General features: G+C 36.8%; 1 protein-coding gene across 3 annotated transcripts; it reads right to left on the reverse strand.

Annotated features, from left to right (window-relative positions):
* Nucleotides 1–27,863: 27,863 nt before the first annotated feature.
* LOC131076477 (protein PHOSPHATE STARVATION RESPONSE 1) lies at nt 27,864–87,412 on the reverse strand. 3 transcript variants are annotated; one of them, XM_058013686.2, is made up of 7 exons: nt 86,491–87,412; nt 83,713–83,961; nt 47,692–47,768; nt 47,549–47,588; nt 47,326–47,383; nt 38,772–38,841; nt 27,864–29,024 (listed from the first exon to the last, which is right to left on the reverse strand). In XM_058013686.2, the coding sequence occupies exons 2-7, from the start codon at nt 83,903–83,905 to the stop codon at nt 28,374–28,376; spliced, it is 1,089 nt and encodes a 362-aa protein (XP_057869669.1). In that variant the 5' UTR covers nt 83,906–83,961; nt 86,491–87,412; the 3' UTR covers nt 27,864–28,373. The 3 variants fall into 3 exon arrangements, with proteins under 3 accessions (XP_057869669.1, XP_057869667.1, XP_057869668.1); XM_058013684.2 differs by having other exon boundaries at nt 83,704–83,961; nt 86,491–87,411; XM_058013685.2 differs by lacking the exon at nt 86,491–87,412 and adding an exon at nt 85,976–86,370 and having other exon boundaries at nt 83,704–83,961.
* Nucleotides 87,413–144,179: the final 56,767 nt, after the last annotated feature.

The following is a 144,179-nucleotide window of genomic DNA, read 5'->3' on the forward strand; positions in this document are numbered from 1 at the left end:
TTTTATTTCCTCATATAGTTTGTGTACTTCCTCCATGTTCTTGCAAAATCTTTCACTTGCTCCACTGTGATCTCCTTCAGAGTACTTATACTTTCTTTCATTGTAATCATTAGATTCATCAAGATGAAAAGAACTAAATGCAGATTCGACTTTATTTATTGATGACCCACTGTTATCAAAATTACTCAACTCAAATGCATGTAGCTTACCAATAGTAGCATCTAAAGAAACTGGCATATTGGGTACAGATCTCCATTCATTGATTGCAGAGACTCGGATTGCATAAGCTAGTAGAAGGGTTCTTAACAACTTACTTGTTATATCCTTTTCTTCAATAGTTCCACCTACTCCTTTGATTTGATTGACAATCTCCTTTAGTCTTGTATTGTATTGTGTTATGTTCTCACCTTCATTCATCCTCATAGATTCAATTTGTCGTCTTAGACTGTCCACTTTTTCTCTTTGAACATGTTCATCACCTCCATACACAGATATGAGCTTGTCCCACATTGCCTTTGCATCATTGCAGCCTTCTAGATCATTAAACTTTGAATCAGTCAATGCAGATGTTATTTCAATCAATGCTTGGATATGTTCTTGCTTTGCCTTTATCTCTTCCATTGTCAATGGATAGGTGCTCGGTGTGATGAAATCATTCTCTAGATTATATACAACATATTCTCCAACTCCTAATAGGTGCAGCTTCATCCTTTTCTGCCATGTAGAGAAACTTGACTTGTTTAGCTTCGCTGCATCCCTCTTATACATCTTTGGAACTTTGCCTCAAGTGCCTTTAAACTTTTTCTTCCGAAGTCCAAAGCTCTAATACCAATTGATAGTTTTGATACTTAATGTTAAGTACAGATGCCAAACTAATAAGATGAGAGGGGGGGTGAATCATACAAACTTAATCTTCCATAAAAACATCAGATTCAACCCAAATAGGGAAAAACCACTATGGGATTTCAGACCCACTAAGAAATATACTCTTCTAGAGTATGCTCGGTTAAAAGCAAATCCTGTTAAAGATTACAAACACATTGCTAGATGTGACCCGGTTAAGGGATTTCCCTCAGATCTGTTAGGATCGTCACCTTGTTAGAAGTGACCTTGTTAAAGGATTTCAAACACTCAATCAGAATATCACCATACTAGAGGGTTTTACAAATAAGATTGTTAAGTCCTTTTGGTTAAGAAATTTTCTGTCACTTTACAAAATAACAGTAATAAAAATCTATCTGCAACTTCACATCTAAAATGCTAAAGCAGATTCTTATTTTCTCAATACAATATAGACATAGAACTAATCTTGTCCATCTGTTGGGCTCTATACTTAGTTATTCAAAACAGGTCTTCAAGCTTCTATGCTCGGTAATCACTATGTAGCATCCCTGTGCATACACTTGCCTGCATACATTGTTTATCAACAGTTCCTTATTTATAAACAATAGCTAACTGCTTAATCTCCTTGATCACATTTCCCATGATCAATCATAGCCATCAGATCTTCAAACTTTGACCAGGTTCAATGTACCCTTCGATCTGAAAATGTTTTACCCCACCTTGGAACTTGTATACATTTCTTGGAACTTGTGCTAGGGTATTGCTGTTAAATCGTAGTTGTAGATCTTCCTGCCGATTTTCCTTTGCCATAGATTCTTTAACAAACTTCATTCACGACATACCAATCATTTAATCATAGCCAGCTCATCAGCTTCCTTCATTAAATAATGCTTTTATTCATTCAATGCATTCTGTTATTACTCGGTTGCAACTCGGTAAATACTAAACTTCACTCGGTAGACATTCCACCTTCATTAACCGATAGCGATAACCTTAGGGTTTACCGACTAGGTTCTTTGCTCGGTAACATAGTATAGTATTATCCTTACAATCAATAACATATTTATGATATCAAAACAATCTAAACATCATGATCTCATCATTGTCTAACTCTGTAATAGTTGCCCATTGAATAACTTATTCCTCCCCTTATTCATCATATTCTTTCTGTGTCTTTTACTGACTTCTTTATACTCATCAAATCATACTTCTCAAGATATGGCAACATCATACTGAATTAGAAAATCAAATTCTTGACATCAATGACAAAATAATAATATTAAGACAGTAAAACATCCTTAATCAGTTTTATCCATAATCATCAACAACCTTCTCAATATCCTTATTGAAATGCCAACAATCTCTCCTTGTTTGTTATAATGCCAAATGCCAACAATACTACCTCAGAAGGGAATTGGGCAATTATGTGTAGAGCTCCTTATTCTGATAGAATTGAAGATGTTGTTAGGAACTTTGTGACAAGTTTTTGGAATGATAATACTCGTCCTTCGTCAAACAGTAGAGATGTTATCAAGCAAAGGATTGGTCCTAATCGTTATGATCTCCATGTAAAACATTGGATAGACACAACAAAACACGAATTATATGTGTTGTTTACTAAAACAAACCCTCATAAAGATTGGACAAACCATGTTTGAATGGTTAAGGCCATATTATGTGAAGTTAAACAAAGTTTTTGAAACTTGTTGTTGTCGTTATCATATTGAATTTGATCTGTACTATCAGGTGTTTCGAACGATTAGAGAAGATAGTGATGGTTATGAAAATGCTCCTCCTAAACGAACAAGTCAATTCATAGCATCCATCTTATGTGATAAATCAGATGATAATGCAACCGGTCAAATAAATTGCATAAGAGGAATTTGTGGAACATGCGGGGACTTGACTAAATTGCCTTTGAGAGATGAAGATACTGACATGAGGAAGATAGTAAATTGCAAGAGTTACAAGTAAAAAAAATTTGAAACAAAATTTGGAAAGGAATCTACAAGATTAGATTATGTAGAAGAGGAAATACCTATTGGAACATTTATGAAAAAATTTTGTAAGTTGCTAAAACCATACATATGCCATGGTTTTTTTGCCAAGTGGCAAGCAGAACAATTTAAAAGATTAAGAGACACTTTCCCACTTGGAACTATTCTATCTGTAGTGGACTTCGTAGAAAATTACTCTTTTGCACATCAAAAAGAGATTCAATTAGAGTATTACTTTTCAAAGCAAATCACTATTTTGGTGCATGTGTGTTATCGACATGCATGGATAAATTTGGATGGTGTTGAAAGTAAATTTGAAAATCGTGTCATTAAGAAAGAGTACCACTTTTATATCAGTGATTATAAGGAGCATGACATGCTTTTTGTACAACATTGCTTTAAGAAGTTTTTTGAATATTTGAAAGAGAGAGGCATAAAAATAGTTAAACATTTTGTTTGGTCTGATGGATGTGCGGCACAATTCAAATCTTCGAGGCCATTTTATGCACTATGTAGATATCATTGAAATGACAAAATACCACATGTTTGGAGTTTTTCTGAGAGTGGTCATGGAAAGGGTGAACATGATGGTGCAGGAGCTTGTATCAAACGTGCTCTAAGAAAGCATCAAATAAATTACACAGGATATCGTATAGACGATGCACATGATGTTGTCGAATGGTGTAAGAAACACTTTGAGCAACCTAATTATCCTGGTGAATCATCATCGAGAACATACAGACCCATTCCATATAGAGTGTTTTGGGAGATAACTGGTACGTGTTCTCTTTTAGTGTTCTATTTAATTTTTTTTATTTTTTCTAAAATTATTCCTAGTTCAAATGTTTCAATTTAACAACTTGATCTACATGTACATGTTCGTGTACACATGTACATTTTGCAGATGTGGATAGAAGATCAATGCATGGATGCAAGAGCATGGAGAGGACAAGATCTTTGCATTGTGTCATGAGTACAGATAATCGCCCATGGACATTATACACTAGGGATTATTCATGTTTTTGTTCTGATTGCATTTTGGAAAACTATGTTGATTGCAAGAACCAAGAGCTTGGATATGTTTGTGAATGGAAATTGGTGCCACTAGATGTTTCTAACACATACGAGGATTCAAATGAGGATGAAAACTTTGAAGACATTCCTTTGATTTCTGGTGATTATGATCATATTTCAGGATTGATTAAAAAAGGTACATATGACGTACACACACACACACACACACACACACACATATACATATATATATATATATATATTTCCTTAAAAAATGTTGCGTACATGTAAATATTTCCTTAAAAATGACATGTTTAGAATTTATTTAACTTGTTTCAAATTGCAGGAGATATTTTTGCAGTCATAGCAAAAGATGGAAATATAGAAGGTGTTAGTTATTATTTATTGCGTTGCACAAAAGAGAGAAAGAAGTTATCGAAATCTGAAATGAGTGATGAAATGTCATTTCTCACAAGTTTGAACTGATTTGAATATGTATTTACAAATCGCTTACGTGCAAATTTTTAATTTCTCACGTTTCTTATATACATGTACATGCAGGCTTAGTTGTAGTGCAAGGGACATATTTCAAACAAGTTAAAAATGTTCAACATGGGATTCATTTCACTGAATACCAAATTGACAACAAGGTATATCAGTATAGCCACTTGGTCATTGGTGTTGGCCTAATTCTTCAAACAGTTCCACGTCGTGGGCGGTCTCAAAAGTGGAGACTAGATAGTGAAGATCATGACAAAATATTAAGTGTTATTGAAGAGCATTCTGAACCACTTGATGTGGTATGAACTATATATATTTAGTAATCCAAAGTACATGTAGTTCAACCCATGAATTGAATTAATACTTGATAAATTAGAACTTAACTTGTTTTGAAGCTTGGATAAATATTTTCATATCTATATATATATATATATATATATATGGCTTACATGTGGACCATATATTTTTTAAGTTTAAATACATGAAATTTTCAATTACATCAAATTAGGATGTATGAAGTTAATTTGTATACATATGTTAAAAATAATATTTGCGTGCATGTATGTAAAGTAAATTGGGACATGTGGATGAGTTGAAAATGTGTTAAAAGGCGGGCGATGTATGCAATTGATTCTAGGATGTATATCTAATAGATATCTAATTCTAAAGGCATGTATATAGTACTATATCTAATTCTAAATGCATGTAATTTGTAAGTTGTTAAAATAATTTAATTAAAAATGCATATTTAAATTAGAATCTAGTGTAAAATTGATATATGAAATTAGGACATACATACATGTAATATAATTGAAGAGCCTTGTCTGAACCACTAAGTGATGTGTTGTGAACTATTTTAACTTGTATACATACCTAGAAGTACATACCATGTGAACTATTTAGTACATGGTATTAAGTTTAGTTTGTTCATTTGATATTAATTAACAAGTGTGATTTTTATATTGTTCATGGCTTGCACAGTGGAGTAAAATTAATGCATATCTACTATATAGTTTGAACATGTTCTTTTAAATTAATACATATCTGTACTATATACATACATTACATGTAGTAAAATTTAAAATTTAAAATTTAAAAATTATAAACATATCAATCTTTTTTTAATCTATAGGATACATGTACACATGTAAATTCAGTCACATATATATATATATATATATATATATATATATATATATATATATATATATATATATATATATATATATATATATATATATATATATATATATATATATATATATATATATATATATATTTGAAAGTTCTAGAGAACATGTGCATTCTTCATCATATATATTTAAAGTGTACATAAGTATATTTCTAACATGCACGTGCATTCAATCATATATATAATTATCTGAATACAAATGATGAGATATATTTAATCCAGGATCAAATGCACAAACTATACGTGTATATATAAAGTATAATCTAACCATACATGCACATGATATATATAATCCATTCCATCGAACATAAAGTACATATAATCTAACATGTACATGTGCATGAAATATATAATCTGATCAAACACAAACCAAGTATAAAGTATAATCTAGTCTGAACTTCATACATGCATGAAATATATAATCTAATCAAACACAAACCAGGTATAAAATATAATCTAGTCTAAACTTCATGTACATGCATGAATATATATATAATATGAAACTCTATAAAAAGATAAACAAATGAGCTATAAAGTCCAGCAAATCAACAAGGATCATGTCGGCCACAAACAGAGTGACCATCTGAGGGAGAGTCCTGGTGAGAGTCTGGATGTCCAATAGACCCCTGCAAAAGTAGAATTTATTTAAATATTAAATATAGATCTCTCTAGACACATGTACATCAAATCCGAGTAGAGTTAAAAAAAAAAATTAAATATAAATTGTAACGCATGTATACATACATGTACATATATACAAAAAACCATAACTAACCTGTCCACTAACAACATCAAAAGAATCTCTCCTACGCACACACTCAGAGCTCAAGGTAGGAGTGACATGAGTTAACTGGTATACATACATGTACATATATATGTATGTATGTATTTAAGGATTAGTCCAGGATCAGTTTAAATGATACAAATTAACTTAGAAATAGATTATTTATTAAATGAACTATATATAGATTTATCCTACATTACAACATACATATACATATCTTCTAAAAATTTAAATGCACATGTATGTACATACCTGTGTATCAGGAGTAGGTTGTATAGTCTGATCATGTCCTGTGATCATATCAACCACATCACTTGTGCCTGCATATCTCTCTCTGGTTGTATGTATGACTAAGGAGTGTAAGGGGCTAACTAGATGACTAGGCATTTTGGATGAAGTGTCTGACTGTAGTAGCATATCCATAAACCCAGTATGGCTCAAACCTCGTAGTTACTCCTCAAATGAATCCAAGCCCCCATCTGTGATATGGACCTGATCAGCTTGTATCTCCTCCTCTACAACAACAGAGTGATATGTAGGTGGGTCAGTGTCTAGATAATGTTGTGACTGCCTCGGGGTATGCGTCGATGCAGTGATAGCTTGCCCGTCTCTAAGAACCTCCTCTCTAACATCAGCCAATGGTATCCCAAGGAGATGAAATAAAATGGTAAGAATGTAGTAGGTCCTCGGCTAAATACTATGACATCTGTACATGTCTACTACCTTCGACTATAGCTACTGCCTCATTTGGGGAGGGGATGTCAGCAGTAATATACTGATCATCTGAATCTGAAGCCACCCCATGACTAGAAGATGCATGATCTATGGATGATCTCGAACGTGGTTGGCTCATCATATATCTACCCAGCCTGTCAGATGATATGGTGGTTGTTGCTGATGCAATCTGTCCAGTCCTATCAATTGCTTCTCTCTGAGAAGCAATCACAACATGATCTGCTATGGGGGCCAAGGTTGGGACTACTGCAGGAAATCTCTGGCCAACAAGGTGCCTGTGTCTAGGCGGAGCTCTATCACACCTATGATATGCATCTCTATCAGCAATCCTACCCCTCCCCTGTCCATAATATGTTGGAATATCAAGGTAGTTTGGTTTCATCTGACAATGAACCTCAGCAAATACCTGTTGTGCAAAGTATAATGGTATCTGGTCGTTATTAGGATAACGACCATGGGCAGCTAAGAAGTGTGGGTAAATTAATGATGCAACCTGTGGGTTGATACATCTTGTGACTTGATATCCTCTCACCTTGCTCTTCTCCTGATACTGTGGAAAGCATCTCTCCTTGATGGTCTCCTTTGAGACCACCCTCACCATATCAGCAAAAGAATCAAGACCCCTCACCTCACTCCTCAACTGTCTATAAATATCCTCTATTACCTCAAGTGACAATGAGGTGTGAGAAACTAAGTGATCCCTCAATGTCTGCAAACTATCAAAAATGGATGTGCATGTACTCTTGTACACGCCATCAATATGGGGGTCATCTAATATGACCCTCAACCTATGCAGCTCACGATCATTGTACTGGAAAATAGTAGCAATGTCGGGTAAGGGGGGATCCTGGTGTGGAGGATCAACATCATCAATGTGTGGCTCCTAATCAAGAGCTTGTGCAGGTGGATCCTGATCAGGAGCCTGCAAAGGTATATCTTGGGATGCCATCTATCTACGTAGATGTCATAAAGTTAAAATAAATACATAAGCACACACACACATGAAGTGCATTCAATTTAAAACATAAAAAACTAAAATCAGTTAAATTGCAGAGAGAGAGAGAGAGAGATCATTTTCATAAGATATATATATATATATACATAGAGAGAGAGAGAGAGAAAGATAACATATATTTAAATCTTGAATACATAAAAAATTCAGGAACGTGATATATATATAAAAAATCTATATGGACCAATAACAAAAAAAATTAGACCTATATTTTATTGTAACGTATAAATAATTGTAGAGAGAGAGAGATCATTTTCATGACAAAGAGAGAGAGAGAGAGAGAGAGAGAGAGAGATAACATATATTTTCAAAAATATTTTTTTTGTTCGAAACTAAAACATGGGCATTGATCTACAAAATGGAATGCAACAAGAGTATCTTGTTTTATGTTATTATGTTCATGCCCAATGAGAATTTTTATTTGATCTAACTTGTTATGATGATTGAACATTTTTTTCATGATGTGCATGTTGAGTGTATACTCCATGTATGGTGTGTGCAAGCTTTCTCTGACTGTGTTTGATGTGAGTATTATTATGTCCTATTTAAAAATTTCTAAGCACATTGGGAGTGTACCTAATAATTCCACATGGTTAAGTGGCATGAAAACCGCTATAGTGTTTGAGAATATTAGGAAGAGCTCTAAGATTGTGATCAAGATTGGTAAAGGTTTTCATTTCATGTGTATTTTTATTTTAATGACGTAATTTATATTTGAAGGATATTTCAGTCCTTCTATCTAGTTATAAAATATTATTAAACCTCCTTGTCTGGATGGATTATAATGACATGATAAATGTGCTTACATGTTTTAGTTTGATTTGAACATGCATATTATCTTGTAATCTCTTTAAACATATTGCAATGCAGGTTAATAAAATAAGATAAAATTAGGATTTTGGTTTAGAATGAACCTAATTCATTAGTAAACATTCAATCTCCATCTTGAATATTTTGTTATTTGTGTCCTATGTTTAGGATATTATGTTGTTGAGAATCATATTAAATTAAGGAGCCATTTAGGGTTCTCCAAGTGGTCTTGGTGGGGTTGGGATATGATGTACACCCTTCCACTTCATTCCTCTTGGTTTTTGACTCATGTTGAAATCTTTGGTAGTTTCCCTATCCCTTGAAAGTGATCTCCTTCATAGTTTAGTATGAGTTGAGATTAGGTGTCTAGTACCTTACAGTTTCTTCCATAATTTATTTCAGTGTTTTAGAGTCCCTTCATTTTGGTACTCCCCTTGTATTTTATATGTGTTTGGAATGTCTTGGGGACAAATCCAAAAATTATATTTTTTTACTCACAAGGACACTAATTTTAGAATAGGATTATAGCTATTGGGAGGGACTACAACGCGTAGAAAGGAATCTAGTGATAGAACTAGACTCCACTGTTAGTCTACAAATTTAGTGCCATACTAAGACACTTGAGAAATTACAGTAGTGTCCTCTTTGGGTGATAGTTTCCTCTAGTGCCCTATTTCATTATTTTTCATATAGTTGAGCCTTCCATCTATTTCTTGAGGAAATTTATATACAAATCTAGTTCCCCTCGGCATAAAGCATCTTCAAATATTTTTATTTTATTAGAAAGAGTCATACCATGAGGTTTATGACACCTCTTTCATTTTGGAAGAATTTAATCGCTTGTATGTGACTTATTGTTAGTGTGGGGTTTTGTACATCCTAGTTAGGAAAATTCTTTTGAAAGGTTTTCCCTTATATTTAGGTGTTAGTTAAGCTTGTTGTTCTATGGATTAAATATGAATGTTTCCTCATCCTACTCCTTACTAAAAATGATTGGTTGATCATTTATTCAAGGTGAGTTATCTCTTAGTTGTTCAATTATTTGTGTGTTTTTTTTGTGGGTGTCATAAGAATTTCTAAGTGTATTTTGGTGTAGATTTGGGGACATAATTACACTCCGCATTATTATTCTCCTATTAATTTCTTATGGTGGCCACCATAGTATAAAACTAAATTACTTTTATTAATATTCATAATGGATTTATACTATGGTGACCACCATAAGAAATTAATAGGAGAAGAATAATGCAGAGTTTAATTATGTCAATAAATAATATTTTTGTGTGTGTTTGTATAGTTAAATGTAGCCATTGTAACAAGTTTGAAAGTGATTATGTATTATGTGTTAGGAAACCTATTATAGTGAATTGTAATTTAGTTTATGAAATAAATAAAGTCAAGAGATCTTTTAATATCACAAGTTGAAACACCTAGGACAAAACTGAAAACCACTTTTTTTTTAAACAACGAGCTATGAAAATAACATGTCACACTTGCAAAAATCCATGGAAACTATTTTAAAAGATCTCTTGACTTTATTTATTTTATAAACTAAATTACAATTCACTATAATAGGCTTCCTCACACATAACACATTTATCTCTATTTTTTTTGACAAATTGTTTGTTATTGAACTCCATATCTCAAAAAAATAGAGGTCATTGTATTTTTGTAATGGGAATATGATTAAAAATTATTAAAAATCTGTAATATGTGATCCTAAGAGGAATGTCATATGTACACTAGGATGTTATAAGGGGTCATATGTGTTCCAAAGGGGTCACACATGTGTGACCCCTTAGGACCACATATGACCCCGTAGGACACTATGTGATGGACTAAAGAGTATGTCGTTCACACTAGGATTTTATAAGGGGTCATATGCAGTTCTAAGGGGTCACGCATGTGGTATAACACATGTGTGACCCCTTAGGACAACATATGACCCCTTAGGACACTATGTGATCCTAAGGGGAATGTCATATGTACACTAGGATGTTATAACGGGTCATATGTGGTCCTAAGGGGTCACGCATGTGTGACCCCTTAGGACCACATATGACCCCTTAGGACACTTTGTGATGGACTAAGGGGTCATATGCGGTTCTAAGGGGTCACGCATGTGTGTTAGAACACATGTGTGACCCCTTAGGACCACATATATGTTATCCTAAGGGGAATGTCGTATGTTCACTAGGATGTTATAAGGGGTCATATGTGGTCCTAAGGGGTCACGCATGTGTTAACACATGTGTGACCAACACATGTGTGACCCCTTAGGACCACATATGACCCCTTAGGACACTATGTGATGGACTAAGGGGTCATATGTGGTTCTAAGGGGTCACGCATGTGTGTTAGAACACATGTGTGACCCCTTAAGACCACATATATGTGGTCCTAAGGGGAATGTCATATGTTCGCTGGGATGTTATAAGGGGTCATATGTGGTCCTAAGAGGTCATGCATGTGTTAATGCATGTGTGACCCCTTAGGAACACATATGATCCCTTATGACACTATGTGATGGACTAAGGGGTATGTCATTCACACTAGGATTTTATAAGGGGTCATATGCGGTTCTAAGAGGTCACGCATGTGTTAGAACACATGTGTGACCCCTAGGACTACATATGACCCCTTAGGACACTATGTGATCCTAAAGGGAAGGTCGTATGTACACTAGGATGTTATAAGGGGTCATATATGGTCTTAAGGGGTCACACATGTGTGTGACCCCTTAGGACCACATATGACCTCTTAGGACACTATGTAATGGACTAAGGGGTATGTCGTACACACTAGGCTTTTATAAGGGGTCACATGCAGTCCTAAGGGTCACGCATGTGTTAACACATGCGTGACCCCTTAGGACCACGTGTGACCCCTTAGGGTCCACTATGCGATCCTCTATGGTCCTAAGGGAACGTATAGTGTCATTAGGGGCATATGTGGTCTTAAGGGGTCGTAAGGGGTCATGTTGTGTGTGTAATAGGATGTGAAAATGGGTCACATTGTAGAGGATTTATTTTGTCTAATTTGTTTAAATTTGTTATCTAAATTTTCTAATGTTTTTTTAAATTAAAATTTATTAATTTTTCTAATGTTTAATTTATTATATTTAGATTTGTGACATTTTTCTAATTTTCTTTTTTTGCTAATGTTTTTCTAAGTTCTAATTTTCTACCTTAGTTTTCTAAGTTTTTCATAACAATTTTTTAGAATGTTGAAAAAAAAATACATATACAGTTATGTAATTTTAAAAACAAATTGACAAATTTTAATCAAAACATTAAATTATCAACCATTTTTCTATAATAATGAAAAACAATAAATTATCAAACATTTTTCTAAAATGCTGAAAAACAATAAATATACAAATATTTTAATTAAAAAAATAAATTAACAAACAATTATTTATTAATTTTTGAATAAATTTAATATAAAAAGACATTATTAAACAAAAAAAAGGGTTATTTTGTGCACCTGAAATAATGTAGGTTGAAAGCTGAAATGTGAGATACGCTAGCTATTGTAGATAGAGCACGGTGACGTGATGTTGATGACGGGTTCGATCTAACTCCCACTAGACTGAAAAAGACAAGTTGAAAAATGACAGTTTAACTGTCGAAGTCGGAATTTATGCAAGTTTGAAAAAACCAATTACAAATTGGGTTCGAGTGAAGGGGGGGTTCACTCGAACACAAAATCCACTCGTGGTTTGAGCGAACTCACGTTTGATGGCAGGTTCTCTCGAACCCTGAGGGGGGGCTCGCTCGAACCACACTACTTCGTTCGAACCCCTCCCAAAATAATTTCCCAACTTTCGCCAATTTCCTTCATTGGCGAAAGTGGGAACCATTAATGTGGGATTACCCATAGATAAATAAGTGTTTTCCAAGGAAAACTTGACAGTATATCTCAGTCATTTGATTCAAATGTTTCCCTTGCCAGCAGTGTTCAAGGTCAGGTGATGACTCTAACAGATTAAATCTTGAGCCTAAATTCTAAAAAAGACAGGATTCTGAGGCGGGTCAGTGAGCTCTGGAACCTTGTTGCTCCCCGAATGGACACCATGTTGAGAAATAAAGTTGATTGCTTGAAGACAATGGCTCAACCTGTTCCATCTGAATTGAAGGATGTAGAGATTTATGCTTATGTTTCCAGTGCCTCATTACAGTTTTGGATAACTTGAAGAATGGGTGGGATACCCACTTAGGATTTTTGAAAACCATTTTCGCAGATATCTTCAAGTATGTATAAAGTATCTAGTATATACCCCTATATATAAGTTTTGGTGCAACACCCCATCTTTGGCATTTTGTCAAAGGGGGAGAGTAGATTGAAAAATGTATAGAATGATACAGGTTTTTGAGATGTTGATTTAAGGGGGAGCCTTATAAATTTTGATCCGGTGTACAGGTTTCAACACTTGGTCATTTTTCACATGTTTCCATCAATGCCAAAGGGGGATATTGTTGGCAATTGAGACTCATCTGATGGATACTGATGCGTGAATAATGATCTAGGGTTGTCATTGATGGCAACTCTTCATGGAAATCCTATCTAGTAGTTGTGGTTTTTGGTAATCGGTGGAGTAAGTGATCCGGTAATCTATCTCCAGTATTTCAGGATAAGCAAAGGAGTTTTGGTCCAGAAGTTTTCTGGTGATTGCGGTGGTCAGATTCGTGCATGGGATGATAGGGCCGACATATAAAAATCATCTTAACATCATTTGGATGATTTGCATATGTTTTTGGTGATCTGGTTCAAGCCGACTCATGATTACACATTACATTACATGCCAACTTGATAATTGTTTATTTTGTGATTGTGGATATATAAGACTGATGTGGAAGATCTTTTTGATGTATGGTATGATGTGATGTGAGCGAGAAGTGATCAAGAAACCTTTTTAGCGCAGTTTCATGTGCGCATTCTTGATCCAGTAGCTGACTGAACAAGAAACAGAGCAGGGTTGCAGAGCAGATATAGTCGGAGTTTTTGCACTTAACCAGAACACATCTAGGCATTGTTGGATGTTATTTTGGAGTTCAATAATTGTAGTTATCATTGTAATTGATCTGTAATTCAATGAGACTTCCATATTGTAATTGAACCTTTGGTTCTAGGCAGTGTGCCTCAATGCAAGTGCATTCCCCTCATGTAATATTTTTGTACTCTTGATCGCAGTATATGAATATAGTGGGTTCCAATCTCACCATGGTTTTTCCCTTTCCGGGTTTCCATGTAAAAATTTTGGTGTCATGGTTTTGTGGTTGATTATCTTGTGTTTCTACATTTTCCTTTCTTGCATTTTCTTTTGGTGGTCTAAGAACAAGTTTGAAAGTTTATTTACTCGTAGAACACTGATTCACCCCCCCCCCCTTTTGGTGTTCCTTGATTACATCACCTTCATCCCTTTCACAAATAGTTGAGAGAGAATTCTGCAAAAGAGGGATATTATTTGGGGATGAAGGATTAAATGAGGTAAACCTGGGTTTCCAAGATAAATTAAAATTTCTTCCCAATAGGAGTTGACATTCATGTTCTATGTTTATGAAGATTTCATGAAATCCTAATTCTTGTGGAGACAAACAAAACTCCATTAAGAGGTTTTCAAAAGGAGGAGAAATAGGAGAAGGTCTACTAGGTCGAAAGATAGGAGATGTAAGATGCTTCCCTTTGTAAGATGTAGGAGGCGGAACTACAACATATAAAGGAGGAATAAAAGGTGTAGGAAGGAGACATGGTCCATCATGAGGAGGAGGAATAGGTCTAGGATATCTAGGCTTACTCAAAGATAAAATCATCTCATTCTTCCACTTTTGATAGGATTGAAAGAGAGCATCACTATGAGGCTTAAGAGGCTCAAATTGTTTAGACCAAAAGTAATCAAGATTAACATCTCCACACCTCATCGTGGGATGGTACATGCTATGATTAATTTAGTTAAATGATTTTATCATTATGAGGAAATTTGAGATATTTATGTAGAAGGAATCACTTTCATTGAAGAGAGCAAAGGATGTCATATATAGCTCTACTTGGGTATTGTTGATGTCATTGAACTTGATGAATCCCTTATTCGGTTTAAACTTTCGCAAAAGATTGTTGAGCCTTTCATTCTTATCAATCGGAGCCATTGAAGGAGATTATTCAAATTGATTCACTTGAAGCTAATAATTATGAAGCATTGCACACAACTACATAAAGGAAGTAAACTCGGAAAAGAGAAGCTTATCCCTAATGTCTTTTTGTAAATTAGAAATAAAAATTCTTTGAACATCTTGATCGGGCATGAGATAAGCAATTTGAGAATACAAATGTTTATATCTACCAATAAAATCAGTCGCTTTTTCTTTAACACCTTGCTTACAATGAATCAAATAAGTCAAAGTAATCTTAGGACCAATATTATTGTGAAATTGTTTAATGAAAGCATTAGATAATTGTTGAAATGATGTAATAGAATAAGGAGGCAAAGAACAATACTATTGCAATGCTTTATCCCTAAATGCTATAGTAAACAATTTAGCCAAAAGTCTTTGATCATGAGCAAAATCACTACACAAAGTTTGAAATGTTTTCACGAGTCAAGGGATCACCTTTTCCATTATAAAGATCCAATTGAGGAATTTCAATATGTTTAGGAGGGAAAACACAGACAATATCATCAAATAACGGGCTCGCTACATCAAATGTGGGCACATTAAACTTGGATTGGTTCATAGAAGCTATTTGTTGTTGTGAGGATGAAACGGTTTGGGCTAGGTTATTGAGGGTTGCTTCAATGGATTGATTGAAATTGGACATGTTGGATTGGGATGGATGAGTAACATTGTTGAATAAAGGTGGAGGTTGAAAGGAAGGGGGTGGAACACTATGATATGTAGGTATGAGAGATGATTGGGTTACAAATGGAAGACTCACAGAAGGAGGTATGAAAGAATTTTGATTAACAATATTGCCCCCTTGACTAACATGTATAGGATTAAAATTTTGTGAGGAAGTAGCCATGATAGTAGATGTGAAAGTAGGCACACTAGGCATAGATGTAACCATAGGAATAGAATAATTGACTTGACTAGGAGCTTGGGTGTAACCAAGGACTTTGGCACAACTTGTCATGGGCATGATATTAGTGTCAACAATATGAGCAAGGCCATGCAACAAATCAATGCCAATTTTATCACTTTAAACCATCCTTTTTAATCCTTCAATCAATAGGATTGCCTCACTTTTTGGGTATTGTAGACTTATCCATTGTTGAAGATTTTCAAATTCATTGTCAATCTTCTCCAATTGATCAATGGAAGTTCCCTAGTTAGTGATTCACCCTCATCATGATAATTATGTAAAGAATGAGGATAAATGGCATCAATTGTTGGAATAGAAGAACCACCGAGATTCTCATGAAACAAGTTATCCAAATTAGGAATCATATCCTTAGTAATTAAACCTTGGGAAGCCTTAATTCTACAACTTCTCATGGGAATAGTATAGGTAGGACTAATGGTAGTAAAACTCATGCACAAAGGAGGGAAATTTGAATTTCAAAATTAAAATTATGATTGAACAATGCAAGATTATGTGAAAATGATTGATTAACCAATGATTAGATAAATGCATAAAGATTGCATTTGAAAATTGTTTTAAAAAATTGTGCAACCCACAAGTAAATTTTAGAATTATAAATTAGGGTTTTTGTGAATTCATCCACTAAATTTATATTCAATTCAATTGAAAATTAAATCTATGAGTGCACAATTGAATTTGAAATTGCATCAAAATACCCAGATCTAAAATAATTAATCCAAATTAGACAACCCACAAGCTCAATTTTAGATTTTAAAAATTAGGGTTTTTGTGAATTAACCTCTAAAGTTTTGAAATTCAATTGGAAATTAAACTTACAAATGTAAATTTGAAATTGAAATGCATAAATACTCAAATCTGAGAAATTAGAAATGAAAGTGTAAGACATCGGGTTCACCAAAATGTAATGGTGAAAAATTAGGGTTTCCACCATTAGATGTAAAAATCATTAATTTTAAACTTAGGGACCATTACATTAAAATAGGGGTGAACCTAATAGATCTAGCCTCAAACCAGCAAGAATAAGGCTGAGAATTCTTATTAGATTCACCTTGGGGGTGGTTGTCCTCTTTTCACTGTGAAAATGTTGAAATTAGGGTAAATGTGCTAGAATTGAAGTGAAAACACATGCACAGTGAGCTATAGTTGTCGAATCGAGCCATGAACCTGGATCTGAGCAATGTAAGAGTATTTGGATTTGTTCCCAGAAGGAACTCCTAAAATGTTTGGACTAGAATGCCTGTCACTTTGATCCTCCTCACTTTTTGTCATCTAAAGGGGAACCTGTTCATCTTTGTAAATAAAGCCAATTCTGAAGATCCCAGCTTCGTACTTATTCCTACGCACACTAGAGAAGGGAAATAGGTTGGGAATAAGGGTTTGCCTTAGGTCAAACTGTGGTTTTGGAATTAACCATGAAATAGAAACGAAATGCAATTGAACTGCAGTAATGGAAATGATCCCCTTTTGAGGGAAATGTTGAATAATGTTTGAAACACTAATGATATACTTATTAATGGAATTTTATTTGTCTCCACAAGGAATTAGGGTTTCATGAAATCTTCATAAACATAGAATATGAATGTCAACTCCAATGCTTGAATCTTGACCTTACTTATGCTCCAATGCTTGAAGGAAGACTAATTACTTGCTCACTTGAATTTGAATGCTTGATTGCTTGAATGAGTTGATTGAATATGCTTGTCGACCTTTTTAATGAGAGGGGTAGACCTCCTTTTATACATGCTTGTCGAAAAACAACTTAATTTTCCAACAAGATTAGGATTCTCGCTTAAATGATGTTACTATTGAGGGGGCCCCAAAATGGGCCTTGATTGATAGGACCAGAGTGTTGGGTGCTCTGGTCCCTAAGGACCAAGGCGCTAGCGCCCTAGTCTTGACCAATCAGGGACCAAGAAAAGAGGGTCAAAAGGTGTACATTCTGAAAAAAAATGAATTATTTGTAAGGTGTGAGTAGAATTAGGGCTCTGATCAGGCCTCGGGACACAAACACCAAGGTGAGGGCCCAAATGAGGACAAAATTGTAAGGGAGTACAATTTAGGACGCTACAGGTAATATGTCAGTCAACTTGTTAGATAAACAAACCTAAATACCAATAAGAGATCTAACATATTGACCTATTTTCCTAAAAGGAATCAATGAAATGAGGACTCGCGATTTGTTGGTAAAGAGAGTTTTTGAGTGAAGAAGATTGTCACCCTTACATGCACCCCCAATCTGGATCATAGACATGCCCTCCAAAGTGATTTCCCCCATTCCTCCTCAATATGGATCTTAGAAACTCTATTAAACATGCCTCCATCTAAATAATACTATCCCCTTCATATGAGCTCCATATGTGGGTATATCCTTTGCAACCAGTCTTAAATCACACACACTAAGCAACATATTAAGCCTAGAGAATATTAGTCAACTCTAAGTGTTTAACACTTTTAAGTCTAGAAGCATATTCTTAGTGTGACCACACACATTAAGCAATATATCAAGCCTAGAAAATATCAGTCAACTCTGAATGTTTAACATTTTTAAGCCTAAAAATGTAAGCTTAGCGTGTGATTTAAGTCGTTCCTATCCTCTACCCCTCGAAAAAGACGATAAACTTTATAACCCTCTCATTCCTTAATACGTGTACTTTGATGCTTTTATTAATCACGCTCACTATTTGCTTTTCATTCCACTATAAATATCCCATGCCACCATTAAAGCTACATGAAAACCGCAATCTCATATTATATATATATATAACACTAACTTTTAGTTTGTCTTTCCTTTTCTTTAAAACTCCACCCTCCACGTAGAAACAAGGTAATATTTATTTATTTATTCTTAAAGCTCATATAAGCTCTTTTTTTTAAGTATTACTAAACTTTTCTTTTAATCTTTACTTTGAATTTTTTTTTTTTTTTCTTTAGTTTTTAAACTTAAAACATGAGCTTAACCTTATTTTTTTTAAAGCAATACTTTTAATTTTTTTCAAAAAAATTATTTACTTTTACTTTATTCACTAAAAGATCATGCATTATTAAATGGATAATATATTTATATAATTATTTAATAAATTATAATCTTTTATTAATAATTATTTTTAAAAATAAATATATCTTATTAAAAATATAAATATATAATTTTTATAATAAAGTAAAATATTAAGTATAATGAATAGAAATAAAATATGTTTTTAAAATATTAAGTATATTTAACTATTAGTAGTAATGAAAAAAATAGGGTTGTGACAAAATGAGCATCATGAGATCAAAATTATGTTGTAGAACATTAGAAATGAGTTAGTAACATCAAAGAGGCAGTGAACCCAGAATAGCAGATCCTATTAAGTACAAAATTAGAATTGTCAATAGAATAGGTTGCCTTTTCGAGGGAAAAATTAATAGAGTTGTGCAAAGCCTTTAAATAGTGTGAATCCTACGGCTGCAAACAATTCTAAAGCACTTGTTCCATTGCAAAACAATCTTGCTCAGCAACAAGATTGGTGTCATCCATGAAATCAACCTCATAATCAGATTCCATGTCAAAATGGAGAACTTGTTCAAGCTCTAGTGGTACAAAATGAGCCAATAACTTTAGACCAACAATGTGATCCAAGTTAGTCATGTGTTGGCAATCTAGCTCACATACAAGGAGATTCTACTTTTGTCAATTGGCAAGAGGCTGAATTTTGTGGTATAAACCAAACAAGAAGTGATATAGTGGCACAAAACACAAGATCAAAAAGGAGAGCTATGGAGAATGCTACACCTTCTTTAAATGCTCAAGTTACTGCTTCACAAGAAGCTACACATACTATAGTCTCAGCCACAACGGATAAAGTTGTTGTCTTGAATCCAAATCAAAATACGGTTCAGGATAGCAAGAAGCAAGAGGAGCCTAAAGTTGCTCCAATAACAAAATCAAACCTTGCTATTGTTGAAGGCCCTTCAAAACTAATCGATATTATTTTCAACAAGGTAGGCCAAATGAAGAAGGCCAAGCTCGATGTTACTTTGTGGGATGCTCTTTCTATCCCATCTTAGAGGGATTTGCTTCAAGAGGAATTGAAAGACATCAATCAACCAAGTGTAGCAGCAACAATCAACAAAAAATCAACTTCAACTAGTTTGGTTCAACCCAAGGAGGAAAAATATTCAAGCAAAATCAATAAGCCACCTCCTTTCTATCTCTCTTTAATTATAGGAGATAACTTAGTTCATAATTGTATGATAGATTTAGGAGCTAGTAGCTCAATTATGCACAAAAAAGTAGTTGATCTTCTTGGCATAGAATATGAACTTGTGGCTAAGGGGGTTGTCCAAATAGATGGCAAAATTGTTAGGACTATAGGGGTAATACAAAAATTGAAGTTAACCTAGCATGCATGTTTTGGTTGCATTGTCTTGCAAGACATATTTGTCATAGATATCCCTACTTTCTTTGCCATCTGCTTATCAAGATATTTCATGGCCAAGATAGGTGGATACTTATCCTTGGATTGGTCTCACATTCTATTTAGAAATGGGTATGGTACCAAGGTTACCATAAAGGCAAAGCCCATTGCTAAAAATCACATTGAACCATACATTCCTATCCCTATAAATATGAATTGCACTTTGAATGAAGTGGAGGAATGTACAATCCATGAACCTACTACTCTTTTGGAGGAATTTCTTATTCTGAAGAGACTTGGCTTGGCACCTATTGCATTCATGAGGAGGATACTCCTATTCCTAATCTCACCAAAACACAAGAAGATCCAAAGGCATTATAGAGCATGTTTTTTGATGGTTCAAGAAACACGATTGGTCCAAGTGTTGGTGTAATACTTGTTTCTCTTGATTAGGAGAAATACTACTTCTCTTTCAGGCTCCATTTTACCTGCACAAACAATGCAACTGAGTATGAAGTCATAATCCAAGGTCTCAAATTATCACAAAGAAGAAATATTAGAGCTTTGCAAGTTGTTGGAGATAGTGAGTTGTTTGTTAAACATATTAGAGCTTAGAGCATAGCAAAGAACAACCTACTCAAATCATATAAACACAATTTGGGATTTGATTGGAAGATTTGAGGCCTTCAATATTCAAAGCATTCCTAGAAGTCAGAACAAACATGTTGATAGAGTTGCAACAGTCAATGCTTAGTATGATATACCGACACATGTTGTAGACACGAAGGAACAACATATTAAGTTTGTTGTGAGGCGTGTTGTCCTAGACAACCAGGTAAATTGACAGACATTTGAATAAGATTAGTAGACTGTCAATTTATTACAAAATGAAGCAGAGTTTTTTGCTAAAAATCAGTCTATGCTGCAAGACCAACATAGAGATCATATCATGCAACTCAATTTCCAACAAGTTGCCTAAAGATCTAGTCACCTTGGAGGGCTTTTTTTCAATGCAGAAGATCAGGTGAAGAACAAGAACATGAACTTGGCCGCAAAGATGGGTGATTATAGATTCTCCATTGTTGCTAAGGATAGGCCATTGAATTTGGGAAAGGTATGCTCCACAACTAAATAAGAAGTCTATGTTAATCTTTGTCAAAAGTATGATAATATAATTGCTTTAACCTATGTAGATATAAAGGTGTTTGACCATAGTTTAGCACAACATACTATAGAATGAGATCCTAACGCAAAACTAATTAAACAAAAATAAAGACCTATAAATCCCAAATTAGAACCCTTGATGAGAAAGGAGTTAACGAAACTCATAGATGATAATATCATTTTTCCTATCAAACACTCCTCTTGGGTAGCCAATCTTGTCCTTGTAAGGAAGAAGAATGGGGAAATCAAATTATGTGTAGACTTTAAAGACCTCAACAGAGCCTCTCTCAAAGATCATTATCCCCTTCCCTCCATGGAGCAAATTCTATCAAAAGTCAATGTCTTAGAAAGATTTTCATTCTTGGATGGATATTCAAGCTACAATAAAAATTTAGTCAAAGAATTAGACCAACATAAGATTGCATTTACTACTGAATGGAGTACCCATGCTTATTGTAAGATATCATTTGGGCTAACTAATGCAGGTGCTACATTCCAAAAGGCAATGGACATTGCTTTTAGAGGTGTACTAGCAAAATTTGTATGCATATACCTTGATGACATAATTGTTTATTCAAACCATGTAGCTGAACATTTTGATCATCTTGAGCAAGTGTTCATTAAATGAAAAGAATATGGTGTGTCCTTAAACCCAAGTAAATGTGTGTTTTCTACTGATCAAGGTAGATTGTTGGGACATATTGTATCTAAGGATGGCTTACCCATTGATCAAGAGCAGATAGAGGCCATTCTTTTTCTTCCACTCCACAATCACATGAAAGGATTATAGAGTTTCCTTGGCGGGATCAACTTTGTGAGGAGGTTAATTTTGAATCTTGTTGTTATGGTAAAACCTCTCACAATCATGTTAAAGAAGAATTTAGCTTTCAGTTGGAACAAGGAGGGGAAAGCTTATTTTGAAGAGATCAAGCAAGCAATTTCTCAAGATCCTACTCCTGTCAATCTTGATTATGAAAAGGATTTCATCCTCTATACCTTTGGAGGAGAACCAAGTATCTCAATTGTTTTGACACAGCTGAACGATAAAAATTTGGAGCATCCCATTGCTTTCTTTAGTGAGGGATTAAAAGATTATGAGCTTAAGTATAACTATGTGGAGAAACAAGTCCTCACTATTGTTAGGGCATTAAATAAATTTAGACATATGTTGTCTAATAATAAGACCCAACTCTTATTCCCACATGCAAATATAAAAGATTGTGTTTTTAATAAGGATATGAGTGAGAAGAGGGATGGATAACAAAGGTCATGGAATGTGACATTAACATCAAGATCACCAATCTTGTAAGAGGCAAGGGCCTATGTGAACAACTTGTCTCGTCTTTTTAGACCCGTTTAGAGGCTACCTTGTGTTGCAAGAAGATCAACAAGCCAACAAAGACAATCAAATTAGTTGGGTAGGTGATATAAATAACTTCTTGATGGAGGGTAGTTATCCTCAAGGTCTAGATAGGACCAAAAGGAGACTTTTCAAGTTGTAGTCCATTCCCTATGTTTTAGTGGATGGCATACACTTCAGGAAAGACCCTAATAGGATCCTATCAAGGTGCATAGAATAAAATCAGGTCAATAGGTTGTTAGAACAATTTTATGACGCCCTTTCAGGTGATCACTTCTCTACAAGGACCTTTGTAATCAAGATAATGAGGGTTGGCTATTATTGGCTGACCTTATTCAATGACTCTAATAGATGGGTGAGGAAGTGTAAGAAATGTGCCTTCTTCTCAAGAAAGCAAAAGTTAGCTACCCTTCCTCTTCATCCTATTCAGGTTGACCAACCATTCACACAATGGGGTTTAGATTTCATTGGTGTGATAAATCCGCCTTCCAATGCTAGTCACAAGTGGATTTTGGCAACCATAGATTACTTCACCAGTTGGATAGAGGTGGTAGCATTAAAAGATGCCATTGAGGCTTCAGTGTTGGAATTCCTTGATGGGATTGCAACCATGGTTGGTGTCCCTTCCACCATCATATTAAACAATGCCAAGGCATTTGTTGGAGCCCAAATCAGTTCTTGGTTAGTTAAGCATGAAATTTATCTAAAAACGTCATCAAATTATTACCCCCAGGGTAATGGCTTAGATAAGTCCTCCAACAAGATCATCATCGGGATAATCAAGAGGGCAATTAAAGACAAATCAAAGGTCTTAGCACAACAAATTAAAGATAGCCTTATGGGTTGACAAAATCACACTCAAGAGAGAAATTGGTAACTCCCCTTTCATATTGGTATGTGGGAAGGAGCAAGCTTTCCACTTTCCCTTGAGTTTCCCTCTCTTGATTTGGCATATTAGCTAGAAATAATGGAAAATGATGTTATGACGGTGAGACTAGTTGAGCTAATGGAACTAGAAGAAGTTAGAAATCAAGCTATGCAGACACTTGAGGTTCATCAAGAGCAAGTTCAAAAGGATTTTTGACAAAAAGACTAACAATAGGATCTTCAAGGAGGTAGATCTAGTTCTCAAGTAGGATGCAAACAAAGCCAGAGTAGGGAGAAACTCCAAGTTTGATGCTATCTAGAGTGGCTCTTATATCATCACCAACTGCAAGGAGGTCAATATATTTCATCTTTCTAAGCGTGATGGTGAAGCTTTTCCAATTCCAATGAATGTAATTAATCTCAAAAAACTTGCTTCTAAGGAAGGTTTGATGATCTTGTACATAATTTGTTAGGTATTCTCGCTTTCCAAAAAGTGCCCCCACACAAGCTCTTCCCTTTAGAGTATGGCAATTTTGACAATTTTGACAATTTTTGTTGCAGTTGCAAAAGTTTTTGATAGAGGATGCTCATGAGGTTCATAGTTCAAGTTTTGGATCTTTGACTCTAGCCCAATGGAATTAATTAGGCATTTGGTCTCATTTTTTGCAGGCAAACATCTCGCTGAGTTGTCAAGAATGTTATCATTTTGATTACCCCATTAATTCTCTTGTAGGCATTTCCTTCATAGTCCAAGTTTGTTATCAAATGAAGGGTTCAACCCTTAAACCTTAAACCTTAGACCCTTACTCTTTGTTTTGCTTGCATTCTAATTTTGGGTTGACTTTTTGATTCGGTCACCATTCACTTAAGTGTGCTCCTTGAGGCCCTTCCCATCATCGCATGACTGGTCCTGCTTTACCTTCTAACCTACTACATCATTCTATTTAAAGAAAGGCGCCCTGCATCCCCTCGAGGGCTAGATCTTTATCCCTTTGGCCTTTGCAAGCGGGCAAGGAGGTCTCTATTTAATCATGCCTTAGCCTCTTGTGATCAATGCTCGACCTGAGCCCTGAACATTTCTCACACCGTTATTGCATGCCGGTGCATTCTAGGGGCTGGGTAGACGTTGCCTACCTTCTTCAGCATCTCACAATCACAAGCGTGTAGGAGGTAGTTATGTCTTCGCCTCGCACTTCCGTGATAGTTTCTCTAGTTGACTAAAAGTAGTTGCGAACCCTTTTGACCACCCGACCTTGTTGCTTCCCTTGCACCCTCGTGGGCCTTGATGGTGGGTCTCAATCTCCTTAGCGGGACAACAGGCACTATTGATAGAAGAATCAATGGCCATGATTTAAAGGTCCTTATGCATACATTACATGTTATACATACATATAACTGCATGGTGACGTCTACCACATCTTATGCATACAATACATGTTACCCATACATTACATGTTACATATATATCTAACTGCATCCCTGCATGCTAGTGCATCCTAGGGGCTGGGTAGACGTTGCCGGCCTCCCTATGCCCCCACAAGCCTACTTGGTGTAGCCCAGTCTACTATGCAGGATGGTAGGCACTATTGATCTAATCAATCGATAGTTGCATTTTAAAATTGTTTTATGATGGGCTCTCAGGGGATTTTCGTCATTCGATCGTGTGCCAAGATCTTTGCATCAGTGGTTCATATTCAAACTTGCAGCCACTATTCAAATTTCAGCAGCTAGGCAGTGGAGTTTTATGTAGAGAGGAATGCATTCAATTCCCAGCTACTCCCAACCAATTTTGGTCAAATCTATCATTTGGGACGACGACATAACTATTCTCCAACTCTGCAAGAGCAATCTCAAGGCAAGCCACGCCCCCTTTATGACCTACAGATGACATTTTCTCTGACAGATGCCATTGCAAATATCAGGGTTGCCCTAATTTCATGGGCTCCTTCTCCTCGACTATAGGGGCATTCATTATGGCCCATCCTTGGCTTCCAGAGGATCAATTGTCCACACCACGATCAAATCTTTGATCAAATCTACTTTCTAATCGTCGTCTGCTAACCCTAACTCAGTTAGGGTTTGAACTTCATGTGTACATCTGAGTTATGATCTATAAAGGCAAATTTGTAATCTGTTTTATGCGATCTCCCCCTTGATTCACTTATAGAAACTCATGTTTTTGTAACTATAATTTTAGCCTTGCCTCTTCATTAATGAAAGTTATCATTTTGCCTTTTTCTCATTCTGATATCTTGTGCAAATTATCTTGCCTTACTGTTTGAATGCCCCTTTTCTTGAGTTTCTATATTGTATGTTGTGTCAATTATGCTCATGGACGTTGCATACTAAATGTTTCTCTTTCCTTTCAACATCTTACAAGTTCTGACCTCCATATGACTTAAGAGACATAAAAATAAGAAATTGTGTGGTTTTCATTGATGTCATTGATGTCATGTGCAATCATAGGTGAGTAGAAACAAAATCCTAATCTTAGTGCATCACCTTCTTTGTTTATTCTGCATTTCTTTCTCCCTTTGCGTCTGCAAGTCATCAGATTAGGCCTTAAAGGACATTTTCTTGAGTGTTGTGTTGGCACCTAAATCAAGAAGGAAGCAGCCTTCTTCAAAGATTCAACCCTATTGAGCAAGGTCTCACACTTTAGGGTTGTTTCCATGTTTCACAAAGTTGTTGAGTTGATAGCTCAACAAGTGTACAAACTTTTGTGACAACAGCTGCATTTCCATATAGCACTTTTTTCTTTTTTGTTTCAACCACCGAGTCATGTTGCATGCTTTCTTGTCTCATTACATGTCGTATTTCTAGCTCGTGTTGTGTAGATTAATTGACATCAAATGTTAATGAATTGACCATTGCATTAGAATGCTTTTGTTAGAAAACAATTGGAGCTTTTAATGGCTTATCAATTATAGAGGTCAAAAGAACATGCCAAGTTTATATTTATTATGGAAAGGCTAATCGTTCTTGTTGTAGATAACACCATGTTGATCAAATTTCTTTATGTTCTAACATAACATAGACTAGATTAGTTGTAGCATTATTTATTGTCAAATTTTGGTGACTAGAAGTGCTAGTAAAACAATTCTATAAGTTTGGTGAATAGATTGGTTTTAGGGTAGATCTTAGGATTGGACGAACATAAGTGTCGATACACTCCACATGTTTTTTTTAGGGATTATGTAGTTTAGTGCACTTCAATTTAGAATATTAGTGGCCCTATGTAATTATTTCATTATCTACAAATTTAGTCCTGCATTCTTATTTGATCTCAATCTCCATCCTTCTTCCTTATTTGATCTCAATCTCCATCCTTCTTCCTCATTTGACTTTCTATTTTGTGCTCTAAGTGAATCTTCAATGATTATTCATTCAACCTACAAATTGACTATTGCGCCAATAAATAAATGAATGTCTTTAAATGTAAGCAAGCTATTAAGTTAGGTCACAATAGCTAGTAAAATGTTTAACACGACATGACTTGAATTTTTTTATTTTAAAAATTTAAAAGTTGATTTTTTGATAAATAAATTACAATCATAAACCAAATTTATACAAAAATATACTATTTTTAAACTAATTATTACATTTAAGATAATAATCAATAAAAAAACACAACACAGAAAATAACATATATATATATAATTCTTACCATTACAAGGTTAAATTATAATATACTAAAATGATAAAGCTTATATTACCACAAATTCAAGCCTACGGTCAAGCAGTATTTATGAATTGACCTATACTATCTTGGACAAATAACCAAATGAAAATTCTGTTTTAAAACCTTTTAAAAAAAATAAAAAATTCTAAACTTAACATCATAACACAAATTATTTATTATATAATAGTACATCGATATTTGGATGGAACGGAATCACAGCTTGAATGTGCATTCTACACAAACCTGGTAAGGGCTAAGACTAATCAAATAGAAAACCCATTAAAAGGACCCACATTAAAATAATAATGTCATCGAAATAAAGAATTCCACCTTGCCATAGGGCATAGCCGCATAAAGTCTACAAATGCACAATGAAAAACATTAAGGGTCTAATGAGCTTGGTAACCAAAGTTGAATTATTTGATCCCATATTAGGAGGGGTTTCCAACCCAATAGATCATATTTTTCCTCTCCTCTCATTTACAGAATGGTATGGAGAAATGGCAATAAATCTTAGCCGAAGTTGCCTGTATGAAGAAATACCTCTGGTTTAGTTACATGCATTGCTACAGGTAACAACCTTAAAGATGTTTTGAATAAGGTAGATCTATCATTAGTTACAATACACGCCATGGCTACCTTCCCAATTGAGCTTGAAATCATAAAAGAGAGGTCTTACTAAGTATGACTGACATATTGAACCAAAGTGAAATTAAAGTTCTGTTAACTCCATTGATCATGAAGATGATAATGCATACATGAATATGGTCTTGCTCAACTCAGACAAGTAAATTTTTTTCACCTATATTGCAAATCATAATGTTGGTATAGATTAAGCCTTTTGATTAACTTGAGAGAAGCACTTTGAAGCCTTCCATTTACATGGGTATTCTTTTGTTTATGGCATTATGTGTTTACATCCATGATGGCTGAAACAACCCAGGTTGCAATGAGAGTATATTTTGGTTACTGCCCATGCTATTTAAAACACTCGAAAATTCAGCATCAGATACAAGAAGAGAATTTGGAGGTGGTAAAATTGTTGGTGTAAATAGGCTTGGATGGGGCTCTGTTGCTGATGCTTGTGCTTCTAGCTGTTGAGATTGCAATTCAATAGGAAATTCGAACTGGGGACCTGAGCATGACATCATGCTCTGGTAATGCTTCAGATACATTATACTCTCGTGTGTTTGTTGCCCTGTATTATCATCGACTCGAATTCGTTTTTGAACTGTCCCAAACTCTTTGTTGTTTGGGGATGGTACCCTTTCATATAGCAATGAAGTCTTCTGCTGTTTATCCACAATTGAGGAAGTCACAATAGTATTTCTATCGTTTTGGGATATATGATGTGACATCCTATTAACAGGTACTTCATTTTCTCTGTCATCCTGCCTTGCAATTCTAGAATCATTGGTTCCTCCTGCATTTCCATTGGGGTCATGAAAAGATGATGGAGACGAAGAGTCTGTTTGACACTTGGGGGAAACCGTCTGATGTTCTTCCATAATCTTTTCTAGATACCTCCCTTGAGCGTCGATCCTCAACTTTAAATGCTTTTGTACCTGCATATGAGCCACTTAAGAATTCTAGAGTAGTTTAATTTAACAAAAAGTTGTTTGAACAACAATTTTTGCAAAATATTGTGCGAAGTAAATCAAAAAATCATCAAGATTTTGCTGTGCACTAGACATTTTAAGAGAATTCCACATACAACTGATTAAAATGGGCTCTTCAAGTTTTGAATGGAAAATTTAATATCGAGATATTATACAAGTTGGCTCTTCAAGTTTTGAATGGAAAATTTAATATCGAGATATTATACAAGTTGGAAAGAAACCACTTTCCAGTTAAAATCTTAACATTAAAGCAAAACAGAGTTCAATGAGATTCCAAATTTTGAGTTTTTTGGGTGTATGGTGGAGTACTTAATATCTGCATTTAGGTGGAGCATTTTTTTCCATGGACTTTAAAAATGCAGAAAAACATGAGTCATTGAAAAATATAAAAGGTAAGAATAAATATGGTTAATTATATATTTTTTAAATAATAATTAAATTATTAAAAATTAAATATTAAATTTATTTTAAGAAAAAATTTTAAAATATTATTTTGAAAGGAACATGAAAAGTATTTAAAAGGAGTTAATTTCAAAATTTGTATTTCTTTTTGTATGCCATCATAAAATTTCAAGTATTTTCTAATGTTTCTTGGGGACATAGGTAAAACCCTTGTTTTTAGGAGTAAAGATGTTCTAAGGGCTATAGGATGGGGATGAAATGTCCTTCAATCGTCCCCTTGTGTGCCAATTCCAAACAAGCCATCCTTGAGTTGACCTCATAGATTAAGGGGCATCCTTGGGGACATTCCACTATAGAAGCACTTGGGGATATCATGACATCCCTGGGGTGTTCAGTGACATGAGATGTACCTCGACTGTCCCATTGATGACTTAGCAACCCAACATCCTTAAATTAAAAAAAGCATGTCTGTAAATTTAAAGTTTAAACAATTGAAGCCCCGAAGCTAAATCTAAAAGGGGGCCCACTAAGTCCCACAACCTTAAAACCTCATAAATACATTAGCCCATGCTCTATTTCAATAATAAAAAAAGGAAGAGAAAACTCCCAATAGACCAAAAAATTGTAATTTAACATTAAAAAAATGATAAACAAAAAGTGTGAATGTGCTACAAGTTCTTTGTGTTTTTGAAGGCTTTAATTTGGTGCAGTGGTGGGGGCTCTCACTTTGACCCTTAGACCCTATTATGGATGCTACTCCTTTACCACACTAAAGTCTATGACCCTTAGATCCTTGCTCTAATTTTGTGAAGCAAAAAGTAAAAATTGCTGGAATGCATAGGATTAAATCTTGAGTCAATTCCATTTATATTTTTGGTTTGTCGAGACAATCTCAATTTTGAGTAATGCTATTATGGTTATGCTTAAATGATTTAGAAAGTAAATATAACAATCTTAATGAAGATGCTTGGATTTCACACATGTACATTAATACTGTAACTTCTTGTGGACATCTTTGTCATGTTCTAATCTCTGGTGAATTCCCTGAGAAAATGTTCAAGCTCCTAATTGATATTATAAAATTACTGATTCAAAGTTTGGCTGGCATTGATATATGTACTTTTATCCCTTCAATGAATAATAATGGAGCATGGTACTCTTTTTAGAATGATGAATGGTAACATGTTTTATCATCTTTAAAATAATAAATAGTTTTAAAATTTTGCTTTGATTATTTACAATATGGCTGGCATTGAGACATCGACTAGTACAAAAGATAACCTACAAAATTTAAAGTGGAGACTTAGTCAATGCTACAATTTCTTTTCAAGATATGGGTGAAGAGATATTAAGATTTGTTCGCTCTGATGAAAGATGCCATTGGTTTTTTTATAGATTTTAGTAACTTTTACACATTATTTACATAAATCATAAACTACAACTTATTTTCCTATTTTTTAATTAACTTTTCAAATATATTTTAATAGTCATTACCTGTTATATCACATTTTTAAAAAAATAAAATTGCTACGCATAGCTAATGTCAGTTTTCGCATAGCCTCCTTTTGGCACTATATGTATATAGGTCCTCCTGTCAATGGAGTTAAAGTGTTCAAGCCAAAAAGAGAGGCCCATTCTTTTTGCCGCTGATTGTATACCTTCTGTGACCGTCTGAATAAACCAAAAAAAATACTATTGTCTTTCTAGTTTTATCTTTTCTGTGACGAGAAGAAAGACTTAATAATTAAGCTCAAGGTTAAGATGGGTAGACACGTATTCGAGGATGTCAATGATAAGTACGAGAATATAGGCAAACATATAGACAAGAAAAAATGACACTAAAGATCTGCAAGCCACCGGTACATCAAGTGAATAATTCTTTAAAAAAATGCAACTTTTAAGGGAGACACTACAAAATAAAAGAAGGCCCTTGGAAGCAAGGCTTGGATTTGATGGCTTTATTTAAGCAATTTTGCTGTAAAATGCATTAGATAGATTGTCAAATTTTATATAAAATTATTCATATAAATATTAAATAATTATTTTTCTATAATAAGATATGCCTTAATATTTGAAGGACAACTTCAACTGGATAATTGTCACCGAAAATTTGTTTTCTAGCCAGCATTGACCATCAGATTCAGCCGTGATTGGGAGGGGACAAATCAGAAAGATTAGTATAGTGAGCCGAGTAGAAATCATGTTAAAAGGTGCTAGAAAAACACTTACAAAGGGAAGAACAAATATGGTAACATAAATGGGGGTTTATAATAAATGTTTGTTTACATGTTTTTGGATTAATTGTAAAATATTTGTAAAACTGTAATTGGTTAGCTCTTGAATTTTAGAATATACTAAAATTTATGTAGTAGAATGCACTACTAAAGTAAATCTTAAAAGTGTTGATTAAAAATTGTTTGATGGCAATTGATGACCATTAAACTTAAACTTTTGAATAGAGAAAAGGGGAGATGCAATTGTAGGTTCTCTGTGATGCAGATATGGATAGTTCCCTTTGTTATGTAAAAAGTTTGGCTTAGCGAGGGAGTGGTGGAGATAGAATGACACTTCATCATGGAGTGCACAGTCTATAATGATATTTGTATCCAGTATGAAAACAATTTGGAAGTGGACAAAGCTGCAAATTTATTGATTAAGATCCGTAGTAGAAGACCCAACATCAAATAGAGTTTGAAAATGTCTTAGGGTTGTTACTCTTGGTCCCTTAGACTTCTTGGTCTCATGGAAATGATTAAAATCTCTCATTCATTCACCTGCGTTAACTAGGAAGAAGAAACTATATTTTTTTGAAACTTAATCCTAGCTCAATATATAAGTAGTTATATAGGGCCACCATGCTTAGCGCCTACATAGTGTTAAGTTGTGTTAGGACCACTAGGTTTTGTATTGGATCTGACAGATTTTGTAAATCCTCATAAGTATGAGGTTCTTAATTGAGCTTACTGTTGAATAAGCTAATATATTAGTTATTGAGTTGTGATTCATTTTCCTATACTGGAGTCAACCATGTTAAAGAAAGTAAGCATCTCGGTTATATGCAAGCAGATATTTCCTAATTTTTCAAGCACTCAAAAAATGTTCTATATGAAAAAGACTTGGGGGATTCGTTGGATACATTCTAGCCTTTTCAATAAATGTTCATTATCACATTTCAATTTAGCCCTGCCTCAATACATTATCCTTAACCAGTTTTATCACTTTGTATAATGGTAAGAGCTCAGAAAGACTATTGCTCTGTTTATGTCGAGTATACCTAATTTTAGCATGCATTGTTTCTGGTTTAAACTGTGAGGTTTTTCCCTCACACAGTTTAAACCATAACAATGCATATTAACAACATAGACTGTGGAACTGGAAATTATATGTGTGCAATACCTATTGTTTTTGCTTCTCTAATACTTCATTTCAAAATTCACACCTCTAAAATTATTTCCTCTCATAGTGATATGGATGTCAAAATGCACAATCTATGTAGACTTAGCACTTCATCCCTATAATTTTGATTCTTCACCCTTGTTTGCCATATATTTCTTTGGTGCCGAGTAGATTAAAAACTTGAGATTTCTAAACTTTAAGGGCCCTCTCATATTTACCATCTAAATTTTATTTCTCTCTTTTTCATATTTTTTATTATGCTCATCTCTATGATTTTTTATAATCTTCTCTTAATGCTTTAGATTTTATCTTGTAGCTTAGACATGACCCTATCCTTGATCTTGAATGGATCCTCATGATTTATATATTTGTGCAAAGTAGTTCTATTTCTATTACATTTTTCATGAAATCCTTTTACACATTAAGACTGGTATTTCACATAGTTTGTGACTAAGGATACCGAAGAAAAATTTAAGCAATTCATGGTTAAATCATAGAAATCTAAATGCCAAATATATTTATTTATTACAAGTTTATAATCCTTAAACATTTTAACATTTATCTCCTTGATGTTCAAGTCATCAACATATGGTTGCTTAGCCAAGCCCATTTATATCTGTCTATTCAATATTTCTTCAGGACATGTTGGTTACCCAAGTTTTTCATATTGAAGTTTACACTTATTGTGAAAGTTTATGCAGGCAATGTATCTACACTATAGAAGCTTCTTTGGTTAGGTCCAATATACTTCTTTCCAATAAAATTTCTTTCCATACAAACATTGTCCAAGTCAATGGCTTTACTAATGGAAGCAAGGTATGTATGGAAGCAAGATATGTGCACATATTTTAGACACTGTGTGCCATCCACTCACCTAGCTTGATGATTCAAAGGTTTTTTATGCAAATCAAAATCGATAAAATAAATCTACAGAGTGAGGAGATAAGGATGTTTGTGACTAATCATCATGTGTGACAAACCATCTTTGGATCCTCTACGTCAGAGCTCTTGATCATTAGTTTATGAGATTTCAATATTTTATTTTTTTATTTTACTACAGGTTCGCTTTTACATATTAATTATATAATCAACATTTTTTTAAACAACTTATGAGGTAGTCGAGAATTGTAATGTCCCTTACTAGTAATACAAGTATAAATATATCTGCCTGAAATAAAGATAGAAAAAATAAATCAGAAATGAAATCATTGCTCATATAAAAGAAAAATCACATTAAAACATACAGAAATTACTTTTTACAGATTATACAGATGCAGCGGAAACAGGATTTATTCAATTGTAACTTATATGGTTTATAACATTTTTGTCTTTAATAACCATAGTTGGTAGCACAGGGAATGATCCGGTTAGCCCATCCATCCCACTCTGGATCCAAAGGTAGTCATTATGCCCCTTTGGCTTACTATTAGTGGTGTGGGTCTTATCCCCACAATTCATTCCTTGACTCACCCTAAAATTATTAAACCAAGGAAGTTTCAGATTGTAGAGGGGCTTATTAATGGCCAGTCCCAGGCCCAGTAGCAGTCATATGCCCTACTGGCCTACTGATCTTACATGGATCAGTAGGTGGACAACTGAGACAGACTTATCCTCCTCTCCCAACCACTCTGCCTTCCGGGGATTTTTAAGTAAATTAGTGAATAGATTCATTGTTATTGACATAAGATTCTACAGTATGTTTTAGTTTCTGATTTGTAAAATAATCTGTCAGTATTACAGCAGTTCGTTTTATCCAAATTATATATAGTTTTATGGTTATTATACCCGGTGAACAGAAAACGTAATCATTAAGGAGTTCGCTTTTGCCATTAGTGGTTTAACTTTATTAGTAATCTACTTATGTATATCATAATATATCAGACGTACTGTGAAAGACTGCCAATTCCTTAGCATAACATTATTCATACTTATTACTATTGTAACTGCTTATATGTATCAGATTGTGACTGTTTGTAATCATAAATACACATATGACATTAAGTTTAATTAATAGATATGCACAGCTCTATCGAATCATATAAATAGTTACAGTTTAAGGTATTATGCAAGTTGAATGGTGGATATTTACGGGTTAATTCCAGAACACGTGAATCTGGAATTGATGCAAATTACCGTTGTATATTATAACCATGAATCTAAATACTGTGCAAGTTACAAGTCAGCTTGAAACGTTAAAACTAATAGGCATATTTTCTGAGTATGCGTCATACCTGGGATGATTGTCTTGCCGTCTGATGAATCAAAACTGCGATTGGTTTCACTCCCGCAATATTCGATTCTTTTTTTTCTTTTCTGGGTATCTTCCCCCCAATTCCCCAAAACCCGATATATATATATTCCTTCATAAATCGTATTAGAAAGTCACAACTAGTCAGAAAGATGCATGTCTTCCTACGATCGTGACTTTTGTCTTAAACACCATAATTAGTAATCGATGCCTAAAGTATTAGTCATCGTATATAATAAAGTTCAAAGTTATTTGGTGATTAATTGAATTAGCTTTGTCATCATTAAATTAATTAATTTAAGAAAGATTAATTTTTTTTTTAAAAATCTAAAATCTGGAACAGAGATCGTATTACATAGATGTTAACATTCTGTACATTTATCATGGGACATGACAAGAATTGATTTGAATCAGACACAATCCTCTTGAGACAACTTGTGAAGGTGTGAGGAATTGAGTGCCATGGTTATCAACAACCTTTCAAGTGTATAGAGGTATTACAATACAAAGAGAGCTCAAAAAGTCCATGCATTGGTCTTGGATGATGACTAGTGGGATTGTATGGATTTTCCTTTGAGTTTCATTAAACCTGCCATGTGTATGATCAATTTTGCTGATATGGATCATTTGCATTTGGTCTAAATATATGACAATATTGAATCCATGACAGAAAACTATGAGGCATAATAGCAACAAAGTCTTAGTTGAATGGCAAAACAAGATGACCGGATCTTTGCATCTCCTAACGTTTTAATTAACCAAAAGGATGCCACCTTATAGAGATATTGAAGTAATTGATGGGTACAAGGTAGTATTGACTAGAATCTTCCTAGATCTAGATGTAGTGAACATAGTTGGGGGTCAGTTAAGCAATTTTATAGCTTCGATGAATCACATTCTTAGCTCTCTTTGAGACAAGTACAAGAACACTCATACATGGTTGCACCTCCATGGCCAAAGCAGTATTTACCAATAGCCTATTATCATCAAAATTCTATCACATGTATTTTTAAATTTTTAACTTTTAATTTTTTTGGAAGTTATATAATTATATTAATAATTGAAAACATTGTATTGACTTTCTCCAATCTCAATGAGTTGCAAGTTTGTCTAGAACTGAGTAGAATTCGAGTACATATTTTTTTATCCACTTAGTTAAATGGAATTGATTAGCTACAAAAATGGCAGAGTCATCAATCAATATGCATTCCAACTTGTGCCTCCTCTTTCATAGGGAAGCCGAGTACAAGGAGGGATGAGGAATTAGGATGTAGCTCCTCAATGTGCCAACTTGGCTGCTTCTATTGCATGGTTTTCTACAATTTCTTTAGAGGATGAGACTCCTATGCAAGATTTGTATGGTACAGCTAGTAGAGGTGATGTTACAGCTGCTTCTGGTTTTAACAAACCAAGTGATGACATTGATGCACTTGATGAAAAGCAATATGAAGATCACTGATTGTAATTTTGTATTGAATTGACTATTTGACATTGAATTATCGATTATCTTTATCACTATCAGCTGTGTTTTCAATTCTGTATATTTTGGTTTGCAAATCATATATATCCTATCAAGTTAAATAATACAAACATGTTACAATTATTTTCATTTTAGTAGAAAAATTTTCAGCTATGAAAAATCTTGTGTGTGTCAAAAAGCAATCTCAACTCAAGATACAGCTAATTTCTTTTTCAAAATGTATAAAATCATTTTAGATTACCATCACGTATTGTATTTCATAGAGATGATAAATTGTTTAGTAGCTTTTCAAAGAAAAAAAAGGGCCAAAATCTGACGCAAGGCTAAAAAATTCCAGAATATTCCATCTTCAAACTAATGAACAAACCAAAATTGTCATGCCCCTTCCCTAGCAAGGTCAGCCAACAGACATAAAATGTCTTTAAACACCATATTATTAGTATATTCAAATAAAAATAAAATATATATTTAAAAAAATAAATTAATTTTAATTTAAATAAAATGAAATTTAAATTTTGAATTTAGGCACCTCTTTGTAGGCCCTAGCACCCTTTGCCCAAATTAGTATTTATTTGATTGCAGCTGCTGTGTGCCAACATCTGAAAATTTTAATGAGAGTTTTGGGAGAAATCCTGAATGGGTTGCTCAGACAAACCTCAGTTACTATACAAGGTTAGGATGCCAACCCTAGCCTTATCTAGTCAAGTTTTCTATTCAAATCTTGCATTTTTCTCAAACCCTACTTGCAGAGTAGCCTAAGGCAAGTCTAAACTACAGGTGGCCACCAGATTTGGGAGGATTGCATCAAGCTTATACAGGCCACATGCCATCCCGTTGCTGTTCCAGAAGCTGCTAGGCCCTAAGGACATCTGTTGTCTGTTAGCAGATTCAAGGATTCATGCTGGTCTGAGGGAACAACCCACATACTGTCTGATACACCTGCATTGACCAGGTTTGAGGCATCATTCCCTTGCATCAGATACTCAGGGCGTGACCCTGTTGATACTACTGCAGATCTTCCCCCTTTGCGGGTTATTCTGGGCACTGTACCATTGCCTGAAGATGAGGTAGAAGCCTGATCTTTACACTTGTAACATCAAGACACAGCAAGTCACACCCTCCACCCAGTCAAACAATCAGATCACCTCATTAACACATGCAGATCAGCAAAAATCAGGTCACCATAGGTCACCTAGTACTCAGATTGCTGCAATTTGAAAGTGGTAATCGCCAGTGTTCACCAGATTTGAGTAATATATATAAATCCTATATGTGTAATCAGAAAATTCAAATAATTAGTGGGGATTATTGCTGCAAGGTCACAGTGTTCACTATCAATCTCTCACCTGTTGTATATCAAGGATATTTCTTGAATAAATTGAGGCTATGGCAGTATTGTTCTGTGCAATTTTCCATTTCTCATTATTTGGATCTGTGCGTAGATCGTTGAATACTATCTAATCTTTGTCTAACAGACTAAATCTGCTAATTATACAAATCTGGGTGATCAAGGGTGCAAAACAGCTAGTTAATAGGGTTCCAATCATAACTATGTCTCTCATTGCAACCTTGGGTTATAACAAAAATGGTGAATAAGTCTATAAGATAATTGGTGATTGCACCATGTTGAAATCGCAAGAGAATGCAAATAACTCTGAGAATGGTATTGTGACACAAGATCAAGTTTGATAATCTTTACCAGCTTGATATTCGTCCTTTGTTTAGGAATAATATCCTACCATTTTCATGTATTGCTTTTTCACTTTGGTAGCAATTGTAATATATCGGATATCCAAAACAACTTAGTTTCTAAACCAATGGATATTGCAAAGAAGTAGACACCTCTTATAAAGGAATAGATGTCAAGCATAAGGCAAGATATACACAGTTCATCAATTTAAAAAGCATAGATGTTCAGTAACAAGAGATTTAAAACTGTTCATGATTTGTGTTAGGAAAAGAAGACAAATATTAAGAGTTTTGTTAAATAATAGAAGAAAACATCAGAAATGGAAAATGTTCATACATCTGAGAATATTATGATAAAACACTGATACTTGTGGAAGTTCCTTCATTTAGTACACAGGGTGATCCAAAGTGACACTTGTGAAGTATTAGAAATCAATTATCAGAATCCAGAAAAATAGAAGATCTTAAAATATTCTACCTCAAGTTGTTCATAAAGACGCTTCTGCACTTCCATTTGCATTTGAAGAGCTTCTGTGATCTGAATTCCGCTGTAAAGCATGGCAATAGAAGATTAGGTTAAGCCAAGTGGGTAATAAACACAACCTAGAATGAACACCATTACACAAAAAAAATTAATTGACAAAGTGAATGTGATACATATGGACTTGTATATATGTGCATGCCTACAATCTCAATGGCACAAGTGAGTTTGAATCTATTCAGCTTAGGCAACATGGCAAATTGATTGCAACACTCCAGATCAATTCAATTATTTGAATCGACTGTATTAATATCACACTTCAAACTTCAAAGTCACAAAATCTCCTTTGCACTATATTATTATTTGATAACACCAATGATCTACTATACTTATCCCAAAAACATGTTAGCACAACCTTAGTACCTCCCAAAAATTCAAAATTAACTTTAAGATTTAAGAGAAGTTGTAATGTTCCCTTTTGTGGATTGCCCTAAATCTTGCCCTAAAATCACAAATTCCATTAAAATAAGAATTATAAGATAGAGGTATAACTTTACCATTTAAAATGCTTTTTAACAAGACAACCCCTGATTTAAGTCCTGCAATCATATTAGACTACTTTATATGTATATATAATTCATAAATCCAATTATTTCTATTAGGGTTAGTAATCACACATATGAGTACAAATAGGTATAATCATCATAATTCATTAAGCCATGTTACATCTATACTCATTTTTAGTATTCAATCACAATAGGTTTGAATGAGGAAGAATGATAGGTTGGCCCAAAGCAATCCTCACACTAAGCCCAAGAGCAGAGACTCACCCTCTTGGCTCCAAGTGGCAGGAACATTGGACATCCAGCATGGGGTAGTCTACCTAGTGGGGTGGTTGTATCTGCCTTCCCTATACATGTTTCCTTATTCATGTTCTTATGATTGTGATTTCTCCAACAATCAACCATTGTAGAGGTTGGAAAGGAAATCGCAATAGAGTGCCCAGAAATCCTCCTATCTAAGCCCAAGAGCGGACTATCATCCTCTTGGCCCCAAGTGGCAGGCAAATTGGACATCCATCATGGGGTGGTCTACTTAGATGGTGATCTCGCATTTGCTACCCTTTCTTGCATTTCCTCCTCTTCTCCACACAACTTCTTGCCAGGTTACAAATAGATTGACATTCTAAAATATGCATTTCACATTATTATCTATGGCAACATATCAGAAATTATATACTAAATGATATCTTTTATAGTGCATACATTAAACATATATCTTAAGCATAGCACAAAGATAATTAACAGTGCTATTATCTTCTTTGTATAATAAGTCTTGATCCGATCAATTATGTGCTTGAATTCTGTTCTTAGTTATTGCTCAATACAGTTTTTCTGATCTGGATTGCTGTTCTTTTCAATTGACCGCTTGATATGTTTTCTGATTTGGATTGTTTGATGCTTTTTCCATCGTGGCTTTCCTCATTTTATATTTGAGCGTCTTCATGAAGAGGGATGACTCTTTAGAAGTTGCTTCTCTTTCAGGAATGGACAAAACCTTTCTCATAAGTCGCTGCCCTTTAAGATTATTTTTTATTAAATTTCAAACTAATAACATTAGTCAATCTCTTTACTCCTGTAATTTATATGTTAATCCTTTATCAAACTTGTTATTAGTGTGATCATTTCCTTTTGTTTTCTTCAATTGCTGCTGTACATATTAATGATAATCGCTGCCTTCTCCTTTGGCTTAACATATTGTTTCCTAGAAAATCGTTAAATCTTAAACTAAGACGATTTTCTTGATCATTGGCATCTCACTGATTGTATTGGGAGTGTTATGAAAATAGTTTTGCTGACTGCTGGGATTGCATATTTTATTTGTTATTTGGTGCTTAGGGTCAGGACATGACAGTCCACCCCTCCCGAGATTGTTTGTCCTCAAGCAATGTCATTTTAAGCAAAAAGAAATTAATGCCATAGCTATCTCTTAACCTTTAAGAAAGAACTTATATATGTTAAGATGAGGATTAGGAGTATCACATATATCTATGTAATGTTCTATGAAAAGGTTTTACGAAGCGATTTCAAGTTGACATATTACAATTCTTAATGTGGAGATTGGTTGGGTAACCGTTTCTAAATCTTGAGGATGTAAGGGTGTTGTAACTACTAGATTTGCTCCTCAACAATTCTCCACTCGTTTATTGTCCTTTCTTCTTTTGATTGGATGCTTTAAGATCTCCTTCATCGTACCTTGTTTTCTTGCTTGGATTTCCTTTTGCTTCTTCGTCAGGCATTGCCTCTATATATTATGTACTTGGCTTCTTTTTCCACACGTATCATGGCCCCCATCTTTCCTTACACTTGAAGCACAGATCCTTCAATCTTAGGTCTTCTCATTGCCTTTTAAGGTCTTCTCTATTACAAACATGCCCATGCTCCCATTTCTCTTTACAATGGAAACATGGTATTTCTTTTCAAAGTTCATTTAGGCCATTTCTAAGAGGAATTCCTTTTTATGCCAATCTTCCTTATAGGGGTATTCGGTATGTGTGTTTGATGTAAAATTCTTAGTGTAGGGCTTGTCTTTTGATGATGTGATTTCTAACCTTCTTGCCTTTTGGATTGCATCTTTAAGTGCTGTAGGATCAAGGGCACTTACCATACCCCTGATTGATTCTTTTAACCCTTCTACAAATAGGTATGTGAGTCTACCTTGAGAAACCTCGGTTACCATAACTGATAGTTTTTGGAATTCAGTGGCATAATCTTCTACGGTTCTGTGTTGTTTTAGTTGTGTTAGTTCTTTAAAGTACCATTCGAGGTGTCTTTGAGCAAGCCTTTGAGTGAATTTGTCGTAAATGGTTATGTGTTGGTGGCCTTGGGTGATAAGGCCATGATGCCGCCAATAATGGTTTGTTCCTTCCAAGTGGAGTATGGCAAATTTTATGGCGTCTTCCTCCGTCATGGGACTAAGTGAGAGATAGGTGTCCATCTTTTGGACCCATGAGTGCACCATGACCTTTCTAAATCCATCAAAATTTGGAAGGGTCATTTTACTTACCCTTTGTTTCAAATCTTTGTTGGGTTGTCCTCTTTTGCTGCTAGGGGCGTTTTGTGTCTAAGCATCACAATAAAACCTAAAGGAGGCATTTCTCCTAACTTCGAGATCTAGTCTTGAGTATGCTTCAGCAATTTCATCAACATTGTTACTAGGTGGATTATTTGCTTCTTCCACTACTATGTGTTCTCCCCTAGGTATGAAGGGAGGTCTTGTTGGCCTAGGGGTTGATACCCTTGAATGGTTAAAGTTGAAATCCCTTCCATTGGTTTGGTTGGGTGGGGGATTATTGTTGTTCATTTTTGGATGGCTTGGATAAGTAGTTGTGTCATTCTCTCATTTTGCTCCATGAGAGCTTGAGTTGTTTGCTCCATGAAGGTCCTCAATTTGTTTCCCATTTGTTCACTCATTGTATAGTTTTGTGTAGGGTTACTGGTGGATGCAGTTTTCTTCTTTACTCTTTCCAAGGCCCTTTGAGCTCTATGGCTAAGTTGCATCAACTATCTTTCATCCTTTAGGCTGGCAGGAATGAAGCTCCAATATCAATTGTAATGTCCCCTTTCGGGATTGCCTTAAATCTTGCCCTAAAATCACAAATTACATTCAAATTAGAATTGTAAGATAGTTGGAGGTATAACTTTACCATTTAAAATGGCTTTTTACAAGATAAACCCTGATTTAAGTCCTGCAATCATATTAGACAATTCTGCATATGTATATATAATTCATTAAATCCAATTATTTCTATTAGGGTTATCAATCACACAGATGAGTACAAATAGGTATAATCATCATAATTAATAAGCCATGTTACATCTATACTCATTTTCATATTCAATCACAATAGGTTTGAATGAGGGAGCATGATAGGTTGGCAGAAGCAATCCTAACACTAAGCCCAAGCGCAGACACTTATCCTCTTGGCCCCAAGTGGTAGGCACATTGGACATCCAGCATGGGGTAGTCTACCTAGTGGGGTGCTTGTATCTGCCCTCCCTATTCATGTCTCCTTATTCATCCTCTTATGACTGTGATTTCTCCAACAATCAACCATTGTAGAGGTTTGTAAGAAAATCGCAATAGAGTGCCCAGAAATCCTCCTATCTAAGCCCAAGAGCAGACTATCACCCTCTTGGCCCCAAGTGGCAGGCACATTGGACATCCATCATGAGGTGGTCTACTTAGATGGTGATCTCGTATCTGCTCCCCTTTCTTGCATTTCCTCCTCTTCTGCACATGACTGCTTGCCAGGTTACAAATAGATTGATGTTCTAGGATATGCATTTCACATTATCATCTATGCCAACATATCTGAAATTATATACTAAATGATATCTTTTATAGTGCATACATTAAACATATATTATTAAGCATACCACAAAGATAATTAACAGTGCTATTATCTGCTCTGTACAATAAGTCTTGATCTGATCAATTATATGCCCAAATTCTGTTCTTACTTATTGTTCAATATGGTTTTTCTGGTCTGGATCGCTGTTCTTTTCAATTGATCGCTTGTTATGTTTTCTGATTGGATTGCTTGATGCTTTTCCCATCATGGCTTTCCTCATTTTATATATGAATGTCTTCATGAAGAGGGACAACTCTTGGGAAGTTGCTGCTCTTTCAGGAATGCACACAACCTTTCTCATAAGTCGCTGCCCTTCAATATTAATCTTTATTAAATTTCAAACTAATAAGATTAGTCAATCTCTTTACTCCTGCGATTTATATGTCAATCCTTTGTCAAACTTGTTATTAGCATGATCATTTCCTTTTGTTTTCTTCAATCACTGCTGTATATATTAATGACAATCGCTGCCTTCTTCTTTGGCCCAACATATTGTTTCAACTTTCCTACAAAATCTTGAAGTCTTAAACTAAGATTATTGGGAGTGTTATGAAAATAGTTTTGCAGATCACTTGGCTTGCATATTTTTTGTTATTTGGTGCTTAGGGTCGGGGCATGACAGAATAACATGATAAACTGAGAAATAATGTTATGAGATGTCTTAATTTGGTCAGATATAAAAGCTACAAAACTTGCTTCCACTCAGGAGCTAGCAATTATCAATTATGTAAGGCGGCTAGAGTTTGGAAATCATCTAGAATACTTATTAAAGGCGGCTAGAGTTTGGAAATCATCTAGAATACTTATTAACAGACGGGAACAGTTACATTATGGGTAAGATCAATTTATAAATGTAAGTCACCAAATAAATGTATGAAGCAAACCCACCCAAATTTACTAGCATACATGTTGGAGTTGGACAATTCCATTAAAATATATCAACTCTGATTCATCAAAAGGACATTTCTTTTTTCTTTGCTACTTATGATTTGATATTTTAGGTTTAATGGAGAATCTTGTGCATTCAGAATTTGGCATGGCCTTTGACCTGCTGCTTTATTTTGGATCATGAAACCTGAAAGAGAACCAAATTGCCTGAAATCAACTCCCTCCCATTTTAGAGTATCTGATGGTAGCATAAAAGCCAAAGTTGTTCAAGCAGTTTTTGCAAAGTTTAGGTATCATCCTCAGGAATGGCCAGGTTGTGAAAGGTTTTTGGTCTTGCAAACTTTGTTCAGAGGGTACCTGATGATATCCAATTTCCTTTGCTATGCATTTCAGTATTCTGGTATCTGATCTGTTCTCTTAAGGCTTCATTGAATTCCATCACATTTGTCACTATCCTCGTGCATCATACTTGTTAACATTTTCACATAATGTCTGCAAGAAATTTATGGGCATTTTCTATGATGTGTATTTATGACCAAATATATATCTCGTCGGTTGAACCTTTTGCTCTTGAAGTAGTTGGAATGACACTAAGAGCATGTTTTGCACATAACATGAACATATATTCAGGAAACATATTGAAATGATTGCATGCTAATTTTCCTAGAATTACATAGTCCAGCATGCATTTGAACATTTATTTTATTTTCCCTCTAGTATATTGTCAACTTTATGGAAATGAGCAGACTGTGATAAAGATATACCAATTTATTTTTAAAATAAGCAAATATAGTAAAGAGATATAATTACTGCATGGTGATAAACATGCATTTGACCCTAAGTAGTCTTTCAACTTACTTAGGCAAGTACAATAAAGAAATGTAACTTCATAATTGAATAACAGAATATAAGAGCAACCAACAATCAGTAATGTATGTCAATAATAGCAATAAATTTGTTAGCGTGTTCTAACTTGATGATTTCATAATTAGGAATGAGTTCACCAATATATAAGGTTATCATCAAAGGTTCCAAACTTTCAACCTATGATTATACCTTTTCAATATACTAACTAATCTTGATTAGAAAAGTTGAGCAACATAATCAAACTTAATGCACTTGGTCCTCAACAAAGTGCACCTAAGTATCCCTTACGCTTCCTACATCTGACAGGTCTGCTTTAGTGACACGGCAGTGATATTACTAATTAGCCCAGGGTTGGAACCCCACCAAGGTTTGCTCCCTGGCATTCATGCAGGACCAGCATTAACTGATGTGCAAAATAGTTGGAAGCAGGTGCAAATGAAATAATTTAAAAGAGATGGTCCTGCAAAAATTTGGGGTAGAACCAGCACCGTTAAGTGGGATTGCTCATTTGTGATCATAAAACCGTGTAGAGACTAGAGGCATCTATAAGGGGGTTATGCATGCATATCCATGCCACTTAAGTCAATTTCAATCCTTTTCTGTGACTTGTTCTTCCTTAATTGGATCAGAAACCATTTTACAGCATATTCACTTTCTTTGAGAGCTGATTAGAATAGTGAATTAGTACATTTTTTTAATGCTCTAATTAGTATAGTAGATTATAATAATTGTATACAAGATACCAGAACAACAAACAACTGTACGTACCTACATATAATTTGCCATTTAAAAATTTGCTTTAGAATTTATATTTCTTCTATGAAGGAAATTAGATGCACTTATGAGGCCACCAAACTAACTTATTAAGGAGAGCTTAAACAGGTTAATGGGCATTAAGTCTAAATGCATTCTTTCATAGACCACATTGAGCTTAAGCCATTGCTGTAGGCCATTTGATATCCATGTGTTGCATAGGCCACATTGAGCCTTAACATTCTTACTTAAGATGCTCGTGATATTTCAGAAAGCCTAAATACATTTTAGTTCAGGTCACCAATGTACATGGTCAACCTTCACATGTCAGACTTTTAAATCACATTTTCTTACGGGCAAGGAGGTAGAATATGCTGTTATACTGGATACACCCTTCACTCTCTAAGGATACATGAATCATTGTATCTGATATGAATACAAATTCAATAGCCCTTGGATAAGCTTCATATATGTACGTAGATGAAACAGAAGCACAGTCATACATATTCAATACAACTAATATAGAATCCATCCAATGAAATAAAAAAATAAAAACCCGTTCCAACAACACATAATTAAATAATAAATTGTTATGGTACACAATGAAGTTGACAGCCATTGAATTGTTGTGGAAATAAAGATGCAAGACCATCTTTCATGTGAACTCATCTCCTCAGCTGAAGGGAACTGAGACATTTTTATTAGTTGGCTTTCTTGGTCATTGTTGACTTTTAAGTGTTTATGAAAAGAGGTTAAATCATTGCACATTGGGGAGTAGGCTCAAAGGTTAGCTTTACTCGATTTCTTGGGAAGAGAGTTTCCCAGCATAAATTTCTTGTCATTAAACTAATGTAAATTTTAGTTTCTTGAAGTAATATAATAAGTATTTCTCAATAGCCATTATGAAAAGGAAAATGAGACATTTTTCCAAGCACATTGTCCATCTTTAAGTGCATATTGGAGACTTTTATGCTGATTTTTTATCCTGAGACTTCAATTTTGTTAAATATATTTATCCTATGCAAAATGCTTAATCAATGTGTTGCATCTATATCAAATTTTATACTTGTTTTGATACATTTATTCATTTCCGTACAACTTTGCAGGCATCATAAATTGGTTGGAGATCCAATCTCTTCAGCTCTAGTACAGCTATGAACATCAAAGCATGTCTATTGTGGGAAACTCAGGTGTCTGTCATACACCCAAACATGCAGGTTGGTTGAGTTTAACATCTGCATTTCCCTAGAGATTATATTCTTGTATTTTTTTTACTGGTATTTTAATATTTTTAGTTGGTATTTTAACATTTTATGCAGGTACAAGGAAAGCAGAACTTGTAATAGCATGTACATGACGTAAATGATGAAGAACATTAGTGGTATTGGCAATAAGAGTGGGGTCCCTTACGAGAGGTCTGTGATAACCATAATTACTTCCCTACATTTGTAGGATATTAAACTCATTAGGCAAAGTTCTACATCCATAACCCTACTCAATTACAAAGCATTGAGTTTTAGATGCAAAAGTAAGTGGTCTTTAGTAATTACATAATTCTGTTATTAAAGTTGTAGGCTAATTTATTATGTACAACAATTCCCGCAACATTTTCAAAAGAAAAAGACTTACGATGTGGCATCTATGTTTGGTATAACTTCAGAAGCCTTTCTCTTATCATATTTGTCTCCTGTTACAAGGAAACAAAGTAAACAAAAAAATCACGATATACTGAAAACTGTCAAAAATCATGTCAATGACATAGATAAATAGAAACTATAATACAAAAAATATCTAAATATTATCCTGATCAGAATAAAGTAATTATCAATGTGCCCTTTAAATAAAAATGTACCTTCTCGACACTCAGGTACATATTTTGCAAGTCGGTATTTCTGGAATGGTACTAAAAATCAGTAATGTGGACACGAGATTAAAAATACTAAAATTAAGTAAATATACAAAAAAGATACCATTTTAAAAAGTAAAGATATGCACCTGCAAATGACTTTTAACATGATAGATAGTGAGATCTTGAACGCCCATAACCCTAAGTACACCCTTAGGTGTGGCTCCTATGAAACATCAATAGCTAAGTATTAGAAATTACAACTCCAAGAAGTTGGCAAGTTGAAATATGCAGTTCAGAAGTCAAATGAAGACATTTTACGATGTACTCTGTAAACTAACTAGATGGTAACCTTTAAATATCTACCATTCTCTTCAACATTAAGTGCATAATTTGAAACAGTAAGAAACTACAAGCCAAAAAGCAAATGAGAGAAAAAGACACATGCAACCTTAGACCATAATTTTCAGTAACAAAATGAGAAATAGAAGGAAGATACTAAACAAATTTGACCAATGGATCTCAATTGACAAGATCTTGTTTGGTAAATATGATCTTTAAGTTTTAATAAGCACCATTTGATGTTTTTTATGCTAGTATGCAAATTGTCCTTGAAACCTCGAGAAAATTCTAGCCAAAAAGCAAATGAGACAAAAAGAGACTATACACAATCTAAGACCACAACTTTCAGTAACCTTCAAAAATAGAAGGAATATACTAAACAAAGTTGACCAACGGATCTCAATTGACATGAACTAGTCTAGTAAATGTAATCTTTATAAGCACCATTTGATGTTTCTTATGCTAGTACTTAAATATGCACATCGCTATACATATGTGAGACGTTTAATCTCACATAAATATTTACCCTCTTTTTCTTTGTATGGATGTCTTTGTACAAATTTAAACTTTGTATATATTTTGATTAGATCTAATCCAAAATTTAGGTCCACAAATATTAATAAAAATGGGGTTCTTAAAGAATTTCCAAATGCAATTGATGAGCTGATTGAAACATTTCTAATTTGGAAAGGGCAAATATATTTAGTTAGTTTAAATCTAAGGAAACTTTGGAGACTTTGCAAGTAGAAAAAAAAAAATTATGTTAATGTCCACTAATGACCAATAATAGGTCAATAGGATTGGAATGTACAACTGTTAACATAAAAAAGTACAAAGGCAGAAAGGGCCATAGATACAAAGCTAAAAATATAAAACAAAGCAAAAACAAGCAAGAATAGAAAGAATTGGACATGTGAGGTAAGCCCAACATGGTAACCCTGAAACAAGTAAAAGTACAAAGAGTTGAGTGCATGGAGGACCACTAAAGGTGGGATCTAACAAAGACCAAAGCTGGCAACCAAGGCTGGAAGAAAAAACAACCAGATGTCAATTGGCACATGTTGGAAAATCCCACAAAATTACCACCTATCATTGTGGAAGTGCCAATGCAAGGTTTCAAACTTCTTGTAATGTCGGTCGTGAAATTTCATGATTCCGATGCACAAATTTGATTTCATGTCAACATATATAATAATAGATTAACTATTAGTATATATGTTAAATAATAAATCAAAATTGAAATATTGTTTGCCACCGGTTTCACCGTTTCATGTCATCGGGTTGTGATTAAGCAAATTCTTAATGAATCACGATCGGTCAAGTGAATGCTTGTTAACGTGTTGTGGTGAGTAGTACGTAGGGAAGAGATGTGTCTTCCCACGTGGGAAGACATATCTCCTCACTACGTAACCCCTCATTCACATATATAACTTGCATACAATGAGGAGGATGAAAACACTGAAATCAATAAGTGTTGTGCATCCTTCAATCCACACTACAGCAGTTCAAATACAACTTTCAGGTTATATCTCCATCTCTTCTATCTTCTTGATCACAGAATTTGAATAAACTTAACATGGTATCAGAGCGAAGTTAAGGAAGATCAAATTAAATTTTGTAACGATCTTATAGACGTTCACCCTTCCCTTAGTAGATCACATTCCTGATAATCCTAATGGCAATCGGAGTTAGGTTTGAAGATCGATTAGATGGAGCATCAAATTTTGTATCTTGGAAATTCAAGATCATGCTTGTTTTAAAAGAAAATAAAATTAACTCCCATGTCAAAAGTGAAATTCCTGAACCCTCATATGATATAGAGAAAATTCAATGGAGCAAGGACAGTGAGAAGGCTCTTAAGATAATTGTAGATTTAGTGAGAGACCACATTGTGCCAGTTATTTCTAAATATGAGACGGCTTTTCAGATGTTCAAAGCCCTAGCCAACATTTATGAAATCAACAACACTAGCAGGGCTCTCACCTTAAAGAATCAACTACACCATATAAAGATGAATAAAGGAGAGACAGTTACATCCTATTTCTTGAGGATCATTGAGCTTAGGGATCAACTATCCACTATTGGACATCTAGTAGACAACAAAGAACTTGCTATGATGGCTCTAAATGGACTTCCTACCTCATGGGAATCCTTCATTCAAGGAATTAGTGCTCGTCCTAAATTTCCTAAGTTCAATAGATTGAAAACCGATTACATTCAAGAGGAATCTCGGCTTGTCACAAGAGGAATAAAACAAAACAATGGTAATGAAGACATTCAAGTTCTAAACTCTAATTCCCACAAGAAAGGAAAGAAGAACTTTAAGAGAAAGAGGGACAACGGCTCAAATGGAAAGAGGTCTTCAAAGAAGAAGAGAGACATTTCTGAAGTACAATGTTTCAGATGTGACCAATATGGGCACTATGCAATGAAGTGTCCAGACAGAATCAAGCAACAGGCTTCAATGGTAGAAATTAAGAAACGGAGTGATTCCGAGAAACTAGTCTTCTACTCAGCCCTCTCTAGTCAAGTCACCTCCAGTTCCAACACATGGGTGATTGACAGCAGAGCATCTCGACACATCATTCGATTTCGTGAGCACCTAGATACACTTGTGGAAAATTCAAATGAAGAAGTGACAATTGGTGATGACTCAAATTATCCAGTTATCGGACTAGGAACCTGCAATAACAACCTAAAGTCAGGCATATCCCTACAGTTGACTGGAGTTCTATTTGTACCTGGTATAAAGAGAGACCTTGTCTCAATTTCTGCACTTGAAGATAAGGGTTACAGATTAACCTTTAAGGAAGGAAAGTTACTTGCTTGGCCAAAGAACTCCACCATCAAGAAAGCCCACACCATTGGAGTAAGACAAGGGAGCCTCTACAGACTTTGCACCACTCCACCTCAAGCCTTGATTCATGAGATTCCAGATTCGAATGAACTTTGGCACAGAAGATTAGGGCACCTTCATTTCCATGCCCTACCTAAGATACAGAAGATGGTGATTGGCTTACCCAAGCTAAGTCAAAATTCTGAAGGAGCCTGCAAGGGGTGTGCCTTGGGAAAGAATACTAAAGGGTCTTTTAATTCTAGCAACAGTAAATCCAAAAATGTATTAGAATTAGTTCATTTTGATTTATGTGGACCCATGTTTGTACCCTCCTTAGGGGGATTTTTATATTATGTAATATTTGTAGATGATTATTCTAGGAAGACCTAGATATATTTTCTGAGGTACAAAGAGTCTGAAGAAATCCTTTCTAAATTTAAGGAATTCAAAGCTCTTGCAGAAAACATGACAGGTAAGAAAATCATAACCTTAAGAACAAACAATGGGGGGGAATACAATTCTGATATGTTTAAAGATTATTGTATAAATGTTGGGATTAAGAGGGAGTTAATTGTACCTTATAACCCACAACAAAATCGGGTAGCTTAAAGAAAGAATAGGACTATAGTAGAAGCCGTTAGGGCTATGTTGTTTGACCAAATATAGAAACCTCATTTTGGGCTTAAGCATCTAGGACAACTGTGTACATTCAAAATAGATGTCCTCATTCTCTTCTTGATAATAAAACCCCTGAAGAAGCCTTTACTAGTAACAAACTTGACATAAGTCATCTCCAGATCTTTGGGTGTCCAGTCTATATTCATGTCCCCGAAGAAAAGAGATCAAAGTTAGAACCTTCTAAAAAGAAAGGGGTATTTGTTAGGTACAATGAAACCTCTAAGGCTTACAAAGTATACATACCTGGTCAAAGGCAAATTGAACTAAGTAGAGATGTCATCTTTGAAGAAGACATAGCATTCAGGAGGTCCAAAAGCTCTAATGAATTAGAACACCAAGATCCTCCTACAAGCATGGATGAGGATTCCACCCCTGAGATACAGAGGGAAACCCCTGAAAACGTTGAGCATGAAGTTCAAGGCTTACCTTTAGAAGAACATTATCCCGAAACTAGGAAGAGACCACTTTGGGCTAAAAAGATGCTTCAAGAAGCTGAAAATTATGCTGCTCCAAAGGGGATCTTCAGAGAAAGTAAGAGACCTAACCTATTTTCCAATTATACTGCCTTGATGAGTGAGATCATTGATGCAGAACCTTCCTGTGTTGGAGATGCTCTCAAGCATCAAGTTTGGAAAGATGCTATGTCAGAAGAGTATCAATCAATTCTGAAAAATGATGTCTGGGATATTGTGCCTAGGCCTAAAGGCAAATCTGCGGTATCTTCTAAATGGCTCTTCAAAATCAAACATGCAACAGATGGCGCAGCATTGAGAAGCACAAAGCAAGGTTTGTTGCCAAAGGTTTCTCACAGAAAGAAGGTATTGACTATGAAGAGACATTTGCTCCTATTACCAGATACACTTCTGTCCGAGCAGTTTTGGCTATTGCAGCATCTAAAGGATGGAAAGTCCATCAAATGGATGTCAAGACTACTTTTCTGAATGGTAAGATTGAAGAAGTTTATTTGGAGCAACCTGAAGGTTTTGTGATTCATAAGGCTGAATCACATGTCTGCAGATTAAAGAGAGCTCTATATGGACTGAAACAGCCTCCCAGAGCATGGTATGAAAGAATTGATCACTATCTCTTGGAATTAGGGTTTTCCAAGAATGAAGCAGATCCAAATCTCTACTACAAGGTAATCAATGGTGAATTATTAATTCTTATTCTTTATGTTGATGATCTACTAATCACAGGAGAGGATAATTATATTTCTCGATGTAAGAAAGAATTAGCCTCTGAGTTTGATATGAAAGATTTAGAAATTCTTCACTACTTCCTTGGATTGGAAGTTTGGCAATAGGGAGATGGTATAATCCTTAATCAAGGAAAATACACCATTGATATACTCAAGAGATTTGGAAAGATGGATTGTAGATCCATGACCACACCTATGGAGACAAATCTGCACAAGCTAAAGGAAGCAGCTCCAGAATCAGAGTTTGCAGATCCTACCCTCTACAGACAAATTATTGGATCTCTGATGTATTTGGTAAACACAAGACCTGATATAAATTATGTTGTTAATGCACTAAGTCAGTTCATGTGTGAGCCTAAGGAAATACATCTTGTTGTTGCAAAACATATTTTGAGATATCTTCGAGGAACTATTGGTTTTGGTCTAAACTATAAACATGTAGACCTTGACCTACATGGATTCACTGATTCTGATTGGGCTGGAAGCGTAGTTGACAGGAAAAGCACATCAGGATGTTGCTTCAGTTTAGGATCAGGAATGATCTCATGGATATGTAGAAAACAGTCCTCAGTTGCTCAGAGTTCTACAAAAATTGAATGCATTGCAGCCTCCATGGGAGCAAGAGAAGCAGTATGGCTCCAGAAATTGCTTGTAGGACTGTTTGGTCAGCCCTTAAATCCTACTGTCATCTATTGTGACAATCAGAGTTGCATCAAGCTCTCAATGAATCCAGTATTTCATGACAGGTCTAAACACATTGAGATTCCTTATCACTATGTTCGAGATATGGTGGAAAGGAATGTGATCCGACTGAATTATATTAGTACAGGTGATCAGATTGCAGACATTCTTACCAAGCCTCTCTCCAGGATCAAGATTGAACGCTTTAGAGATAAACTTGGTATGGTTGAGAATGTTATTTAATTTTGAGAGATAGTCTCATTTATTCTGATATACTAATATATTTAAAGATGTTTAATGTGTAAACTCTTTTATTTGTCATGTGTGTGACTCCATGACTTCATGGGTCCCCTATGAACATTATTGAAGTGTGAGGACTTTTCAATAATGAACACTTGTTTCAAATTGATATTGTAAGGTGACGATTTTACAGTTATCAATTTATCTATCTTGATGGATATCATGTGACTTGATATCTGTGGACATGTCATGATAGTATATACATCTCTGAGACATTATGGTAGATATCAGTTGGTTGATATCATTAAATAAACCATAATTATGATAGAGATCTTCATGGTGAATATTGTGAATATAATATTCGTGGACATGCTATGAATCATTATCAGTATGGTAGGCATCATGTGACTTGATGCTAGTGCACATACCTTACTTGATAACTATGAGTTATGGTGAGTATCATGAGACTTGATATTCATTGTTGAACCATATCTTTGAATATCACTACGGTGTGATATCTCTTCACAATCAATCGATGGATGAATTGTGATGTTTTCTCTAACATGAAATGTGTCCTCCCTAGTTAAGAGGGAGTGTTAATTCTTGTAACCTCGGTCGTGAAATTTCATGATTCCGATGTATAAATTTGATTTCATGTCAACATATATAATAATAGATTAACTATTAGTATACACGTTAAATAATAAATCAAAATTGAAATATTGTTTGCCACCGGTTACACCGTTTCATGTCATCAAGTTGTGATTAAGCAAATTCTTAATAAATCACGATCGGTCAAGTGAATGCTTGTTAACGTGTTGTGGTGAGTAGTACATAGGGAAGAGATGTGTCTTCCCATGTGGGAAGACATATCTCCTCACTACGTAACCCCTCGTTCACATTTATAACTTGCATACAATGAGGAGGATAAAAACACTGAAGTCAATAAGTGTTGTGCATCCTTCAATCCACACTACAGCAGTTCAAATACAACTTTCAGGTTATATCTCCATCTCTTCTATCTTCTTGATCACAGAATTTGAATAAAATTAACAAAAACAAGCAAGAACAGAAAGAATTGGACATGTGAGGTAAGCCCAACATGGTAACCCTGAAACAAGTAAAAGTACAAACAGTTGAGTGCATGGAGGACCACTAAAGGTGGGATCTAATAAAGACCAAAGCTGGCAACCAAGGCTGGAAGAAAAAACAACCAGATGTCAATTGGCACATGTTGGAAAATCCCACAAAATTACCACCTATCATTGTGGAAGTGCCAATGCAAGGTTTGAGGATGCTTGTTGGGGAATGCCCAAGGCTGAGGGGGCTAAGCTGGATAATCCTAGGAGGTAGACAATTCCTTAGAACGTCTCCATACATTCAAGTCTAAAGAATAGTTGGTATAAAGAATAAATTGGTAAATGACATTTACAATTGGCTCTAAGACGTGTGCTATGAGTGAGGAGTGCTAGAAGGCCTATAAGTAGAGAAGTAATGAATCCCAACATTTAAGTGTGCAAGGTAAATCAATAAAAAAATCATTGAGTTGTACATTTGAAGAAGACTTAGGGGGAAAGAAAGGTATAAGTTATACCATTTTCTTCAATTAAGACAATGATTTCCATCGGATTTTCTTTTAAGGAACACTACCTGATTATCTTATGGAGAATGGCAAATCCAAGAAAAGTGTTTGATATAAGCCAGAGTCAGAGCTTCTACAAACTGCAGCTATATACCAAGATAATTAAGACAAAAAATGTCTCTTAACAGATTGTAACCTATCTTGCCCATTTGGGATAGAGTATAGGTTTTGGGTTCAAATTTGCAACAAGGTGGAGTTTTTTTCCCAAGTTTGATACAATAATTTTTAAAGTTATAAACAAATAATTTTTAATAATAAATCATAAACATATTTAATAGATAATAAATATGTATGTTTTAAAAAGTTAATAATATTAAATATAAAATAATATATTTAATAAACCAAATAATAAAAGCTTAATATTTTGAGTTCATGATGAAGGTAAATAATTATATTAATCTCATTTTAATTCTCATTAGATTAAAATGTAAAAAGAAAATAATGTAAAATCCATATAGCAACAATGCCGAAGGAGAAAAGGAGCACAAAAGTAGTTGACCTCATCTAATAAAATTACCAACTTTTTCAACAATATTTTGAATCAGGTCAAGATCATGCTTTACCAATGGAAATTTGTACAAATGGGTCAACATTGACCTTGGTGATCAAAGCAGCATTTGGATTGAAGAAAGGGGTCCAGAGACGCAAGATGTGAAGCTTTCCAAAAAAGGATTCCTTGTTCCACACCCAATTATGATTCTCAACTTTCAAGGGACTGAAAACTGAAAAGTCACTAAGATAAAGCCTTTCTCCAACGTGCCCAGTGAAGGATCTGCAATATTGTTCCAGGTAGAATGCATCCAAAGTGAAAAATCCTCAAATGAAGGCTTCCTCCCCATGCACCGGCACACCAACAACCTACTGTTGATATCTACCAATCGAACTTAAAGAATCATCAGCAATAAAAAGATTATGTGACTCTTCAGCTAGTTTCGAAGGAAAAACCCCAAAAGAGATAGGGAAATCATTAAGAAGGTTCCTTGGATACATTTGATTGATCTAGGCTCAAATCAGAAGTAGCAAAAGTCATTCCTTCATCTTAAGGCCAAATCCCATCCTTTTCTAAGACCAGCAAAGAAACTTGCTTCCACTAAACCAAAAGAGGGATAAGAAAGCATTTAATTGAATAATATGATGTCTACACAAATTTCTACAACAGTAGTAAGGATTTAAGGCATTTTTGCATTCTTGGTAATCCCTAGCAATTGGTCAGGTCACCGCAATTTGAAACTTCATAGCTTTGGAATTCTTTTTTAGTGAATTTGAAAAACCCTTGCACAGGGAGGTAACCGCACCACTGAGCTCCTTTCTTTGTGACTGTTGTTGAAACTTAGAATTCATCCATTCATTCTCCACTAGCCAGCACCAACATCATATTCTGCATATTCTACATCACTGTCATCACCATTCACAGCCTCTCCATTCATCACTTTTTTGAGTGTCTACTTGTGAACTACAATGTCTATTGAATTGATTTGACAATCAGTGTTGATGATTAATCAAACATTAGAGCAAACAATATCATAATGGAGAAAAATACTTCAGAACCCTGTGATTGTAGGATCAATTGAAAGGTTGTCAAGCTTCCTAGAGTCTAGCTGGGTAGCTTTTGACCTAGTGCCTTTTCAAAGGAAAGATTTTATGAGCGTTGTTGGATAGTGACTTTGACCAACAGTCATAAAAAGAAATTACATGAATATGTTGAAGCTTCTTTAAATTTTGAACGATTCTTTTAAAAATATTTGGGCTACTGACATATATTTTGGACAGCAGTAATTTGAGCCAAAGGCCTTAAGTTGAAGCTTTTTGCATGAGGTCTTTATAAGTTAAAAAAAAAAATTGTTGTTGATCTTGTTGAACACACCTCAAGACTGAAGGGGGGCGGGGGGGTGAATCAGTCTTGGACAAATCTTAAAACTTTAGAGCACAAATCAATTGCAACTTAAAACCTTAAACTGATCAACATCAATGAAAGATAAAGCAATGAACACCCATGCACAAGAAGAACACCAAATTTACGTGCAAAACCCAAGAAGGGAAAAACCACAATGAGAGTCAACTCATAATATATGAACAAGTATTACATTATTTGTTCTAGGGCCCAAGGAAGCCCACTACTCCGAAAGGATTTGCAAGCTGAGGATCACTTCCTCAAGGCAAGATACATGAAATATTGAATTACAAAGTGTAGGCCTTCAACATCATAGCATCTGCCAGTCTCCCTTGAATGTAGCTGCTTGACACATTGCCTCTAGCAACTATTAACAATTCTTCACATACATCTACTACCTTACATTCGCACCACATACATCTACTACCTTATATTCTCATCTTCCGCAATCCTCACTATCCTCACTAATTTCGATCTTCTACATATATCATCCGAATCATTACAAAACACCAATTAGGTCAGCCAGAAAAGGGGCAAGGGGTGATCCCAACAAGTCGGCCACCAAAACATAATTGTGGTGAAAGTAGTCCAATCTAGGAGATAGAGAGGACTTTAAAACATCATAACACAATATCCAAAGTGGTCCCAAGCATCACTAACGTTGGCGCATGTCCTCCAAAGTCAGAAACAAGGTTGCATGTAGATAAAATGTGTTGCACATAACCAGTCAACCCAAAAATGCATCTTCAACATGAAACTACTCAATGCAGATCCCCACACGATATGGTGGGACCTAAATACAACTTAACCCCCAATGGGGGCATACAACTTAACTCAACCTCCAATGGGGGCACAAACCATCAGTAACATGCCACAAGCAAGAGAACAAACATTGTTAGCCAGATAACCACAAACAACCCTGAAAACCAACTCCAGACACAATGCAGAACCAAAGCAATTAATCACTAACATGCAGACCACATAAGGATGTTCCTAGAAAATCCAACATCATTTCCAACAACTTTTTTTCCTTCATCAAGCCAAGACAAATTGGCAAGACCAAACTGATACGAAGCATTTCATAACTAGACTACTAGGAAACATAGTGATGAAACAAAACATTATCAACACACTTTTAGAGCACATCATCACTTGAAATCTGAACTAAGACACTGCACATTGTAAGTTTGTCCTCCAAGTCACAGCAAAAGAAATCTTAATGCAGAGCAATGAGGAGCATTCTCTGGACCAGTCCTGACAGACAATTAAACTACCAACAAACTGCAATTACCAAAAAGATCATCTGCAATACCAGGGACTTGAAAATATGGGAGAGCAACGTCCACAGAGCATAAACACTATACCCAAAACCGCAAGAGCACATTTGCAAATGCGAAGGAATGCAAAGCATCCTTCCAACCTATCTTCACCTTTTCTTGTATCTCTTTACTCCACAAACAACCAAATTATCTTTGTAGCAATATTTGCTCACTCTAGACTCTAGAGCAACACAACATCTTGTAGCAAGCACAAGGTCATCAACACCATCAGCAACACATCCATTTTATCATCATATTTCTAATCATCATCTTAATACTTTTGATCCTTGTTTTAATGCTTTTAATCCTCATCTTAATATCATCACGATACCATCATTGTTGTCAATCATAAGCATCAACACCATCACTGATATGAGCATCAACATACAATAGCAATGCTCACTCTAGACTCTAGAGCAACACAACATCTTGTAGCAAGCACAAGGTCATCAACACCATCAGCAACACATCCATTTTATCATCATATTTCTAATCATCATCTTAATACTTTTGATCCTTGTTTTAATGCTTTTAATCCTCATCTTAATATCATCACGATACCATCATTGTTGTCAATCATAAGCATCAACACCATCACTGATATGAGCATCAACATACAATAGCAATCTTTATCTTCATTATTCATGGTAAGATATCAACACCAAATTGAGGTGGACATCTAACCAAGAACAACATATCTAATCAATACTATCAGGCAATCCAACTAATGACTTCATTAGCAACACCTCTACAACTACATTATAATGGACTTCATCAACAGTATCACTATCATACTATGTTCCACAAAGTTTCGGGGACGGGAACAGCATGGGACGGCGGGACGTGTTTTTGGTACGGGGGTACTTTTGGGCTATTTTTTAAGGGACAATAGGGAACAGTTGTTAAAAAAATAAGGGAGTTTTTAAAAATATAAAGAAATTTCAAATATGCATATCTTAACATTGATAAAGCATTTATCATAGACATTTTAGAAGATTAATACATTGCATTAGACTTGAATTCAGATTTCACATGAAAATCGACAAACAAATCAACAAAATTTAAATGCTTTCATTGTCAATGTGCATACATATTATATTAGAATTATAACAAAAATGCCCAAAGGCTCCAAGTATCAACTATGAAATGACATAAGCTGTAAACAATAAACATAGAAGTCCATAATCAGCTGCCCATAATAATGAAATGATAGAGCTAAGAAAATATATGGTTGTCCATAATCAGCACATGGTAGGTTTAAAAGTCTAAATCAAAATCAAAACTTGAGTCTGAGTCACTGCTCCTCTTGCTGCTCTTCTCCTTCTTTGCAATTCTGAAAATGAATGTCTTTTTCTCTTTTTTAGTTATTTTATGCTTAGAGTAGGTTTTGGCATTGTTTAATGTGGTTTGGGGGTCCTTGTGGGCCCAGCCAGCACTTTTACAAACTAAAAAATATGTTTTTTTAATCTGGCTGTCCAAAAGTGGCATGGAATGTAGGGTACAACTATAAGTCCCCAAGACAGCCAAGGGACTTCCAGAAGTTCCCTAGCCGTCCTGAGGATTTCTAGCCATCTCCTATGCCTCGGAAACGTTTCCAAAACTTTACTCGGTTTGGGGACGAACAAGGTACTTTTAAAAGTTGTCCCCGTACTGTTCCTGATACGAGAACAGGGGTAAAAGCAAAGGGGACGCATCCCCGTGGAACATAGTTGTCATACATTTGATAGAACAAATATCATCACCATCAGCACTCCATCATATCTTCAACACATCACACAATCAACCATGTATATCTACCATATCAACATCCAACATTATCATCATCAGCACTCCATCACACAAGTTGAGAGTTGACATTAATGACAACACTTAGTCATCAATGACAACAAAGTGCCAACAATCTCCCCCTTTGTCATTGATGGCAATAGTCATTGCCAACTCCATCTTATACTTTTCTCTCCCCCTTTAAAATCTAGGCCAAAAGGCATAATCAACTCTGCACAAAACAATCAACTATGCGCTCTTCCCCTTTATGCATGTTCCCACTGTCAGCAACCAGCAACTGTCTGCTCTACTTGAGAGCAGAAATCGAACAATACCCTACTCTCCTTGAGGAGTAGACCACATCAATCCGGGAGCAAAAGATACGCCTTGAAATTCTCCCCCTGGATAGATGCACCAACTCATGCATCTAATTAGGAAGAGAGGCAATAACGCCCAACTTATGCCTAAGGCATCCAGATGTATCCTTTGAAAGTGCCTTAGTGAAAACGTCTGCAATCTAATCCTTGGTAGGAACATACTCCAATCTAACTTCTTTCTCTACAACCTTCTATCTTAGAAAATGATATCGGATAGAAATATGTTTTGTCCTTGAATGCAAAACTGAATTCTTTGAGATGTTTATAGCACTTGTATTATCACACATGATAGGAAGAGGTTCATTATACGTTACCTTGATATCCTTCAATGTCTACTTCATCCACATCACTTGAGTGCAACAGAATGCTACAGCAATATACTCAGCCTCTGTTGTTGATAAAGATAATGAATACTACTTCTTTATGAACCAAGAAACCAATTTGTCTCCCAAGAAAAAGGTACTACCACTGGTACTTCTTCTATCATCCACACATCTAGCCTAATCAACCTCAGTGTAAGCTTTCAGAGATAAATCATTGTCCTTACTATACTATAAACCATAATCCAAAGTTCCCTTCAAATATTTGAATATCCTCTTAACAGCCTTGCCATGAGAATGCTTAGGATTAGCTTGATATCTTGCAACCAAACATACCGCATGCATAATGTCAGGTCTAGAAGCAATCAAATATAATAGTCCTCCAATCATAGACCTATAAAGAGTTTGATCAACTCCTAGAGATTCATCATCCTTGCTCAAATGACAACCAATAGCCATGGGGGTTCTCACTAGTTTATAATTCTCCATACCAAACTTTTCAACATTTCTTTAACATACTTAGCCTGTGAAATGAAGATACCATCATCTAGCTAAGCAACTTGAACTCCAAGGAAAAAAGACAATGCACCAATCATTGACATCTCACTCCCTTTCTGCATCTCTTCTACAAATCTCTTACATCTACTATCATCTCCACCAAAGATAATGTTATCAACATATACAACTACTATCAAAAACTTGTCTTCCTGAACTTTAAAGTAAAGGTTGTTGTTAGCGGTACCTTTTTGAATCCTTGCTGGACTAGATACTTATCCAACCTTGCATACTAGGCCTTGTGGACTTGCTTGAGACCATACAACACCTTTGAGTCTGCACACCATATCTGTATCTTCTAACAGTTAAAACCCATTAGGTTGCTTTATGTAGACTTCTTCCTCTATGTCTCCATTCAAGAAGGCTGACTTGACATCCATTTGATAAACCTTAAAGCTTTTATGGGCTACAAAGGCAAGAAACATTCTGATTGCCTCCATCCTAGCTATTGGAGCAAATGTCTCTTTGAAATCAATCTCTTCCACTTGTGAATAGCCCATACAAACTAATCGTGTTTTATTCCTTATCACTTCTCCTTGTTCATTCAGTTTGTTCCGAAACACCCACTTTGTTCCTATGGCATTCTTATTTGTTGGTCTAGGTACTAATTCCCATGTCCGATTCTTCTCAGTCTGATCCAACTCTTCTTCCATTGCTTTCAACCATCCTTCATCCTTGTTGGCATCAGCAAAGGTCTTAGGCTCTACCTTTAAAAGAAGACAAATTCACTCGCTTTCTTTTGCAAGTCTTCTCCTAATGTGGACACCATCATTTTTATCACCAATAGTCTAATCTTTTGAGTGATTCTTCTTAACATACTTTGCTAGAGTTTTAGGGGTGTTCTCTGATTCCTTCCCCTTTGTTTCCTCTTCCTTTTTCTCTTCATCCTTTTCTTCTTCAATGCAAGGAACATAATCTGATCCGCAGTCCTCAGGTTCTTGTGTTAACTTGCTCTAGTCTTCATCTACCTTGACATTTGTGCTTTCAACTATACTCTTCAATCTCTTCTTGTAACACCCATAGGCCTTGCTCCTAGTTGAATAGCCAAGAAAAACTTGAGTCAAACTTCCCAAGGTCTCCATATCTGCTGATATAGCATTTGCTTCCAAAAATTCCAAAATACTTGACTGTTGCAGGTCTACCATGCCACAACTCATAGGGGGTCTTAGAGTTTTGACCCTTACTTGCACCCTATTAAGAATATAGACAAGAGTATGTACTGCTTCTTTCCAATAAACATCAGGCAAATTAGCATCTTTCAACATTGTTCTAGCCATTTCTTGAATTGTCCTATTTTTCCTTTCAACTACCCCATTCTACTAAAAGGAGTCCGGGGAGCAGACAGATTTCTTCTAATACCATGATCTTCACAAAAAATTTCAAACTCATTTGAAGTAAATTCACCTCGTCTATCAGACCTTAGACATTTGATTTTTGCATTTATCTCATTCTCAACCATGGATTTAAAGGCTTTAAATTTATCTAGGGCTTCTAACTTTTCTTTGAAAAATGTAACTGTTGTGACGTATTCACACATCGCCCCATCGCAAATGGGGACCCCTGCTTTTTGCTTTCTAGGGTTTGTTTTCTAGGTCTTTTAGGGTTTTGTCTGTTAGCCTTTAGCTTTCGAGTGTCGCCAGGGGGATCACCTAGATAGCAGGTTCTGCTTGAGTTAGGTCAAGTTGGTGAGTGATGAAGTCTGGAATGTCCTGATCTTGAAATTTGGCTAAGGCTGGGATGTCCTGATCCTGAAATTTGACTAAGTCTGGAAAACTAAAGAATCCTCCAAAAACTAGATTTTGCAATATAACTCCTGGAGGTCTGAAACCACTCTCAAACATCCTGAAAGTATATATGGAATATAACTTAAAGTATAAGATTTCTTATACTTAAATGTTATAGTCCATAAAATTATCCTGACAGAGAGTCTAAAAATGTCAAATTTCGCTCCTGACCCTTCCAGAGGGTCCAAAGCGAATTTCACTCCTAACCCTTCCAAAGGGTCCAGAGCGAAAATCTCCATAAGACATTCTAGTTTGACCCAAACTTAGAACCAACTCGTTCCCAGGCATCTTTGAGGGCAAAACACTTGTTTGGACTGAAAAATGTGAAAATGAAGTCAGGATTTTGGCCAAGATTAGGAATTTCGCTCCTGACCCTTCCAAAGGGTCCAGAGCGAAAATCCTTTTACACCTCAATTTATCACTTATCAAGACCAAGTTCCTAGTTTCCAAGGCACGTGTGGAGGTGTTTTTGAATGTTCTTGCCTTAAGAGGGAGTTGGATGATTTCAAAGATCAAGATTTTGCTTAAAAAGTGATTTTCGCTCCTGACCCTTCCAAAGGGTCTAGAGCGAAAATCAACCTAGGACTCATTTCTTGCCTTATTTGACCAAATTTTGATTTGCAAGGCATTTCGAAAGGAAAAGCGGACATGTTTGGACTTTGGAAGTGTTTGAAAACCTTGAAAAAATGATGGATTCTAGCCTGGAAGAAGAATTTCGCTCCTGACCCTTCCAAAGGGTCCAGAGCGAAATTCATCATAAACTTCCTTGTTTGAGCTTGAAACCTTGTTCCTAGGGCGAAGAAAGATGAGAATTTACCTTGCAATAAAGATTGGGTTTGAAAGAATGATGATTTTGGTCTAAAAAAGGAAAATCGCTCCTGACCCTTCCAGAGGGTCCAGGGCGAAATTGAGCAAAATCTATCTTTTCCCTTAGTTTCATGCCAAATCTAGTGTGGATCATGATTAAAGAAGGCCTTAGGAATGACTCCAAATTGCCAATGATTATCAAGATTGAAGGAATTGAGCCCAAATGAGAAAAATCGCTCCTGACCCTTCCAGAGGGTCCAGGGCGAAAATTCTTCAAACACCTATTTTCCCTTGCGAAATCAAGTGAAACTTGGGTTGAACGTGAAAGGGGAAGTGTTTTTTAGCCTTGAAGGTGAATTGAAGTTGAAATGATGAAGAAGTAAGCTCAAGCAAGAAAAATCGCTCCTGACCCTTCCAGAGGGCAAAGGGCGAAATTCACATTTTCACCTAATTTCCTCATTAAAAAATTGAGATGCAAGACTTGATTAGGTCAAAACAAGCATAAGCTCGCCTTCCGGGAGATTTTGGAGTGAAAGAAATGAGATATTCAAGACCTAATTGGAAAAATCGCTCCTGACCCTTCCAAAGGGTCCAGGGCGAAAATATCAAAAAATCTATCATTCAACCTTGTTTGATTGAGTCTAAGGCAAATTGCAAGATTGAGAATACAAAGACATGGAAATTTGCAAATATTGGTTGAGAAAATTTCAATTTTATCAAGTGAGCAAGTCTAGACAAGGGGTTCAAACCATCACTTTGGATATTTTGATGCTCAAGGAGGAAACAAGTTTCATTAAGTCTTGATCAAACCTTAATATCCCTAAGCTAGCCCACAATTTTCACTAAATTTGCCAAATTCAAGACATTTGGGAAGCTAAATCAAGTTCGCATGAATTAAGGCCTTTATAATTTAATTAACTAATTTCCAAGCCTTAAAACAAATGAAAAAAAAAACCCACCTTTGAAGCCTTGGAATTAATACTAAAACTTAAAAAATCAAGGTGAGCGCTCAAAATTCATTTCTTTGCTTTTACAAGCAAGTCGGCCTCCATCTAAAAGGGGATTTTATTTTATTTTTGTTTATTTGCTAGGTCGGCCTCATGGTTGATTAGGGTGAGCACCCTATATAAGAGAGGAGTGTTGTAGCATTTTCAAATCATTCATTCATTATTCCTCTCATGCGAATTTCAAGAGCAGATTGGAGGAGCAAATTCTGACAGATTGGAGCGAATTTCTTGCTAAGATTGGAGGCTAATTTCCAGAAATTGTTGAGTGGTTGGAGGCTAGTGGAAGGTGAAAAGGCTAATTGAGGCATATTTCATCCAAAAGAAGGCCAGAAATTCAATCTTTTTCCAGCAAATTTTGAGCTCCTTTCTTCCATTTTTTCAAGGTTCATAGTTAGGCATTCAAGGAGGAGGTATGAAGAATCAATTTTTTTGAAGTTCTTATTCGGGACTTATTGTGACTTCATAGCAATTTTGTAAAGTCTAAGTCTTGAAAATCCAATTTCCATTCATAATTAATTTGAAAATGTATAGTTCTTGATTTATCATGTCTTTTTCAAATTTATATCTTAAGTTATACCCTTGAAAGGTCTTAAATTTCATGCTTTAAGGTATGATGCTCAAAGACTAATTTTGAGTTTTGTGTAGGTTTCAAATAACCACCCAAAGCCGGAGGATCTATTACTTAGCAGACTCTCAACGAAGAAGATCGAGCAAGGACAAGGGCGACCTCCTCCCGTCTAGCATCGACAAGGACGCCCTTCTTCGGTCAAGCATCATCAGGAATAACCTCTCCCAATCCAGCATTCCAAGGCGAGGTACATCATCATCCTGCACATCAAAGACAAAAGAAGTCAGAGCAAGGGTTCGTTGAAGAAGCAGATAGTTTCAGATGAATTAATTAAAGCTAGCTTCTCAGCATCATCGAATTGGATATCTACCAAGTTGCAAGTATCAGACAAGGTGGCATCCTAGCCATCACTCCTCCAATCGGGTTGGTCCACCTCAGCATGTCCAGATTCAATGTACCTGACTCATTAAAGGTGGCACAAACTTCGATGTACCTACCCCAGCTATCCATTGGTCGAATATTCCAAAGAAGACATATGTCCAATTAATACAATTATTTCATTGGTAAGAATTGAGTTTGTTGTAACAAACCCTAATTAGGGTTTTCATTGTAGAATCTTGGCCATTGATCTCAAATTGATCTTAGCCATTGAATTGTATTAAGGGCACTATATAAGCCCCGGCTCTTCATTTGTAAAGGCTAATAGAAAATAGTTAGTGAAGAGGAGTCAACAATAGTTAGTCAGTAGTTAAAAGGTGAATAGTTAGCTAATAGTGAATAGTCAGTTGATAGAATAGCAATTAGAGTAGAATTGAAAGAGAAGGCAAAGATTGTTGCCAAGATGTTGTTGTAAAAGACTTGTAAACTTCATTGAAGAAATGGTGAAATCTATGGGTCGATTCAACAATTTGCATGGTCTCTATACTTCTCAGATTTGATTTCATGTTATTAGATGAGTGGAAGAAATGTGTTTGATTGATGGTGAAATTCGTATATCCATACTACTAGCAGTTTGTTGATTGCAGACTTGCCTTGTGTAGTCAACTGGAATCTTTCATCTTAAGCTTAACTTCAATTGTCACTTCTTCACTGATATGCATCAGCCTGATGGTGTCTATGCCTGTAGCGATGATCTGAACATCATAAAGCTTTTCCTCCGAAGATCGCACTAACCTTGTGGAGATGGTCCTGGGATGTCAAAACAAGACTTAGTTAGAATTTCATCAAAGGTTATTCATTGCTCCTACATTCTTAGTGTCATAATTAGATCCTTTCCTCGCCCTAATCCTTTTTTTTTTTTTCAAAATCTAGACTAGTGAAATCCTGTGTTCCAGTAACATTCAAAGCAAATCAGATGTTCAGTCATCAAGTGTAAGTCCCCTTGTGATTCCAGTAAAATCACATCATACCACAGAGAGCTTATCCACGAGTAGAGAACCTACATACAAGAACCTTGGGGTTGCCTCGACTGATCCTTCGACGAGATCTTCAGCAGTTGGGAAACTTTGTTCAAGAGAGGATAAGGTACCTTTAGGTATTTTATTCTGTGTTTGGTCGTGTACAAAAGACACATCAACAGTAACCCATGTCATTCTAGAGTAATCATCAATAAGCAACATAAAGTACCTTTCACCATTGAGTCCTTTTGTCCTAGTAGCTCCACACAAATCAGTATGTATCAACTCCAAAGGTTTTGTAGAATACTCCTTGTTCTTGAACCTTGTCCTTGTCTGTTTTCCCATTTGACATTCCTTGCATATTGTGTTTGTAGGCTTCATGATCTTTGGCATATCTCTCACTGCATGTGTAGAGCTAATCTTCACCATGTTATCAAAGTTTACATGTCCCAACCTTTTGTGCCAAAGCAACATTCATTGCTTTGAGCCATCAGACAGCTACTTCCCTTAGCCTCCTTTAGATGATAAATATTTCCATCAGTCTTTGTTCCTTTTGCAATTAGTCTCCCTAAGCTTCCTTTTCTAATTTCACAACCTTTTTCATGAAATGTGAGGTCATATCCTTTGTTGCACATCTGACTGACACTGAGTAGATTATGTCTCAATCCTTTGACATAAAGAACATCCTTTGTCTTGTGCTTTCCTTCAATTGTAATAGTACCTTTTCCACAAATTTGAACAGCCTCTTCACCACCAAATTTAACGAATCCACCATTCCATTTCTTGAGGCTGATGAACTTTCTCCTATCACTAATCATGTGATTGGAACATCCACTATCAATTACCCAAGCATTTGGTTCTTCTTTTGCATGGAAGGCAATCCATACAATCAATGATTTTTCATTATTCTTGTTAGTCTGCATAGTTCCAAACTTCTTACATTTTCAAACATCATTGTTTCCATCATTCAAAGCCATAAAGAGCAATTCATCATTTAGTGCATCATGGTCAGGATCCTCATCATCTGAGGTATAGTTGTCCTCCTTGGAATAAAGGCCATTTTTCTCTTTCTTATATCTATCTTCTTCTCTTCTATTGTTATCTTCTTTAAGGGGGCATTTAGAAGCAAAATGGCCTATTTTTCCACGATTAGAACATTTGAAAGGTAACTTACCTTTGTACTTGCCAGTTTCCTTCTTTAATCTTCTTACAAAGTTTTCTTCAATTTCATCATCAAACTGATCAACATTTCCTTCTTTTGTCTTCTTACTGGCTTTGAATGCAGCTTCCTTCTTAAAGTTGTCTAGTTCAAATTCTCTCATCTCAAATGTAGTGAAAGCACCATATAGTTAATCCATTGTGTATTTATCCAAATCCTTTCTTTCCTCAATAGCAAAACCTTTAGAACTATACTTTCTTTACTACTTCATCCTCTTCCATTTTTCCATCAATACCTCTAATTCTATTTACAACTTCAGTTACCCAGAGTATGTAGCTAGAAATGTCTTCATCTTCTGACATCCTCAAGTTCTCAAATTTGCATTTGAGGTTCTACATTTTGATTTGCCTTACTTTCTCAATCCCTTCATAAATGTTGCTAAGCTTCTCCTAGACATCTTTGCTTGTTTTGCAGTTCATCACCTTCACAAGTTCTGATCTGTTAATCCACTTATGATTGTGTTCCTTGCTTTTCCATTGTTTTCATACAAACTAATCTCATCTGCACTAGTTGGAGATGTGGAGGGAAGGTCATAACCATTCTTCACTGAGTTCTAGGTTTCAAACCCCAAAGAGTTCAAATATGATTCCATCCTTTACCTCCAAACGGTGCAATTTGTACCATCAAACTTGGGTATCTTGTAAGATCCATCTTGTGCCATCCCGAACCTTCCTCAAGCAGTCAAGCTTACTTCAGAGGAACTTGGCTCTGATACTAATTTTTGAACACACCTCAAGATTGAGAAGGGGGGGGGGGTGTGAATCAGTCTTGCATAGATCTTAAAACTTTAAAGAACAAATCAATTGCAACTTACAACCTCAAACTAATCAGCAACAATAAAAGAAAAAGCAATGAACACCCATGCACAAGCGAAGAGCAAATTTATGTGGAAAACCCACGAAGGGGAAAACCACGTTGAGAGTCAACTCAAACTATATGAACAAGTATTACAATATTTGTTTTAGGGCTCACTGCCCAAAGAAGCTCACTGCTCTCGAAAGGACTTGCAAGCTGAGGATCACTTCCTCAATACAAAGGACTTGCATGCTCAGGCACATTGCCTCAACGCAAGATACATGAAATATTGAATTACAAAGTGTAGGCCTTCACCATCACAACATCCTACAGTCTCCCTTGAATGTAGTTGCTCTTGACACACTGCCTCGAGCAACTATTGACAATTATGCTCCAATACTCTCACCACATACATCTACTACCATATTTGCATTTTCCAATCCTCACTATCTACACTAATTTGATCTTCTATTTATAACATCCAGATCATTACAAAACATCAATTAGGTCGGCCAGAACAGGGACAAGGAGTGATCCCAACATGTCGGCCACCAAAACATAATTGTGGTGAAAGCGGTCCAATCCAGGAGATAGAGAGGACCTAAAACATCATAGCACAATATCCAAAGTGGTCCCCAAGCATCACAAATGTCAGCGCACATCCTCCAAAGTTAGGAACAGGGTAGCGTGTAGATAAAAAGCGTAGCAAATAACCAGTTGGCCTGAAAACACATCTTCAACAAGAAACTACTCAATGCGAATCCCCACATGATATGATGGGACCTAAATACAACTTAACCTCCAATGGAGACACAAACCATTAGGAGCATGGCACAAGCAAGAGAACAAACACTATCCACCAGATAACCACAAACAACCCTAAAAACCAACTCCAGACACAATGCAGCACCAAAGCAATTAATCATTGACATGCAGAGCACACAGAGATGTTCCTTGAACATCCAACATCATTTCCAAAAACTTCTTTTTCTTCGTCAATCCAAGACAAGTTGGCAAGACCAAACTGATACAGAGCACTTCATAACCAAACTGCCAAGAAACACAATCATGAAACTGAACACCATCAACAAACTTTCAAAGCACATCAACACTTGAAATCTGAACTGAGACACTGCAAAAACATTGTAATCCTGTCCTCCAAGTTGCAGCAAAAGAAACCTCAATGCGGAGCATTCTCCGGACCAATCCTAACAAACAACTAAACTGCCAACAAACTGCAATTACCCGAAACATCATCTACAACACCAGAGACCTGAAAATATGGGAGCGCAATGTCCATAGAGCATAAACACTATACCCAAACCCACAAGAGCACGTCTGCAAATGCAGAGGAATGCAAAGCATTCTTCTGACTTGTCTTCACCATGCTTTCATGTATCTTCAACTCCATCACTCTGCAAACAACCAGATTATCTTTGTAGCAAATACAAGGTCATCAGCACCATCAGCAGAAAATCCATTTTATCATCATGCTTCTAATACTTATGATCCTTGTCCAAATGCTTCTAATCCTCAGCTTAATATCATCATGATTCCATCACTGTTTCAATCATGAGCATCAACACCATCATTGATATGAGAATCAACATACAAGAGCAATCTTTATCTTCATTATTCATGGTAAGATATCAACACCAAACTGAGGTGGACATCTGACCAAGAACAGCATATCTGATCAATATTATCAGGCAATCCAACTAATGACTTCATCAGCAACACCTCTATACAACTGCAATAATGGATTTCATCAACTGTATCATTGGCATACATCTGATAGAACAAATATCATCATCATCAACACTTCATGACACAAGCTGAGAGTTGACATCAATGACAACAAACTGTCAACAGATCTTACATTTGATCAAATGAATAGGATTCCACCTACGAGTTGAAAGGAAGTTTTTTAAAGCACATTTTGAATATTTTGAAAAATAAAAGCCTAGCCATTTGATTGCTGGGAATCAATGGCAACAAATTGAAAAAAAAAATTGTTATAAATTTTGAAAGGTCATTCATTCAGTTGAAATCTCTTCTAGAAGATATAACAAAATGTATCTTTATTGGGGTGATGTGAATGCAAAAGAGAAATCAGATCATTGATCTTTTGGCTAATTGGACAAAATAAATACTTTATTGGGATTAAAATGAAGCAAAAGAGCTTGCAGTCAAAACAAAACAGATGTGTAACAGGAACATCATATTAATCTTTTAATCAATGATGATTTTTCTGAAAGCTTTCAGACAATGTTAACATACAAGCATTTTAATGTTTAACAGCTGATATCGTACCAAGGCTGCTAGGCATATTGAAGCTTTTGTAACAGGTAAAATTATCAAGATTTTTAAAAAGTGATTGATCGATTTGAGGAGACAACATAACTTGCAAAGAACACATTGCAAAAAACAATACCAAACTGACTAGGAAAAAATATTGCACAAACAATCCACTTATTAGGGGAATTTCTCACAAGGCCATAATAGAGGAGTATGTAGAAATCAGATACACTTTAAGTGGATGTTTTGACAAATGTTGAGAATTTTAGACACCTGTTGTCCAAAATAACCACACATGAGTAGCTACTAGAACATTAGTGCAGATCTGAAATTTAGCCCACATAATCATTCAATAAAAACATTTTTGTTCAACTCCAGAAAAAATGTACTACCAAATACCAAAAGAAAAGACTAGAAAGGAAAAGGGATGCCAAGGAAGATGAACATTTCTTTGATGTGATCCAGGTCCATCCAAAGTTTTCTATTCAATCAAAGGTAGGGAAGGGACTCTAACAAAAGTACTAGGATTTCTCCAATAGATATTAAATCTTGAGGTTTTATAGACTATGTAGAAAAGTTTCAAATTTCTCATTTTTAAGAAGGTTTAATAAAAAATCACCAGCAAAACATCCATCGACTAACTGTGACTCCTCTCTATGAAACACAATGCATATAACACTTGACATTGAGAGAATGTAATGGGTAGTAATTAGGCAAATACCCTCAAGGTATGACTTTAATTTATGCTATGATCAAGTACATTATTTGGTCAACACTCTTGGTAGCTAACTCTAGTTGTTATTGTTTTTGTATTTCTAGAGACAATATTGTGCATCCTTATTTTTACTATATGGATAAGGTGTCAAATGCCATTCTTATTATGCATTACTCCTATTGTGTAAATCCTTTTTGTTTGGCTATGCATAATTAATTTCTATTTTCAACACTATAACTATTTAGTTGGCTTGTCAAGTATAGTCACAGTTCAATTAATCAGATAGTCAGTCATCATGAGTTTCAGGATTACAGTTTGGAATTTCTGTATTGCCATGCTTTGGGGCTCCCATTTTGTTTTTTTTAATTGTGGAATACTTACTGCACTTCTTTTCTATGAATGATTCCCCTCTACTAGAAAATACAATTTGATGGTTTTTAAGGCACAATATTTGCTTAAGGTTTTGCAAATGGGGATGTGTTGACGTGTATTTTGTACACAATCATACACAGAATAAAATACCATTAGGCATCTTATCCTCTCTTGAGAAAATAGTCTCTAACTGCTGAAGATCTGCAAAAAGGATCAGTTAGGTGGACTCCAAGGTTCTTTTAGTGGGGTCTCCACGTGTGGACAAGCTTTTTTAGTGGTATGATGTGATTTGCTGTTTCCTTCAAGGCTTCTTACGGATTCAATAGTTCGAAGGTTTTACTAATCTAAAAGGAACTTTCAAAAAAAGGAAAAAGGACAGGGTTTGAGTAAATCTAATCTAGTCTAATCCTATGAACGACTTAGCATGAATGAGATTTGGCAAGACTCAACCAATTTCAATTTTGCCATAAGATAACAACTCAACTGAAATTAGTGCGATCTTCTAAGGTAATAATGGTGTTCAATGCATCAAAGACCAAGGACACTACTACGAAGGCACATATCCTAGATGCGAAAATGCTTGAAGGTTAAGGACTTAAAACGTTTTCCAGTCGACCACGCAAGGCGTTCCTACAATCAGCAAGAAGCTAGTGGTTTGGATTACGAATCCTACCAAATATCAAATCTCACACTTAGTCTTTCAAATTAACAAACTACTTTGATTGAGCGTGATTCAAGTACATCCAACAACCATGAAGATAACTCAAGAAACTTGCAACAAAACACCATAACTTCAATATTTTATTGATTTCCAAGTCATCATATACAACAATTGCTTGAACTTCTCTCTTCAAGACTCAATCTTGCTACAAAATAAAAATTGCTTACAATTCTAATCTCTCAACTCTATTCTCTATTTTCTATTGACTATTCTATTACAAATGAAATGAAAAATGGGGGTATAAATAGCATCCCCAATTACAATGAAAGGTCCAGATTGAAAGTAAATCAACGGACAAGATCATGACACCTAAACCCTAATTAGGGTTTGTTACAAATGACCTCCTTTTTACTGAACAACATTAAATACATAGCCAAATATTAAATTTGGCACAAAAATCTAGGAGGTATCAGCCAATGAGAAATAAGATGTCATGTCATCTGTAACAACCTTTCATCTAGAATCTTATTCCCTTTCCAATTCTCTTTCTTAGCATATGCAATGAATTTTGTCACAATTCCTTCGATTTCTGTGCTTGGAATCTCGGGAAGATTCTTGATACTCTCTTCTAAGTGGATAACCTGATCAAATGCATCTAGAAGAGCTGTGTCCCAAGTGGGTTCAAGTTCCTTAGTTCTATCAATTAGGAGCATGGTGGCATACATCTGATCATACTGCTCATCTGTAACATCTGCGTCCTTACGAAAGATGATCTTGATTCTATCTTCAAATTCTTGTAAATCCACATCTGTCTCGATCTCGATCCTTCTGCCAAGAATGGTACGAAGTACCTCAAATACTCTGTCCTGGATCGGATTGATCACCTCCTCAACTTGACCACATCTAATACTGATGTCCTCAAAGAGAACACTCTTTATATGGAGTAAGGTTGACCACTGAAACAAACTGTGAGAATCGCCTTCCAAGATCTTCTCTTGTGCTAAAATTCTTCTGGATGTATGTCTTATAACCTTCAAGACAGGAATGACAACGTCCTTGGTATGGGCAAATGCAGCTACTGTTGCCATCAGTCTGTGGATTATCTCAAGGACTTGGATAGCCTGATGGGTGATCTTCGACATCCTTGTAATAAACTCAATGGCCACCGTGTGAGATCTATCCATCCAATTACATGTACGCTGGACCATATTCCTGAATCTTTCTGCTTCATTGATTGATTGAAGGGGCAATGCCTGCAATGGTGATCTAACTGGATCCTGACGTCCCAAAGGTTCATTGATGTGACTGAAATATGTTCTCCATGCACCGACCTCTTTCTCAAGCTTTCTATTCTTTTCTACTTCTTCTCTGAACTTATCCTTCAATGCCTCAAATGTGTCGGTGGCATCATCTAAAGTCTGCTCTGCTGTGGATGGTCCTAACTCAATAGTCTGTATATGATAGTCTTCTGCTAGGATCTCACCCTCATATTTGTCTGCTGCCGGTGTAGCTATCTGCAGTTTTCTAGATCCAGTCTCATCTCGAATCATCTTGGACATCTTTGTAGCCTTCTTCTTCTCTGTTGTCATATGTGAACGTCCAACAAGGCTCTCTAGATCGATTTCACTGTCCTCGTCCTCAATTACGATCACCTTAGTCAATCTTTCCTTCAACCAATCTGGGATATTTGATCTTGTCTCTTGAACTTGAATTTCTTTGTGTACTACTTCTTCTTGTCTGGGAGGAGATGTTACTTCATTATCATTATCTAAATCATAGTCTTGGAGAGATCCATCGGATGAAACATGCTGTGCCTGTTCTTCCTCCTGTCTGTCATTCTGTACTATCGATTCCATGGATTCTTCCACTCGAACTGTTCTATCTTCTGGCCTGGAAGAAGTACCTGGTGTTTGATCTTTGTTAGCACCTTGCTTTTTCTTGGAAGGCTCTTTCTTTTCTGATCTTTCCTTTCTCTTTGAACCTCTCGAATGGAGATTGCCCTCACTGGCACATCGAAGGTTACCTTCACCTGAATTCCTAGGATTAGGATTGCCTTCACTAACACTGGCTCCTCCTTCGGCTGGCTTTTCTTCCAAAGTAAAAGACATGGCTATGCCTTGTTCTCTCAACTTCTGATGTTGAATGTCTACCCATCTGCGAGTACAAGACAAGACTGGTGCCATCAATTCATCTAAATCCACGGCCTCGGGCTCATTCCAATTCAAACTTATTGTTTTGCTTTCTCTATCATATGAAGATTGGATGTGCCTGCCGTTGTCCTGAGCTTGGTCGGCCACTCTGTAAATCTTACATTTCCTGATGAAATCCAAAGGCAACCTAGAATGTATCTTACGTTTCACTTCGAGATCATCTAGGAGATTCATCATAAAATCTTCAATCTGGTATTCATGTCTAAATCTTCTACCGACTGTCTCCTCTAAATGTCCATGAGGATCAAAACTATTCCTCCAAGCAAAAGATGAAAAAGGATACAAGGCTAACTCCCTCTCTGCATCATCCATGGCTGAGACATTGGGACATACCTCAACTGAATTACCCAAAATAATAGGTACCTGAACTCCATTCTGATGTCGGTGTCTGAATGCCTTCACATATGCTGCCAACTGCCTTGTTACTTCAAGTAACACAATCCTGTCTGTCGGGTATCTCGGCAACATGTATGGAGGTAAAGGACATCCATACACTCTAATGTAAGTGAACTTGGGAAACTGAATGAACCAAGCACCGTACCTCTTGATTAACTCCTGGGCATCTTGAGATAATCTGTTGTGAATCCCTCCTTGCAACGTCCTTGTGATGTTCATCGTGAAAGTATCATTGATTAACTTGTAGTTCTTCCCTGGTGGATGATGCAAGTAGGTATAGGATTCGCAAACTCTGACCTCGCCGGGTCCTCTTCCAATCACTCCTCTGTGAGGTAGTCCTGCGTACTCAACGCTCCTGATTAAGGCATAGATGACATATGAACTCATGTGGAAGGACTTAGTAGCCCTGAGTCTTCTCCACTGTACGTCTAAGCAATGGCTAATTATCCTAGCCCAATGTATTGTACCCTTCCCTTGAACAATCACCTGGATGAAATAAAACATCCATTTCTCAAAATAGAAGGTATGAGGTGCTCCTGTAACTCTGTTGAGCATGGTAATCAAATCTCTGTACTCCTCTTGGAAATCGATCCGGTGTGGTGTGTTCGGTACTTTGCTCAGACGGGGACGACTCTTGAGTAGCCAGTTCTTGTTGATTATGCTTAGACAAGCATCTGGATCATCATCGTACATTGATCTGGCTCCTTCAATGCTCTTGTATATCATGTCCCTGTGCTCTGGAAGATGGAAGGCTTCACTTATGGCCTCCTCTGAAAGGTACGCCAAAATGTTTCCCTCATTGGACACAATTGTCCTGGACTGTGGATTGTAATGACGGGCACACTCGATCATCAACTCGTGACACTGAATGGCTGGAGGAAAACCGGCCGCCTTAATGATGCCACTTTCTATTATTCTCCGGGCGACAGGTGATGGCTTGCCGATGTAAGGGACCTCTCGGAACTTCTTCGTGCTAAAGTTCCCCAAGTTTGTATCTCCAATGTTGCTCCACTTGGACACGATCTTGGTCTCCACTTCCTCGGTCTTTTGATCTTCTTTCATGAGGGCCGAGCGACTGGTGGATGCTCCCGCCTTTGGGGTTGCCATACCTACACAACATTTCATTATAAGAAATAGATTTTGCAATAAATAACGTAGATAAGAGAGATAGATTTTAGGAAACCTCATGATAAGTCCCTAGAGTTATCATTTCCTAAAATACAACGATTGAGCTAAGAGATTCAAAATTCAAAATTTGAAATATGACGATGAATGAATAAAACAATAAAAATTAAATCGCCATACCTCGATAGAGAGCTAACTCTAGAATGCAAAAACAAAATTTGCCTAGGCAAAATTGAGGTATAAAGATAATCTTCAATATGATCCCCTCAAATTTGATTTCGCCACCTCTGGAGAGAATGTGATCTTCAATTTCGCATTAATAAATCACCAAGTCTTTAGCAAGTTCGCCTTAGGCGTGGTCTTGGATGGATCTTCAAATTCGCTCTTGGTGTGGTCTTCAAATTCGCACCTCTTTTGATCTTCAATGCAATTCGCACCTCTTTAAACACACCTCGCACGCCTCACACCACCTTGGGAATGTCTAAGCGCGCCACCCTTGGTCTTCAATGCAATTCGCACCACCTTTGGAGTGTCTTCGCCACCTTGGATAATTGAAACTCGCACTATATTCGCCTCTTGTCAACTCGCATAAAGGAAGGTAAAATAATGATGTAGAAAATGATAATTCCACCCCCCTTATATAGCGCTTGCATCCTTTACCCCTTAGGCCGACTTAATAAAAATAAAACCTTTTTTAAATGATTTGCAATGAAATGACAAGGCCGACCCCCATATATGAGCGCTCAAATCGATTTTTTATTAATTAATTAATTAACTATTAATGCCTTGCGTTTTTAAATTGCAAATTTCGATTTTTAAATAAGGCAAAAATAATTAATAAATGTTAACGCCATATTAAATACCAATAAAAATGGATTTTCAATTTTTTAAATTGATTTAGCATTTAAAGAAAATTCAAATTGTTTTAATTTGGCGCCAAAAAATATGTAAATAGAGGGACGTACCTCATCGCTCTGGTCCCTTGGAGAGGGACAGGAGCGATCCATTATCTTTGGCATGATTCTTGCATTTTCAACATTCAACCCCTTCATCTCCACGTTAAAAATTGATCATCTTGATAGGTTCTTCGCATTTGATCCTCTTGCATGTGTGTTTAAGTGCCTTTTGAGTGTACATCGCCCTGGTCCTTGTCCAAAGGACAGGAGCGATCTTCTTGTTTCCATGTCCATCTTGCATCTTTTAACTTCGATCTTTTATTGTGGGCGAATAACATCCTTTGTTCGTGTCTTTTGCGCTTATTCCATTTGCTCGCATGAAGTTTTGAGCGTATTAAAGGGATCATCGCCCTTGTCCCTTGGAGAGGGACAGGAGCGATCCATGTCCTTTCCTTGACCTTGTCAACTTTGCACTTCGATCTTCATTGTAATGTCCTTCAAACGTCTTCCTTCACCTTACCTAACCTTGCTTCGCTTTGATCTTGAAGGAACGTGCGTGCTTTTGATGATATCGCCTTGGTCCTTGTCCAAAGGACAGGAGCGATGTGAGGCTTTTACATTATTTGGCGATGTTTGGACGTTCAAAACCCTTGCGAATTATCTTCAAACGATGCCTTGGACCATATGCTATCTTAAGACGTTTTGACTTAGCCTGATCTTGAAGCAAAACAAGGAATCCAAAGCAAATCGCCCTGGTCCCTTGGAAAGGGACAGGAGCGATCTAGTCTCCATGCTCAAAATAATGATCGTTTCACGTTCAAAACTCTCATTTATCATCTTTTACCATACCATGGACCCTCTAAAACATTGCAATGTCTTGTCCTTACGTAAATTTTGCATGAAATGGCCAATGCATCTAACATCGCCCTGGTCCCTTTCTGAGGGACAGGAGCGATCTATGTTATAGGGTGTCAATTTCTTCATTTTAACGTCCTTTAAGTGTTTGCGCATGATGAAAGCGCCTTGAAATGTCCCTCGCCACCTTTTGTCCTGGCTTGGATCGGCCTTGAACCTTGGAGGGACGACCTTGAACTTGAGAGGGACGTACTTCACCATTGTATCGCCCTGGTCCCTTGGAGAGGGACAGGAGCGATCCTTCCCTTGTGGCTTTCATCTTACTTTGCCATGTGCTAAGTTTATATTCAACGGATTCGTCCTTCTTTACTCTATCCGTCCATGCCTTGACATTGTTTGGAATTTTGCAAAAAAGGCAATTATATCAAAAATCGCTCTGGTCCCTTCCTGAGGGACAGGAGCGAACTAGGCATTCAGCATTGGTATGGACGTCCCAAAAATCTTCAATTTATATTCAATGCATTCATCTCATGTTCTCCTTCGTTTTTGAACGTAAACTTGCCTTGACCCTTGTCTGGATTTTGCAAAATGGAGGAAATCGCTCTGGTCCCTGGGAGAGGGACGAGAGCTACAAGGTACCTCGCCCTGGTCCCTTGGAGAGGGACAGGAGCGATTTAGTCAATATAGGTCATTTTCCTTCATTTTTTGCATCTCAAATTATATTCATTTGGCAAAGCATCTTCCCTTGGACGTCCTCAAATTGCTAAACTTTCAAAATCTTACAAGGACAAGACGAAATTTGAATTGCAGCTCCGGTCCTTCACTGAGGGACAGGAGCGATTTTCTTCCTGGAGGCCTTTCTGTGCTCATGAAAATCTTCAATTTATATTCAAATGAAAGATCTTGTCGTTCTCTATCACTTCAAACGTAAAATTTGTCTGGACTCTGCAAGAATGATGAGATATTTGGAAATGAGCTCCCGTCCTTCACTGAGGGACAGGAGCGATTTTGCTCCTACAGGCCAAAATAACAAGATTTTTCACATTTTAACACTTCACGAGGCGAAAACAAATCAATTCCAATGCCCAGGATCAAACTTCAAAAAAGTCAAAATTTGGTCAAAATATTCAATCAGACAAAAATTCACATTGACGGTCATCATTTAGACAAGTTTAAGCTCTGCATGAACATTCCAATTGAAAATTAGACCATTTTGGCGAATTCATTGCATTCAAAATTTGCATTCTAGAAAAGAAGCTCAAAAAGCTCTCAAAAGTGACTGGATTTTGGCTTGAAAAGGCAATATTTAAAACCCTAAGGCTTGGCCCTAAATCCAGACAACTAACTAACTAACAAAACCCTAAAAACGAAAGCGAAAACAAGCGAAAAACAAGCAAAAAGAGGGGGTCCCCATTTGCGATGGGGCGATGTGTGAAATGGTCACAACAGGATGAAAGCTACATTGGCCTTGATTGTGGGCATAGTTGCATGCTCGAACTTGAGTATTAGGATGGTTACCTCTTCAGACATCCCAGTGCTTCCTCATGTACGCATCACCTAGATTGAATTAGTACCAAATGAATTATTCAAGATCATGAGAGGGAGAGGATCTTGTGAATTAATACTACTGAATTATGGATCATGAAGATTCCTGAAAATGGATATAACATAATTATGCATCTTGAAAACACCAAATGAATGAAAAGAAAGAGCAAGAGAGCTTCCTGATGAATGGATGATAAGATAACACTTGCATAAAAATCTTAAATGAGTTAGAGAGCTAAGTGAGCTTGATTGTGGAGGAAACTCCATGTTTAATTGCAATTGAAATAGAGTGATATTCGAATGATAAAGCTCCCAGGAAGTCCTGACATTTCACCTAGGTACAATGAGCACTAAGTGACACCATTCAAGATCATTAGTGATGGGATCTTGCAAATTGCTACTTGAGTGAGATAGGTCATAAAGATAGAATCAATAGAAGCACAAGGCTGATTCCCAAAAAATGCTATTAAATAATAATTAGGTTGTAAATTGATTATATTTGTCCCTTTACAAATGACTTTTCAAGCGAAGTTGTAAATATATGTAGATCAAGATCAGAAACAGGGATTTTCCTTATTTTATGTTAGTCTGGTGTTATTTGTTCCATAATCCTATAGACCTCCTAACACTTTCTCTGTACTTCTTCAACTACTTGGTTTTGTGAATTTTCTTATTCTGAAATTGGCACTTGACGTGTGCGGTCTCTTTTGGGCTTTATTGCAACATCAGCTTCACAAATTGTTCTCTTACAGTTCAAATAAGTATTTGAACAAGTAAAATAAAGCTATATTACATAACTAGTTGCATAAATTGGATAAGAAGAGAGACAAAACTACATATCCTTATTCTACTAGTGACAGTGGGTCCACATTTATACAGTCCTGGAAGGCTAGCGATTGACTTCATGATTTTCTGAGACTACTGATCCTAAAGACTAATTCTGCATCGATGAATTCCTATGCAGCAATAATATGCAGGAGTATGTTTTATTAAGATACACATTAATAAGGAAGGAGCGATTACATCCAAGCAGCCACAGGTCTTTATTAAGGAGGCACGAGTGTAGGAAAGGATTATATTAAGTTAATAACAATCAGTGGTAGTCAAAGGCAATGCTCACCAAGAGGGAGACACCATCTTAGAAGGAAGGGATGTGGGCTATGGAAGAACTTGACTCTTCCATCCCAAGGAAGATATATATATATATGTATTGAAGATCGGCATTCAAGGAGGGCACCAAGCAAGTTCATCAAATAACAAGGAAGATAAAAACAGATTGGTAAATTAAGAAAAGAGATCTGCAATTCAGAATACAGCCATATTTGGATCTAGTAAAGTATGCATGGATATATGTTTGATATGTATGCTTAATGTATGCAATATGATAATATATACTCTCTCATATAATTATATTTCCTAATTATTCATCAAACTACTGCAAGCAAGTATGTGGAGATGAGGAAGGGAATACAAGGAGGGAGAACTGATATGAGATCCTCTTCGAAGAATGCCACCTCATGGTGGATGGTTGGTATCCTACCACATGAGGCCAAGGGGGGCAAGGTGTATACCACCCTTGGGCTTAGATAAGAGGAATACTTCAGGCACCCTATTGAGGTTTCCCCTCCAACTTCTACAATGGTTGATTCTTGGAATGAATTTAAAGAAGTCTCAATCATAGAAGGGTGAATAAAGTGGAACGAATAGTGAGGGCAGAGACAAGCTTCCCCACTAAGTACACCACCTCATGATGGATGGATGGCAGCCTGCCACATGGAGCCAAGAGGGATAGTATATCCACTCTTGGACTTAGTGTGACAGTTGCTTCAGGCACACTATTATGTCTCCTCATCCAAGCCCTGTTATTGTTGAACTCCAATAATGAATTATAAATATTGCTTGATTTATTTAAATTAAGATGGTTATGAATATATATGTTATGTGATTCTTTAACCCTAATAGAAATTAATAATCTTATAAATTATATTTCAAATATCATCTAACATGGTTGCAGGACCTAAACCAGGATTTATGTTAATAATTATATTATATTCCTTGTTTCAATTGAACTTGTGGTTTTAGGGCAAGATCCAGGATCATCCCAAAAGGGGACATTACAGATCGGTACCAAGTGGTATCAATTGAGGGATGTGATTGGGTGTAAGTCTCATGAAAACTTTGTAAAATGTTTACCCTTAGTCCTTGATTCTATGACAAAGGAGGTCAACTTTCCTACACCCAATACAAAGAGGTTGCTTGCTCCCAAATTAAAGATATTCTGACAAACACAAAGATAAACAAAGGAAACATAAGACATGGATGTGATTGTGGGCTTTCCTCCAAAAACTAGTAAAGTGGGAAAAAATGCACATGTGGAATTCTAACTCAAATTTGGTATATTTTCACCATAAACTTCAACAGGATAATTTATAGTTGTTTATTTTAATTCATGGAACCAACTAGAATATGATGATTTCTTGGATTCTTAAAAGCATACTTATCCTTGATAATTTATGGCGATACTTTTGATAATGCCAATTTTCATAATTTTATTGTGGATGAGTATAGCTACAGCTCATAGTTTATATATTTATGCTATTATGAAACATAAAATGTTACATTGGATGTTGTATCAAGTGGGATAGTATTTTAAATGCAATAGATTGTTATGTGGGTCCATGCTTCACATGGACACCAAAATAATTGAAAAAAAAAACCCAACCAATGAATATGTTGCAACTATTACAAGAATACACGCACACAAAAACTGGTGTACTCACGTTTTCAAAAATTGATTTGACATTATCTACACGTATACTTGTACGGTGTACATGTAGTTGCACCCTCTTACTGTGGTAACTGAGTCTTTCATCTTTATGGTAGCATTTAGATTTAGATAAGGGTCAGAATGTAGGATACGCTCTATGAAATCTAAAGGTGAACCTCATATATTGCTTCTTATTGTAAATGTGTCAACCACAACAGTTGGTTTTACCCATGCATTGTTATAGGATGGACCGGTGCCATGAGTACTCTTTATACTAAAGCTTTTAGCAATTACAAAACTTATATATCCCTCCTGGATTTAATTAAAATAGAAAATTTAGAGAAATTTTAATATCTTATCCATCAAGCTTATTGTTGACCGAAAGCACACTTGGATAGAGTTGATGCATAAAGTCCCTATCAGCCTTACCAAAAGCCCAGGACATACCCCAATTTTATAAGCATGCAGTAAATATAATAAGGTATAATAGTCTTCAAAAGATAATTGCACATATGTGAAGCTCATTTTATAAAATCATGCAAAAGATATAATTTAGAATTTCCATAATTATCATGCTTGCAATTAGTGCTACTCCATGACAATAAGTACAACTAGGTTTGATACACATGGTATTTGAAAACACTGAAACATCTTATCGTTGAGATTTGCATTCTACTTTATCAAGGGACAGAATGTCAAACTAACAAGAAAAACCAAAACGATTACTAAACAAACACTCAAACGTTGTAGTGCCATGCAACTTTCATGCAATATTTGCAGTCATACTAGCACCCTGAATACCAATGAACAACTTTATGCATTAAGACTGCATGGTTAAAATTGACAAAAATTATATTTCCCTAATTTTGATATACTAAAATGACGTCCATATTTTACTTACTATCAGCACCTCCAAGTTGAGTAACTGCTTCAACAAATCGCTCATGAAGCTCAGCCGTCCAACGTAATCGTTGCTTTGCTGACCCTGGACCACATGATGTAACAGCACTACGGTCTGGACTAGAAACTCTTGAATGACCTGATCCTCTTTGTTCATTTACTTCAACTCTTTGATGATTCATGCTAGAAGTCAAAAAATCCATACTTTGGCGTCTGTTTTAGAAGCAGTACAACATGATTGCTTGCATGCATACTCAACCTGCAAGCGTCATAATGCAAATCCAGTATTACAAATTTACAAGGTAATATACAACTATCAGGTATTAATATTTTTAATCTTCTAATGGTAAGAATAACTTCTACAGTTGTTAAGATATAGTACACCTAATGTTTTTTGAGTTTTTTTAAAGCATATGGAAAACCCTAGATTCTAAGAGTGGTTTGAAGGAGAGCTATTTGTTTTCCATCCCACAATATGACAAATAAAAGTAAATTTGCTAAGTCTGATGACACTTGATACTGCCACAGAAAATTAAATAATAGTAGATGTCAAAGAACAGCGGGAAGGAAGAATGACCACCTTATAAATCTGTTCTCATCATTCTAGAGAATAAATATTATAAAAGTTAACTTGAAATACTAGAAATTTGCAAGAGCTATGCAAAATAGGAGAAGATTTGTGACAATGTTTAATTGAAGTGATAAAATAAAAAAATAAATAGTATTTTGCTAGTATTGCATTGATCAGGTTGTCTCCTCGGTCCCAGTGAACAACACAATTTCAGGTTTCTTCTTGGATCAATGGAGTTCAGGCAGTGGAAACTCAACTCTCCCTACTTTATTTCTTGGAAAAGGCTTTGCAAAAAGATTTCAAATTCAAGAGCCTTGAGGAGAACCTTCGAGAAATTTCAATTGATAGATTTGTGAGATAGTCAAAGAGGATATTCATCCAGAATACCCGCATGCTACACAAGTCACCACTCTAAATGCACTCACCCCTAAATTATTATTTTATGCTAAGAATCCCGTTGATATTTAGTATCAAGGAACATGATTGTCTCCAAACTTTGCAGAACATTGTCCCAGGGGTTGAACTTTCCTCTGGGAGAAATCTGACTGTGATCTTACCAGCCTCAAATCAAGACAAACCATTGCATACTTAAATTAAGACTTTGATGTTTACAGGCTCACATTAAAGAATGTTTCATATTTCCATCCCTGAACTATCATCAAATTCAAGGAAGATGTAATTTACAGGAAATCACTCAAGTCACTGATTATTCTTTAGATATGAAGGTTGGTTTTTGGATGTGGCATCCACCTCTACAAGTTGTTTAAACATATTCACAAGAGAAGAATCCATGATGGCTTATTATTATGTCTTTGGATTAATAATTACATAAAGTTATCAGCCCAAATAGCTAAAATTGAACTGCAGTTAACCACCCAGTCAAACTTATTGTCAATTTGTGATCCAGCTTAGTAGATCAGCTTCAGATGCTCCAAAAACATGCAGCCGAATACAGAAGCGGGAACTAAAAAAAGAGAAAAGCTCACATTCCTCATGACACCCTAAGTTACATAAAACTTGTGACTATTTACACAGCATGATGATGAGACTCCAAAGGAAAAGATCCGAATACTCTTCAGCTGAGGGGTGCTAACCTGATAAGTGCACAAGTGGACCCTTCATAAATAGGATACAACATACCTGAATGTTACATACAACTGCCCTCTTTCCCCCACCTCCTTCAAATCTTTTTAAGTTGTTATCTATGCAATTCACGCATGGGCCCTTTAATCGCAGTTATTTTTTGTATATGGTTGTTATCTGTTATGCTGAACTAAGATGCAATGTTTTGCTTCTGGTCATCAACATGTTCTATTCCTATATAATCAACGAATTGAACTTTAGGATCTATGAACATGGACTGAAACTTGGAAATGATGTTCTATTGTGGACACTCGAGGTGTTATTTTATGACTGCTTTTAAAATCACAGTGCAGGGTTGCCCCAGCCAGCTGCAAAAAGTAACTCCAGAAGGCAGTTAAAGCAAAAGAGCCTTGTGCCGACATTGTTCAAGATAACAAATAAACAAATGTCCATGCCTTCAAAACAAGATTAATGATCAATGAAAGGTCAGATGATGCAAAGAACTTTTTTATAAGTTAAGATATTTCAGCAGAAAGTGAAAGAATTCAACGTGTTTTAAATTTGAAAATCCATAACCTGCCGGTTAGATGCCAAGCGGTCAAAAGGACATTAAATTTACCTTCATTTGTCGACCAATAACTGAACCAAGTCCCCGCAGATTACGCAACATAAACTTAAACCATATAGCTTATCTAAGCTTTTGCACGCAAAAGAAGCTAAGTTTGACAAACCTAGTCCATTCAATTTAATATGCCAAGAAACCCTAAATTGGGCAAATTCTAAAACTCCCTAGGTGCTGATACAAATTGCACTGAAAAAGCTTCATTCTTGATGACTGTCGAAGCAATTTCACTGCTGGTTATGCTAAACCACTAGTCTTCAAGATAAGTTATGTCTGCAATCTACTAGGAGCCAAAGCAATCTAGATGCTGTCCATTGAATTCAGTGCATACACCATGCAACAGCAGCTTGAGAGCAGTCAAATTATTATCAATGTTAAATATGGTGAAAACCCAAAACAATCATCGACAGAAGCCAAAATAAAAGCATAACTAAATGATTTCCATCAAATCCAGTGCTCAAAACAGAAATTTCCAATGCTGCCGGAATACTAACAAACAAATACATCCATACCTTGCTAAAGCTCGTGAAATCCCAAGTGCATTGTATTTCGCGCTGACAAAAAATGGAAAGGCCAAATTGGTCTGCAGCAACGGTGTGGGAAAAGGAACAAGTATAAAGAAAGCCAAAAAGAGGGAAAATACTTTGGATATAAGATGGCTCTGCCACCCAATCTGATCCTCCTTCAACATAATGACAAATGTTAACATAGTTTTCATCGAGAACGAGAAAGAAAATAATTTGTCCAAAAGACGGCTTTGCTATCCAATCTGATCATCCTCCAAAATAAGGACAAAGCTGATCATAGTTTTCGTCATCATGATTAATCACACATACAGATTATTGTGAAAGTCCCGCGGTTCCTTCGATATAAGCCCAACACTCTTACCCCACCATTTCCCAAACCAGCGGGTTTCGTTACACTTGTAGATCGTTCAAGTAAACTGACAAATATTCCATACAAAGCAGAACATTTCCCAACTGCCCACCGGATCTCGGCCGCCTTCGCTGGCTGTGGCGGTCATGTATGCTCCCGACAAATATAAATCGATGGGAAGGGAGGGATGTTTCAGTTTCAACTTCCATTTCATGATTTTAACGTTCCCCTGTTTCACAGCAAATGCCGGAAAAGACTGTCCCACCTGCCCCAGGTTATGGGAATTACCCCTGCCATATCCTCATTTTTCCCCATATCAATCCAATTTTTTCTTTTTTCTTTTTTTTTTTTTCAGGCCTATTTCTGTGTCTTATCTGCAGGTCTCCTCGGTTTATCGGTCGCTGTACTGCCATTATTATAAATCAGATGACGACGAAGATACTGATCAATCTCTTTGAATTACGTAATCTTTGCGTGGATTTCCAAGTTTCTCCAATGAGATTTCGTAATGATTCGACGACAGAGTCTGTTATCTTTCATCTCGGGTAAATTTGGACGGTAGTCTGAGAACTAGAACAAGCTCTGCTGTTATTATTATTATTTATATATTACATAAGACCAGATTGGAAATTTCAAAGTTTGAATCTAGAATATTAAAAAAAATATACCTAATTTGATTAGGAGATGTAAAATAAAATTTGGAAATTGGATTGTTTTAATGTTGTATTTTAGATTTCAAAATTGCATTTTATCATTTATTTTTTTGTATTGTAGAAGATTTAAACTTAGTATTATCTAGGTGTCTACAACAAGGACTTTGCTATTGAATAAATGTAGGTAAAATAAAATATTCTAGTATTATCTTTATCTAAAGAAAAATAGCATTTTTCTTCAATTTATTTAATAAATGATTACGAAAATTGAATGTAATAAATCAAATATCTAGTTCTAGGTTAGATTTTGAATTATATTGTAAAGTATTGATAGTTGGATGCTCTAGGATTGAAAATTGATCCTTTTGTATGTAATATATTTCAAAATTTGAACAATCAAATTTTATTATAGTAGATTGAATTCTCATAGTTAAGTATTTTCTATAGATGTGAATGTGTCTTATGACTTATAGATTTTATCTTGTTAATCTTGCACTTTGTTTTTGATAATAAAAGCAGCCAAAAACGAGGGAGTTGACCCATGGGTACAATTAAGAGAACAATGGAAGGACCATTGTCCGCAAACAATCAGCACAGAAGCAGCCTTTTACCTCTATCAAAAACAAAAACCATCTTACAAGAGTTTATCAGCAATAAAATACTACTAGTCAGAGTATACTTCCGGTGCCACGCAGGGCTATAAGCATTAAAATATAAACATAAGCCGAAACTAGACCTATCCAGCCTACTACACCGCATAGACAAAAAACTTCTCCACATGCAGAAAATTCATTCTTTTTCCCTCAGCTCTTCTTAGGGAGCAGCTTCTTAGCCCATTCCTTAGTGAGGAACTTGAACAGGCCTTTAAAGTCCTTGTCTTCCTTGCCTTTACCTTTGTCTGTGCTATCCTGCAAAAGGCACAGAGTAGTAGTCGAGCATCTCATGACATTCAGAGCGAATTTAGACACATCATGCATCTTGGACTCCGTCGCCTCCAATCTGCTGGTAATCACCTGCAGGTTGTCAAAGAGGGCTTCTATCTTTTTCTAGAGCTTTGCCAGGTTGGGATCTTCTTCCTTCACACTACTGGCCTCTTCAACAACCAGCATTTTCTCAATCCTGAAGGTTGGGGAAGGGAAATTGGCGGGCTCCAGACTCATAGAGGCGGTCGGGCTTTCAGAAACAGGGGTTGAGCTCACAGAAAGGGGGGAATGTTTGTGCTGGGCCTAGGGGATTTTATCAGTCGGAATGGAGTTGCCCATGTCGTGCGAGGAGGAGGGGTCTCTTAGGGATTTATCAGAGGGTTTAGAGGCCAATCTGCTAGAGCGGCGGGGCATGTTGGTGTCTTCGGTAATGTCCAGGTCCGAATCAATTTCTTGGATTTTAACTTTTTTAGGGGTTCTGACCTCCTCCGAGGAGTGATTCTTGGTTTTCTTGTTGGAGGAGCCAAGTTCCGTGCAACAGGGACTTGAATCATTAATGGCCAGAGGTTGGGTCAAGGGGCTGACATTCTGCACAGAAATGGAACGAGGCGGGCAAAGGGCGAGGTGGAAGTTGAAAAGGTAGAGCATAAGGCCTTGGTGCAGGATAGGAAAGTCTTTTCCTTTCTTTTTAGCTTCAGCTATATCTTTAATGTTAGCATCCATCGAGTGCAATAAAAAGAACGGAATGGAAATGAGGTCTTTGTTCCTCAAATGGTTCAAGAAGGGGAGGTGGTAGTAGTAGAAAATGTCATACCTGCCTTCAAGCATAAAATACTTCATCACTATGTAGCAGACTTCGTCCCAAGGGTGCGGGAGTTCCTCTCTGTTAAAGCCTCTGGCCCTCTTGATAGGGTTCTTGCCATGGCGGAAAAACTGGCTAAGGCTAGTAGAGTCCGCAATGCGGCTCCATTTTTTCCATTTTCTGCCCTCCATTGAGAGGCCTGTAGCCTGGGCAATGACCTCTTCATTTATTTCGAAGGAGATTCCCCCCACAGTCACCCTTCTGTCCTCCAAGGAGGACACGAATTGTTTAGAGAGTCTCTTGTCATTGCCCTTCATGTTCTCCATGAATTTGTCAATGCCTCCTTCGGTGCACACGAACCAGGCCGCGAGTTTGGCTTTGAACTCCTCAACTTTGTTGGGTTCCAGTCTGAGCCTGTCCCCCCCCCCCCCCCATTTTAGAATCCTCCAGCTTCTCTGTTTGAAAATGACAAAAAGCCAGAACGCAGAGCCGAAGCAAGCTCAGGATGGAATAGTTAGGGAAAATGTGCCAGACTTGGGTTAAACGGTTGTAATAATCATAGTGATTATTATCCCTTAAAGTCTCGTAGATATTGCTGGCCAAAGATCTACTCGAAGTGTGTGAGCCTTTACTTGGGCCAATGTGAGTTGACAGCTCCCCAACGTCGCCTTTGCCATCGCCAGTTGGCACCGTCCGAGTCATAATTGAATGGTAATCATTCCCGATGTCAGTCCTTTCTTTATAAATTTGTCCCATGTGGTAGTGATGACTCCGCATACCTCTGCTATGTGTCCATCTGTGGTAGAAATTAGCGGGATCTCCGCGCCAATTTGAAAAAATTAACACATTTTCCTTCATCATTAGGCAGAAGGGTTAGTCCTTTCCTGGCACAAGGCTTTTTCCTTATCCAGGATTTCCTTCACAATGATTGGCAGCAGATTGGGGTCCCTCCAATATCGTAAGCCCATCTGCAGCCTTCCTTCAGCCGCCATGGAATCCGCCGCTCTATTTCCTTCTTTGAAGATGTAGTCTATGGTGAAGTCCTCCATTTTGACCAGAAAGCACCTGATATCCCTCAGAATGGGTTCCACTCTCCATCCTATTGAAGCATTCCCTTTGATAGAGTCGATAATAACTTGAGAGTCTCCTTCGATTTCCAGATGCTTTATTCCTATGTCGTTAGCCATTTTCGGCCCCTAGAGGAGGGCCATTCCCTCAGCTTGAGAGATCGAACTTTCACTGAGGTTGCCAGCATAGGTTGCAACCATGTTCCCTAGATGATCCCTGATGACTCCACCACCAGCCCGACTGTTGCATTGAGCAGAGCCATCAAAATTCAATTTAAACCAATGAATTCTGGGGGAAGACCACCTAGTCATCTGTCTCTTTTCCTTGGTGTTGTTGTTGAAGCGATCGAAGCCAGGGGGAGCTTCCAGCCGCCAGTGATCTTCTTATCCGTCTCATAAGGAGGATAGGGGGGATTTTCCATTTTGTAGCTTCTAGATTCTCAGACATCAACTTAAAGCAGGTGAGGGCTACAGAGTCCGGAGGGGTCTCAGTGTCTCTGAAAATTTTGTTGTTTCTCTCCTTCCACAAAGCCCAGCAGATGTGCGGAGGAATTTGTTTCCAAAGTTGAATGATGAAGGGATGATGGGAAAGGGGGGTCCAATCAAACACAAAAAAATTTATATTCTTGTGGAAGACCCAACACAGACCACATTTCTGAAGAGTGACAGACCAAATGTGAGCCGCAAAGGGAATAGAATAAAAAGGTGCTTAATAGATTCCTCATCCGTTTTACATAAGCTACATCTATTGGGGAGATGAAATCCCCTCTTTTTCAAGTTATCAAGCGTGAGGGTTTTGCCATGCATGAGGGACCACCAAAAGAAATTAATTTTGGGAATTAACTAAGGGTTCCAGACTTTCTTCCAACCTTCCACATCCACAGGGTGTTTTAGGAGCTGAGAGTAAGCAGATTTGACCGAGAACTGCCCCGATTGTGTCTCTTTCCAGATGAAGTTGTCTTCGTTCGTGGTCATGGGAATTCTAGTTTTCAGCAATAAGAGTTGCAACTCCCGAGCCAGGGGGACCAGGTTCAGTTGATTGCTGCAGATGGGAACTAAGTCCTTCCAGCCATTTCCTGGGACCAAATAATCCGCAGCATAATCCCCCAGGATAGCCTTGAAATGGTTCCTAATTCGATGGAAGTGAATGTTGATCAACGGTCTATCCTCCGTCCAAAAGTCCTCCCAGAATCTCACCTTTTTGCCATCTCCAAGCTGCCACTTCAAACCTTCTCTGACCATCACTCTGTTCTTTAAGATGTTGTTCCATAATTTGGAGCCTTGGGGAAGGTCAGTAGTATTTAGATTATAAATGAAATGCTCCCGGTCCAAATACTTAGCTTTGATGATGTTGCACCAGTCTGCCTCCCCTTTAGCCAAGGTCCATCCCACCTTGGCAATTAGCGCCTTATTGAGGGCATTGATCTTTCGTATACCCAAACCTCCCAGAGATTTGGGTAAACAAACAGTATCCCAATTGACCAGAGCCAGGCATTTTTTTTCCTCTAAGCCAGTCCATAAAAAGTTTTTTTGAATTTTTTCAAGTTTTTCTCTCATGGTCCCTGATATTTTGAACATGGAGAGGAAGTAGACCGGAATTCCCTATAGGGAGGCTACGAGGAGCTGGAGCTTCCCCGCACTACTAAGAAATTTCCCTTTCCATCTCGTAAGCTTTTTCTGCATTCTTTCCAAGATAGAGTTCCAGAAGGTGGGGGTGACTTCCTTAACCGTGAGAGGGAGCCCCAGGTAGGTCCCCGGGAGAGTAGCCATTTTGCATCCGAGGATGGAGAGAATTCTGAGTTGGAGGTCATTTGGAGTGTTGAAGAAGTAGAGATTACTCTTCTCATAGTTGATGCATTGTTCCGACGCCTTGGCATAGTCCTCCAGAAGGGTCTTCCATCCTTTAGCCTCCATGACAGAAGTTCTGCCAAAAAGGAAAGTGTCATCCACGAACTGCGAGATATTAGTAGGGGGGAGCGTGGAGGCTGCTTTGAATCCTTGGAGCCTACCATTGGTGACTAGATGAGTCACATTTCTGTTTAGGACTTCAGCTATCATGATAAAAAGATAAGGGGATAAGGGGTCACCCTGCCGAATACCCTTCTCAGCTTTGAAGCCTCCCCTAGGAGTCCCATTAATCAGGACTGAGAATTGGACCGTGGTAACACATTCACGAATCATACTCACCATTTTTTGGTTAAATCCCAATTTTAGGAGCACTTTGAAAAGAAATTCCTAATTAACCTTGTCATAAGCTTTTGATATATCAAGTTTAAAGGCTATACCTGGCAATTTGCTCCTATCCATGGAATGGATTATCTCATGAGTTGTAATGGCGGCATCCAGAATTTGTCGTCCCGGGACAAAGCCTTTCTAAGACGGACTGATAAATTTTTCCAGGAAGGGTTTAATTCAGTTTACAAGGACCTTGGAGAGAATCTTGTAAATGGTATTGCAGAGGCTTATGGGCCGATACTCCTTCAAGCAGCTGGGAGTGGTGGTCTCGGGGATGAGGACAATGAAAGTGTTGTTGATCTTTTTTAGCAATCTCCCCATTTTGAAGAAATATTGGATAGCTTTAGTAACATCATAGCTAACAATATCCCAAAAGTCCTAGAAGAAGGCCAGGGGGAAACCATCCGGGCCCGGTGTTTTATAAGCTCCCATAGCAAAGACCACCCTATGAACTTCCTCAGTAGAGATGGGGGATAGAAGTTGCCAGTTGTCGTCCTCCTTAATGGCCATTAGCAGTTTACTAATGAGGCAATCCTAAAAGTGGCGAAGCCGTTCCACCGTCCGCATACAAACTGGTGAAAAAGTCCACTGTGTTCTGTCCAATCAGAGAGTCATTAGAAATCTCCTGGCCAGTTTCATCTTTAATACTTTTGATGTAGTTCCTCCTCTTGTGGTTAGAAGTCGATCTATGGAAGAAAGCAGAATTTATGTCCCCTTCTTTCAACCACTGGATCCTGGATCTTTGTTTCCAGTACACTTCCTCCCTGGCAAGGATATTTTTCCAGCTTTTGCGACAATCTTCCTCCTCCTTCAAATTGGGGTCCGGGGGGTTACCAGTAGCCATTAAAATTTGAAGTTGTTCCAGTCTAGATCCCAGGTCCTTTTTTCTTGTAAAGATGTCTCCAAAGGTGTTCATGTTCCACCCTTTGACTTCCCTGCTGATTAACTTTAGTTTCTCCATAATTTTGAACATGGCAGTCCCTTGGATTAGGGTGGACCACCAGCCTCTAACCAAATCCCTGAAGTCAGCATGGGAGGCCCACATGATTTCATAGCGGAAGGGGGGGGACCCTGGTAGGGTCTGTCTTTCCAATGGAGAAGAAGGGGGTTGTGAACAGACATCGTCCTTGGGAGGGATTTCAGGAAGGAGCTCGTTCCCAAATCCCAGTTGGTGGAGATCAGGAATCTATCCAACCTGACTTGGATGAGGTGTTTGCCTTTCCTGTTATTCGACCAAGTGAAGGGGGCACCCTGAAGGTCAATATCCACAAGGTTTGAAGCATTGATGAAGCTGGCTAGGTTGCTCATGCTGTCAGAGAAATCCTCCAGGCCACTACACTTCTCGGAAGGGTAGAGGGGGGCATTGAAATCCCCAGCAAGCATAAACAGGTCCTTCTGATTAGTCATAATGATATTAGAGATTTCCTCCCACAGGATCCGTCTTCCTACCCTAGAGTTGGGAGCATAGATGTTGAACATCTGCCAGCAAAGATCACCATAGTGGAGAGAAACCGCTAGGAAATTTCGGGAGCTAGCGAATAACACGCCTTTTATTTTAATGGGATTCCATAGGGTAGCAATACCTCTAGATGCACCCAAGGCCTCAACATACAAGTAGTCCACTCCAGGCCAAAGTTTACCAACAATCGCAGCGAAGGTTTGGGAAGGCATCTTAACTTCTTGAATTAGATAGATGTCTATTTTCATCTCAAGAATGAGTTGTTTTATGGCGAACTGCTTCTGGGGGCTGTTCAAACCCCTCATGTTTCGAGAGAGGAACTTCATTTCTTATTTTTGCTAAGTCCGTCCAGGGTCAGTTGTTTGCCCTTTGCAATGTCCCTTGCCATAACCTTGTGTCTCAGGACTCTTACTATAGGTCTCCCAACTTTACTTTCGTTTCCCCCCACATCAGCTTTCTTGGCTTTGACTTTCTTCTTCTGGGTTATCCATTCTTCATTATCCATCCGAGGAGAACTCGGGGGGGACACTTTCAGCGGAGTTGCTAGGGAGTTTCCAGAGTACTCCTCTCCATCCCCAGTTGTAGGGGAGGAAGGGGTTGAAGTGGTGGGAAAGATACTTCCAATCTTGAGAGGTTTAACCACAACTGGGGTGGGGTCAAGGAGGACATGGGGTGAGGGGGAAGCAGAAGGGCGGGGGATGGGGGACATGATGAGGGCTATCGCCTGAGGGATCTCCCCCTCTTCTAGGGGGTAGTTAGAGTTTTTGACTGGGTCCGCTGGGGATTTTAAGATCTCAAGGATCTTGTCTGTGTGCTGGTAATCTTTAGGAATAGCATTCTCAGTAGTCAGCTCAGGAGGGGCCAAGGATGACGGGTCACCAGGGTTGATGGGTTCAGCCCAGATGGATTTATTCTTGATCTTGGGTTCTGCTACCATAGGGGCTTTACAATCAGTATAGGAATGCCCCTGAGTATTACACTTCTGGCAGTACAGGGTGGCATTTTCGTAAACAATGGCCTAGGACCATTTTCCCCATTTGGACTTTAGGGAGATAAAGTTTGGGAGGGCTTTGTTAATCGTAACATTGACACAGAAGCGAGCATACACCAACCTGGACTTGTTTAGAGTGACCAAGTCCGCTGCAACAAAGCAACCAAACGAGTTTCCTATCCAGTGGAAGATTTGTTCGTCCCAAAACTCTAGAGGGAGTCCAGGTAGCCTAACCCACACTGGGGCCATGTGGTTTAGTTCTGCAGAGGGGTCAAAACTAGGTTTTCATTTAGCCATGGTTAGGAAGTGCTTTCCGTAAGCCCAGGACCCTGACAGGACATAAACCAGATCCTCCTCAGTGATAAATTTGAATAGAAAGAGTCCCCCCGGCATGGCTGAAACCTCCAGGCTTCCTTTAAGCTTCCAGTGTGATTTTGCCCATCACCTGACCATGTCGATAGAAGGTTGGAAGGAGAAGAAACGACCAACTATCGCCAGGTGAAGGGAGGCGGCGATTTTGTCCATCAGGTTGTTCGGGAGTTTGATCTCCATTCCATCTTCCGTTTGGGAGAAGGAGGCCACATCATCAAGAGGGATCAAATTTGTTGACCCAAGGAGGGCGTTCTTCCAGCTAGACTTGGGATTCACCTCCACTGTATCCTTGTCCATCTGACCAACAGAAGTTTCCGGTCTGGGATGAGGTATATTCCTTTCCTCCCCTTTTCATCCAGAATCAGTCAGACTTGGAGAAGTGGAAAGGGTGTGAAGACTATCATTTTCTTTCGTATGGTCTGCAGATTGTGGGGACCCCACAATAGGCCTAGAAGCATGCACTCCGACTGTGGAATTGGGCATTGGGTCCAGAAAGGGAGGGGGGGCCTCCCAAGAGGGGGTGGACATCCAGGCACACAGAATCAAACTCAAAATGGGCGAGAGAGTTGCAGAGCAAGATGGTATTGCTTTCTTTTTTTAATCTTGCACTTTGTTATTTGATTCATACAATTTGTTTTTATCTATTATGTTATTTAGATTAGAGGTATTTATAAATATTTTTAGAGAGCTATTGGATCACTAAGAGACAAGTTCTCCTAGATTGGTCCCTAGAAAACAACTAACTTTACAATTGTGTCAATAATCGAAAACAATATCACTAAACATGTAGATGTGTTGGAGTGTTGTGACCAATGGAAGTGTTCCTAGCATGGTCCTTCCATAAATGCAAATCATATTCTTTATTATTTAGATATAATTGAATGCCTTTAAATACAAGTGTATCACAAGAAATCACTCAAATGTGTGTTTAGTCAACTTTGGGCAAGAAAAAATGAGCGAAACTTGACTGAAAGTTTTAAATTTGAATTTGAAATTATGGGGGTCAAATCTTCAAGCACTCGATCCTCCAATTTTTGAGAGTTACTCGATTCATTTTGCTCATTCTACTTTCAATTCATTTAATAAGTGATTAATTTATGATCAAAATAGCAAACAATTATATTTGGGTCATCACAGTCAATTGTGTGCATGACTAAGCATAATAAATGAGAAATTTGTGAGGATGTGGAAAAATATAGATAAGGTAGATAAATAAATGATGTGGAAATCTAAATTAATAGAAGATAACATCACGAGGAAAGAGCTTGACTTCACCCAAGTTCAAGTGTCATTTGTGGATAGGTAAATACATTAAGTCATTCTCTCGAAATGAGCACAAAACTAAATGGGAATTAGCATGGGTATGCACATTTCACCATTATATTTTGACCCCACTTTGAGATATAAATGAATCTTGAAATGATCATGTATCTCAAAGGATGTAATACTAGTAAACATTTAGACATAAAAATGACATTGAGGCCCATATAAAGTAATGGTCCTTGTTGAATGCCATTGTGTAAGTACATCCTTCAACGTGTGTGCTCCACAAGAACCTACAAAATAAAGGAAAAATGTGTCATGAGTAGCTTCTATGACGCAAGTAGAAATAAAATAAAATGCAATCTAAGATTTAACTTCTAATTAGCATACGTAATAGAAGAGGGAGAGGAGGAAGTAAGGTTAGAGAAATTCCAACTCTAGGAAAAGTGATAATGCTTCACATAACTCAATGATTTTGGTATGATATGGTGTATCAATTTTTATTGTGTCCACGGTAATGATCCATCAAGTCAATATCATGAGCCTATGTAGGTAGTTGTAATTAGTTATAAAATCAAAATAAGAGTGTTAGTGACTTGATATGCTCACATTCAGTTGGTTGTATTTGTAAAATGCAAGGAATTGAAAGAGAGGGAGAGATATACATGAAATGTAGGCTAAGCATGTAAATCTTGTAAAGCAATAATTATAAATGAATATATTGTGTGATGAGCAACTAGAGCATATTGAATGATAAGTGCAGTACGTATGTGGACTAGAGATGATGTATAGGATTGAAGTTGGACCCAACTTGGGTAGGTAAAATTGGTGATATGGTCATTAGTGGACAAGAACACTAATGTACATACATATGGCACTAGGAAAGGCATGTGCCCCTAATGTGGCAACATGAACACACAATGTTCAAAGAAATAGGTCCCAAATGGTGATAAAGGTTTTGCATAAGAGGCAATTGGTTGTGTGGGGAAGACTATGGTTTATCTAGTGGCAATGAAGATTTTGAAACATGTGGCATGACATATAATCAATATAGTGGGAAATCCTATGATGTCCTAAGTGTGATAGGATGGCTCTAAGATAAATTTTAAGGGTAAAATGTCATGGAAGAAGGCCTGATGCCTCTAACACAATATTTGTAACATTATATGTAAGGGCTATAATGCTCTCAATATGACAATAGAAGCTTAATTTATTAGGGGGCATATGTGATGCCCCTAGTGTCCTTGTACAAATGCTATAGATGTGGCAAGAGAAATTCAAGTGATGGGTAATGTATGTTTCACCCAAATGTAAGGATATGGTAAACAAATTATAATATGTAAGGGAAGGACATGATATATATAATATAAAGGTGTAGCGATAAATCATAGTGTGTTAAGGGTGAAGGAATGATGATTCCTAATGTAAAGAAATCATGATATAAGATGGAAGGGGATAGGCATGATGCCTCAAATATAAAGGCATGAGAATGAAATCATAAGATGTAAGGTGAAGGCATGATATTCCCAATATAACGATGGCTCTAAATTGAGATGTGGAAATGTTAGCTCAATATATGACTCTAGGGGTGTGATATCTCGATGTAGGCTCTATATGGAATGGAGAAGGCATAATGCTCCCAACCTATTAGGACAATTCTAGGAGTATGATGTGGAAATATATGATCATAAGAAGGAATCGATGAGTATCATAAGCATGTGGTTTAAGTATCGTAAAGGTTGTAAGCATGTGATAGGATTTATAAGGCATGGTTAGTATAATTATGAGTATATAAGCATGAAGAAACTAAGAGAAACCATTATGGTAAGGAGAGCATGAGGGTATACAAGGTGGAAGAGAAAGATAATTCACACACGATCAAGTGTCATAAAAAACCATACATAAAGTTATAGCATACTATAAAGATGCAAACAAGCTTACAAGAAAATGTTTCAATAAAGAAAAGGGGAAAATAAAATTCCCTCAAAGTAGGGAAAGGTAAGGTAAGAATGAAACCAAACATAGAAGGTTAAGTGAGTATGTGAAGTTCCACAAACAAGGCATGATAAAAGGGATGAAACTATAAGGATATATGGGAAATGGATGAATAGTCAATGGGGGTAAAAAATAGATGACATGAGTAAAAAGCCCTAGGTAGAAATTATATAAATCACATGAAAAACATGTTCAAAGTAACTTGTGTCAACATGCAGTATCAAAGGTGTCTCTACATCATTTGCATGCAAACTAGGAGTTCATGGAAATAGAAAGCCAATTAAAGAAAGAAAAACCATAAAAAATAAAAAGTAGTGGGAATGATAAATGGGGATAACTAAGCAATGAACTCATATATTATATCAAATGGTCTCTTCTATATGACATGTGTAATTGTAGAGTTAGAAATTGCTTGCTTTGTCATTTCCATTATAATATGTATTGCACTCATTTTAGTGTTTCCACTCATAATATCATATGTCATTTTAACCAAAAAAAATATAAGCTCCCTTCTCCCAATAATATGAAGTCCAATTGACCTTACTTTTGTTACTTATTATTTTTTATATTTGTGTGGATCTACTTCTATTGGGATGCCACTATATTTGTAATAATGCCTCTACACTTGTGACAGTATCCAAAATAGTTTAATTTACACACATTTATTTGAAAATCTAGCCTCAATGGTTTTTCTACTCTTCTAAATAACTCCTCTACATGCCACCTTCAGACTCTATTACATTTTACCTCTATAAATTATTCCCATATATCCTTTGAACACATCACGATCACTCCCAAATTTTGCACTCTCATTCCTTCTCAAGAAGTTTTCAATTTATCTTCTTGAATATTTGCTTATGATTGGATTTGTCAACTTAAATCCACACAACCAATCTATCACTTGTTGATTCCTTTTATTCTATCATGTATCTTTTTTCCATTACCTTTGTAGTATTCATTAAATTATTTATTTTTCTTTATCTTATTCTCTTACTACCAACATGATAACTTCTTGAAAACTAAACTAGTAGTCTCACCCTCTAGCCCTTGGCATTTGCATTGCTTCCAATAAATTTTTCAATCCATACATATCATGATAGATAATAGAAAACCATTATAGTATTTTTATTTTTTCCTACAATTATATGTATTATTCATAGCAAAAAAAACACTAGCATAATAATCACACACCCAACATCTTCTATTGACTATGCATAAGATTGAAAAACACCAAATAGGGGCCCAGTTGTGGTAGGTTCCTAAGTAGTCACAAAAATTTATCTATCCCAAATATAGGTCTAGTTTACTATTCTCTATTTTGTCACCCATAGACATCCATAGATTGATACCCAACCACTCTTAAAATCTTATAAGGCCATATAATAGAAGGACATGGCCATAATTTTGTCATCTCTATTGCAAATAAACATAACCACAACAATTTTCTAAATTTTTGTGTCTATATTTCTTAAAATTTTGAGCACTTGTTTTATTATTAGGATGCTCCATAACTTTGCGCTCTCATGTTTTTACTTAACTAAAGAAATATGTGATTTATTTTACCAACCTACACATTTGTCTTCTAGGCTTACATTCTTTCACCCATCCAATCATGCATGTTTTCTTCACCCTCTTTGCCATTTTTAGTACTTAATTTTAATTACATAGTTTACTTATATTTATTTTGATATGTATGAAAATGATATCCTAGGCCTATGAATGCAAACTAAGATCTCATATTTCTTTACATGTAACATTGGAACACAAATAGGTTCAACTATAACCTTGATGGGGATGTAAACATTGGGATGGTGTTCCTTTGTTGTGATGGAACTGAGATTGTGAAGTGTGTGTATGAGATCTAAGGTTAATGAGAAAAATGATTGATTTCAACAATACACAACAAATATAGAAAGAATAATAGACACAATAAGCTAGATCTTGAAGAGATATATAAAAAAGAACTTGGACAAGTGTTGAGTGCCCAGTCTAAAGGTGTCTAAAACTGAAGAAGATGAGTAGGAATGCAAACATGAGGCTTTTAAATGTTCTCTCCTATAAATCCATTTCAAAACAACAAGACATGGGTGCCTAATGAATTAATTGAGGTTTTTTACATATTTGAAATATGTCACAACCTATAACAATCTTCTTTGCACTCTTGTAACACTTTTGTTGTTGGATCTAAACCTGCACACAAAAAAAGGGCAAAAAGGTTTGTCTTATATAGGGAATTTCCTAAGTTGAAACTTGTGTTGGTTTTCACACCTCCAAAATAGCTATGATGATGAAAATGTGTGTGTGTCCTTGGGAGGACGGAGTTAAAAAAGTAATGAAGATTTTGAATTTACACATATTACCTCAAGCATGAAACCCTTGGCATGGAATCTCACATGAGACCTGATATAATGGAATGAAGTCCTGAAACATGTAAATGCATGCTTTCATCATGGAGAAACACAATGTAGTTGATCATGATTGTTGTAACAAAGTTGTATGCTTGAATTCTTTGCTCCCTAAATGCAAATTTGTAATCAAATTGTTTCATCAAATATGCTTGATTGGACTTGATTAGGAGACTTAGAAGCATTAGAGTTTTGAAATGAGAGAGGGGTTATATTTATATGAAACTTACACCTTTTTAGGAATCAATTTTTGTGGAAGGTCAACAATGGAGGGTAAATTCTCGCTATTTGCAAAGCCAACTTTTATTCTTCAAAAGTTAAGCTCAAATTGCCTAGATAGGGGTTCCCAACACCCTGGTGTTGGAAAAACAAGCCATGAAAAAGGTCATGAATAGGATAATAAACCAAGTTAATGAAAACAATCTCGAAACTAAGCAAAATCAGGCATAAATTAGGCATGTCTACTAAAGTGGGTCCAAACCTAGTGTGAAATTGTTCAGGTATACAATTTACAACACTACATTTAGCCCCCACTTTAGAAAGAATATGAACTTATGCTCATAATCATGGTAAAATATGGAGAAGCCAAATATTATTTCATCAAAACATTGAAGAGATGAGATAACTCCAAGCTTTACAAGGTGATAGCCCCTAAGACTTGGGATCTTATCAATCTACACTATCAAGATAAAATATAAGCACAAAGTGAGAAATATGATCAACATTAGAAACATACATGAAGCATACATAACACAAAGTATGGCATCTAGGACTAGTAAGATCCATAGAATCTTATTAGGAGCCATATCCACAAAGACAAGACGTGACCTCTAGGACTAGTAAGATCCTCAGATACTTATTGGGATTCATATTACAAACATACAAAGCATGGCCTATAAGACTAGCACAATCCTCATATGCTTACTAGGATCCATGCCCACAAGGAGTCACAAGGCTAGCAAGTTGTGTTATGCTAGGTGACTCATGAACAAGTGAAGACCTCAGGCGCTAGCAAGTTGTGTTATGATATGTAAGCTTCACACAATGGTATTAGGGATTACATTGCCAAGAAAAAAAAATATTTGTTGGGTAATCATGATAAAATGCTACCCACCTTGAATTAATTGTGTATGAAAACCAAGAGAAATTTACTTTAAAACACATTCAAAGATAAGCACATCGTAACAACAAAATGCTCCCAACATAGGCATATTACAGTGATGTCACACACAAACAAGAGCATGCAAGAGCACATAAGGGATCCGAAGTTCTTGGGTCAATATGCATATAAGATAAATATTGTATATCAATATGATTCTTTTGAATTGACCTCATCCTCCAAATGTAGTGGAACTACAAGTGCAAAGGTGGAAGAGCACATAAAAAGACAAATAAATTTTGGGTCAACATGGAAGATACCTAAAATGCTTCAATGCTTTGTATCATCCCCAAAAGATAACACAAGAGCACATTTACAACAAAACATATATATGATATATAGAATAATGGAGATACAAATAGATTAATTTCATAATAGGGTCACTCCCTTTGTATCCTTGTGCCAACAAAGCATCAAGAGTCATCCAAACAGAACTTAACAAACAAAAGACATGTCAAACAACATATCACGAGGAATCACATTACATGCAAGAAAATACAAAGACAAAGAGGTACATCACTTACAAGACAAACTTATAACAAATTGTCTACCTCCCAATCTTTCTCATCATAAAGATATGGTGGGAAAGATGCTAAAAGAGATATGACTAGTAAACTACAAGAAGGTGTATCTAGTTCTAAACATGAACCACTCCCTAAGGAAGGATCACTATGTGTGGCACTACGAGACAGAGTGAATTCTTTAGAAAATATTAAAGATAGCTAAGTATAATTCTCTACAATGACAACCATGTCATATGAATCATCATCCAAATTATCACCATAGGTGGCACAATAGAAGGAGGAGGAGGAGAATCCATTGGAATTGAAAACTTAAGATTTTGGCTAGGTTAGGCATGGTAAGAGTCATCTTTAAGAGTTGGTGAATGTATGGAAGTTTGAGAAAGAGGGGCCATATCAACATCCAATTTCTTAGGGGAAGACTCATTTCTCACAACAAGCTCACAAGTTATAGAATGACAGTTTTTGTATCATTCTCTTACAATATGATTTTGTCAGTTAAAACTTAGGGCTTCTATAGAAGAAGGTGGGGTATCAATCAAAATCAATTCCTTTTATTTATTTTTTTCTAGGAACAAAAGGAGGAACCTCTAAAGGTTGAGAGGTAGGAGGAGGTCTAGATGGTGTCATACATTTGCCTCACTTTCCTTTATAGGATGGCAGAGGTGAAACTGTACTAAACACACTAGACACTCTAAGAAGGGGAAGGATTCTTGGTCTAGGATGTGGTTTAATCATTACCTGTGGGTCAAGAAGAGTTTCTTTCATATCCATAGACAACATAGGATCCTTAGGGTTGGTAGTCAGAGTGGGACCCAAAGAACTACCCAATGATAACTCAACTATTCTCTTGGCTTTAAAATTTTTGTAGGAAAGTAGCAAAGAGTTTTCATGATGTTAAATAGCCTGAGATGGTTGATGGCAAAAGTAGTCAAGTGTAAAGTTTCCACGATAAGATGAGGATTGGAACCTATGAAGAAATATACTATAAACTTGTCCTTTTAATGAGAATTTTAAACACTTAAGGACTACAAAAGGGATTTATTTCATGGAGGTGAGCCAAGGATGACCCAACTTCACACGAAATTTGGTTCAAGGTAAGTATTATGGTAAAGTGTACATCTAATCTTTTAGATCCAACTTGAACATGAAGAGTTATGAAACCAATAGTGGGACAAGTGAAACCATCATGCACCTTAATCAAGACTTCAAATTTATCATGTAAGTTTCTTGATACAATTCGTATATGTAAAGAAATTATTTTGTAACCATATTTTCCATGCAAACTAGATCAATGAGCATCCCATGTGTGAGTTTGTCTTTAATTCTAGCAATAATGTATATAGGGGCATGCATTGAGTTATCACTCTAGTAGAAGGTGATACTAGGTTCAAAATTAGGTTTTAGTTTCTCTTGTTTAAGGTAAGGTTCTATCACATTAACTAAATATTCAGCTTGGTTGGTTTTGAAATCATTGTGTATGTAGTAAGAATTTGTTTCAACAACATTTGTGGAATGGGAAGGTAAAAGATTAGTGAAAATTTACAAGTTTTTATTAGGGGGTGCTATGAATGTATTCCCTTTATCATCTACACCAACTACTTGTATGATAGTAAAGCTAGTATGGTCTTGGACTTCATGTATTAAACACATACACTACTTAGTATCATGTCCAAGAGTACGATAATAAATTGACAAAAGGTCTTTGGGTCAAACAAATGAGGTAAATGTTTAGAAGTGTCTATAGGATGGATTGGGGAAATCCTGATTAAATTATTATTAATCAATTGAAGCATAATGAAATTTGAGGACTGAAAAAGCTAGGAAAATTGGCAATTCTTTGGTCTAGAGGAATAGTAAGCTACAATAGGAGGTGTTGTAGCCTCAACTTGCATTTGAATGTTATTAGAAGAATTCACATTTATCTTAATAAAGTTTTTATTCTTTTTTTAAATGCTTGATAAGTTGAAGGAGTCACATTGGATTGGTCAATTGGAGTCATGGAGGAAGATTTGTCATATTGACTATCTAAAAGTTGATAATCACTAAGGGTTGTGCACAAGTGTGTAAATGAAGGAAAATTCATAAGCAATATCTTATCGATTATTTGTAGTTGTAAATTTCTTATAAAAACTCTTTGAACATTAGCATCAAGAAGAGAATAATAAAATTGAGAATACAAAGTTTGATATCTACCAATGGAATTAGTCGCTATTTTTTCATGCCTTGTTTACAATGTAACAAATTAGTTAATGTTACTTGAGGTCCATTATTATTTTTAATATTGTGGAGGGGAAAAGAGAGATCGGGTGACTAGGACCTAATCCCACTTTAGCCAACACATTGGGAATACGAAAGAGCCTAGGGAGATAGCTCACTTTGGCTACTTCTTGTGAGAAAGAGAGAGCCAAGGATTGTCTCTTAGGGTTTCTATTCCTCTTGTTGTAAATGAAGATAAGATGTAAAAGATTGAATGTAATGATGAACTATGCTAGGAGATAAATAATGAATCATACATAAACTAAAATTGCATACACTTGTAGATCTGAAACTGAGATATTGAAAGCAGAAAAGGGGAGGGAATTTGAATGTATACCTGATACTGAAAACTGAGCCAAACTGACCAGGACCAGGGCGCCACGCCCCTGTCCTTGAGAATTTGATAGAAGGTTGCAACTAAAAGGCTGAAATCTGAAGGTCCTGAACTCGCAACTTGCCAAAAATCACCTGAAAGTGGAGGGAACAGGGTGCCACACCATTGTCCTGGGCAGGACCAGAGCACCATGCCCCCATTCTTGACAATTTTGAGCAATTCTGAGACTTCTGGGTGGTACTTATGCCTCTTTTTTATTTGAAACTCCTTCCACGTACCTGTTTCTGCACCTACAATCGAAAAGAGAGGGTTTGGGTGGCTATGTAGGGTTTTGCCTCAATCAAACCCCTATGTTGGTGATTTCCACCTCCACAAATAATTGATAATATATTGAAAAATGTGTGTGCTAGAACCTTGTGTGTATGCAAGATCCTAAATGAGACAGAAACTAGAGCTACCCTATGCTTTGGAGAGTAAACCCTAAATGTAAATGTAAATGCTCCAAATTAAATGTGTTAAATGACCTAAAGCATGAATGTAAATGTGAAAATTGATGTAAAGAAGCTCATACAAAGACATGAAAATAACATGAAATCATACCAATCCCCAAGGGAGGGATATTTGCCACTAGATCTCCTATTACTCTTCAATGTCTTGAAGGCTCCTAATTGATGATGAATGCTTGATGAAATGCTAGATGAATGTTGTTGAATGTTTTTGAAGACTCCACATAGGCTTCTCTTTCACTACAAAGAAGGCTCCTTGTGCTCTAAAAACCCGCTCTTATATTCTTAGATCCGATAGATAGATAGATCCCTTCAAATGAAGAAAGAGAGCTCTTATGTATGAAACACTAGATCTTAATTTCATCTTTAGGCTGACTTAGAGATTGAATTTCCCGCTAATTTTTTGGGGTTAAGCATTATAATATCATAGGATTATGCTCCCCAAATTTCAGGAAAAAAGTCGAGGACTGGTCCGACCAACTTTTCACTAAATTTTCAGGGTCGTTAGATATGATTATATTAGAGCGATATTGAAGTTACAACCGATTTTGAGGTGTTTTGATATGCGAAATCGGGCCTTAAAGGTCGAAATAGAACATAATTAGGGTTTATGCTTAAATGATTTATTGGAGGAATAAAATAAAAAGGGGCACACTTAGGGTAAAGGGCTCAATTTTATGATGTAGAGAGTGATGAAATATGACTTTAGGTTAAATTTAATTAATTAATTAAATGCTTAAAGGGAAATTACAATGCAAGATGCAAACACACTAAGGCGGGTGTTAAACTAAGTGTGAAATTGTACCACCCTAGCAAGGGTGTACAATTTACGACATTACAAATATGTTGTTAAAATTGATTAACAAGTTGTGAGAAAAAGTATAAGAATTGCTAGGTAAATAGAAAAACCATTCTAAGGTCATGTATTTTAATGACCTGGGAATTTTTTTTGTCAGAAGAGCATCCTCAAGAATGAAATCACTGCATAAAGTGGTAAAAGACAACACATAAGTGCTAAGGTCTCCTTTCCCATTATATTTCTCAAAGGTGTCTCAACATGTTGTGGAATAAGAGTCTTTAGGATGGTATATGAAAGTGCGCTACTTGTGCAATATGATGGAAGGGTTGGTTGAGATTGGATTATAGGTGAATTGGTTTGTGAGAATTTAGAATGTGATGGTGGATTGGAATTGAATTAAACTCCTATAAGCCAAAAATCATAAATTCTCACTTGCTTATTTATACAATAAACCATTACCTAATAAATTGATACTCAAATAAGATTAATTGATCAATATTAATTTGTAGAGATATTATTAGTTCCTACCACAACATGATACTATTTCATTCATTGAATTTTTTCCTTTAATTAGTTTAACCAATGAATGTAGAGAATTAAAAAAAATTTAAAAAAAAAAATTCAAATTTAGTTTTTATATTAGATGACTATAAAATACCATTTTTCTATATTCTTATTGATTTGTGTAAATGTAAAATTCATTTTTTCTTAAAAAACATATATTTTAATGCATTTAATTCAATATTTGTTCATAACATGAACTCCATACTATGGCATTGCTTCACAAGTGAGAAATTAAAAAGTAGTTTTGTTCGAAAAAATGGTATCTCACCTCTATTTTTTTAATACAATTCAACGAAGATTGTAAAGTGCACTCATCATGGAGAAAGCTCATAAACATCAACCATCATTTTTCGTGAAAAAAAATTCTATACAAATTAAAAATGCATATAAAATTTTATACTAAAATTCTGCATTCATAGAAAACCAACACAAGTTAAAAATGCATTCCTTTTGATTTGACTTTTAATATTTTTTAAATCTTAAATTCTATATATTATTATTTTTTAAATGTATTTTGAGTTTTCCAAATAATTTATTTTAATTTCATTTTTACACTTTTTATCTATTAATTTTATTGATATTTTAAAATTTATATTTTTAAAATAATAAATATAATATATAATATATAATATATAAAATTGTTAATTATATATTTAGAATGTTTTAATAACAAGTGATAGATTTAAACTTTTTAATTTAAATTTTTTTTTTTTTGGTGCACAATCCCTGCCAGTTGCCAATTAATCCCACTCACCTTCTGCTCAATCAATATATTAACAATAATCTGCAAATCCGATTCACAGATAACCTTACACCACCCCAGCTCATATGCACGCTCCAGGGCATAGAAAATTGCTAGTCCCTCCATAAAATTATTAGACTTATACTCTTTATATACTAAAAAGAAGAACACCACATCCCCCATACAATCCCTACCAACACCCTCAATCCCAGCAAGATCTAGATTACCTCGAGAGGAGCCATCGGTGTTAATCTTAATGGAATTATCCTGAGGGGGCAACCATCTTCCCACCCTTTGAACCTTTTGCTTAGAACGTCTACCTCTCTTGACACAAGCTGAGATAGGAGACATCTCTTGCAAACCTAACCTACTCACAATATTAGCCTCTCCTCTATCCAGAGGAAAATTCACCTCACATTTAGCTTCCACCGTCTCCTGGATCATGCCAATGATTTTATTCCACACTTGTTGAACTAACTATCTGACTTCCCTAAAGATCCTCCTATTCCTCTCTAACCAGATTTGCCAAAGTATGAAAATGGGCAACAGTAAAAACACCCTTAGGATTCAGGGACCAAGCAAGTCTATCCCTATCCTTAAAGGAACTACAGTGTCTACTAGCCAAAATATCATGAAGCTCAGTGCAGTCTTCCTCCATATCAACAATCGACTATTTATTAGGAACCTTCCACCGCACCATCTCTAGTTGCCCACACCTATAAACAGACTTAAAGTTGCTCACTCTAGACCATCCTGCCTCCAGGAACCTCTAGCAAAGATTCACTAAATTAGGAAACTGATCAATAATGGGGGGATAGCCATCCCAAGAATCGAACCAAAAAAGACCTTCTTTTATCAGTGTAGCCCCTTTCTTGAGAGTACTCCAAATCGTAGAGCCTTTTTCCCGAAAGCGGATATCTTGGAATTTCCTCCTTTGGGATCCTCTGCATATACTTGAAAGACAAAATCCTAGCCCAACCTCGATCCTATTCAACACACCACCTCCAGTACAACTTAGCCGCCAAAGCCTCCCCCAATAAAGAAGACTGCCTTAAGCCAAGCCCACCCAACTGTTCGGGCTGCACACCAAGTCCCATTTGACAAGACTCCATTTATAGGAGGACAAGTTGCCTGCCCATAAGAATTGTCTTGCCAAAGAATCCAATTCATTCACAAACCACTTTGGGGCCACTTGGAGCATAGACCTATAAATCAAAAGAACATGGACCACCAACTAGATCAGTTGAACCCGCCCAACAAAGGATAACCATCTATGAGTCCAATGTTCAACCTTCATGTGAAATTTGTCTAGAATACCCTGCCAAGAGTCCCTGGGAGGATTACCAACAAAGGTAGGAATACCCAGGTAAGTCAAGGGAAGAGAACCGACTTGGAATCTCAAGATATGAGCAATCCTCAACTGAATATTATCAGGTGTGTTGAAGAAGATAATGGAATATTTATCCTCATTGATCAATTGGCCAAAAGCAACAAGATAACCATCCAAGATTTTACGCAAATTTATAGCTTCTCTGATCCTAGCCAATCCCATCAAGGTTGTATCATCCACAAACTGCAAATGGGACTGAGGAGGTATGCCATTATCCCAACTCCAACCATGAATAATACCTAGTACCACATTATACTTAATCAATCTCCCCAAACCCTCAGCTAGAAGAATGAATAAGTACAGGGAAAGAGGGTCCCCCTGACGAAGGCCCCTGGACACACCAAACAACTCAGTATGATCTCCATTAATTAGCATAGATAATGGGGTAGATGAAACACAACTCATAACCCATTGGATCCATTCATCTGAAAAACCAAATACCCTAAGAAACTTCTGGAGAAAGGACCATTGGACTCTATCATAAGCCTTTGCCATGTCCAGCTTGATAAACATATCTTTTTCCTTGGAAGTTGTCATAAAATGAATGGTCTTAGTAGCGATGACCACTCCATCCAAGATTTGATGGCCCTGCACAAACCCACTCTTCTCTTCAGAAATGACCCCCAAAGCCAATTCTTCAACCTTTCTGTTATCAGCTTAGAAATAATCTTATAAATCACATTACAAAGAGAAATAGGATGGAACTGGCCTAACCAGGTCAGCCCCATCACACTTGGGGATGAGCACAATGAAAGTCACATTCAAATCTCGAAGCATCTGCTTACTCTCTGGGACTCTTGGACCACCTCCAATAAGTCCAATTTGATAATATCCCAGAATTCTTGATAGAACTCAATCGGAAACCCATCTGGTCCAGGAGCCTTCCCCTTCTTCATGTGAAAAACAATCCTCTCAAGTTCGTCCAACAAAATAGGTCCCATAAGCTTCTCATTCATCTCCCTAGTAACTAGAGAAGGAATACAAGCAAGGACCTAATTTTCCTCTTTCGATTCCCCCTAAGAATCCTCACTAAAAAGGGATTGGAAATACTATATAGACTCCCTAGAAATCTCTGGCAAGGATAAACACTACTCACCTCTATCATTAACCAGAACAGGGATGGAATTGTCATGCCTTCTTGCTTTCACTGAATTGAAAAAGAACGCGGTATTCTTATCCCTCGCTTGGAGCCAATCAATATGAGCTCTCTGTTTCCGGTAGATTTCCTCTCTAAGCTCCCACTCCTCTAAAACCTTGTCCACCTTGACTTCCTCCCTAAGCAAGGCTTATGACAATCCATGCTCTCTAATCTCTCTAGTAATGTCATTCAACTCTAATTGAGAAGTTGTCTTAGCATGAAAGATATTACCAAAACAATGATGATTCCACCATTTAAGCTGAAACTCAACATATTGCAGCTGCTTGGCAAAAGTGTACATGGCAGTGCCAAAGGATGGCCTCCCTTTCTTCCACCACTCTGCAACATGAACCTGCAAAGAAGAATCTCGCAACCACATAAGCTGGAATTTGAATGAAGGAATGCGAGCGACCCGAGCAGAAGAGGACACCAATGTGATGGGTCAGTGGTCTAAACCTTTCTAATCTAAAGTCTCGAAGCATGTGGACCATCCCCCACCAATAAAAAAACTAGAAACCAAAAAGCGATCCAGCCTCTCCACAATCCAATACTCCCCTAGTCTCCTGTTGTTCCAAGTGAACAGACCATTACCGGGCTTGATGTCAACAAGATTCAAGGTTGATATACTATCCCGAAGAAGGAAGGAAGAAGGCTCCAACCGCATAACACCACCCTTCTTCTCACTCAATTCTAAGATGGCATTGAAATCACCTACCATAATCCATGGATGAACAAAAAAAACCCAGGCATAAAAGTAATATGAGACCACAAATTCTGCTTACCCTGAAGATCAGTGGGGGCATAAATATTAGTAAACAAGATATATTCCCCAGTCTCAAGACTAGAGGAAACCCCGGATAAAGATGATCTGGAATAAACCCACCATATAGGACGAATCCTCAAGGGTTCCAAAGACAAGCCACACCTCTAGAGGAGCCAAATACCCCAATACACTAACATTCGTCGCTTCCCCAAAGCTTAGGCACTAGACCTGACATACTCTCCACAAATAGTTTAGTTTCCTACAAGAAAAGGACATCAAGAGAATGACTCCTAATCAATTCCCGAACAACTTTTTGTCTAGGGCCACTGTTCAAGCCCCTCACATTCCATGAAAGCACAATAATTTCAGGGATTATAAAAATGAGAATCCAGAGTCTTTACTGACCCTGACTCAACCAAGTTTCCCCCCATCAATTTGATCTTATCCAAGTCCTTCTTTCTACCAACCTTCGAATTCTTCTCTGTTGCTCCTTTCTTAATGTCTTTCTAAAGAAGATGCAGATGTAAAGAGATCTTATTACTTTTAACCCCAGCAGAGTCCAATTTTTGTGTTGCAGGAGAAACATCCCCACCAGCCATCTTCACTTTAGCACTAGAGATGGGTCCCATCTGAGCCAATACCTGTTGATCCATCTCCATCTATTGACTTCCAACCTCCTACAGACCCTGGGTAGGATCCAAGTTCACACTATCAAGCAACAACCCTACTGCACTATGATCCAAAGGAATCATCCCTGGATTCACCTCTTGTTGACTAAGGTCATCCAAGGGTTCAAATCTGTTAAAGGTATCCTCCTCTTGACTTTCCTGCAAAGACCTCTTTTGACCTCGGTTCCTATTCTTTGTCTTAATTAGGACAAAACCATCAACACCCACAACAACACCAGACATGTAAGTTTTTCCTTTATCAGCTCCATCAAGGTTACGGGATGATTGTTGAGGTTGATGCACAACTGATTTAGACCTAGGGCACTTGCACTGCAAATGACCATACTCATGACATAGACGACACCAAAATGGTAAAGTCTCATAATCTAGCTGTTGGACCCAAGATTAAGAGCCCGCACACATATCTATAGTAACTGGCAAAGTCTTACTAAGATCAATTTCAACACAGATACGAGTGAAAGTCATTACCTTTCTCCCCAAGGTTTGTGATGAAGATCCAACAGGCCTCCCAAGAAATGAAGCGAGCATCCGCAGCACATCCTCTCGACAACATTCCACTAGAAAATGAGGTAAATGAACCCACACTAGCACCCGATTCGGGAGTTCCTTCGAAGGGTTAAATCCTGCATGCCAAGGTTTGATGAACAACCCCACCTAGTTAGAAAAATACGGGCCTCCTTCAAAGACCCTATTGAGATCCTCCATGCAATTGAATGTAACCATGAAGTAATTGTTTGCCAACAACATAATATCCATTTCCCCTTCCAACGCTCAAGTCCTATGAGCCTAATTCTCCAGAAACTGCAAAGAAATCCTCATCTCCAAAAATTTGCAGTAAAGCGAATGCTTTGAAAAATATACAACATCCTTGGCAATCATCTCAGGTAGAATTATCAATTTCGGCCTCTCTTTGCATCTCTGAAGACAACCGTTAAACTTCGAAATCTAGGATCCATTGAACACACCAGTCCCAACAACCCCTAAGTCGGGAGCAAAGAGATTATTATCAAAAGTCTTAACACCATGATTCGAGGATTTGAACCCAAAGCTGCTCGAAAATCCAAGCTAGGAGAAGCCTCTGAAGCCACTTCTCGCAAACCAACCATCATCCACAACAAAAAAAACCCACCCCAAACAGATATGAGAAAAGAAAAGCCTCACCTTGAAAACACCCACCCCTCTCACCTCCCAAACTCCACCAAGGCAAGCTCCCAAACACGAGCCCTCCCAACCCTACCGACACCACAAAATGCAGCAGCAGACAAAAAAAGGGGACCGATCACCCCCGAGCCACCTCTTGCAACAAACGGGAAAGAAGAAGCAACACCCCTCCCCACAACACCGAACATAACCCACCCCCCTGCACAAAAATGATCGCGAGCTAGGGCACAAATGCCCTAACTTGACCTCTACACGCCCCACACTCGCACACCATCCAATTCTCCTATTTTAATTATTACTATATTATAATATATATTATATAAATAAGTGATTTAAGATATATATTATATGTGAATTTTAATAATATTATTATTTAATTTTTCAAAATATATCACATTTTTTTTAATAATTTCATTTAATTTTAATAATTTCAATTATCACTCACAAGAAATCATTAAAATTAATTGTTTTCTCATTCAATACATTTATTTAACTCATGACATAATCATGATAAATGATAACAACAATGACAACAAGGACATAATGGTTTAGGCATGTTAACAAAAATACAAAACTAATAAAATGTATGATCAACATAGAAAAATTCAATAACATATTGATAGACATGATTTTTGTTATTTAATGTATTTATTTTAATGGATAATTTTGTTTATAAAGTGTTTGGTTCATTTAAAATACACAAACCTTAGGGAAATTATTAACAGGGAGAATCTCATGGTTTTAGGTTTTCCACCTTTTAACTTTTTTATCCATTGACAAAGCTTCTAAGATTAGATATATAGTGACATCATAACTCAATCAACATATTATATGAATTTTCTAATAATTTTTAAATTTGAATTCAATTATGGATAAAAAAATTTAGCCATTTAAAATTGATTGTAATATAAATTTATAGTAATTGCTAATCTTAAACTAATATTTATTAACAATAATATTTATAATCTAATAAGACTCATTTTCAACAATTAATAAGACTCTGTTTGGTCAGACTTGGAGAGTGGATGAAGATTTGGTGGCCGAGGTGATTGGTTTGTAGAAGGATGGTATCAAGTTTTATAGAGCGTAAGTTCTCGGTGGAAGCCATCAAAAATTTCCCCAAGAACGAAGAAGAAAGGGCTCGCCTTGCCAAAAAGGATAATATTTCCTATTATCTCCCTAACTAGGTAAACTCCTTTTGGCAGAAAATGTTGAAAGTGTTAATGGAGTATCTTACTGTTGATGGTAGGTTCTCGAAAGTCTATAATTATCACTCTGTTATCCTTAATCACTTTCGCCATGGTTCTAAGATATCTCTACCCTTCTACCTGGCCTCCTCCCTTAATGACAGTCTGGTTGACCATGCTAAGAAACCCAAGTCCTACCCCATTTCCCACCAAGGTCTTATTTTGTTAATTTATGAGTATCTTAAGGATAAAGTTAAGGCTAATAAGGATGATCCCCTTGTGGAGAGTGCCCATATCTTTGAGGATGATGGCAGTTCTGAGTCTAATGAGGATTCTACCAATTCTCCCCCTAAAAAGAAATCGAGGGTTAGTAAGAAAGCTGAAGAGACGCTGAAGAGATTGTTGATCTTGAGCAGGAGCAGGAGAAGGAGGTGGAGAAGGAGGTGAAGCAGGGTAAAGAGGATTTTGATGAGTCAGAGGAGAAGGAGAGTCCCTATGATATGGACAACAAGGATGAGGTTCAAAATAGTATGGAGGAGGGCAACCCTAGGCCTAAGGATTCTGCCCAGGACATGGAGGATGCAGATACTATTCTGAATGCTGCTAGAAACAACTCTCTGGAAATGTTTAAGTTCTAAAAGTGGGTGGTTGATAATATTACCAACATTTAGGAAAAACAGAGAAAGCTGGAGCTCAAAATTGATAATGTGGTTAAGGATATTAATGATAAAGGAAAAGAGGAAAACTCTGACGATAACAGTGAAGTAGAGGATGAAAAAGATATTCAGGACTGGTCGGAGGGTGAGATCATAAAGGGAGATGTGAAGCACCTGGAGGATGTGGTGAGGACTCTCAAAGAAAAGGGTGAGTCTGATTATGAACTGATAAACAACAGGGTTCAAAAAATCGAGAGTGCTCTGAGGAAAATCATGGAGTATAGCTTGGGTGTGATGAAGGTGACTTCCCAAAATATGAATGCGCTAGTTGCCTGCCAGGAGAAGGATAAGCAGAACAAAGATATTGTGATTGTTGATGATGAGTCGGGTTCCAGTTCTGTCCAGCATTCTTCCAGACACAAAACTAGACAAAATGCTAAAGAGTTGGAGTTGAAGACTAAAGGTAATCAATAGGTGAAGGATAGCAAAGACCTTAAAGAGGCAGCAACTGCAATGATGATGCTTGTCAAGGATGCTAAGGAGACCATAAATATTTTCACCTAGATGTTCTAGTTTTATTTTAGGTGTGCCAGTTTCTCACTAGTCTTTTGTTGTACTTTTCTCTGGTTGTTGTCTTTTGTGCTGATTTTTTGCTGCCTTTCTTTCTTCATTCTATCCTTTCTTGCTTCTATAATGCTTTTCTTTTTGATATGTAAGTGGGTTTTGGGTCCCTTAAAACCTTTTTTTCTTTAATAAAAAACAATTAAAAATAAAACTTCTCAACCAAAATAATATTTTAATTAAAATTTGGTAATATTCATTATTAAATATTAAAAAGGAATTAAAATTCAATTTCAATATCTTAAATTAAAATTTGATAACACTAACTTCTCTATTTTCCCCTTCTCTCTCTACCTATTTCTCTCACTCTAACTCTTCCCCTCTCTCTATCTCCTATCTCTATTTCTCTATCCCTCTATCACAGTGCCACATATATCTTTATTTCTGCCTCTCCCTCTCCCTCTATATGCCTCTCCCTCTATATGTATATATTCTTTTCTATCTCTTCCTCTCCCTATATACTTATCTATCTCTTTATCTCTATTTCTCTTTACCTTGATCTCTCCCTCTACCTCTTCCTCTCTATATATCTATCTCCATCTCTCTCTCTCTCTCTCTCTCTCTCTCTCTCTCTCTCTCTCTCTCTCTCTCTCTCTCTCTCTCTCTCTCTCTCTCTCTCTCTCTCTCTCTCTCTCTCTCTTCTTCTCCCCCTCTATCTTCATCTCTACTTTTATCTACTCTAAACTAACCACACCAATGACATGAAAATTTGCTTCCCTTTCTTTATAAGATCACCTGCACAAATTCACAAAAGAGTTTATATGTTCATTTATGATAATTTCTATCTGCATACTAATTATAATGTTGTTGCATTCAATAAACTGGTAGAAAGTATGTTCTTGTTGATTGTGCTCATAACTTTCCTTGTTGAAAAACCTTTTGAAGAATTCAACCCATTCTCAATTTTTGAAATGTATGAAATCTTCTTGCCTAAGAGCAACTTGTATTTCCCCATTTTTCTCCTCATAATTTTAAGCAAAGAGAGTTACCCTCGGTTCTTCCATAATGAGTAAGTGTTTTAGCAATAGATAGTCTCTAAATTCCATTTAGATCGACTGAATATCACATTCTTCTATAGATTGTGTATCAATGTCACTTTTGTATCCCATACAGAGATTGACCTATTGTCATTGGGAAGTTTTCTTAAGAGTAGAGAGAATTGACATTTGTCTCAAATGATTTCCTATCTTCAACCCTTAGACTTATTTGTTTTCATACATAGAACCTAATTGCCATGAGGACTAATCTTATAATTCAGTCATGAAGACTGGTTCTATAATTTTGTGGTCATCTTCTAATAATTCCTCATGCGAACTTTTCAATGGCTCAACTGTATGATCTAACCTGAAAGGTTTTAGACCATTAATTATTAAAAACATCTCACTTTTTCATGGGTTTTGAATCAAATGCATTTAAGAAATCCTTGAGGTAAGTCCATTGCAGAGTAAAAGAAAAACTAAAGAAATGTTGACTTTACAGGGACCAAAGAAAGTTAAAAGGGAAAAAAAGGGATATTTTACTTTCCAGTTGATTCATTCTTTTAAAATGATTCATTATCCACCAAAAATTTATTAGGCCCTTGTAGGTCATTGGTAAGGAGCAACAAATCAAGGACACCAATGGAGAGCTATAATTATTATGGTCGCACAAGATTCCTAAGAGATTAGTTCCAACAAAACAGAGTATCATCACAAGTGTGTCTCTTTATTAGTACAAACATAACCCTCATGAAGAAATAGATCAACCCATACACTAAATCATCAAATGAATTGCTATATAACGTAAGAAGCCTAATGGTACATGTATACACCTAAAAATCTTCTAAAGCCTAATTAATTAAATACATAGTTATTTAATTAATCTCCTTCTCAATTAATTGAATTCACAAGCAATTTGATTAATTTCGCTATTCATCTAATAGTAAATACATCTAAATTGATTTATTTATATAGTTCATGTTAATTCCTAATTAAGATTAACAAATTCTCAATTTATTGAGATTAATTATCTATTCCTAATATTTGAATTTTTAAATTCAAATATGAGCACATGGCTCCTAACTTCTAACCACCTAATCTAACCTCCCCCTAACCTAACCCATTCTATCTAATCATGGGTTTAACTAACCCTATCCTATCTTGCACATCCTAACCTCTTTTATCCTAACATCTTGTGGGTTGGATATTCTCCCCTTGAGACACATGACACTTTTTCCATATGTCTCCTCCCTTGGAAACTTGCCCTCTCATAAACAAGGTTCCTTGACACTTGTCACCACAGAGATGACATGTTTCCCTTCCTCCAACCTCTTCTCCAACTTCCCCAATCTTAGCCCTTGATATCTTCAGATCAAATCTAGATCGTCGATTCTTGCCAACTCAACTTTGGCCTTGGAATTCCTAAAAATACCCCTCATTTTGGAGCAATAAAGATCCCTTGCATGCTAGATTTTAGCATCATTACTATAGGCATTTTTATCTCAATCATCTAGCATAATTAGCATTTTAGATTAATCATGCATACAATCATGCTTCTCATATCATTTTAGATTAATCTAGCTTAATTCGCTTAATCTTGCATTCATTTAGTTTGCATTCATATAGATTAAATCCTCTGTCTTGGTGTAGTCTAGTCACTGGTATTGCTTAGATAAATCTGAGAGCAAATCTATACTCGCATCTTTTAGGAGGCAATAGGTCGATTTGTTATGGTTTTTACATTTATTGATTTTGATCAACTAACCATGCATGCAATGATTTATTGAGTGTTTGTGTTTCAGATACATATTCCAAATTTCACACACACATTAATTGGCGCCCACCGTGGGGCCAGAAACTCAATTTTTCAGTCTCACAGATCATCAAATTCTCATCTTTCGGATTCTGTCTATACATTCTCTGCAAAACCTCGTACGACATTCTATTCATTATAGCACAATATTCTATCTTAAATGTTGTATGGGTAGGTGAGAATTTTCGTATGGTCAGGTGAGAAAGTTCGTACGATTTTCTGCTTTCTCGCATGAAAAACAAAGTACTTTTTAGGGGATTTTCTGATTTGATTTTTCTAGCACTAATACTAACTGTATGTGGGAAAATGCGGTGACCAAAATGAATAAATCAAGATCAACAGACCTACATAACAATGAGACTCTTGGTGAAAGTATATAAACTAATTGAACTAGTTTAACTTCCCAAGGGGTGTCCCATTATTCTCTATCTCATAGGATCCCTAAAGCCAATGTTTTGCTCTCAAATCATTGAGCAAGTGACTTAGAAATGACAACTCCAAGAATGAGTGATATTTGATCTACATGCATGAATGCATTCTAAGATCTATATGATGTGTTAAAACTATGACGATTAAGTTAATATGAAGATAATGATATGATAAAGGATTAACAACTTATCCTAACATGATATACTAGCCTACCATGAATATTCTATGATATGGAAAATGTTTCTAAATGCTATTATGATGTTTTAACAAAGAGAGACTAAAATGCTTAGTAAATTAGGCTATAATGTAGATGCGTAAAACTTGGAGATATGGTTAATGAAGAATGAGAGCTCTATTTATAGGGAAAATAGGGCAATGGATGGTTAAGATTGAATAGTCTTAACAAGTGGCAGGATTGAAAGTTAATCAATCCATGTTTACAATTTTCACTAATGAAATGGTGACAATTGTCAACAAGAGGTTGCTTGAGAGGAGATGCAAGAGGCATTAAATGCTTGAGAAGACATGAAGGTTACCCTAGGAGGTAAGGGTTAAGGTTAGGTTAGGGTTATCCAATGGATAAAGATTTTACCCAAGGGGTAAACTCTTGTGCAAGGGTTAATAGGATAACTAGGATCAAAGCCATGGGTGCTTGATGAGACCCTTGAGTTAGATGAAGGTTAACTTAGAGAGAAAGTCTCTAACTCTTTAATGGTCTGGAAGACTTTAGAGGTTAACCATTTGAAGACACAAAGCCTTTAATGGTTATTGAAGACTTTGGAGGCTTTGAGAAGTGACTTCCTTTTACTTAGGAATGTGACAATAATTAGGAGATGAATTAGGCTAAATTAGAAGTGATTAGAAGAATATAGAAGGGGTTTAGGAGGCAAGTGGGAGATGTAGGAAAATGCAAGTGGATGAGGGAAAAATGATTTTAATTGAAATTAAATTACTTTATTTCAACCAAAAATAGATGCATCTTGTATAAATACAAGTGGGGGGATTTAATAAGTAAATTAGATTTATTTATTTGCAAGGATCAATTTAATTAAATGTAAATTTAATTAACAAGGGAGAAAGGGGAATTAATTAAATGCAGCGATTTATTTAATTAAAGACTAGAAAAGGTTTATGTGGATTTAATTAAATAAATTTAGTAATTTATTTAATCAAATATATGAATGTGAAGAAATTAATTAAATAGAATATTTAATTAATAAGGGGAATGGGGTTAAAATAAATATTAAATATTTATTTTAGGAAGGTGGCCAGATTTATACGTCTACATTTTGCCCCTCTTTGAAGTGACGTGTGTGCACATGTTGATTCAAAGAAAAATCGCTTGATATGCTGCCAAAATTTGATCGATATGATGTTGTGTGCCAAAATGTCAATATGATGCCCCAAACGTAGATTTGATGAACGATATTGATGATGCCCCCTTGGGAGATGAATCAAGGATCTGGTGAAAAGTTGTCAATTTTATGATCATTTTTTAATTAATTGCGATATGAGAATATTGACTGCGTTGGATGCACATTATTGATTCATCTCCCCAAAAAAAATGATGTTGATAAGGTTAATAATGAAAAAGTGGGAGTAAAATACATGCCTCACTTATTAACCCTTTGATTTACCCTATTAAAAGGTAAAAAGTGATTTTGAAAAATCATTTGCACACTTGTCTCCTTGTGATTGTGACATTTGGAGCTCTAACCACGATGTCGATTCCATACTCTTCGCACCAATTTGAGCGCGTCAGGCGGTACCGGAGACCCGTCGCATATGGCCTACCAGTAAGTGGCCAAAATCCCTCTTTGTTTTTGATTAATTTTATTGATTTTTGTCACGTTTTTTAATTTTTGGGTCAGAATTTCTCGGTTTAGTGCGTAGGGTAGGTTGTCTAGCGCATACGATAGGAGTTTTAGCGCGTAGCAAACCCTAGGCAGGTTTAGCATCTGAGTGTCAAATAGTAGCATGGTCGGGGGGTAGGTTAGCACATAGGGTAATTTTAGCGCATAGGGTTCATAGAGCAGCGCAAAGGGTATGCTAGGTAGCACATAGGATAGCTTTAGCACGTTGGACAAATAGGGTAGCACAAATGGGATGACAGTTAGCGCGTAGAGTAGAACAACACGTTGGGAAAATAGGGTAGTGCATTGAAGTCGCATTGTAGTGTGTGATTGCAAGATGGTGCATAAGGTGTGTTTTATAGCGCATACCTGAAAAAGTTTAGCGCATACTTGGCAACTTAGCGCTTTGGAGTCCTGATTTAGCACGTAGGGCAAAAAGTTGGAAAAAAGGTGTTTTGAAAAGTGCATCGTCAGTCAAATGGATTGGATAACTTGCGTGAATGTCGATATGGGTTCGTCGATTGTCTGATATGGTTCGTGATCTGATGTGAGTCCTATTTTGCTATGATGTGCGATATTAGTCTGTGGTTAAAATGGATCTTGTTTCGATATGAGTCGCTTTTCGATATGAGTCAAGTTGTCAATATGAATCTGATTTCATTATGGGTCTTTGAGTCGATATGTGTCTTTGAGTCGATATGAGTCTTGATTTCGATATAGGTCTTGTTTTTGTTATGGATCTTGTTTTCAATATGGGTCTTTGAGTCGATATGAGTCTTGATTTCAATATGGGTCTTGAAGTCGATATGGGTCTGATTTCATTATGGGTCTTGTTTTTGATATGGGTCTTGTTTTCGATATGGGTCTTTATTTCGATATGGGTCTTTATTTTTATATGGTTCTAATTTTGTTATGGGTCTTGTTTTCGTTATGGGTCTGATATGATGCGAATATGTTTCCGATGTGTTCTTGATATGATTCGCTTTTTCAAGTTGATTTGCTATTAATTTTTGATAGATTTAATTGAATCAAGAACTAATGATGGATATGTGTTGATTTGCAAGTAGAGCTTGGTGTACTATAGTCTCGGGAGTGATTCCTGAAGCCATAGACACTTATCCCGCGCTTGTCACAGGCTGACATAGATGTGATTGAGAGATGTGGGTTATCATCCTTACTAGACATGCCCTGGTATATCATTAATTGGGGGTTATTGACAGCATTGGCAGAGAGGTGGCATAGCGATACGAACACCTTTCATTTGGCGACCGATGATATGACAGTTACACCAGAGGACTGTTATCGGATTTTACGGATTCTTGTGGTTGGGGCTTTGCTACCCTATGAGAAGACTGAGGAGGGTGGCATAGAGGCTCTCCGCCATATTTTATAGGATGATCACATTAATGGCTACGAGATCCCGTGACAGGAGTTTTTGGATTTGGGTTACACTCCACTGCCGTCAGTATTAGGAGGTTTCATTGGTGGTTTCCTATGTTCCGATTGTAGGTCGAAGGGACTAGCCGTTAGATGGGGATTGGTTCTAGAGGATATGGTGGTGCAGGGACGCAGGTTTGCATGGGGGTCTTGCATGTTGGCCTAGCTATAAAGAGAGCTCCATTAGGTAGTATATCTGGGATACACTAGTCTATCGACTGGGGTGACATTATTACAAATGTGGGCTTGGGAGCATATACCAGTGTCGAGATTGCTTGCAGACAGGGATAGGCTAGTTGGTCGGGCATATGCATATGGGTATACAGGTGTAGTTGTCCAACGTAAGTTGGGAAAACTAGAGCAGTGGCAGAGGGCATTGGATGATATCGATACGGTCATCTGGAGACCATATATGGTTTGTGAGGTGTGGGTGGAGGATGGGCTAGAGATGCCCTATGTATATATGTCGAGGTACTTGATTGAGCGGATGCCCTTTATCATTGAGAGATTTTTGTACAACCGCGTTCATCAATAGTATGGTAGACAACATGGGATACCAGAGTGACAGGATGTACCAGAGTGGGGGCCTACCCTAGATAGTGGAGCAACTGTGGATGAGTACATGACCTTAGCAGGACAGATCTGGGATTATGGAGCCGGGGTAGTGGATGCAGGGATGACAAAGGAGTTATCACCCAACTTCATGGCACATGCAGTGGCACGCATATCTGATCCGGCAGAGCTGTTGCCAACTTTTGAAGATGATGAGGAGGAATAGCCATAGAGACGAGGGGGTCCTAGACGAAGAGAGGATGATGAGGGAGAGGAGGGAGGAGATGGAGGTGGAGGTGGAGGTGGTGGTGGAGGAGATGGAGGTGGAGGTGGTAGAGGTGGAGGGGGTGATGGAGATGGCAGAGGTGGAGGGGGTAGAGGGGGAGGGGGTGGTAGAGATGGTAGAGGTGGAGGTGGCAGAGGTGGTCTCATTCTTGGTGTGGGTGGGGGTGGTAGGATAGGTGCGGTGTTATTTGCTATGGGAGGGATAGAGAATGATAGGCGACCTGCCCAGAGGAGGAGATATGACGTTCTACCCCCACCAGTGCCTCAGACAGGGACAAGTGCAAGTAGGACTATGACACAAGTAACCGTTCAAATCAGGGTGCCGATGTACTAGCAGGATTCTCATATTAGAGCGCTACAAGTCTTGGTGTAGGAGTTGTAGGCACAAGTGTTAGCGCAACAACGATAGATTATGTAGCTACAAGTAGAGAGGGATACAATAGTAGAGTGTTAGGGTCAAGCAAAGCCCTTGCTGATAGGTTAAAGAGAGCCATGACCGGTGCCCCGCTCTAGGACACAGTGAGGGAGATACAATACTCGACCAAGGAGGCCGAGTATTATAGGTGTTTGTATAAGGATATGGTCCCTCGAGATCATAGAGCTCTTGGATATGTTGCAATGGCGTCCACTCGATCCGGACGTAGTCATACGAGGATGAAGAGAAAAGGTGTTACAGGGCCTATACGACGTGATCCATTAGGTGGAGATCTGTGAGCTGGGACATCTGGTGCCAGATCATCTATCTCAGGAGATAGTCATATCTGAGAGATCCGTCCTGTTGTTTTGATCACTTTATTGTATTGATAGACATGATACCCATTATACATTTTGATAGTTTTGAGATATATGATATATGGCATTGATTTTCTTTGATCCACATGTGATGTGTTACTGATGATGATATGACTTATGATGTGCATTATGTTTTGATATGATGATACTATGAGGATGATTAGATGTTTAGATAATAATGATGCTCTTGATCTCTTAATATTGATTTATAGGATGATGCAAATGCATGGTTCGTGATGAATAAGTGTTTGTGATATGCATTGTTGTGTTTACTTTGATACAAGATTCAATGTTACTTGAATGTTTATGATTGTGAGATGTATCTTGAAAATGAGATGTAAATGATAATGATAATGATATGAGATGCAAGATTGAAATGATATGGAACTTAATGCAAGTTTAAGATGATATGCAACCTATTGTAATTGTATGCAACTAAATGATCACTTTAATTCTGTTGTTGTCATTCTTGTTTAGTCACTTGTTTGTGCTCTTTTTGTCATCATTTAGCTTTTGATATGTTGAAAGTTAATACAAGCATCATGGTATAATTGAACCATAATGACTTGAGTATATCTTACATAATTTTTGATGCTGCAAGATGACACAAGCGTCGAGGTATAATTGAACCAAGATGACCTAAGTGTTTCTTGCCTAAAACAGACAAGAGTTAACAATTTGTATGTGCAAAATGGATAATGTCTTCAATGATATGTTTCCAATCAAGTCTTGAGACAAATTTTCACCATACAAATGATCACCTCACAGATAGAAAACCAAAGAAAATACCAGATTCCTTTGTTGCTTCTCTAGCTCAATGCATCCTTGAGTAGCTCAAGAGATCTAATGATCCAAAAATCAAGATACAAATAGTCAAAAAATCATACCAAATGAAAACAAATCATAATTCAGAATATATCATCCATTGTGTGTGTTGAAGTTGTAGCTGGATAATAATCCTATTTTCTAGTCCGATGAGTAGCTCTATCAATGGTTTCCCTAGTATGTTACGATCCTTGTTTGTTGTCTGAATGCTAAAGTGAGATGAATGTTGCCCCCAGTTATGGACACTCATCGATGTAGATATATACGTTGATCACCAAGCCATGGTGGAATATGATATGGATAAATGTTTACATAATCAAGGACAATGACTATGCTAAGTATGTCCAGGATAATGTTGTGTGTATAAGTGTTATGTGATGGCTATGGGCTTAGATCAGATGGGATCAAAGATACGATGTGAGTACCGATAGATAGAGGAGCTATTCTCTCACAAATAGTGCCTGTACCACTTGTTTTTATTGCACTTTTTGATTTGTTTTTCTTTTTTCTTTTTCTGATTTTTTTTTGTCACAAGGTACCTATTTGCTAGGTTTTCACCATAGTGATGATTTTTGATACTTTTTTTATTCTTTTTGCTTGATCTGTGCATTGGACGAATCAAGTGTAGAACTTCTTCAGATGGATGTTGTTGTTTGGTTCATTGAGCATGTCCCCTTCTACATTTGACAACTGATATGCTCCTGATCCATAGGCTGATATGATGACAAAGGGTCCCAACCAGTTAGGTTCAAACTTTCCCTTCTTTTCCCGATCTTGCTGATTTCTGGGATTTTCTTTTAGGATGAGATCATCGAATTTGAAAGCCCTTGGAATGACTTTGTGATTATAGTTTCTGCACGTTCATTGCTGATATGCCTTGAGATGGTCATAGGCACATTGTCGTATTTCATCAAGAAGCTCTATTTCTTGCAACCTGTTTACTTAATATTCCTCATTTGGTATGAGGCCCTTCAAAGATACTTGAAGAGATGGGATCTATAGCTCAAGAGGTAGAATTTCTTCTGAAGCATACACCAATAAATATGATGTAGCCCCTGTAGGTGTGCAGATACTCGTTCTATAGGCCCAAAGTGCCAGATTGAGTTATACATGCCAATCCTTGCCAGCATCATTTATTGTTTTCTTAAGGATTTTTAGGATTGTTTTGTTTGATGATTCTGCTTGGCCATTTCCCTGTGGGTAGTATGGTGTGGAAAAGTGATGTTGGATTTTGAATCATTTGCATAACTCTCGCACATCTTTATTCTTGAAAGGACGTCAGTTATCTGTGATGATGGAACTGGGAATTCCATATCTGCTGTAGTGTCATAAAATTGTGACCCATGCAATTTTAACCAGATTTTGGGTCCTCGCCTTGGCAATGACATCTCTTTCCCTAACCAAGACCTATTTCTACATTGTCATCCCTTCCCTCTTTCTCCTTCATGAATTGTGTCTTCTCTAGACCCTGTCTGGGCCCCAAAATAGGGCAGGACAGGGGCATGGTGCCCCTGTCCCCACTAGGACAGGGGCATGGTTCCCTTGTCCCCATCCCTTAGGGTGGCCCTATGTCAGGTCTGTTGATCTCTTATGCACAATTTGTCTTCGGGGTTTGCAATTCCTCTTTGTCGGCCTTCGATGGTTGAAACTTAATTATTGAGGCATGTATAAAAAGGAATTAAATACCCTCATTCAAGGATGGATGGACAATGAAGAGACATATAAGAAGCATAAGGAGAAGATACAAGATTTCAAGGTCATCATCAAGCATTCAAGTTTTCTTCGTCCATCATTGGAGCAAATTTACAACATTCATTTGCAAGCATGCGTATGTGTTAGGGTTTTGTCATGTTACATGCCATTTCATACAATATTTGTGCTTACATTCAAGAAGCAAAGCAATCATCATCAACAAGTTGTAGATCTACAAGGTATACATTTCCATTGTTTACATTCAAGAATTTGCAATTACTTTCTTTCAAGGTTGATTCCTCAACCAGGGTTTGACTGAGGCAAACCCCTATCCACAACCATTCTCCCTCTCTTTTATGTGTGTAGGTTGTAGGTGTATAGTTGTAATTGCAGGTTTGGGCTTCATTTGCAAAGAGGGAAGAACCCTTTTCGTTTCACATATTTTGTGGAGGACCATGTACGTTCCCGCCACGGTCTTGACGACTTTTCTCCAAATTTTCAGGGCAAATCTGTATCAGTCTAATTAGATCAGATCCGAAGTTACAGTGCGATTCCGAACTGGTAGCTCCTCATTTCACTCATTTCCCCTCTCTTTTCCACATAGTCAACAAGTCAACTTTCTCATTTACAAAAGAGGGTAAATCACACTTCAATCGCTTGCAATCCACTCAGATCTCACATCCTTGTTTCCCTCAGATTTGGATCTAGTGGATTCAACCCCTCTTTTGAATGTAAAGTTCCTCTCAAGTGAAAATCATCCTAGTGGCTTCCTTTCTCTCTCCTAGGTGGGGAGTCAGTAGGATCGAATTTTCCACTTTACATTTTGGTGAACCCAACGTATTACACATTAATTCTGATTTCTCATTCTTAGATTTGATTAATTGCAATTTGAATTTCAAATTTTCATTTTCAAGTTTGATCTATTTGCAAATTTTATAGGTTAATTGCATAAAAACCGTAATTTTTTATTTTGAGAAAATTAAGCTTGTGAAGTGTATAATTTTAATTGCTTGTTCTAGATCTGATTTCTATTTCAAAATTGCAATTCAAATCAATCTCTTTATTCTAAAAATTTAGTGGTTAAATCATAAAACCCTTATTTTTAAGATTCTTTTATTTTCGACCTTTGACTGCAAGTTTGACCGATCTAGACATCTCCAAATCGACTGTTTTTTTGTGGATTTCACATTAAAATCATAATCTCTATCATCCCTAAAATTTTTGAAAAAAGTTGGTCGGACTGTGTGCGTTCCCGCCACGGTCCTCGACTTTTTTCCTGAAATTTCGGGAAACAGAATTGACTATGTTTTTTTGCTCAGATTCAGAAAATCAGTGTACTTTATCAATTTTAACACTCTCTAAGGTCAAACACAAATTCAAAATTTATCAAATTCACATCTTAAAATTAATTTTCATAAAAAGGTCCTAATTTTAGTTATGCTTTTCCAGCAAATTCATATTTCACTTAAGAGACTTTTAATGACAATTAATAAATTGGATTTACTTGCTCTTTCACATGTGATTACATTAATTTTTGCATATATTTATCATGTGTCGGATAAGAGTTTCTTCCATTTCCTGTTGCTTTTAAATTTCCAAGAGAATGTGAATATAAATAATGAAAAATGCATTTCCTATGTTAATCACCTTAAAGATTTTGTAGATCCTAACCCTTGTACCTCTCCTAGGGTATCTTGTGTGAAAGAAATGAGATCTAATGCTTCACCCAATGATCTTTCTACAAGAGAACAAGCATTGGAAAGTAATATGGATCCATCTTCTTCTTCTACACACACCCTTGAGCAAGGGGGGCAATATGAAAACATCAACATTCTTACATCTTTAGATCCTCCTTATTCTCCTATGACCTATCTTCAACATCAAAGTCTATGTAGAGAGGATGATGTCATGCATTTTATTCATGACCTTTCTCCTTGCATAGAAATCACAATGAATGAGCTTTTAGATGATGAAGATTTTCTTCCCCCATCTTCCAAAAAGGATAAGCTTGATAAAGGCAAAGAGATTCTCATTCCGCATGATACTCCTCCTTTATCTACAAATCCTTTTCTTCCTCCTTACACATCAAATTTCAAAGAAATTCATGATCATGTTTCTCCATCTAGTCAATTGCAATATTCTTATAGTTGTGGCTTTCATATAATTACAAAACAAGGTTTTAAAGGACAAGGAATTGGGAAATTTGAGCATGGAATTCGTGTCCCTATAAACCCTCCTACACAAACTACTACAGGAGGCATAGGAAGTGGTACCCCTCTTTCTATGGATGAATTCCTTAGACTTCAAAACTTTCAAGATTACCTCAAAAACAACAAATCAAGAGAGCCCGCAAGAATGCTTCTTCTTCAAAGCATCCTTTTTGTTCATTCCATCAAACCCATGACCATAATGCTGATGATTGCCCTAATTTTCACAATCTATTCAAGATGGCATAGATAGTGGCAAAATTAGAATTGTGGATAATGAAACTTCTTCTCCTAACAAACCCTCTTCTTCATGGCAAGACGATATTTACCATCCTGATAGATTAGTTGCAAGAATCTATTGGAGGTTGAAATATGACAAGAAAATTTCCTTTCCTCCTCGAAATAAAAACAAAAATCTCAAGCAAGTGAAAGGTATTGAATATTGCATTTTTCATGATTTATATTAACATTTTCTTGGAAAATTTTATGCATTTCAGAAATTTGTTGAACTACAATATGATCTTGCACATATCTGTCTCACAACAGGTCTAACTGTATTTCTTGGTAAAAATATTGTGCCTTAGCGCTTATTTTCCCTTCATGTTTCTCTTCACCCTATAACATAACTGACCAACTTAACTGGGGGCTCTTTATCTTTAAGTGGTGTCATTGTTTCATTTTAACATACTTTGGGGCAGCAACATGAAGTCCATTTTTCTTCTTCTTTACATTTATCTCTATCTTTGTGCATAATTCATTATTAGATCTCTTTTCTTGCATGGGGTTATTCTTATGTGAGCATATAATCATTCTTTAGTTTTCCTGTTTGCTTGGAGAGGGGCATCTTTATTGAGTACTGCACTTCTTCTCTTTTCTCTTGGAAATATTACCTCTTCTATGGTTTCAATTATTCGCAAGTATGATATGCCCTTTAGTAGGGAATGATCTCTTGGGAGGTATGTATCCTTTCCTTGAGAGGATTTGTTCCACTAGGATGACATATCACTTGAAACTAATCACCATCAAAAAATTTGTAATGTTTCTCCTTGTTCTCCTCACTTGGGGGGCAAGGATTTTCACTCCTTTCCCTTTTCTTTCTTAATCATTATTTCCTTTAGGGGCTGCATTTTTCGTATGTGATTATCATTTCTTACAATGGTATGCTTTTATGATTAACCCCCCCTTGGGAAATCTATGATGCTTTTTCTCTCTTCCTTTCGAAGATTACCACTTCTTGAGACATGTATTTTATATTTACTAATGTCTTTTCTTGCATATGTTCATGTAAGTTTATTTCACATTTGCTTATGTTTAATCTCTCTCTAGTAGATTGTGTAAGCTCTTCTCATTGTCCCATTAGCTTGGGGGGAAATGATCCTTATATCTCTCTTTCTCTAGGGATCCACTTTTTCCTATTAAGTGGATGGTGTGAGTTCTATTACTTGAAGTCATTTCTTGTGTGGAATTGTTGTTGTTCACTCAAGGATTCTCTCTTACACAAGAGGTGTTAGTCCTTGACTACGACCTCTTTTACACTCGGTAATGTACATCTATGATAAATTCACCCATCCCCTCGGGGGCTAAGAGTGAGTCATCCTTCATCAAGAATCCCTTTCACCTAGAAATAGGAGGAAGGATTGCATTCTTGTTCTTTCCTTTTCTTGTTCTAGAAGATGTTATATTTGTCTAAGACAACTCCTCTTTGGGGTAGATGTCTTTTGAACAAAGATCTCTTCTCCTCAACAAATCAACTTTACACTTACAACAAGATATCTCTTGTCAGCTATCTTATCCTTGCTTGAAGAGAATTCCCTCTCTTGCTTGGATTTATGACATCATTGCATAACGGATATCTTGTTTGTGGTGAAGGTAGGTATCCTTTTCCTGCCTTCCTTAAGATATCAACATCAACCTATGTTGACATCTTAAGGGGGGGGCACACACACTACTCCTTTGTACTATACTTCTCTCATGCATTGTACAGTGATAAATTCTTGGAACCAGAGGGAAACCTCTTAGAGAAAGATATCGTCACTTTTCTTGTATAGTGGGATATTCTTAGAACTAGAGGGAAACCTCTTAGAGCAAGATGTCATCACTTTTTGTATAGTGGGTCATTCTCGGAACCAGAGCACGGTCTCTTAGAGTGAGATGTCTTCACTTCTTCTTTTCTAGTATAGTGGGAAATTCTTGGATTGTCACTTCTCTCTTGTATAGTGGGTCATTCTCGGAACCAGAGCATGGTCTCTTAGAGCGAGATTACACCACTTTTCTTTTATGTGGGGTGATTATTCTCGGAACCAGAGCACAGTCTCTTAGAGTGAGATGACGCCACTTTTCTTTTATGCAGGGTGATTATTCTTGGAACCAGAGCATAGTCTCTTAGAGAGAGATATCACACCTTTCCTAACACTTGTACTATACATTCTATACATGTTGTAGTGTAATCAGGCATAGATTCCTATGAGGTACTTCAAACCTCACTTGAACACACGTGCATGAGGTTGAGTGGAACTAATGGTGTTCTCACTCTCTCTCTTTACATGGATCACCTGGAAAAGCTCTAGGGGCGAGATTTTCCATGTCCTTCTCTCCATGGATCACCTAGTTTTAGGGGTGAGACGTCCATGGTTTCTTTCTTCTTCGCTTTTCTTCTCATGGATCACCAAAGTGTGTATTCATGTTCTCTCTCTTCTTCCTCTCATGAACTCATAGTTTTACTATTGATAGTTCATGGATGATGTCAACTTTGCTCTTTTATGTAATCGCTCATGTTTATGTGATGGCATTGGTCTTTGTGTCCTATTTAGTTTGTCATATTGTGTCTTGTTCTTGTCATTTGTCTTTTTTTCGCTTTGTCTTTGTTTTGTGTGTCTTGTGCCTTTTTTTTGTTTTGTGTGCTCATGCATATGTTGGCGTGAGTTAAGACCCTAAGATTGGGGGCTTTTTTCTCCTCAATATTAGTGATGTCTTATACTCCTCGTGGTTTTTCTCCACGTCTCTCATCTTCATCTCTCTCTTTCTTCTACTTTATCGATAGTGGTGGCATAATCCATACTCCCGCTAAAGTGGGGGATAAAGGTAGTGTCATAAAATTGTGACCCATGTAATTTTCACCACATTTTGGGTCCTCACCTTGGCAATGACATCTCTTTCCCTAACTGAGACCTATTTCTGCATTGTCATCCCTTCCCTCTTTCTCCTTCATGACCCGCATTTTCTCTAGACCTTGTCTGGGCCCCAAAATAGGGGAGGAAAAGGGTGTTGCACCCTTGTCCCCCTAGGATAGGGGTGTGGTACCCTTGTCCCCACCCCTTAGGGTGGCCCTATGTCAGGTCTTCTTGATCTCTTGTGCACAATTTGTCTTCGGGGTTTGCAATTCCTCTTTGTCGGCCTTCGGTGGTTAAAAATTAATCCTTGAGGCATGTATAAAAAGGAATTCAATACCCTCATTCAAAGACAGATGGACAATAGAGAGACAAAAACAAAGCATAAGGAGAAGATACAAGATTTCAAGGTCATCATCAAGCATTCAAGCATTCAAGTCTTCTTCGTCCATCATTGGAGCAACTTTACAACATTCATTTGCAAGCATGTGTGTGTATTAGGGTTCTGTCATGTTACATGCCATTTCATACAATATTTGTGGTTATATTCAAGAAGCAAAGCAATCATCATCAACAAGTTGTAGATCTACAAGGTATACATTTCCATTGTTTACATTCAAGCATTTGCAATTACTTGCTTTCAAGGTTGATTCCTTAGCTGGGGTTTGCTTCTTTCAAGGTTGATTCCTCAACTGGGGTTTGACTGAGGCAAACCCCTATCCACAACCATTCTCCCTCTCTTTTTTGTGTGTAGGTTGTAGGTGAGCAGCTGTAATTGCAGGTTCAGGCTTCATTTGCAGAGATGGAAGAACCCTTTTCATTTCACTAATTTTTTGGAGGACCATGTACGTTCTCGCCATGGTCTTGACGACTTTTCTCCAAATTTGCAGGGCAGATCTAAAGTTACAGCGCGATCTTGAACTGGTAGCTCCTCATTTCACTCATTCCCCTCTCTTTTCCACATAGTCAACAAGTCAACTTTCTCATTTACAAAAGAGGTTACATCACACTTCAACTGCTTTCAATCCACTTAGAATTCACATCCTTGTTTCCCTCAGATTTGGATCTAGCGGATTCAACCCCTCTTTTGAATGTAAAGTTCCTCTCAAGTGAAAATCATCCTAGTGGCTTCCTTTCTCTCTCCTAGGTGGGGAGTCATTAGGATCCAATTTTTTACTTTATATCTACAAATGAGATAGTTGAGGATGAATGATGAGATTTGGTTTCCAGTCATGGTGGTCATTGGGACTGCTTCGATCCACTTGGTGAAGTACTCTGTGGCGGTGATAATGAACTTATGCCCATTTGAAGAGGAAGGATGAATCTTTCCTACTAGATCAAGTCCCCATTGATAGAAAGGCCAAATTGTGGTGAACGGTTGCAACTCCTGTGCTGGTGCATGTATGAGGTTACAATGAATTTGACATTTAGGACATTTCTTAGCAAATTGATAGGACTCTCTTTCCATTGTCGGCCAATAATATCCCATTCCCAAAAGTTTCTTGGCGAGAGTAGGACCACTTGAATGCATACCACAAATACCTTCGTGAAGCTCATGTAAGTCAGAGTCAAATTCGTTACGATCGAGGCATCGAATAAGAGTACTATCTAGACCTTGGTGGTAAAGTGTGTCAACAGTTAAGGTATAGCAGGCGACTTGTCGAATGAAGCTTCATTTTTGGTTGTGAGATAGGTCAGGAGGGAGAGTATTGTTTTTGAGATAATCATATATCTTTTCGTATAGAGGGGAATTGGAACCGGTCAGGGCACAGATGACTTGGGATGCAAATTGTCATAGGCTAGGAAAAACAATTGCTCCACGAGGAATTTGTAATGATTCTGTTTATCTGGAATTTGTAGAAGCAAGGCGATAGTGGCCATTGCATTGACAACTCTGTTGTCCAATCTTAGAATTTTCTCAAAGGTGATGTGCACAAGGTACTTTTTGAAGTCACCCACCATTCTTTCTTCTTCGCTTTTCTTCTCATGGATCACCAAAGTGTGTATTCATGTTCTCTCTCTTCTTCCTCTCATGAACTTATAGTTTTACTATTGATAGTTCATGGATGATGTCAACTTTGCTCTTTTATGTAATCGCTCATGTTTATGTGATGGCATTGGTCTTTGTGTCCTATTTAGTTTGTCATATTGTGTCTTGTTCTTGTCGTTTGTCTTTTTTTCGCTTTGTCTTTGTTTTGTGTGTCTTGTGCCTTTTTTTGTTTTGTGTGCTCATGCATATGTTGGCGTGAGTTAAGACCCTAAGATTGGGGGCTTTTTTCTCCTCAATATTAGTGATGTCTTATACTCGTGGTTTTTCTCCACGTCTCTCATCTTCATCTCTCTCTTTCTTCTACTTTATCGATAGTGGTGGCATAATCCATACTCCCGCTAAAGTGGGGGATAAAGGTAGTGTCATAAAATTGTGACCCATGTAATTTTCACCACATTTTGGGTCCTCACCTTGGCAATGACATCTCTTTCCCTAACTGAGACCTATTTCTGCATTGTCATCCCTTCCCTCTTTCTCCTTCATGACCCGCATTTTCTCTAGACCTTGTCTGGGCCCCAAAATAGGGGAGGACAAGGGCGTTGCACCCCTGTCCCCCTAGGATAGGGGTGTGGTACCCTTGTCCCCACCCCTTAGGGTGGCCCTATGTCAGGTCTTCTTGATCTCTTGTGCACAATTTGTCTTCGGGGTTTGCAATTCCTCTTTGTCGGCCTTCGATGGTTAAAAATTAATCCTTGAGGCATGTATAAAAAGGAATTCAATACCCTCATTCAAAGACAGATGGACAACAGAGAGACAAAAACAAAGCATAAGGAGAAGATACAAGATTTCAAGGTCATCATCAAGCATTCAAGCATTCAAGTCTTCTTCGTCCATCATTGGAGCAACTTTACAACATTCATTTGCAAGCATGTGTGTGTATTAGGGTTCTGTCATGTTACATGCCATTTCATACAATATTTGTGGTTATATTCAAGAAGCAAAGCAATCATCATCAACAAGTTGTAGATCTAAAAGGTATACATTTCCATTGTTTACATTCAAGAATTTGCAATTACTTTCTTTCAAGGTTGATTCCTCAACTGGGGTTTGACTAAGGCAAACCCCTATCCACAACCATTCTCCCTCTCTTTTTTGTGTGTAGGTTGTAGGTGAGCAGCTGTAATTGCAGGTTCAGGCTTCATTTGCAGAGATGGAAGAACCCTTTTCATTTCACTAATTTTGTGGAGGACCATGTACGTTCTCGCCGTGGTCTTGATGACTTTTCTCCAAATTTGCAGGGCAGATATGAAGTTACAGCGCGATCTTGAACTGGTAGCTCCTCATTTCACTCATTCCCCTCTCTTTTCCACATAGTCAACAAGTCAACTTTCTCATTTACAAAAGAGGTTACATCACACTTCAACTGCTTTCAATCCACTTAGAATTCACATCCTTGTTTCCCTCAGATTTGGATCTAGCGGATTCAACCCCTCTTTTGAATGTAAAGTTCCTCTCAAGTGAAAATCATCCTAGTGGCTTCCTTTCTCTCTCCTAGGTGGGGAGTCACTAGGATCCAATTTTTTACTTTATATCTACAAATGAGATAGTTGAGGATGAATGATGAGATTTGGTTTCCAGTCATGGTGGTCATTGGGACTGCTTCGATCCACTTGGTGAAGTACTCTGTGGCAGTGATAATGAACTTATGCCCATTTGAAGAGGAAGGATGAATCTTTCCTACTAGATCAAGTCCCCATTGATAGAAAGGCCAAACTGTGGTGAACGGTTGCAACTCCTGTGCTGGTGCATGTATGAGGTTACAATGAATTTGACATTTAGGACATTTCTTAGCAAATTGATAGGACTCTCTTTCCATTGTCGGCCAATAATATCCCATTCCCAAAAGTTTCTTGGCGAGAGTAGGACCACTTGAATGCATACCACAAATACCTTCGTGAAGCTCATGTAAGTCAGAGTCAAATTCGTTATGATCGAGGCATCGAATAAGAGTACTATCTAGACCTTGGTGGTAAAGTGTGTCAACAGTTAAGGTATAGTAGGCGACTTATCGAATGAAGCTTCATTTTTGGTTGCGAGATAGGTCAGGAGGGAGAGTATTGTTTTTGAGATAATCATATATCTTTTCGTATAGAGGGGAATTGGAACCGGTCAGGGCACAGATGACTTGGGATGCAAATTGTCATAGGCTAGGAAAAACAATTGCTCCACGAGGAATTTGTAATGATTCTGTTTATCTGGAATTTGTAGAAGCAAGGCGATAGTGGCCATTGCATCGACAACTCTGTTGTCCAATCTTAGAATTTTCTCAAAGGTGATGTGCACAAGGTACTTTTTGAAGTCACCCACCATTCTCTTGTAAGGCATTATCTTATCATCTTTCATCTGATAGTCATCGTTGATCTGATTAATAACTAATTAAGAATCCCCATAGACCCTTAGTTTTGTGATTCTCCATTCTACAACCACTTTGATTCCTGTTACCAGGGCTTCGTATTCAACAATGTTGCTGGTGCATGGAAACATCAGTTTGTAAGATCTTGGAATTGTGTGCCCCTCTGGAGTGACGAACATGATGCCAACACCCGATCCATGTTGTGTATAGGATCCATCAAAATATAGGGTCCAATACCTAGGTGTGATAGTGAGCACATCCATATCTGGAAATTCTACCTGTTGTGGGTGTTGTTCTGATAGTGGTGCTTCTGCCAGTTGATCTACAATTGCTTGTCCTTTGATAGCTCGTCGTTCTATGTATTGAATGTCGAACTCACTTAGGATCATGAACCACTATGCTAATCTTCTTGTGAGAGTAGCTTTGTTGAGTAGATATTTGAGAGGATCGATCTTTTCTATCAAGTTGATTTTATTGGCTAGCATATAGTGGCAAAACTTTTGAGAAGCAAACACCACTGCTAAGCAAGCCTTTTCAATGAATGTATAATTGAGTTCATATTCGTGTAAAGTCCTGCTGATGTAATAGATTGCTCTTTCTTTGCCTGCTGGATCTTTTTGTGCTAATAGTACCCCCAATGATACTTATGTTGTTGATATATAGAGAATGAGTGGCTTGCCTACTATTGGTGGTACCAAAACTAGTGGATTCATTAGATATTGTTTGAGCTAGTGGAATGATTTGGCACATTTGTCTTCCCATTTGAAAGGTATATTCTTATGAAGCATATGATTGAATGAAAGACATTTATCTGCTAACTAAGTGATGAATCATCTGATGGATTGTAGCCCGCCTTGCAGAGATCGTAGTTGGCTAATGTTTTTAGGAGGTGACATCTCCATGATAGCCTGTACCTTTGTTGGATCTACTTCAATGCCTTTTTCTGATACAATGTAGCCCAACAGTTTGCTAGATGTGACCCCGAAGACACACTTTTTAGGGTTTAATCTGACATTGCATTGCTCCAATCATTGAAAGATTTTATCTAGGATGCCCAGGTGTTCGACTCTAGTGAACGATTTAGCAAGAAAATCATCCACATAATCCTCCATGAAAGTATGCATTATGTCGTGGAATATTGTTGTCATGGCTCTTTGATAAGTTGCACCAACGTTTTTCAAGCCAAAAGGCATTATGTTCTAGCAATATGTTCCCCATGGACAGGTGAATGCAGTTTTATCTTGATCCTCTAGGGCTATCTTGATTTGGTTATAGCCAGAGAATCCATCTATGAGAGATAGAATTGCATGCCCTATTGTTAGATCAACAATAGTGTCGATACTTGGTAAAGGAAAGTCGTCCTTTGGACATGCCTTGTTTAGGTCTCTGAAGTTTGTGCAGATCCTTATGTTTTTATCTGGTTTGGAAACTATTACGATATTTGAGATCCATTCGACATAGTCTATAGGTCGGATGAATCCGACCTCTAATAACTTTTTCAGTTCTTGTTTGATCAATAATGCCACATGTGGATTCATCTTCCTTAATTTCTGCTTGACAAGTTTAGCTCCAGGAGAAATAGATAAGTGATGCATGATTAGATTCAGATCTACCCTGGGCATGTCAGAATAAGACCAAACAAAATTGATTTGCTTCTCCTTGAAGAATCTGATAAAATATGGTTGTTCTTTTCTGTGAGTGATTCTGCCAGATGTATGGTTTTGACTGTTGTTTTAGTGTCGATATTTATTGATTGAGTTGGCTGAATCAAAATTGGTGACCTTTCCTAATAATGTTTAGGAAGAGTGTCAAGTCTCCTATCTTTAGGTGCCTCAAAAAGGTTTTCACCTTCAGATACGTCCTTTATTTTTACTTTTTTGTGATCTACTACTGCCATTAACTAGTTTTCACCATTATATCTATTGTTTATTTCATTTTTGTGACTGAGAGACTTGGAACTCCCCTGATTGCAAATATCATTATGTTATTCACTCATGGAGCATGTTTTTGGGTTGACTGAGCATAGGTATTGGACAATTGATTCATCATTTGGGAATATTGGTATATCATGATGTTCAAGTTCTTCCCAGTCTATGAGATCAGGATATATGAGCGGTAAGGAGTCATTTGGTGGGTTAAGATCAGTTGCTGTAAGTGTCATGATGGAGTCATCGTTATAGTCATTTGGGATATCAGTGAGGTCTATGATATTTTTGAGGTCTTCGATGGTATTCTCTTCGATATTGCCTTGTTCATATTATCGCTGCTCGTTCTCACTAGCCTCATAGATATGTTGTGGTGTGAATTCAAACGGTCGAGATCTTGAGCCTTATCCCTCATGAGAAATAGGTGTGTATGTGTGGATTGTATCCACCTCAATATCTGCAGTAACATCAGAAAAACTATCCCCCTCATATTCATTGGAATCGGTTTCAAAATCACTGTCCCAAGTTACCTAGCTGAATCTGACAGGTATATTGTATGGTGAGAAAAGATCACTGATAATTGACACAAGTTTAGTAGCTTGTTCTGATTTGAGATCGGTGTTGGCTTGTACTCTTTTAATTTATTCGTACATTGTTTCTTTTCTGTGAGCAGCAATTTCTTTAGGTTGCGGCTCAACCTTGCTTTGATCAGGTTCTTGTACATGATGTGGTTTTTAATAAGAAGCTTCCTCCTTTTGAATAGTGAGCTCTTCGTTATGCCTTTTTTTTCTTTTCTTTCCATTGAGGTTTTTGATGATGATTTTGATTTTGCATAGGCGGAATATGTTGCCCATACCCAAGTCCTATTTTGTCTTTTGCAAATTATGAACAAAGTTGTAGGGGTTATATGATGCCTTCTTGGCGCTTGCCAATAAGTCCTTGTCCTTTATATCCCATTCATTGCATGATCTGGAACCCATTTCCATACTATTTTGTTGGCACGACTACTTCTATGGTAGAAACTTTTATTTCTTCTTCATCCTTGTATAGCCAGCTAAGGATGTCTTTATCTTTTGATTCTTCAGCCAACTGTTACATTTGGATAAATTTACCATCAAACTTGGTGATGGGTTGTGTTGCTTGATGTCTTGATGTGGAAGGTTGTCCATAAGACCTTGGTGAAGTTGGCAATTTAGATAGACACAAGGGTTCAAAAGAGTACTCCCCCATGCCTTGTTCCTTTATTTTCATCTTTTGCTTGAAGTTCATGGATAGGGACTTGATTCCTTCTTGATGGTTGGATGCTAAGGAAGCTTGGGCCTCCCTGTTGTGTGGAACTAGGCTATCTTGAGTTGCCCCCATAGTATTGCAATACTGAAAAGGGTTATTATCTATAGATATTGAAATTTCTTGTTCATTGTAGGGGAACTTGATACATTGATGGTACGTGGAAGGCACCGCTTGCATTTCATGGATCCATGGAAGACCTAATAATATATTGTATGTCAAGTCTATGTCCAAGACTTGACACATGGTGTCTCTTTGTACATGACCTACCTGAATGGGTAGTATTACAGTTCCTTCAGATGAACTCTCTTCATCATCATAGGCCTTGATAGTGATTTTATTTTTGGGATCAATAGACTGCTCCTAGAAGCCCAATGCACGGATAAACTTTAGAGTACATATATTGAGCCCAGGTCCTCCATCTATTAATACTATTTTTACCCGATGTTTATAGACTAAGACCTCGATATGTAGTGGGGTATTATGTGGATGATTCAAGGAGACATCATCCTGGTCAGAAAAAGATATGTTGTGTGGCACCGTCATATGGGCCACCATGACTTGGAATCGATCAATATCCAGATCATTTGGAATGGTTCCTTCGATAAGAGCCTGTTCCAAGATATCCTTGTGTTTTGGTGAAAGTTTGAGCAACTCAAGTATAGATATTTGAGTGGGTGTTCTTAGTAGTTGGTCGACCAAGTTATATTGAGTCTTGGGGAGAGTTGTTGATGTTTATGTGTTCCCCTTCAAGACATATTTTGCGCTCTTGTTGTCACATTTATCAATGCATGTTCTTGTTTGTCTTTGATTTTTATGACATTTACTTGATTGCCACATGCCGATATGTGATTGATGGTGTTTTCATATATGTGATTAATACAAGCTCCTTTGGTGTTGAAGAGGGGAAACCAGATTTGAAGGTCAAATGATCAAAACATAACGAAATAAACATGCAGAATGCTAAAATATCATTAAAAGACCATTTCACCGTGCTATTTTACCTTCTCCTTTGGATTGAGCTTGATGAAGTGAAGGCGCCCCTTGACAATGCTCCACTTGATGTGCTCCTTTGATTGCTGGATGTGGATGACTCTCCAATGTTGTGCACAAATGGAATGGATTTGAAAAATGATAAGGATGAGATGATCAAGTTGCCAAGTTGATTTCCTGGGCTCAAAAGGGCAGTATAAATTTACTGGATTTCAAGATGTTTTGAATGAAGGGATGGAGCCCTATTTTATAGGAAGAGGAGAGGAAAACGAATGGCTAGGATGAATTCGAGATGAAGGGCTAAGATTTACTTGTGAGCTCACACAAGGTCCAAGAGAGGGTGTGGAGATCAAGAAATATGCCTTAAAGGCATTTCGTATCTCCACACTCAACAAGATGCATTGGAGGAATTAAAAATTCTCCAAAAAAGGATATCATGGGGATTGGAGGAATAAAAAGGAATTAAAAATTCCTTGGGAGAGGGGATGCCTAGAGGAATGTGTGATTTCGAAAATCTTACATTCACTTAGGAAAAGAGCATTTAAAGCTAGTGGCTGGATGAAAAGGACAAAGAGTTGACTTTGTGACTAATCATGATGATTAACCATTAATGACTCATTAGGAGGGGGATTAGAGGAAATGTTAGGTGGGATTAATATTTGTAGGAGAATTTGACTAGGAGAGAGAATGAGTGGAGGGAATAAAAAATTAGAAGAATAATGTTAAGTGAGTTTAGGGAGTTTCTAGAAGAATGAATTAAGAAGATGATTTGTAGGAATCATGTAGGTTAACTAATTAATTGAAATTAATTAGCTAAGAGGAAGATTTGTGAGGATTTGATTTTTTTAGAAGAATAAAGAAAGGGATTGATTTATTGTATTAATCAATCATATGCTATAGTGACAATATTAATTATATTTAATTAATATTGAGAGGAATTTGAATTAACATAATCAATTAATTAATTATGCTAGGAATTAAAAATAATTAAAATAATTATTTTTAAGTGTCTACATTTTGCCCCTCTTTGAAGCGAGGTGTGATGACACATTGATTCAAAGAATAATCTTGTTTTGATGCTGATATTGGTTTGATAGGATTCCCCGACTCTTGATTGATAGATTATGATATGGTGATGCCCCCTCGGGAGATCAATTGAGGTATTTGATCTTTGGAGTTTTGTGAAATTGATATCCTGATAGATTTGATTTGATTCGATTGATAAGATCTAGATTCAGTCTGGTTTCAAGAAGAATTCATCCTGTATAAGACAAAGATGATCAAAGTGTCTAGTTTCAGGAAGGATTCATCCTGTATAAGACATGATTGATCACAATATCTGGTTTCAGGAAGGATTCATCCTGTATAAGACATGATTGGAGTGTCTGGTTTCAGGAAGGATACATCCTGTATAAGACATGACTGATCACAACGTCTGGTTTCAGGAAGGATTCATCCTGTATAAGACATGATCGGAGTGTCTGGTTTCAGGAAGGATACATCCTGTATAAGACATGGCTGATCATAACGTCTGGTTTCAGGAAGGATTCATCCTGTATAAGACATGATCAGATCACAATGTCTGGTTTCAGGAAGGATTCATCCTGTATAAGACATGAGCGGAGTGTCTGGTTTCAGGAAGGATACATCCTATATAAGACATGACTGATCACAACGTCTAGTTTCAGGAAGGATTCATCTTGTATAAGACATGATCAGATCACAACGTCTGGTTTCAGGAAGGATTCATCCTGTATAAGACATGATTGATCACAACGTCTAGTTTCAGGAAGGATTCATCCTGTATAAGACATGATCAGAGTGTCTAGTTTTAGGAAGGATACATCCTGTATAAGACATGACTGATCACAACATCTGGTTTCAGGAAGGATTCATCCTGTATAAGACATGATCAGATCACAACATTTGTTTTCAGGAAGGATTCATCTTGTATAAGACATGATCAGAGCGTCTGGTTTCAGGAAGGATACATCCTATATAAGACATGAATCAGAATCAGAATTGATTATGTGAGGAGAAAAAAAAAAGGAAGAAAAATTAAGGTGGAAGGGATAGATGAGGAACAAATATGAAGCAGTCGTGAGGTATTTGGAAAGAAGAATACAAGATGCGAGACCGCAGAGGAAAATGGGGGCAATTGAGAACTCCATGGGATTATTGAGTTTAGGATTTGATGGAATGATGGTGAGATTTTGTGCACAACAAATGTGGAGAGCCAACCTAGTTTGATGTTGCCCTGAGTGACTTGCACCATCGATTATAGAAATCAGGATGCCATGAGAAACGCAGGGCGTGGACTGACTCTGTAGACAAACGGGAATTTCTTGCACACAAAAATGCAAGTATTAAGAAACACTAATACAGAGTTGTGGGTTCGTGCAAGGAAACCCTCAAACACACCGATACCTCTTATACATGAGAAGGTAAGTGTTGATAAACACTAGTACCAGGTCGCCGATTTATACAAGAAGGATCCAAAACATGCCATACTATGAAATATGCCCCAGTATGCACCTATCATAACATACCTGGATATGGAAGAACCCAGGCAGTCATAAATAGTGGCAGTCGTAGGGCAAAAGATGCAAGCCTATATGAAAAGATCTAACAAAATCTAACAAGTCTCTTCCTTGCGACCACATGATACCTCTTGCCAAGAGTAGAACTAGGATGGACTTGGGATTTTTTCTCAAGACTTCTTGAAGCTTACACACAAAGGCATAAAATCTCAGTTTCAATGGGACATTCCTTGTTCATGACTCAGGCGAAAACTTCATCATCATACGCATATTTTATTGGGAGGAAGAAAATAAGGAATGTTGCGCATGGGTGGGCTGGATAGCAGATGATTTGTAGTATCAACATGATAGACAGTGGATCCGGTTATTTACCTTGGCATCTGCACAGAGGTTTTCACCAAGGTACTTGTCCATAGCGCCACCAAGTGGTTTTCACTAATGGACAAATTGTTTTTTTTTTCTTTTTCTGATTTTTTAATTTTTTTGTGTCATAAGGTGCCTATTTGCCAGGTTTTCACCAAAGTGATGATTTTTTCAGGATCTTTTTCTCATTTAAAAAAAAAAAAAAAAATTCTTGATTTTTTTTTTTTTTGACAATTTAAGACTTTCTTAGAACTAAGCATAAAATCTTTTGAGGTGCATGATATTCATTGGATCATCCAAAGGATTGCCTTCAAGAGTAGCCAATTGATAAGCTCCTGATCCATATTTCGCTATGATTACATATGGTCCAAGCCAATTAGGCTCGAACTTGCCTTTCTTTTCTCTTTCTTGTAGATTTTTTTGATTTTCCATGAGGACAAGATCACCAACTTGGAATTCTCAGGTTCTGACTTTTTTATGATAACTCATGCGCAGACGGTTTTGATATACTCGAAGATGATTCAAGGCCTTGAGGCGCCTTTCATCTAACAATTCTAGCTCTTGTAAGCGGACAATTTTGTATTCTTCCTCTGGTAGGATGTTTTGCAGCGATACCCTTAGAGAGGGGATCTTGATCTCAAGGGGAAGGATGGCTTCGGAACCAAATACCAGGGAATAAGGAAGGGCACCTATGGGGGTGCGGATGGAGGTACAGTAGGCCCACAATGCAGGATGGATTTGGAGGTGCCAATCATGGCCTGCTTCATTGACTGCCTTTTTGAGGATTTTTATTAGGGTTTTATTAGAAGCCTCAGCTTGGCCATTGCCTTGGGGGTAATATGGAGTGGAGAAGCGGTGTTGGATGTTGAATTTTTGGCAGAGTTCTTTGACATCCTGGTTCTTAAATTGTTTACCATTATCTGTGATGATAACTTTTGGGATGCCATATTGACAAATCAGGTAGTTGAGGATGAATTTGGATATTTGCTTGCTGGTGGTGAAAGTAAGAGGGATAGCCTCTACCCACTTGGTGAAGTATTTGGTGGCGGTGATAATGAATTTATGTCCATTGGAAGATGAAGGGTGGATTTTCCCAATGAGATCGAACCCCCACTATGAGAAGGGCCATGGTGTAATGAATGGCTGCAATTCTTGTGACAGTGCATGAATCTTGTCGCCATGCTATTGGTA

This window comes from Cryptomeria japonica, chromosome 5 (genome assembly GCF_030272615.1).
Source record: "Cryptomeria japonica chromosome 5, Sugi_1.0, whole genome shotgun sequence".
Taxonomy (NCBI): Eukaryota; Viridiplantae; Streptophyta; class Pinopsida; order Cupressales; family Cupressaceae; genus Cryptomeria; species Cryptomeria japonica.

Coding starts and splice junctions, on each gene's coding strand:
- LOC131076477 (XM_058013684.2), bottom strand. CDS start 83,905: ATGGATTTTTTGACTTCTAGCATGAATCATCAAAGAGTTGAAGTAAAT. Junction 47,589..47,691: donor ATGTTAAAAGTCATTTGCAG/GTGCATATCTTT, acceptor GTACCATTCCAG/AAATACCGACTTGCAAAATA. Junction 47,384..47,548: donor TGTACCTGAGTGTCGAGAAG/GTACATTTTTAT, acceptor TCCTTGTAACAG/GAGACAAATATGATAAGAGA.